A 144,179-nucleotide genomic window follows, 5' to 3' on the forward strand; every position below is an offset into this window, starting at 1 on the left:
TATAGGGGCATTTATTTCTCAAGGTAAGAATGCTTATACATCACAAATGTCTTATTCTAAACAACAGTCATGCATTTTACACACACGAAAAAGATTTGAAGATCATTACACTGTACTTAGTTGCTATATAGAGTTAGAAGTCAGAATTGGAGCCTGCTGATTGGTTAGTTTTGACCAATCAGTTACTTACCTTTAGTTGGAGATATCTGTACTATAGAGGTTTGGTATCTCTTGGTGAAGGAACTTCTTAAGAAAAAAGGTATGATATGATGGAATAAAAAATTAATATCAATTCATGAAAAACCAATGACATATAAGTGTGTATTTGAATGTTTAAGAGTGAAACAATTTTCAGTTTCACAGTGTAGACCATTTAGAATGCTTTAAGCAAAATTAATTAATTAAATATCTTATTTGAATTCACAAGTTTTCTTACTTTTAACTTAGTTAAGACTTGCTTGACTTTTAGATACTGATATAAAGCAGGTTGATTTTACATGTTCCAGTTTTTGCACTGTACCTATTTAAGTCTTCACTTGAGTTTAAATCTGTGTTTATGATGTCTAAAGATCAGGTTAATGTTGGTGTAAAGTACACTATTTACTAGATTTGTATAGGATTATATCAGCACTGAGCCAGTAAAACTGTCATCAGACTGGCTAACCTCTTCCCTATCACGATTTCAACTCCAGGAATTTGTCATGTTCAAATTGGAGTGAGTGCTGTGATGGTTATTGAACCTATAAAGCACACACCATATATTTCTTTAGAAGTATGTTAGATGGCAATAGTGAACTGAACATAGATTTCTTGTGAGAACTGTCAACAGAGAATGCATGAATGTATTTTTATTATCAAAAGTAAGAAGACTTTTTATCTTTTAAGTTCTTGTGTTATAACACTAAAGTGTGACACTTAACACCAGATTCAGGCCTTAAACATGCAGTAAACTCCATTTTTAACAAGAAGAAAATTACAAAAAAGGATTCAGTGTTAAATTAAAACTAGATTTTGTATTTGATTTTTATTGTAGATAATAAATAGAAGTACTTTCCTGTATGTCAATTTTTTTTACATTATTTTCTGATTGTATGATGCTTTACACCAGATTTTCTATAAAGCTATAATTAACTCCTTTTAAGCATGCATAAATGTACAAAAAATTGATTAAATCTTTGATGAAAACAGGGCTTAATATTGATTTTGTATATCAGCATATCACAAAGGTAATGTTTTTTTTCTAGATTGGTAGGGAGAAGTCAGAAATGAAAAATTGATGACTTTTTTATTAGTTTTTAGCAAAATTTAAAGCGCAATTATGAAAAAAAGAGAGAAAATAGAAAGAAAGGATGATGTTTTATCAGAATGTGTCATGATAAATGACTTGAAACAATCAATTAAACATTAAAGGTCAAGTTGAATGTTGTTTAAACAACATCAAAGTAACTATTTCAAAGAAATAGAAAAATCATGAAATTGCAAATTGTCTAGAGGACTTACAAACTGTCTGGATGACTTAGGATCTGTCTGGATGACTTACAAACTGTCTGGATGACTTACAATCTGTCTGGATGACTTACAATCTGTCTGGATGACTTACAAACTGTCTGGATGACTTACAAACTGTCTGGATGACTTACAAACTGTCTGGATGACTTAGGATCTGTCTGGATGACTTACAATCTGTCTGGATGACTTAGGATCTGTCTGGATGACTTACAAACTGTCTGGATGACTTACAAACTGTCTGGATGACTTACAATCTGTCTGGATGACTTACGATCTGTCTGGATGACTTACAAACTGTCTGGATGACTTACGATCTGTCTGGATGACTTACAATCTGTCTGGATGGATGACTTACAAACTGTCTGGATGACTTACAATCTGTCTGGATGACTTACAATCTGTCTGGATGACTTACAAACTGTCTGATGATGATACAATCTGTCTGGATGACTTACAATCTGTCTGGATGACTTACAATCTGTCTGGATGACTTACAAACTGTCTGGATGACTTACAAACTGTCTGGATGACTTACAATCTGTCTGGATGACTTACAAACTGTCTGGATGACTTACAATCTGTCTGGATGACTTACAAACTGTCTGGATGACAAACTGTCTGGATGACTTAGGATCTGTCTGGATGACTTACAATCTGTCTGGATGACTTACAAACTGTCTGGATGACTTACAATCTGTCTGGATGACTTACAAACTGTCTGGATGACTTACAATCTGTCTGGATGACTTACAAACTGTCTGGATGACTTAGGATCTGTCTGGATGACTTACAATCTGTCTGGATTACTTACAATCTGTCTGGATGACTTACAAATTGTCTGGATGACTTACAATCTGTCTGGATGACTTACAAACTGTCTGGATGACTTACGATCTGTCTGGATGACTTACAATCTGTCTGGATGACTTACAAACTGTCTGGATGACTTACAATCTGTCTGGATGACTTACAAACTGTCTGGTCTGTCTGGTTGACTTACAATCTGTCTGGATGACTTACAAACTGTCTGGATGACTTAAACTGTCTGGATGACTTGGATCTGTCTGGATGACTTACAAACTGTCTGGATGACTTACAAACTGTCTGGATGACTTACAATCTGTCTGGATGACTTACAATCTGTCTGGATGACTTACAATCTGTCTGGATGCCTTAGCATCTGTCTGGATGACTTACAACTGTCTGGATGACTTACAATCTGTCTGGATGACTTACAAACTGTCTAGATGACTTACGATCTGTCTGGATGACTTACAATCTGTGTGGATGACTTACGATCTGTCTGGATGACTTACAAACTGTCTGGATGACTTATGATCTGTCTGGTTGACTTACAAACTGTCTGGATGACTTACAAACTGTCTGGATGACTTACAATCTGTCTGGATGACTTACAAACTGTCTGGATGACTTACAATCTGTCTGGATGACTTACAAACTGTCTGGATGACTTACGATCTGTCTGGATGACTTACAATCTGTCTGGATGACTTACGATCTGTCTGGATGACTTACAAACTGTCTGGATGACTTAGGATCTGTCTGGATGACTTACAAACTGGATGACTTACAATCTGTCTGGATGACTTACGATCTGTCTGGATGACTTACAAACTGTCTGGATGACTTACAGGATGACTTACAATCTGTCTGGATGACTTACAAACTGTCTGGATGACTTACAAACTGTCTGGATGACTTACAAACTGTCTGGATGACTTACAATCTGTCTGGATGACTTACAAACTGTCTGGATGACTTACAAACTGTCTGGATGACTTACGATCTGTCTGGATTACTTACAAACTGTCTGGATGACTTACAAACTGTCTGGATGACTTAGGATCTGTCTGGATGACTTACAATCTGTCTGGATGACTTACAAACTGTCTGGATGACTTACAATCTGTCTGGATGACTTACAAACTGTCTAGATGACTTACGATCTGTCTGGATGACTTACAATCTGTGTGGATGACTTACGATCTGTCTGGATGACTTACAAACTGTCTGGATGACTTAGGATCTGTCTGGATGACTTACAAACTGTTTGGATGACTTACAATCTGTCTGGATGACTTACAAACTGTCTGGATGACTTACAATCTGTCTGGATGACTTACGATCTGTCTGGATGACTTACAATCTGTCTGGATGACTTACAAACTGTCTGGATGACTTACGATCTGTCTGGATGACTTACAAACTGTCTGGATGACTTACGATCTGTCTGGATGACTTACAATCTGTCTGGATGACTTACAATCTGTCTGGATGACTTACAAACTGTCTGGATGACTTACAAACTGTCTGGATGACTTACGATCTGTCTGGATTACTTACAAACTGTCTGGATTACTTACAAACTGTCTGGATGAATTAGGATCTGTCTGGATGACTTACAATCTGTCTGGATTACTTACAATCTGTCTGGATGACTTACAAATTGTCTGGATGACTTACAATCTGTCTGGATGACTTACAATCTGTCTGGATGACTTACAAACTGTCTGGATGACTTACGATCTGTCTGGATGACTTACAAACTGTTTGGATGTCTGGATGACTTACAAATCTGTCTGGATGACTTACAAACTGTCTGGATGACTTACAATCTGTCTGGATGACTTACAATCTGTCTGGATGACTTACAAACTGTCTGGATGACTTACGATCTGTCTGGATGACTTACGATCTGTCTGGATGACTTACAAACTGTCTGGATGACTTACGATCTGTCTGGATGACTTACAATCTGTCTGGATGACTTACAAACTGTCTGGATGACTTACGATCTGTCTGGATGACTTACAATCTGTCTGGATGACTTACAAACTGTCTGGATGACTTAGGATCTGTCTGGATTACTTACAAACTGTCTGGATGACTTAGGATCTGTCTGGATTACTTACAAACTGTCTGGATGACTTAGGATCTGTCTGGATGACTTACAATCTCTCTACATTATTTACAAAGTGTCTAGAGAACTAACAAAGTGTCTAGCGGAGTTAGAAAGTGCCTAGAGGACATACAAAATTTATGGAGAATTTAAAAACTGTCTAGACAACTTACCTGGTACAAAAAATCTAGAGTCCAGAGAACTTTATATAGAATTTAGATCTGAATTTAGGAGAAGTGCTTACATACACAGTGATAAAATGTAGTTAAGCTTATTACCAGGCAGGGGCATATTACCGTATAAATATGGTATTCCTATCTAACACAAAGTTATGACAAAATGTAGGTGGTTTACCTAGCTTGATTGTAGGGACAAACTCTTGAAATTAAAAATCAATATCACCATGGAGATTTTGGTAAATTAATATTCTTTTGATAGAAGCAAGATAATTATGATATGCAACCAACCCATATATTCACAATGTCACCAATGTATTGTTATGCAAGCTTTTCTAAAGTAGAAAGGGCCATAAAATGAATAATTAAAATACATGTGAGACTCACTGTGAATTCCCACTCTCCGAACCGTATAACTTTTCTAGCTGTTTCCGTTCAGCAGAAAATGAGGACATTATTAGCCATGTGGATATCTGATAAATTTACTTAGTTTTCATGCATGACAGAATGTCTCCTGAGAGATAAACATTTTTATGTCACTGTACTTGGTGACATGAAAAAGAATCAATAAAATATCCATGAACTATGTCGGATCAGGAATCTTATGAAATTAGAATTACTTATCATTATACTTTAAAACTGTGAAAAAATATTTTCAATAAACTTTATTCTCCATACAGTACAGTTTGCTTCATTAACACTGATAATCAGTTTTTTCTTATCATTATTTTTGATATGTAGACTGGTTATGTAACTTAATTGGATGTGTTTTCATATAACAGAAAACTGTCTCTTTTCTTTGATTACCCAGGTGTACCTTCACACCACCACATTTTATCTGGAGAATGTGGGAGTTGTCTTATTGATACAACACTACCCTGGTCTCTCCGTCAATCCTTGTCACATTCTGTCGCAATTTGATATTATCACTCTACCCTGGTGTCATTTCATTGCTTCAAAGGTCAAGTACAAAACCTTAGTAATGGTTGAATTTGTGCTCCAGCATTTCAAAGTGAAGATTATATACAGTGTTACTATTGACGGAATGATGGTCAACTAACTGCATTGGAGTAGGGATATTTGTGATTAACAGAAAATTTCTAGATAATGTAAGACCTTGTTGATAAGTACATCACATACTAAATCCTACAAATTTCCAGTGGTATTTGAGGTAATTTAAGTATTCAATGAATTATTTCCCTTGTTTTTTAAGCAAATCCCTTTTAGCTTAAAAGCTCTGAAAAAAAAGATCTTAAAACAATTTAGCAATGTAGGATCCCATCATGCTCTCCTGAAAATTGGGCCAGTTGAACTATTGGGATACTGCATTGTCTGTCCGTCTTTTCCTAGAAATCATAACTAGTCAAGAAAAGTTGAGTGAATTTTAAATTTAATTTAGACTGAAGCATCTTTGGGGGAAGAGTAAAAAAATTTTGTAAAAAAAATGTAGCAATTGCAGGATAGTGTCCAAATTTGGTTTGAAGCAAGCAAGAGTGAATGGAAATCACTTTTGTATAAATAGTGGGTCTTTGGTGGCAATGGACCAAAGGAGGGTGGCCCAAATAGGGAAAATTCATTGATTTCTTGAAAATCTGTAATTGCGGGATATTTTCCATATTTGGTATGAAGCATGCTTGGGTTGAAGGAAATCAGTTTTGTATAAATAAAAGGTCTTGCCTCCCTGGGGCCAGAGAGGCGGGATCCAATGGGAAAATAGAGTCAATTCCTTGAAATCCTTTTCCTCTTTTAGGAATGATTTCATTTTGCCTATATTAGGTCTGAAACAACCTTTGATGAAGTGGAATCAGTTTTAAGTAATCTTTTGGTTTCAGCCCTTTGGGATGGGAAAGGCAGGGCCCAATAGAGGAGATAGACAATCTCTATAAAATCTTTCTTCTTCTGTAGGAATTCCTGAATGTTGTCCCAATTTGGCTGGAAGCATGCTTGGGTGAAGAGGAATCCATTTTGTATAAACAGTTGATCGCAGTGCTCTAGGTTTGGGGTCCAATTGGAGAAATAAGGCAAATTTTCATTCTTTTTAGGTTAGAATTCCTGGATTCTATCCCAATTTGGTCTGAGACATGCTTGGGTAAAGGGAATCAATTTTGTATGAACAGTGGGTTCTGGCCTACTTGGGTAGGAGGGGTGGGGCCAGGTAGTGAAAAACGAGCAAATTCCTTTAAAATCTTCCTGATGTTAGAATTGAAGACATTTTTGTTGAAAAGAACTTAGTTTTTCACACTGTATCCCCTTTTGGAGTTGGGGAAAGCCTGTTTTAAATACTATTCCCTTCTCAAAGGTAAATAAATTTCAGCAAACTAAACAAGGTGTGCAATACAGATCCAATGGTCTCTTGTTTATCATCTGAATTCTTCTTACATTCCTTCATATCTTATTTGCTAATTGTTTGAATAAACTCTGGTTTGTTGGTTTAAATTAATTTGTTGTACCAAATGACTTATGCATGTTTCATTTGTAATTTGAAATGTTCAAGGTTCTATACCTTAAGTGCCTCTGTGTACTTTTAGTTAATGCCTTTCTCTTGAGAGAGTATGGTTCCCAATAGATTTATCTGCAGTAGTATATATATGTATGAGAGGCAAGTTTTAGGTGTTAAGAGTACAGTAGGGACATTTTCTTCTGTTTGCTAGAAAAGATAGAGCAATTGAGGTTTTAACGAGAACATCCTGTGAGCAAAACTATACAGTGGTATGTAGGTACAATATTTAAATCAGTGCTTACGGGAGATGGATGTTCCGACAAACATAAGCTCTTGAAAGTAGCTACAACATGAATGTTGCACGTAAAAACCAGAACTGATTGATGCTGAAATTTCTCTTTGCATTTAGTTGCTGTCATAATTACACAACGGCATGCAAGAAAATCAGAAAAACAATTTTTATATCATTTCTCAAAGGAAATCGGCAATTAACTTGAGGGCCTTGCTGAGAAATCACCTATTAACTCCTGGTACTTACCAAATCATATCCAATATCTTTGTTTTTTCTAGATCCAATGGAGAAGGCTATTTATTTAGGGAAAGAATCTGTCAACTAAGGAAAACTGCATGGTTAAAATGTATTGTTTCAAATTTCAATACATTTAATCAAGACAAACACATAAAAGATAAGGCACTAAAGGATCAAATCAGTAATTCACCGAGGAATGTTTTAAAAATATTTTACTTCACTAAATGTTTGAGATGGTATAAGTTTTTTTATGTATGAAAATGTTATAAACCATAAACAGAAAGTCTTGATGATTCCTAATTGTATCACCTAGGCAACATTTTTAACTGTTTTAAGTCATAAAGCTTGCTCCCTTCATTAATTGACTGAGGGTTTGGTTCCGTAATGCATTCTAAATATGTACGGGAGCATCTTTAGGACATGATGGATTTTCTTTGTGTACACCAGTTTCCCCCTCATTACCCTCCGTTACCAACATAATGTATCTATAGTGATAATAAACTAAAGAAGGTAAAGCCAACATCAGTTTAGAGTCAGGTCGTTGATAAGTCAGGCACTGTACATTGGGTGTATATACCAAAAGGTATGCAGTGCGATGAAATAAAATATCAAAATTAATCGAGGTAAGTTCCAATCACAGCACACACCATTTCTCACCAGTGAGTGGGTTATTTATTAGCCAACTAGTTAAATGATAATTATTGTGAAATAGATCATGTTTATAGCTTGTACTTATAAAATCGTTAACTGTACAACACAAAATCAACCTCCTGAACAGAAGAGGTGACTGTGTGTTTGAGGCTGTAGGATTGAGTTTTCATTAGATCATCTGACCCAAAGGGTTAGGATGACCTATAGCCATCATGTTTCTTCCATCATCATGCCCCATCCACAGTCCACTGTGCATAAACTTTCCATTCAAATGACTCTCAATAACCAAAAGGCCCATAGTGCTGATTTTGGGCCTGTAGCATGCTGGGATACACAGTTTGTAAAAATGAATGACCTTGACCAACTGTCAAGGTCACAGGGGTCAAATGTGTTAAAATATTTACACAATGTCTCTCAATTACTAAATATTTTAACACATTTGACCCCTGCACTGGGTGGTGATATTGGGCTTGAACTCTGCTGGTATGAAGTTTGATCAAATGAATCACCTTGACCCATTTTCAAGGTCACGAGGTACAAATGTGCAAATGTCATTTAATGAATTGTCCTCAATAACCAAAAGGCCCAAAGTACTGATAACCGGCACAGAGCATGCTGAAATGAATGAAGGGTTACCAATTTTGTTAATTTGATTGACCTTTTATCTTTCTAAAGGTCACAAGGGTCAAATTTCGTTCAAATTTTCAAGTAACTTCTTCTCAATAACAAAAAGGTTCAGGCAGTTGATATTGGTTCTTAAATATAAATGGATGAAGGGCTACCAATTTATTTAACTAATTGACCTTGACCTATATTCAAGATCTCTTGGGTTAAGTGAGTTGAAATCTTAAAAATTTCTTTTGCAAAAGCAATATGTTCAATGTAATAGCATTTGTGTAGTAGCATGTATAAAGAATTTGATTTCTAGTTTGCAGAAAATGTTTTATGTACCAACAATGTCTTATTTGCAAGCTGTAGAGTAATGGCACAATTTATTTTAGACCTCTTTGACTTCTTCCATATATAGGTCTTTATAGTCAAATAATCATTAAGACCTGTGGGCCTCTTGTATATTTGTCCTGACAGGTGAGACAATTTTGTATTTCATAAAATGAGGATGTGAAAATGGTAGAAAACATATTGTTTTGTTTGAGTTATCCCTTCATTAGAGTTTCTGAATGTCCTAATTGTCTTGTGCAGCTGAAGCAGTGACTGGTAATAAGTCGTTATTTGCTTTCATACCTTAAAAAATGGTGGAAAATGGGGTACAGATGATACATTGCTGGAAGGGCTTGCATGCATATTTTTTTCTTGTGTTAATATCCAAACATTAATATCTTACTATATTAAATATTTTCATAAAACCACCATAAAGACCTATTGTTTCCTCATTAAAGGATAATAGATTGATGAAATAAGAATATCATTATCAACATACCTGTCAAGCTGTGTAATTTGTTATGTGTTTACCATCCCATGAACAGCAAGTCAGTATGAGGCAGGAACCCCTTGCAGTAGTTAACCATATAGAGGATTTGTGGTAAAGAGTCTTGCCCAAAGACACAAGCATGACAATACAGACTGCTCTGTTTCAAAGTTTGACATATAATTCTTCTTCTTCATCATCTCACATCTAATAGTGGCCATTTAAATCAAATGAATCAAGTATGATGAAATGGAAAAACTTTCACAACTTTTCACTTTTGTTTTTTTCCTTCCAAAATATGCCATTTATTTTGAAAATACTTGACTTTAATTTGTATAAAGAGTTATTCCCCTTTAAATTGTCTTTAATCAAAGGTATAAAGACAATCTTTTTAATAAAGAATCAATAAAACTATATACAGAACAGTCATATGAAGCATGCAGTCTGATAAGATGATAAAATTTCTCTTGGATTCAATATATAACATACATGCAAAGAAATGTTGTGGATCATACAAGACAGATGCAATATTCTCAAAACAGAGATTAGAAAGACATCAGTGGATGATGTGTTCTTTTCCCCACAAATTATTTATTTTATGAATTTATTCCATCATATCATGCAACTTTTGATATAGACAGCACAGTAAGTGCAATGAAGTAGACATTGCAAATGATATGTACACACGTAATGCACAGTATTCATAGACCAGAAATATATATGTATAGTGTGTGGATAATATATACATCAATTTTTGCATGAAATGTTTTTAGATTTTATAAGATTCATGAAAAAAGATATTTGTTTGTGTTTGGATTTGGCATGGCATGTTTATATATATGTTGTCTGTAGAGTGAAACTTGCATTTATCTACTTTACGTGCAGGTTTTATGTGACTTAAGTATATAAATTGCTTGTGCAGAACAGTTAAGATACATGTTTTCTTATTAAAGTTTTCTATACTCTTCTTTGTTTTTATATAATTTTTACATTCTTATTCTTGATATTTTAATGTATATTGAAATAATTCATTGCAATTTTTCTTTCTTTTTTTTTTCTCAAATAAAGAAACTACCTTTGGATTTCTTTTCATTTGATACAATAAGTCTTCAATGTTCCCTAGAGTATAAGCTTACCATGTCTTAAAAGTTAATTTGTTTCTTGTGTAGATATTAATGTGAATTGATGTGAATTATATAAAAAAAAACAACATAATAGCTCATGTACTGTATTAGGGAAACATTCACCTGAAGTTAGTTTTTCACTACAATAAAAATGACAATTTCATTTCAGTAATAATTACCATAACTTTAGTATGCAAATACAATACCTACATTCATCTTTGTATCTCAACAACAAAAGATTCAAATTCCACCCTCCCTACAATCCATGAACCATCACGGCAGGAGTATAGAGTGATCTCCCTTCCTCTTACCTTTATGGCTGCCGACAAGTGCGGAGGTGTCTGAGCTATGTGCTTTCTTTACTCCTTCTCTTCGTACTGCTATTATTGTCTGAGTATATTGCTTCTCCCTCAGTAGTTTGTAAACCCATCTCCAAACTGATTTTCCAAATTAAGTATTGGCATATGTTTATTTTGACCATTTTTCCGGCTGTGTTTTCCTCCACCTGTTTAAATGCGTGACCATGTGTCTCATTTTTCGGATTTTCGTGAAGTTGTAATTTGTTTTCATCCTGCTTCATCAGCTGTTTTGTACGACCGTTTCTTTTTGCAGTCTTGCTGCGTACGTTAAGCTTTGTACTCTTGTTCATAGTTTTTGTTGGTTAGAAAACTCGTTTCCTTGTTTTTCCATTGTTACGATTTTTTATTGATTCGACGATGAATAGTGCCGGATAACGTCGGGGTCAGAACATGGGTGTTCCCATTTCTACAGAGAGCGGGACCCCCATGATGCCTGTCCCCTTTGCAAGCCTTGCAGCCAGACTTCGCCGTGTGAACTTTGTTTGCACACAGAGTCTACTGCCAAGGCTCCAATGCCTGTCCGGCGAACTTCCTATTGGAAGAGGGATTCGTCCTCGTCTTCTGGTAGGGGAAGTAAGCATTCTAAGTCTTCCGCCTCCAGTTCTGAATCGGTGGGTGTTTTAGGCGTTCCTGCCGGGGTTGCTCTCGTCCTGTCGAGCTCCGCCCTCGAACAGGTGGTGGTCCCCCCTGTCATGGCACGCCCTGGAGTAGGGAAGGAGACAGCCTGTTCCTGACTCGGCACAAACGAGGGTCAAATTGGCCTGGAAGCTCTCGTTTGTCAGCGGTGTTACCGTCAGGTAGGGACTTCCGACCGCTGGTCACTGATTCATTCAGTGATCACGGAGCACCAGGTATTGTTGTTGGTGGTGGCTGCCTTGACTTCGAACCTGTAGTTTCAAGTACAGGTTGCGGGGCCACAGATTACTTGTAAGGTTTGTCAGTGCGGGGCCTGTCTTCCCGCCCTCACAGGTTGGGTTTACAGGTCAGGCGTCCAGTTTCCGGTCATCTTTTCCCTCAGGCTCTGGGTATATGGGTGCCTGAGGGCATACAATCCTGGGCCGCCCAGGCCAGCCTGCAGATGGTTCTGGGTACCAACAGCATACCAGCAGTTACAAGCCTAGCCTGTACATGTCTGGGTGTCCACCTGGTGGGAGTGGTGGTCCATCCGTGTCTTTTGGATAGGGTGGCCAGCTCCAGACTCAGACGGGCCATGTGGGTCAGTTCTGGGGTCACTCCCAGTCCGCAGGACCATTCTTATTCCCTCAGGGGTTTGGGATTAACACTATGGGTTTTCCCTTGTGGAATCCCTGGGAGTTAGTCTCTCCCTCTAGGAGACAGTTAAGCAGTTCTGCTATTTCGGGGGCCTTGTCGGCATGTATCAAGAAGGTTTGCCGGACCTTTAGGACTTATGCCTCCCGTGCGGACCTGATGGTCTCTAAGCCCCAATGGTCAGCTTTGGGTCTTGGACCCAAGTCTACAGCCACGCTGTACGGAATAGCCTCACCCTCTGGTGGCCCCTTTTCCTCCCACAGAGACTTCGGTCTCTATCAAGGAGGAGATGGATTTTGATGGCGCTGGCATGGCAGAGGTAGACGATGTTATTCATTTTTCTCCTTGGAGCTTGGATATTGACCCATCTGAGTCGTCCAATGACGACCCTACTGGTGAGGAGGATTCCCAGGGGGAAGATGGCCCCGAGGCTGCTGAAGCTGAGGCTCAGCATGCTCTGTCCAGATGCGGGCCCTCTGGGCTGATGTCTCCTGTATTCTTGGGGCAGAAGTTTGCCCACCACATTCGGCATCATCGATTCCCGAGTCCACCACCCTTTTAGGTTCTCTGTTGGCCCCTCGGGCATCCGGTAGGTCAGATCAGTCTTTGCTAGAAGGCACTATTGGGTCTTCAGCTCTGGCCTCTGCCTGGGCTCGGGTTATGGAGAAGAATTCTTCCTCTACCCATGGTCCTGGGTTTGCTGGACTGCAACCCAGCATTCGTGATCTGTCGAAGGCTTCTGCCAACAACTATGCCATGCATGACAGGCAACTAGCCTCTCAACCAGCTAAGCTGGAATCGAAAGAGCTAGTGGCCTGGCTCGGCAAATCGGTGGATCAGGTGATGTTCGGTGCTAAGGAACACAACAAGATGGAGAGAATTTTGTGTCTCTCCATCCAGATTCTGTCGTATATAGACTACCTGACAGTTTGTCTTTATAGGTTATCCCACTTGCCTGAGGGTCGGTTATCCGAGGCAGAACAGGCTGACATACAGGACAGGATCACCTTTGCCCTGAACATGGCTTTGAAGTCTGTTTGCTCTCCATTGTTGTGTGGGCCAGGTGGTTTTCAGTATTGAAAAACCGCCCAGTTGAGGAACCCCACCTTTCGCGGTTATTGACTGCCTCCTTCTCAGACTACTCTGTTCAGGGGATCAAGTGCTTCCTTCTGTACAGAAGGACATGAAGGAGGACTCTGTTGCCTCAGTACTTCTTGTGAAGAGGTTCCAGACTGAAGGCCAGTGCCTCACAGGGGTCAGCGCCTCCATCTCAAGCTCTTGTCCCTGTCCCACAGGATTAGGCTCTAGGTGGGCAGAAGATCCGGCGCTTCCTGTTTTGGGGGGGGGGGATGCGGAAAAGGCTCAGGCGTGCCAGGAGGAAGTAGTGACCATGCTGGCCAAGGGCACAGTAGAGGAGGTTCCTATGTCAGAATGCACTCCCGGCTTCTACTCCAGAATGTTTCTGGTTCGGCAGAAGTCCGGTGCGTGGGGTCCGATCATAGATCTCAGTGCCTTCAACAGGCACGTAGATTCTCTTCACTTCAAGATGGAAACCCCTCAGGTTATTATGGCCTTTGTGGGTGATGGAATTTGGGCAACTTCAGTAGATCTGAAGTATGCCTTCTTCCATATCCCCATCAAGAAGTCGGCACGGAAGTTCCTCCGTTTCACGTGCAATGGCTGGGTCTTCAAATTCGGGGCCATGCCCTTCGCTCCTTTGGTGTTCACCAAGTTGCTGCATGTGGTTGTGGGATTCCTTCACTCACACGGAATAGACGCCCACATCTATTTCAATGACTCCCTCATGCTTCATTTGGTGAGGGAATCGCTAGTGAAGGACACCTGTCTGGTCCTGAAAGTCTTGCTCAGAGTCGGCTTCATTCCTTCCAGAGATTCTTCAGTTTTCTGGGGTATCTCAACTCCCTGACAGATGTGGTCCCCCTAGGGAAGCTTCACATCAGACCACTGCAGATGTTCCTCCTGTCCAACTGGGTTCCGTCATCCAGGAAGTGGGAGGCCTGGATTCCTCTTACCCAGTTTGTCAGGGAGTTCGCTTGCTAATGGACCATTCAGGAGAACGTTCTCTGCGGAGTGCCTCTGACCAAGTCTGTCCCCTCTATGAACATGGTCACGGATGCGTCCATGACAGGATGGGGGAGCTTACCTCAACGACCAATGACGCATGGGGGAGTGGTCTGGCGAACAGCTCTCGGAGCACATCAATGTGTTTGAGATGAGGGCTGTTCTTGTGTCTCTGCAGTTCTTTTGGGGTATCTGGAGAGACGGGGGCATCCGCATCCTTCTTCTCTGCCAGGAGATGCAGTTGACCATCGCAGTCAAGCATCATCCTGGAAGGCAGAATGGCAGCTGCGTCCCTTGATTTTCAAGGGGATTTGTCAGGTGTCAGTATAGACTTGTTTGCCACTTCCCTGAACAACCAGCTGCCAACCTTCATCTCTCCGGTCCTAGATCCGAAGGCTTGAGCTGTGGATGCCCTTTCTCTGGACTAGGATGGGATGTATGCATATACATTCCCTCCCTTCAATCAGGTGGCCAGGGTGCTACAGAAGTTGCAGGAGCATCACAGCTCCTTACTTTTGATAACCCCTCTGTGACCGAGGCAAACTTGGTTTCCGGAGCTCTTGTCGTATCTGGCGGAGCCCCTGGCTATCCCCACAAGACTGAATCTCCTTCCCCAGCCGCAGGCAAGAACTACACACTCTTGACCAGAGATCCTCCACCTTCACCCGTGGAGGCTATCTCTGGAAGCCTTGCCAAGGCAGGCTTTTCTTGAGAGGTGTCGGGTCGCATCGCACGATCAATCAAGGCTTCCTGTTCTGCCGTCTACCAGTCACATTGGAAGATCTTCTGTGATTGGTGTGTCGGCAGGGAGGTTTATCCGTTCAAAGACTCTGTGCAGTTGATTGTGGATTTCCTACTCTCCCTGTTTAGGGACTGCAATCTGGCACCTGGCACTATTGCTGGCTATTGTACAGCTATTGCCAGTGTCTTTGCGTTTTATGGAAGGAAAGAGATAGGTTCGTCCTCGCTTGCTGCCCTAATCAGAAGCTTCGCTCTAGATAGACCCAGAGTGTAGCAGCTGGCACCACAGTGGAATCTGGCCCTGTTGCTAGATTCCCTGACTAGGGCTCCTCATGAGCCTCTGAAGTCTGCCTCGTTAAAGTTTGTAACTTTCAAGGCAGTCTTCCTTTGGCTTTGGCCTCTGGAGGTAGGATCCCATCTGTTTCTTCCCATCAAACAGGGGACATCAAGATATCTCCTCCCACTCGGTTTCCAGGTGGGTTTGCCAGGTGATTAAGTATGCTTATGAGCATTCTGATGATAAGACTCTGGCAGGTGTGAAAGTGCGGGTTCATGAGGTTAGGGCCCTTGCTGCATCTTGGGCCCTTCTCAATGGGTCCTCCTTTCAGGAGGCCATGTCGGCAGCATTCTGGCGGGGCAGGGATACCTTCACAGATTTTTATCTATGATCCCCAGCTTCCCACTCAGAAGGCCTGTATTCATTGGGACCTCTGTTTGTGGCACACTCCTCGTTTGCCCGGGGCATGTCTTTCAGTACGGCGACATGTGTGTACACCTGCTCTTACACGAGAAGGTCCCTTCCTTCTCTTTGGCACTCTGTTCTCCCTCCCTACTACTTTGGCTGTGCTGAAGGGGCTGCCTGGCTTCTAGTCACCACTACGGTAAGACGAATTTGCATACTAAAATTATGGGAATTGTTACTGAAATGAAATTGAGGTTTTTTCATGTAAAACCAATTTTCATGATGTAATACTTACCATAACTTTATGGAGTCCCACCCTATCCTCCCCTCTTCCTTATCTGCCTGGCTGCCCCTCTGTGGGGTGCTCATGGATTGTAGGGAGGATGGGATTATTTGAATCTTTTGTTGTTAGGATACAAAGATGGGTGTAGGTACTTGCATAAAGTCTGTTCTATCACCATTTGATTAAAAACAAAATGGACAAAGTTAATGATGACATACTCCTATGTTTTCATTATGTTTTATGTTACATAAAGAACTATTCCAGATTATGACTCTATATATATTGCATGATTTGTTTGTATGCACATTTACATATAGTGATGAATGAATTGCTTATCAAATACAGGTTATGGGCAAGGTAAGCAGTGCGATTCCCTAGCAACCTTTAGTGACCATTAGTCTATAGAAACACCAGCCACCAAGTTCTCTTACAGCAGAATTTGTTTAAGCTTTTACAGTAGAAATATCAGGTTTGTCCTTCTGACAAACATGGTGTACCTGATATTTGTATAGTAGGACACAAAGAATATAAGGGTTATGTCAGACTGAATCAAAAGTTTTGTTTTTTTTTCAAAAGGAAATTTTGTTTTCTAATTATTTTTGCCTAAATAATTTCTCGTTTTTAGGTTACCTGAGACAAAGTCTTGGGGTGTCCAATTCCAATCCTATTTTGTCCGGTGTCATGCATCGTAAACTTTTAAAATAACTGATTTCAGTGAAATTTTACAAAAACTTTTCTTGGCTTAAGGTGCTTCAAATTTGTAAATTATGTATTCCTTGACCCCCAGGGGCTTGAGGGATGGGACCAAAAAGGATAAAATTTATTGAAACTTTGAAAATTTTCCAATCCCAGGTAGGGTGGAATCAAATATTCTTCATGAATGGAAAGGCCTTTAGATGCTTAACCAAAATTGTAAATTTTATGACCCCAGGGTCTCACATTTTCACCCTGGGGAAGGGGTAAAGTTTACTACAATTTATAAAGAAAAATAACATTTTTAAAAATAGTTTACTTTCTCTTGGAAATAGCTCAGACATGGTTAGAATTATAAGTTTCAGATGGCAGTTTGATGAAATACTTATATTTACCTTTTCTGACCCACCTTGGGCTGTTGGGCGGGGTCAAAAATGGGTCAAATTGATTGAAATTTCAAAAATCTTCTCAATACCCAGATAATGGAAAACCAAATATTATTCCTGGATGGAAGTTGCCTTTTGGTGCTTTACTAAAATTGTAAGTTTCATGATCCTAGTGTCTATTATTTCCCCTTTGGAAGGGGGTAAAATTTACTATAGTTTATATTGGAAAATTACATTTTTGAGCATAATTTGTTTATTTTCTTTTAGAAATAGTTCAAACTGGGTTAGAATTATTAGTATAAGCTGACAGATTGATAAGATGCACATACTGACCATGGCTGACCCCCAGGGACCGATAGGCAGGACCAAAAATCGGTTGAATTGACTGAAACTTCAAAGATGTTCTACTGTTCCTCGATGGAAGATTTTATATAGGAAAATTCAATTTTTGAGAGTAATTTCTTTTAATTCAAACTTAGTAAGAAGCCGTTGCATCGAACAGCAGTTATTGTTAGGTGCAATTTACATTTTCATTATATGTACAACATAGTTAAAGTTATCTTACTTTTTTGATAAAATCATTTCAATGACATGTTACAAGAAGCATTGTGACTCAGGTGACTGATAATGTCCCAGTGCCTCTTGTTCTTAAAAACACTTGTTCTCTGCCTAATATTCAGCCGATTCTTCAGTTTTATGTAGGTTGGAAATCGTTGTTTAATTGGATAAAAACATTCCCTATCGTCAATATTTTTTCAGAGCAAAATATGAAACATTTCGAAGAATAAAAGAATGGAGAAGGGAAGGGGAAATTACAAATTGGATTAGTGCAAAGTCAGTTTAAGGCCCATTTGGGCTTCCAGCTGGTTTACATTGTTTTTAATTTAATTTACATATTTGATGTTCGAAATCTCAATTTTTTGCACCAACAGCTAATCCTGTTGTAATCTCGTATAAAAGATGTTATGCTACCGACACATTGAAGATGTGGCCAGATTATATGCTCATATTAGGCTTTTAAAGTACAAACTATAGTGGTGCTGAAATTCACCAATCACAAGAGATGCAGGCTTTCTAAAGAAGCCACGAAAAAATATCTAAGGCATTTTGTTGGTTGTAATGAGTTTTTGCTAGATTTTTACTTTAGATTAAAAGATGATGGCGAGTTACCCGATTTGACTTTTGCATAGAAATTGTTAAGCTAGTTTTCATTGAATTTTGTGTCATAAATATTTTTTAACATAAAAATTGCAGTCAAACTCATTGATACAGTGATTCAGAGAAATGAAACAAAATGAGATTCTCTATAGTCCTGATTCTAATATTCCTGAGGTGTTTCCTAATCAGAGGGTTTCTACGTGGAAAGAAAAATAGTAATTCAAAACAATTCACATTGTTACTTTTTCTGTCATTTTGATTAAGCATACCATGGGGACATTTGAAATGGTTAAAAAATATTCATGCTGAGTTATATAGAATTCTGCTTGAGGGAGAATAAGGATGCCTTGAATCTTAAACTTAAGAATGCTTGTAGTTTTAGAAATTGAACAGAGTTTCTAATCATTCAATCATCAGGAAGGATCACTTAATAATATAAAGGGAGATAACTTTAGGAAAGTGTCAACATAATTTACAATAATAGTGTTGTTTGTCAGAAAAACAGAGTATAGATTGAGAAAAGCTCTAGTTTTGTTGCCGAAGTATTTGTGAAGCTAGCATTTTGCAGTCTTAGGTATAGCTATATTTGACAGATGCTGTGGTTGTAGGGAGATGACTTAATCAATTCATTGAAAGATTTATGTAAAAAGGTAATTATGTCGGTATTAGTATATATATAAAGAACTTGATCAAAAATAAAAGTAAAAGAATGATTTTTCAGGGGTCTTTATTTGCTGCTAGCAAACTTTTCATCGACACTAAGCTCCCTCTTGTTTCTTGTTCCTGAGTGAATGTTCACTTGGAGTAATTCTGTTTCCTGTATGATGGCTATGTGACATAAAAAAGGAAAGGAAAAAAAAACAAGATTCTGCTCTTAAAAGACAGTGATTTTATTACCAAGGTGACTGGTTGTTTTATCTAAGACAAGCTTTGAAAGTTCCCACATGTTAATTTGAATGATGGCTTATAATTGGGCAAATGGTTTCTACCAATCAAGCTGGTCTCTATTTTTGAAATTAATGGGTATTTGTATCAAATTTTCAATTTCTAGCATGCCAATAAAATGAAATTCCTCTATGCACCAATGGCATATCAACATTTATTTCTAGTTAAGTGACATAGTGACAATATTTTTGAAAGTGTTGCATGAAATGCAGATCCATTTGGAAGGAAGAAATTGCCCAATTTTGAAATGAAACCATCCAACTTTGAAAGAAATTGCTGGTTTAATTAAAAATTGTAGTGATGAATTGTCTTTCAATTACCTTAATGCATCTTGTACTCTACTTTCCTTTCCAGATTGAAAATATGAAGATTTAAAAATTTTCAAGGATTCTGAATCATTGATTTTCTGAGTTTCAAATTTTTTATGTTTAACAAAGAACTGATATCAGTTTCAGTCTCTAGTTGTGTATGAGTATCTTCTTACCTGACCAAAGCCATTGGATTTGTTAATCTTTACACAGAGTATTTTAAAGATAGGGTACGGTACTTGTCATCAGTTTAGCATGGGGAGAATATTAAGTGGACCAAACAAGAATGGAAACAGGTCATATTTATAAATATATCTCAACTCATCTCCTTTAAACCACCTAAAACAGCATTTAAAATGATGTGTTTTAAATCACTTAAATAGACTTCACAACAAAAGACATCAACAACAGATGTTCTTCAGCTCCATATAAGAAATATGTTTCATTTAATCGGAAAATGTGTCACTCCCTTTCATAATGATATTTTTTATGTAACTTTACTGAATGTTAGCAGCTTAATATTTACAGTTTGAAAACAACATGAGAATACTGATATGTTTACAAAAACATGAGCAAAAAAACATTACAATGTGACAATTAAAAAATGTATAACAAGCATAAGACCAGATGTTCCACAAGGGCACGCAGGTTTAGGTGATGTAAATCTTGTCTGTTAAAGTAAATGATCCTATGAGCATCCATCATCTTTGATTGCATAACACAACAGGAAATGAATACTGAAATGTAAACAAAAGTAGTGTTTACCTACATCATAAAGAAAAGTTGGGTTGTGTGTATACCATTCCCTGTATCGAATATGTAAGACACATGCTGTGATAGATATACAAAACATTGATTCGGTCTTCCCTTCTTGTAAAAATTCATCCTGGATGATTGATTTCCACTCGCATGAACCTTCAGCAATGCCAGACTGCATCTCTAAAAGAAATTTTTCTTTGTAAATAGCCTTTGTCCTAAAAATACAAGCTCATTTGGGACTTGAACAATGCATCAAGTCACAGACTTCTCTCCAGGAGTGTCGCATGAACAAATCCTGGATGTAGTTACATAGGAACATTGCCTTGTACCTTAGATAGGGAGAGATTACTGTAGGCTAAACAATGGCTTCTCTCCCCTGGCAAACAGGCATTTCAAATGATCATTGTACAGTTGGAGGTAAAAAGAGACTTGTGGTGATGTTTGCGAGACATTTATTCCACTGGATGCTGTGTGTAAGTAAATTATGTGCAAAGAAGTAGAAAAAGTTTCTTCTTGTAAAGAAAAATGATAGCATCTATTTATTTAATGATATATTTTAATGTAGAGAAGATCATGACTTTGTCCTGTGTTAATATGAGCGATAAGTATGGTAAGGAAATGTTCAGTAAAAGAGGTAAAACATTTTGATACAAATCCAATGGGACATAACTCTAAGGGGCATAACTCTGCAGTAAATCAAAGGTATTAAAATTTGTAGGAGACATAACTCTACAAATAAAGGAATAAATCAGTCACTATATTTTTTATTATGATTTAGCATTTTAGCTGATAGTGTTCATATTCAAAGTTTAACAAAAGTGACAACAGTCTAGATTCATTGTAACCTTTTGAAAACTGCTAAAAATAAGATAACTTCTACAAAATGATATTGTGAACCCCAGGGGACATAAGTCCACAGTTACCCAGCATAAATTGTTTGTATGAAAGATATTTTGATACAACAAAGTTAAAAGTGAAATGATTTATGAGTCTTAATAATGTTAATAATTAAATCAACATGTCATTTAAGTATTACATAAATACTAACATATCCTCATAAAATGATGTGAAAAGATGCACAGAAATAGGGAAAGAATGTGTCCAGTGACATAGATGTTGTAACAAACTACAAACACTTACATCATTAGTAAGTATGTGTTTCTTTCATCAGATTAATGTTGGCTGGCTATTGACTTCTGTTGTATAGTGTATAGTAAATCAGGGACCCCTGCTTCAGTGTCAGTATTTGTTAGAGGAAGTAGAGTAGGAAATAACAGCCGGATCAATACAAAATGAATCTTAAAGATATAGAGTGGATTAGGGAAGAACTATAAACATGAATCAAAGTGACAGATAAAGGCCAGCAGTTAGCCACACCCGCCAAATTACTCATGTAACAGGTAAAGCTTTTTGTGAACTTGACTCTCTTTACCTAAGTCCATCACATAAATGTGTTTGTAAATGGAAAACTCATTGAGCTTCATTTCTTAATTTGAATATTTTTGTATATTTATGATTGTTTTTGCTTAAGATGGATAATGCTAATCACAAGGTCTAGAAACTGACTAAGTTTTAGATTAAGGAAAGCTGATCTCCAAGACCCAACATATAGTGTTACCATAGCAACCCTACAAAAAAAAACCAAACACTTAATCTCTGATTCCTCATCAAAATCACGGGGCACAGGCTTCCTGTAAAATAATCAGTAGATGTGGGAGACTTTTTTGGCTTAAATTTGTAATTAAGTTTATACCTAACATTCATGTGTCCACGAGTTTACATGTCCACAAATTTGTAAGTCCATGAAATGGAAAACATGGAAATTGACCTTCTAGATTTCATGATAAAGATTTATCCATGACCTCAAATGGCAATGGAAATACATTTTTTTTAAAATAAAATTTGAAACCCTCGAAAATATATGATTGTATATAGTATTTGTTACAAGATGATGATGAATAGGATTTGTTTGTAATTTGGTACTGAACTGCAGTTGAATGTAAATACCAATACTTTTTTGGATATCAACATGTTTCATACTGAAATCAATTTTCTTCAACTGAGTTGTATGTAGAGTTGTGAGCCCTTTTATTCCTTTTTTAGAACTAATCATAGGGGACTATGATTGATTACTCACAACACTTTGTCTTCTAGGACTACAGTTTTAAAAATTATCTACAAAAAATATTGTGTAAATTTAACCTTAAAAATATTGCAGATGTGATTACAACCACAATGCAATTTCAACAAACCAGCAATTTCTGTAAATTTAAGAAAAACATGTAGAGTAAATCTCATTATGTTGCCATCAGTTAGATGAATTGACATTGCAAAGGTGTGTACTGAAATATGGTGGGTGGCTATAAAGAAATTCATAATAGAGAGGAAAACAAAAAGATTAAAAACTGATTGGCATATATAGAGGTTTCACTGTGTATTCTAAAAAGAAGTATCTTTGTCTGCTTCTGTGGATGACAAAATGCCTCGTTCTGTTGACAACAGAAATTATGAAACCATCATCTTCTTTTTCTTTCTTGACAAACATTGAATTTCAAGTGAATAAAATAAATGAGAGATTTGTATATCATACCTTGAATTCAGGCTGTCAACTGTGACTGGAACAGTCCCTTGAGACTGGACACTGTTGAAATTGATCACCCACATCCTGTATCCAATTTAAAACAAAGCACCAGTAGACTTAAAGCATGAAGAGTAATACAATGCAATGTTACCACCATAGGATTCGTAATTGCTGAAAAATTTCTGTTCTGCTTTTTCCCTTTTTTCCCTTGAGTTGTGTTAATTTTTTTCTTATTTCAGCTGTAAACTTACTGCTCAGTCTCCACAAAGCTAAATTGACTATCATAGACTCCTAAAGCCTGCTGTTTTCTCTAACAAACCTTTTATGTGTCTACAGTTTTATATACACTGAGAATATGGTTTCAAATTCAAAATAATGATTGAGCTCTTTGCATGTTGAAAAACACCATTCTATTGTCTTTTCAAGTCTTATTTCTCCCCAGAGATTTATTTCAATACCACCTCTGTATAAATTTCTGCTTTTCATCAGGTTATATAACTTAATTCTTTGTTTTTAAGTTTTCATATTCACATCATCCAAAAGCAACAGATGTAATGGCCATGCCATAAGTGAAATTGACATAAAACTTCATGTTAGAGAAATTTTAAGTTTGAATATTGAAGTATGTTTTCAATACTATTTTCACATCTATAGATGAATCTGTAATTATTTTGATGAGATCATATAAGGGTTGATGAGAAGAACATAACTATCTTTTATCAACATGGCCATTCTTCCTTCACTTGTTTCAAATCACAAATTCGATGATGTGTATGTTTTTTACCAAATCCCATTGAATTTTGATGTTGCATATATGTTTGTCTGTTTTTGTATTTTTTGTTTTTTTTGTTTTTTTCTTTTTTAATTTCTAATGCTTTTTTGTGTTTCTTTCTTCAGGAAATGCCAATAATCCTCCAAGGTTGTTAAATTTTTCACAGTCTCGAGTGATCGTTCGTGGGGAAGACACAGCTTTAAGTGAGTATATCTACATCAGATGTAATTTCACTTTTGCAAATTTTATTTTAAGAAAAGCTAGGATATTAAAAAGCAATTTCTTTTGACATCAGATTGACTAATTTGGTCTTACTTTTAGCTCCTGTACCTGGTCTGAAGGAATGATGAGCTTATTCCATAGTTTGGTGTTCAAACAATGGGATTGGGCATTCATCAACCTTTCGAAAAAAAATGCTACTTGTCATGATTAGGTTTTGATGGAATTTGGTCAGAAGCATCCTTGGGGTAACAGGAACAAAGATTGCGTAAATATTGGTTCTTGGCCCCAGGAGCCTTAAAAGTAGAGCCCAAGATGGGGGAATTTTTCAGTTTCTTAAAAATCCTACTCTTCCTGCAGGATTGGATTGCCAAAATTTGGTCTCAAGTATTCTTGGATGAAGGGAAATCAATCTTGTATAAATGATAGGCCTTGGGGCCCTGGGGTGAGTGGCTCTGGGCCCAGTAGGGGAAGTAAATTATTTCAAATCCTTACAATCTATTACAAGATACCTTTGAAACCTAAAAGAACATGTCCAATAAAATCTTATTTTGATTAATTGTTTGGCTCTACTGTATCCGTATCAAAGGGTGTTTTATAATTCACTTGCCTTTTGTACAATTTTTGGCAAGTGAAAATAATCTCAAGTAATTTAGATACAACAGTGATAAAACATCCTAATTGTTGTAGTTCTGTACTGTTAACATATCTCGCACAACATATGTTCAATTGGAGCTGTAAGCATCACTTGCTGCAAGTTTCCCATGGTATCTTGAAAACTGGTCATTTATATAGAAACTTATGATAAGTGTTTTGGCCAGGTTGCAATTATACCAAAAATAACTTTCAGGGAAATAAATGATAGTTAAACAGTAATCTAAATGTGGTGTGCAGAAGCCATGTCACTGCACACAATCCATTCTTTGTTGGCATGGCTGTAGCCCACCAGTTTAACAGAGATTGTTGAGAGGTTGGAAGGTGCTTCAGCCACAGACTGTTTCTTTCCTGAAAATACTTTGACTATAATTTGTCCTCGTTGTATGGTACCTGCTATAAACAGAATTTAATTGTGGAGTTGTTTTGTCTTTTCAGTCGATTGTTCATGCAGACATTTACAGTGCTGATCTTTGACCTTTCCTTTTCGCCAATAAAGTTAATTTAAAGACCATAACACTTTGTCCAAGACAATAGAAAAAAAGGAATAAAAAATCTTATATAGAAAAGTTGTAAAATTTTCCTCCTCATTGTGCATTTTTAACTGTTTGGTTTTGCTTCTGTGGAAATTGGTTTTAAAACCAGACATCATATACATGTCAGGTTGTTATTTATAGTGTGTTGTTTCTATAGTCCAGTAAGCCTTTATATCAGAAACAAACGGGTTTTCATCCACTACCTATTAGAGGCCTTTTCACCTACTGCAAAATCAGTTTTAAAAACTAGCATTGTTCTTCTATAGTCATGTTGGTTTAGCTCAGTAAAAGCTCTGAAGCTTACTTACACTGCAAAAGGGGTTAAATCCATACAAATGTGAGATGTCCAGTGTTGGTATTGATCATCTTGGCTGCCTCGAACAGATAGAATAACCTGGTTAATTTGGTCGAAACCAGAAATCATTTCTGCTATTCTTGCCGTTGACAAAAGGGTTATTTTCACTTGGAATATGTCTGACTGCATGCCCTTACCATAACAAGGTGATAGTAAATCACATAGTTTTAGAAGGGTGGGAGTAGGGGTGGAGTAGAGGATTGGGGAGCTACAGTCTTTATAAATTCTGTTCAGTATCAATGGGCTTTACACATTCTCATTCTCCAAAATTCACCCTATGTATGTGTCTGACTGCTGACCATTACTATAACATTCGGAAACCCATAACTTCAATTTTATGGTTGATAAAACCTGGAGACTGACGCCAGCCAGAAATGACCCATCCAGTATCAGCAACAACCAACATAGGAATTAACATTGCTAGAACTGCTGTGTGATTTTCATGAATGGTAACAGCTTTTTTTTGCTTTATTTTCCTCATAGTCTGCTGGAATCACTATGGCTGTGTTTGATCATTGACAGTTAATGCTGTCAGATTACAGACTTCAATTTTCCTCTTTTTTCTTTTTGTTTTTTTTTGGTTTTTTTTCTACATAGTATCCAATTAGTGATTGGTTATAATAGTTGAAATCTCAGGTCAAAGTCATAATTGTCATTGACCTGTTGGGTCAAGGTCATAGTTTGTTCAAGATCCCATATAATTTGTACTGTTGTATACAGCACTCAGTTACAATATGATAAGTCAGAATGTAAGACCATACGGTTTTTGCCATATTGAAAATATATCAAGATTATGTATCCATGCAGGAACTCGTACATATGCCAGGCTGCATGTTGTATCTTTCAGTCAAGCTCTTGAGAAAAGTCAACTGACTGATTCCTGTTGATGGGTAAAGTTTTATTAATCAAATTCACATCCAAGGACACAAGGTCAAGGACAAATTTAATGGATGTCACTAAATATAGCAATGGATGAATGTTGTATGAATGAAGTATGATGCTGTATGTATATATGTGATTGCTGATAGACAGCATGTTACAGTTTATCACGGAACTTTGTTGCAATTCATTTTGTATTGGTTGCCTCCTAGCAGTGTTCAATATGTGTGTATAAGGATGGATATGTCTCATATTGCATTTGTGGTGATATGAATGTCACAGGATGTTTTTTTTCTGAGGTCGGGCATGTGGCTAATATACCGATATGGCTTACGTGTGGATGAAAAAAAAATTGGCAGAATTGGGGGTGGGGTGGGGGAAGAGTATTGTCTGGATATTGATTCGGGATCGTTATGTTTCTTGGACCAGCCATTTTGTCGAGGCGTATCAGATGCACTATTGACCTGTGCGACTTCAAACCCTGATAATTTTGGTTGCTGTAACATGTCACATTTCCAGAAAGAATAAAAAAATAGTGATTTAAACAAAGGATACCAGTATGAGATGTCAGTACCATGTCCATCATGTTTTTGGAACTGAAAAGGATTGTCTGGAATTGTCATTTGCAACTGTATGTAACCATGAAGATTGTTTCAATCCACATCATTTTGCTTCCACTGATCATTGTTATTGTATAGCAGACAAACCAAACAACACAAGTTCTGTGAGAAAGTTAATATATGCTTAGTGCCTTCTGTCTTTCTGTGTCATGTGGAATTATTTTCTCCTTTTTTAGAGACTATTTCCAGACTATGGTACTTGCTGTGGCTTTTTCTATACAGTTCTCAATAATGCAGAAATACAAAATTTGTTTGACTACCCAAAAATGATTGTTTTCTTCATGAAATGAAGTTTTTTGTTATGGCTTGTAAATTAACATTTATTGGAACTAAATTGTTTCTCTGTTCAATTTAGTCTCTTGAAATGATCCAGTTATATGTGAAACTTGACAAATTGTTTCAAGGAAATGTAGATTAACAATCATTAATTATTAAAATGTTATTTAAAGATGGTTTTTATTTCAGTAATAATTACCATAACTTTAGTATGCAAATACAGTACCTGCACCGATCATTTAGCCCAAAAAACAAAAAATTCAAAATCCCACCCTCCCTACATTCCTGTGAGCCATTACGACATAGAGTGATCTGCCTTCCTCTTTTCTTTATTGCGCTCACTGGTGGCTGATGTTCTTTCAGTCATTCAGATTGTTTAGTAATCATTCAATAATTCCACAATTATCTCCACTCCTTTAAATGGCATTTGAGAAACTTTCAAGATTTCATAATGGATAAGGGGCTGATTAGATAGGAAATGGGTTCCCTGTTCATGGGGAGGGAAGGGTATAAAACTTCTGTGTAACTTTGATTTGAGTTGTTACCAAATGGCTGCAATTCAAGGTGTCAGTGCAGAAAATAGGAACAGTTGCTATTAACAGGTGAAGTAAAAAGGAAGTCTTTCTTGTTATATGTGAAAAAATTAAAGTAAAAAGAACAGAAATTAAGAGAGAAAAAAATTGCCATTATTAAAACATCATTTCCACTTAGTTGTCTCCCTTTATTAATAAAGACACTAGTAGTGGATGATGAAAATTCTGTTGACATGTCATGATGCAGATAGGAAGCAAACAAACACATATCTCCATTTGACCAAATAAGCTCTAGCTACGTGTTCAGAATAAAAAATGTTATATGTGTTTTCTTTATGCATGGGTTTCAATCATCGTCGGAAACCAACAAGACTCAAAAAATAGAGAAGAGTCTTGTGGGTTTTAGACGATCAATTTTAATGTGTTTTGTCTTTTCCAGAATTATTCTTTTCAATCTTTCTTGAGGAATTGTCTCCTGTTGTTTGTTGATGGACCTAACTGTACCCAGATTTGACTAATAAAGAATGTTAGATGATACACTTGTTGACGATAGGTTGATGAAATAAATGAAAGTCTGTCTAAGCTTTATAACCAGGTTCAGTAAACATTGTATGGCATTTTGAATGGATTATCATCAAATTTGATGACATTTATCTCCCACAGGAGATGTGGCTTTCGAGAATCTGTTTTTACTGCTCAGTGGACCAACACTGTCAACTTTTATCAATAACTCATTTACTGAACAACTTAATCCATCACCAATACATTCTTGACTTCTGTCTGTTGTTTAGCTCAGCACCTACACATTCTGATTTCAAAACATCTTACTGTGATTTGATATAAATCTTCCAACCGCATTGTCACTGCTAAATGCAGTTTAAGTAGATTTGAAATATTTTGTTTTTATTTTCACATTAATCTTATATAGTGGAAACACATTTATCTTTATCTGAAGCTTGACTTGAGAGAAATGCTTTGGCTACAATATGAAGTGATAAATTGATGTGGTGTCCAGACTGATTGACAAGACTAACATCTGTTACTTCATAAGGTGAAGGTCATACACAAATAGTAACTAGATCATGTAATGACCTAATTTTCTCTCCACTTCACGATGAAAAAAATTTAATATTTCCATGCCATGATTAGACTCGTTTATGCCTGTTTCTTTAAACTCGCTTTGCTTTTGAATCTATTGAGATATATAAATGTGAACCATATCCAAGATGTCTGTAACCTTTATCTAATACTGTAAGATATTAAAATATTTGAATTTTATGTCTTCCCTCCATTTTGTGTGTATGTGGAGTGGGTGGCAGGTGAGAGGATAGATAGTGTAGTGTACTTCGTCAACAGATATTGTTCATATTTAGCCCATAGTATCATCTACACCTGATTAGGTTCTGATTTACATTGGAGTTCAAGGTGCGTCCCTGTCTTTAAATCATTTTCTAGTTGAAAAGTATTCTTTATATCATTGCCTCTTAGTAATTTTCAAAAACTTATTTGTTCATCTATTCCTCACCAAGAAAAAGATGTTTTCTTTGTTTTTCAATTTCACTTGATTATAAGAATTTTAGATTCTTGTCAATAAATTCAGATGAAACAATAATGTTACAACTAAAGACTTTGGAGAGTAGATATGTAAAAAAATTCAGAATAATTTAGACTTTGTTTTTAATGCAACATTTATAGAAAGGCTACTTTTGTTTGCAGGTTTAGTGACAAAAGTAGTGTGCATTGCTTACTGAACTATGTTGTTTTATAGAAAAGACTTAAAAATTACTTAGTCTAATTTTATTTGGAACAAGTGACATGAGTGCCATATTGTTGGCAACGGTATTGATGGTAGTGATCCATATTTTATTTTCTAGCACAATGTATGTGATCTACCGTAAATATAGATGTTGATTGAGTACAGATTTGATCACGGAAGCCATAGTCCATCGTTATGGTGCCAAAATGGACGTAAGTTGATTTCCCCCCAAGGAATGTGTATTTGATTAAAACTTAATAATCGCAATCCGGTCTGTTACAGTTCTGTATCTGACTTATCTAGGGCATCCGTTATTGACATTGTCCCATGTCCAGTCTGATTGAATGACCAGCTGATGACTGAGACGAAGGGTCACTATAGATACTCTTCTGTTTAAGCCTGGCTGAACATGTCAACTTGTCATGATTTGGACTCGGGATCAAATAATTTCAATTACTGTATAGTTGCTAAAGAATCTCTCAAACTCACAGTTCAAATGGAAATTCTAGAAAACTTTCATGAAATTATAAACCTAAGTTTTATGAAGGGGTGTAATGTTAGACCTGTCCACCCCTCTGTCTATCACACTTCAGTTATGTTCTTGTTGAGTATGTGTCATAGGGATCTTTTTAAATTAAACATTTCAAACATACAAATGATATGCTGGATGGTATTGTAACATACAAATAAATGAATTTAGTAATTTTTGAGAATTTGCAATTTGATAAAAATAAAATAGCAATAGCTTCAAATCTCTAACCACTTTAGGTTTTAATCTTTCACAATTTCATTAACTTGATGCATTCTTTGACGACAAATATGCTCAATATTTCATGTTAATTTCATGCATTGTTGTATATCACTATAGATAAAGAAAGCTCTTGCTTAATTACTTGTTAGCAGAAAGTTAATTGGACGATTGAGAAAACTTTGCAGGATCAATATGAGAATGTGTTGTAGGAGCAAGGCGACTCCTGTGTGTTGTGCACATCGATCTGAATAATGGTCTTTTCTGTGGTGCTTGACCATCCTCAGAAGGATTTAATTATTGTTTAAGGTTGTCGTGGAAATGGAAAATGACTGGTAATTGGTTTTCCATATGTTTTTCGCTCAATAGCCCAGATACTTGTGACTGAGATGGAGCCCTATGATATCTGGTAATAACTTGGATTATGTATTGGCGCTGTATGTGTATTCCAAGTAGCTTATGCTTAAACCTGTATAAGATGGTGTTTAGACTTATTTTTTAAGCATGAACATGTTTAGTGTAAGGTCATTGACTCACCTGCATTTTTAAGGTCAAATTGACAAAAACATAACTTGACCAACTCCTGAAAGATGCTGGAATCACCAAATTAATTTTTATTTCAAAATAGAATTTATTATCAAATTTTCAAATTGAAAATAGATAATAAAAAGAACCTGTCTGTAAAGACCACTCAAGAGAGCAGAGAAAAGTTGCTTTTATATAGAGAAAAGTTTGACTGTATGACTGTAAGCATTTAATGCTTTGAAGTACTAATTAATAAATGAGACATCTTTCACTATATTGTGATGTTGTTGAAAAGTCGACATTTATGAAATAAAAAAGTGTTATTGCCTCCAGAATCATGACATAAATTCTTGCCTGTGTAATAAAATTTTAAAGATATTAGATTTGATATGATTTAATATGAGTTTCATGCAACTGATTCTAAAGTGTGCATGTATGGTCTTGCTGAATGACAATGTTGAGGCTAATGTGCCATTAATTCTGAACGATATAGAAATTCATTAAACATCTCTGAGAATTTTGTACCAGTACTCATTTGTTAAGAAATTAAATTTCTTAAGCTTCATCCTTGATGGTCTTTGAGACATTTTGATATGCTACAATAATTGACATCCTAATTATAATGCTAAAGTAAAAGTAGTAAAGTTAAAGGTAATTCCAGTTAGAAATGATAAAACACATCTTTTTCATACACAACATCAACATCAAAAATGTGCGTTAATATTTATTAGTTAAGTAAATAACGAGAGCTGTACCGAGAAGTTTCCATGGGGATATAAACACATACATCAAAATATAAATAAGAACTCCTCTGCTGTTAAGTTTGCACCGAGGTAACAACTGGTTGTTTAAAACTAATAGATATCAATAGAATTGTGGTTTTCCTCATCCTCTTTTTTGTTGACAACTAATTCCCTGCCACATCTGCTGTGACTTGAACTGGCGTCTCCTTCAGTGGGATGAGTTACTGATCTGACGTTGTTGCCTCATTCCATGTTTTTTATTTCAACACCAACTCTAGTGGGAAACTGAAGTGATAAGAGGACTGTCACATCTTGTTAATGCTTTAAGCTGCAATGTAGGCCTTTATAGTCAAACCTGTCTACTTCCCTCTTCTACAGCTACATGATTAGACCAAACGATATGGAAATTTCTGACTTTCAAGGTCATTTTCAGTCAATTGGTTGAAATTGAAAACTTGAAGTGTCTTGCTCTATGTGTTAAACTTGTGATTTGATCCGAGAAAGATGTTTATATGATGTATGATCTACACGATATCATAAAAAAAATCCAAATATAATGACAGTTCTTCTTTATATCAACGTCTGTGTTTTTCTACGATATCATTTGTGGTGTTCAGTCACTAATATTGGTGATATAGGTATTTTGTTTATGTGTGTATCTTCATTTCCTGTCAGAAAATGAACTAACACATGTTTTAGTTGGAAGACCATTCCGCTACAAACTAAAAAATGAAGAGCTATAGAAAAAATGTTTAAGTTGTATTATCTTTAGTATTGTTGTAATTACCACTCAGCCACATGATCTCTTCATCTATACTACCTATGATGTTTATACTCTAGATATAAATTTAGCTACAGTGTTGATTTCATAGTCTCATTATGATGTAATGTATCTATACTATGTAAAACGCGAGTACTTTAGAAAAAAAGAAGTACAAAGATGATTTTATAGCCTCATTGCATTGCTATGATGTAATGTTTCTATAATACATACACTATGCATGTACTGTAGATATATTTAACTTAAAGTTGATTTCATAGTCCCATTACAATAAAATGAATCTTTATGGAGACTACTGCAAACCAATATGCTGTATAAGTAGATACTTTGTATGTGTATGTAAGGTATAAATGTCTATTATGTAATCGTGTATATATGTTTCTGGATGTTTTGTATTACATGTTCCAGGTCTTTTGTACTTTTGGAGGCAATAAAGAGAATAATAATAAAGATAGAAAATCCTGATATAATAACAATTCTTCTTTCTATCAACACCTGGATATTAATATCACAACTTTAAAGAAAACCTGTGTCTATAAATAATACCTGTCTATAAAGATCTATCTGTAAATTACAGTCTTGTCTTATATAGTACATATCTAACTATTTACAAGATCACATGCCTTAAGGACAACTAGAGTATGACAAAAACCTGTTTTAAATCAATGGTTGTCTTGAAAGAATCCTGTTTACTATATTAGAAAAAAAAAAAAAAATTATATTTCCTGTAAATACAAAAAACCTGTCTCCACAGTCAAGACTGTTTATTATGAGCATGTTGACTCTGTCACTGTTTGGTCCTTATTAGCACCTTTTTCTGACCTTCAATTCTTGGATCTATAGAAATACCAGCTGATTTTTTGCTGTCTTAGTTAACTGAATGCCAAACAGAGTTTTAGAAATCTTGACTGAATGTTTCATCTGTCTACAGGATAAAGGTAGAGCACAGGGGATTAATTTGTAAGCATCTCCAGCATACAAGAATGAATGGGTTAATTTGCCATCTTTATTGGCTCAGCTCATCTGTTATTAGATAGAAACTCAACAACGACAGTTTGCCCTGCTTCACAATATTCACAGCATACAAGATCAATTTGCAGATAGAATGTGGGTAAAAATGCTACAGTTCATTTAATTTATCCTTTGGAAATTTACTAATTTCATTGGTCATTTTTATCCCTTTTAATTGCAATATCTTAATTGCTAACACAACTCATCAAGTTAAAGAAAGTTGATTACTGAAAAGGGTATGGGTTAAGGAACTAATAACTGAAAGAAATATCTATCTGGTTTAAATATATGTGTGATGTATTTTCATGGTTTCATAATACCATAACCATTATAGCAATAAAGGTGTCAGTGTTTAATTTGTTGAAATCTATGCAATTTCTATAGGTAGAGAAGTGCTTTATACATAAATTTCCCTGAAACATAATCCTAGTTTTTGACTGATACCACACTAGATTACAACTGTCAATTATATCTTTTTCCTTTCACATTTTCTTCTGTGGCACAAAATAAAAAGCCTTGTAGGATTGGCATCTTTGTCTGGAGATTTCTGTCAGGATTAACCTTTTGGGAATTGTTTTCATAGAGACTGGCAATCCACAGACATAGTTCTATTGCTGTTCTGACCATTTCCTCTTAGTTTCAAGGACACTGCAGTGCTTTTGTCAAAGTATCTGTGTATTAATACCAAAGTTGTATATCTGTAAAACTCTGTTGCATTTTGGTAGTACAGAAATCATTTACTTGGAATTTCCTGTTCAGTCAAGGTTGGGGTATTGATGAGAAGACGAGAGGAGCAGCATTTTAGTTGTGTTACTGTATGCTTCCTTCTCTGGTCAAACTGAAGCATTTGACGGCTTAGAATTGACTTTAAGTTTGGATGGGTTGAAAGAGTTCCTGTGCCACTAGAACAAATCTTAGATAAAAAGCTGGCCAGGTTATCCTTCCTCACTATGGTTTTCTGTTTAAAAGTAAAACTTTACAATGGTCGCCTATGCTGTGGATGACAGTGGAATTGTCTCAGGAGATCACCCTTATCAATCATGAACTCCTCACTTCAAGTGTCATCCAGCTTTCTCACGCTTTTGAAGTACTTTTCATTATTTCAGTATGCTTTGAATGAACAATTCTAGCTTTTTTTTAAATTCTTTGTATTTATTCCTCTTAAGAATCCATGAAAACAAGTCACTTGTAATATAGAAATGTTGACATCCCACAGGAATTATGCAGCTAATGCCTTTTAATTTGCTTGGAAATAGGGAAACCCAATCAATCCACACTAGTTTGTGAAATAAAAGGATATTGTAGTAGTTGTGTATTTTATTTTGTTGTACAGCTTGATTCCAAAGTCAGGATGAGAGTGATTAGTCAAGACTATAGTTTGTCTCAGTCATCACTAGGGTATGAGCATTGGATTGATGAAGACTGCTTGATAGATCCCCAAGGAACCCCTTAAGTTAAATTGTGTTCCAATCCATTTCAGCAGAAACCCAACTCTGGCAACCTTAGAATAGACAGTGTCTAAGACTCAAGAGATACACACCCTCCACTTGTTTGCTGAATGGACATAAAACACCTATACAACCCACCAAACCCACAGATATACCTGGGTAGTCATGCACCCAATGATCTTGGGTCTGGGATAATTACTATGCACCATGGGCTCTGATTATCACAGGAAAAATGGATTTGGGGTCTCTGTGCTGCTTGTCAGCATATTATAAATCCTTACCTTGAATGGAGGTGGGCTTATCACAGGAAGTAAAACAGCATTTGTTGCTATTTCTACAACACTGGAATAGGTAAAAGTGGACTTACTGAAGACAAGCATGTCCATACATGTATCACACCATATGTAACATTTGAAACAGGTTTTAGAAAAGAATTACTGAAATACAACAGACAGGAAAATTCTCTGAAATATACATATTTTAGATCTGTTGATATCTATTACATTGATGTTTCAAAAAATGCCTGGAATCAGTTGGTTTTTGTTTTTAGCCCACCATTTATTCAAATAGATGGTGGGTTATTCAAATCGCCCTGCGTCCGTGGTCCGTGGTCCGTCCATCCGTCCGTCCGTCCGTAAACAATTCTTGTTACCGCTATTTCTGGAAAAGTACAGGATGGATCTTTCTCAAATTTCATATGCAGTTTCCCCTTGGTCCCTAGTTTTGCATTGTACCTTTTTTGGACTGATTCAAATTCAAGATGGCCGACAGGTGACCATCTTGGATTTTGGAAGTAAAAGTTTGTTACCGCTATTTCTTGGAAAGTACTGGATGGATCTTTCTCAAATTTCATATGCAGTTTCCCCTTGGTCCCTAGTTGTGCATTGTACCTTTTTGGACTGATTCGAATTCAAGATGGCCGACAGGCAGCCATCTTGGATTTTGGAAGTAAAAGTTTGTTACTGCTATTTCTTGGAAAGTACTGGATGGATCTTTCTCAAATTTCATATGCAGTTTCCCCTTAGTCCCTAGTTGTGCATTGTACCTTTTTTGGACTGATTCAAATTCAAGATGGCCGACAGGTGGCCATCTTGGATTTTGGAAGTAAAAGTTTGTTACCGCTATTTCTGGAAAAGTACTGGATGGATCTTTCTCAAATTTCATATGCAGTTTCCCCTTGGTCCCTAGTTGTGCATTGTACCTTTTTTGGACTGATTCAAATTCAAGATGGCCGACAGGCAGCCATCTTGAATTTTGGAAGTAAAAGTTTGTTACTGCTATTTCTTGGAAAGTACTGGATGGATCTTTCTCAAATTTCATATGCAGTTTCCCCTTAGTCCCTAGTTGTGCATTGTACCTTTTTTGGACTGATTCAAATTCAAGATGGCCGACAGGTGGCCATCTTGGATTTTGGAAGTAAAAGTTTGTTACCGCTATTTCTTGGAAAGTACTGGATGGATCTTTCTCAAATTTCATATGCAGTTTCCCCTTGGTCCCTAGTTGTGCATTGTACCTTTTTTGGACTGATTCAAATTCAAGATGGCAGACAGGCAGCCATCTTGGATTTTGGAAGTAAAAGTTTGTTACCGCTATTTCTTGGAAAGTACTGGATGGATCTTTCTCAAATTTCATATGCAGTTTCTCCTTGGTCCCTAGTTGTGCATTGTACCTTTTTTGGACTGATTTGAATTCAAGATGGCAGACAGGTGGCCATCTTGGATTTTGAATGTAAAAGTTTGTTACTGCTATTTCTTGGAAAGTACTGGATGGATCTTTCTCAAATTTCATATGCAGGTTCCCCTTGGTCCATAGTTGTGCATTGTACCTTTTTTGGACTGATTTGAAATCAAGGTGGCCCACAGGCAGCCATCTTGGATGTCGACAGTAATACAGCACAAGCATATTGTCCATTATCCACCTGTAACTGACTGCTATCTAATAATACTTTGGGATCTTTTTCAAATGATATTTGCTAATAGGTGCTTAATAAAATATCTTGTGCCATCATTGAGTACATTCAATGAAGACCAGTTCATGAACATTTACAACACCTGTAACACACAAAAAAAAAATAAACAAATCTTCAAGAGCTGAAAACAGATCCTCAAATGGTGGGCACCAAGATACCTCTGGGATCTCTTGTTATGTAATTTAGCATCCATGGTCGTGTGAAGACAAGTGTCAAGAGTGGCAAGTAAAGCAAAGACAGAAAGAAAATGTCAAGTGTTGTGATGGGAGTACCAAATCTGTTTTGGTGTCGTCAGTGTTGCCTTAGTAGAATACACGGAAGGGATAGGGATATTCTCTGTCTCCTTCCTGGAATCAGATTACCATGAAAGTGATATTGATTATGAGAGTAATTGCATGTAGCAACAGGGATTTCAAATAATTAATGACAGTAGTGTGTGATTACAACTGTCATGTGATGTTTTGTTTCCTGTCTTACAGACACCACAATTGGAACCCTGACAGCAGTTGACAGTGACGGACCCAGTGAGATCTTATTTGACATCACAGATTCCAGTACGTCACAGCTGGTGCGTCTGAGTGAGGCCCGTGGTGCAAGTACAGTAGGACGAAGTGTAGACATAATCCTCATCTCCCCACTCGACAGGGACAGGGTATGCATTGCTAGGCTATTTGTCTCTGTGTTCATAAGAAGACAATTTCGAAATCCTTTTTATATATGAAGAATGATCTTTCAAAAAGCACAAAAAAAAAAAAATGAAGTCTGTATCTTGAATCATTACCTACTGCTAACTTATTGTCAACAACAGAATTTTTTTACAGATGAATAGGATCTTATACTTTTTATCAACAAGTAGTCATATAGGTAATATGATTCATAAAGTCTGATTTGTCTTTTTATCGTTTTTGTAAGACAGAATCATTAGCTTCAGATATGCAAAAAAGAAATTGTAATTTCAGTGTAGTAATGTTTTCTATATTGTCTGAAGCCACTGTTATAGAACCTTCATCAAGGTTTTCCCTTTTGAAATTTATGTGGTAAATGAAGTTCAGTATAGTCAGTGAGCTAATTTTCCATCAGAAATCTTTAGAAATGTGTTTCCTGTCTTTTCTAGTCTTTTGATGTTATTGATCTCTCTATCAACACATTTTGATGGCCTGTTGTCAGAATGTTATGACCGAGTCACCATTTTACTGTTTATATGTATAATCCAGACAAAGTATCACAAATAAGAAAATGGATGAGAGCGGATTTAGTGAAAATCAGATCATCAACTAAAAGGAAAATTGTAGTTCACACACAATAATTTATCCCCAATGCCATTAGAATTGGAATCTACTTTACTCCAATAGGATAACCATTGTGTATGTATGGTCTTTATGATATTTCGACATCAATGATTTGATTAGTAAATATCTTAATTTCTATCGGCCAATGTTTGTATTGATTCCCTGTTAATATCTCTTTAGTGTTTCACACTTCTGAATTGATATTTGCTATTTTGGGTGTAGAATTGGTCACTATAAGATTGAGGAATCTTTTACAGGAACCTTCGGAAAGGAAGATGTATTTCTCAGTAGCAGATGGTGAATCACCACAGGAACACAACACAGTGAGTTTTATCCTCCATTTTCTACATGTTTCTTCACTGATAAGAACTTTTTCCACCTGCCATTTTAAGTTTACATGACAGGCATCACACAGAGATAATTCCTTGCCAGAACCAGGTGGTTTTCCACTTTTAGAATGACTCCCAAATGTAGTGCAGTGGTCACAATAGACAAAGAGGTTTTTCTTGTCTTTATGTTGTGTAAGCTTGCCTTATTAAACCGTAATGAGAAGAGCATAGGTCATATAATGCAGGGTTTTATTGCAGAGGCTTTCATTGGTGAATAGTTTTTATTACCCATGATTTCAAAGTGCTGGCTCAATTGCCATGGCAATTTGATTTCAGATGACAAAGAGGCTAATCATAGATTTGATAGTTTTATTTATTGGAACTGAACACAAACATAAAATATTCTCAGAACCTGGTTTGATATATTTTGTTCAATATATGATATCAAGTAAATTTATGTACATAAGATTTGAATTGAGGGAGGTTAAAATTTCTGAATTTGTATGTGGAAATGATTTCTAAAGGTTAATTGTCTAGCAACACATGTAACGCAGATTTGTATGTTTTAAACTATTTGTGTTTCAGTTTGTTATTCTGCATTTCTCATATTAATTAAGTTAAGCTAGTTATTCTTGATTAACTATTAAATACATTGAGTTAATTATTTCATCTTCTCAAAAGTGTAAGACATATTGTATTGTAATTTTATGATTCAGCGATTTTGAAATGATTATCTTCACTGAATTGTGAACAAAACTATAATTTAATCTCAAAGTTGATAAAACTAACTTAATATGTACAAATAGAGATTTTTGGAAAAGTGCAAGGGAAATTGAACAACAGCACATCCAGATAGATCTGAGTCAAATGCAAGTAATATGAGGCACAAACTTAAAGTTAGAACAAGACTAATATGCTTATAGAATTCACAGAATTCATCTTTATTGAGCATTTTGAAAATGTATATTTCTTTTCAAAAGTTCAAGAGTGATATTTTGTGGCAAATTAAAAAATTAAAATTTTCAATTTTTTATGCTCCCCAAACATTTTCAAGGGAGTACATTAATTCAAAAACATTTTGCCCATAGAAAAGCAAAGATCATTAAACTTGGCATGTACATCAGCTGCAGGTGATGTACTACTGTGTATTGAGATTCAACCCCTTATTTGCAGAGTTATTGCCCATTATTGAAAAATTGGTCAGATCATAACTTTGCTTGCATTTAAACTAGGATAATGAAACTTTTTGTGCACATTTGGCATATACTTAGATAATGTTCAGTGTAAAAAATCCAAGTATGCAACTTCTTAATTACAATGTTATTATTTATCTCAGTTAAAATTTTGTTTCCAAAACATTATCGTTGCCTGCATTTAAACTAGAGAAATGAAATTAGATGTAAATATTGTTCATACTAAACTGAAATGCAATGTAACAACATTGGGATCTGTAATCCTTTAATTAGAGAGTTGTTGTTCTTTTTTGAAATGTTGTGTCCAATGCATACCTTCACTTCCATTTAAACTAGGATAATGATACATTGTGTATACATTGGTTGTACTTAGACTATGTGCAGTGTACCAGAGTCAGGGCCCATAACCTGTTTATTACAGAGTCAATGCCCTTTGTTAAGATATTGTTTCTGTAACATAACATGACTTGTATTTAAACTATGATAATTAAACTCGGTGTATATGTTGGTAATTCTTAGACCTTGAACAGGTCTGAGCCCACAAGCTATTGATTACAGAGTTATTTGGGTTTGTTAAAATCTTGTAACTCCAGCATACACTGTATTTTGAGTTGATGCCAATGAAAACTCATAACGGATTACAGAAGTTTACTTTAAAAAGACAAAATCTTCGAATTCTAGATTTCTCCAAAAACAATTTAGAATACAAAAATATTCAATGATTGTACATTTTAGTAACAATCAGTGTTTGTTATGGACATTAGTATTAGAGTGAAATATGTCCTTACTTTCAGACCTCAAGACTTCGTATGTTTCTTCAAAACTCTCCATTTTAATATACTTTATCAATTTATCAATATAACAATGTCAATAATGTGACCAAATGCAAAATTCACAGACAGCAACAGCCTCCAACACAGTTGTTTTGATGGAGTATTCATCAGTTCTACTGACACTTTTAATATTATATCCTTCACCTAAGATATTTCATTGTAAATATATTTCTAGGTAATCTGACCAGAAGGGTTAGGATGATCTAGTGTCACATGTTTTATCTGTCCAGTACACCATCCACTGTGCACAAACTTTTCTTATTTTAAACTTTTGTTAAACTTTAGCTAGTAGGATTCAGATAAACTTGCCTGAAATGAACTCAAGATTCTGTCAGGTTAAAAAATGTAAAAAAAAATTGGAGTCAGTCTAAAATTAAAATTGGTTGCCATCTTGAAAAACACATTGTAAACTTGTCCAGTTCCACTCAGGTACCATTAACCTGAGAATTGGTGAGGAAACACAAGGAAAGGAAGCTAACAGAATGCTGTTGCATTGTGGTCTCTTGAAAACTTCAGTATGGTACCAACAGTGGCTATTTTTAACAACACTTACAAGCTTATATGTTCTTAAATTTACTGAAAACATCGTCCTCACATAGGGAATTCATCTGAAATTTGACTGAAATTGTCGCGAGATGTTCAGCTGAAATTTGACTGGAATGGTCACGAGATGGTCTAGACTAAGTATTGTTATTTTCCAGATCGGTCAAAAATCAAATGTGGCCAACTGATTGAAAGTAAATCCTAGACTTCATAAGTTCTCCGTTTCATTGGCGCCTAAGAACTGAAACCTGACTGTAATAATGAAGAATTATTGTTGCTATAATTCAGAATTGTTTGACTCTATCAAAAAGTTTTATCACTATCCATGCGACTGTTACATCATCATAGGTCTTTAGAGTTGGCTGTGATCGTTAAGGCCCATGGGCCTCGTGTTGTTTCATTAACACAGCACCATATGTAATAAAGACAACATCATGTACAACAAGAACGCACAAGAACAGTTAAATGTTTATTATTGTTTTTTTTATTTTTTTTTTTTTTTTTTATTTCTAAGATAATTTGGAATAATGTTACAAGAATCCTTATAAAAAGACTCATTTCTTGTAATTCATTAAAAGACCGAAGTCTGAATCATAACAAACAAGGTGACAACAAGTCTGATATTCAGGTGTTTCTTCAGCACTGAGTATGTCATTAAGAATGCACCACAACGTTGCTGGTATGTATTACTGGAGACTGATATACACAGACTGTTCTATAGTTTATATAGACACTTTGGCGTAACAGGGGCTACTCACTCTATTCATAATCACTATTAACTACTAGAAAATTATAACTTAAAACAAGACTCTGAGCTGTTTCGGAGCTAGATTAAGAGTCCCTACAGAGAAGTTACTAGACCCTGGACGATACCAGAGAAGCTACTAGACTCTGCAAGTGGCCCTAGAAAAACAGCATTATAAATAGAATATTCACCACCAGCTAGACCCTCAACGATATGAGAGAAGCTGAAAATGTTAGCTAGACCCTCAACGATATGAGAGAAGCTGAAACAAATTGGGAATATTCTATTATTATGAATTGGGGGTAAAATTCCCCAAGAATTAAGAGCTCAACGATATGAGAGAAGCTGAAAATGTTAGCTAGACCCTCAACGATATGAGAGAAGCTGAAACAAATTGGGAATATTCTATTATTATGCATTGGGGTTAAAATTCCCCAAGAATTCAGTGCCAAAATGAACGCATGTTTAACAGAGTGATAACACCCAGGTAAAAACAAATATTAATAAGAAACTGATAAATGCAGAAGATCCTTAAGTTACTAAGAGTGAGTAGCCCATTATACATAAAAATATGGTTATCTTATAACTGTTGCACATGAAACAAAAACAAAAAATACATGAGTATAAAATAAAACCAATGGTGTAGCCGGGGACGGTGGGTGGGAATGCACAAATTTCACAAACAAATGCCTCCACCAAAAACTCAAACTATATGCTGCGGGGCCTTCAGATCCCTAACAGGGCATCCTCCCCGAGAACGCTGATTGGTCAATTAATTAGCATCAACCAGAACTCATCAGCATACATAAATAAACAAAATTATAATGCCTGCAGGGCAAGGAAAATCACTAACACTAATACATAATGAAAATCTTAATTGAAAATTGCTATGTCAGCTAGCAAGGAGAACTTATTGTATATAAACTATAATTTAATAACAATATTAAATTATCATTTTATATACAACAAGAACGCACAAGAACAGTTAAATGTTTATTACACTAAAGAAAATAGACAAGCTACGGTTTGGCGTAACAGGGGCTACTCACTCTATTCATAATCACTATTAACTACTAGAAAATTATAACTTAAAACAAGACTCTGAGCTGTTTCGGAGCTAGATTAAGAGTCCCTACAGAGAAGTTACTAGACCCTGGACGATACCAGAGAAGCTACTAGACTCTGCAAGTGGCCCTAGAAAAACAGCATTATAAATAGAATATTCACCACCAGCTAGACCCTCAACGATATGAGAGAAGCTGAAAATGTTAGCTAGACCCTCAACGATATGAGAGAAGCTGAAACAAATTGGGAATATTCTATTATTATGAATTGGGGGTAAAATTCCCCAAGAATTAAGAGCCAAAAATGAACGTATGTTTTAACAGAGTGATAACACGCAGGTAAAACAGAGTGAGAGCCCCCAAGAGATAATAATAGATATTAAAATAAGCATAGTAAAATGCAACGCAAGGTTATAGGCCTAATTTAAACTCATAGTATGCTTAATAATACAAGTAGATTGAAATGACAAGAACTATAGACCTAGACCAACTCATGAGAAAATAAAGGCCAAGACAAGTAATAGTTAATCCCTAAAAAACCCATCCCCACCCTATTCAGGAGGACATAACCTGTTGAGCCCGACGGATAGTAGCAGGATTGATCCGTATATAGCGTATGAAACAGTCAGATGACCATCTACCTAAAGTTTGAATGACATGGTCTTCCACTCCAGCTGCTGCAGCAGAGGTACTAGCGCCAATACGGAAAGAATGGCCATTGAAAGATTTGTTATTTATACCAACCCTAGACAAAGTCTCCTTTAAATACGAAATAAATGTATGACGCATTAAGGGTGTAGATGAATGGATATGATCTAAAAATAAAGGAGAAGAAAGAGTGGCACCTGAGGATAGTCTTAGGTTTAAGTATTCTCTCATAGTGGACACAGGTGTAAAAACACTATTTTCAAAAATACTAATATTTACCCCTTTACCAAAAGGGTCTGTTTTGGATGAACGCAGCGTGAGATTGAAACACGATAAATCTGGTAGTACACTAATATCGCAAATACGAATAAAATTGGTATCCCACACAGCATTACATGTAAATTCACCACAGCGTAAAAAACCAAAGAAAGCGGTTTTATAAATACATAACAACATGAGATCAACAAATGGGTTAAACATACCCTGTTGAGCAATAGCGTTACACATATTAGCTAAGATTGCACAAGTAATAGGGAGACGTTTGACAGAAGTGTTAACTTGAGTCTTCTTAACAGCGCGCAAGATATAAGACAATCGTAGAGTGTTAGCGGTAGGGTCCCCCAACTTATTCTTAATGTAGTGAAATCTAATACCAGCTAGGTATAGTTTGATAGTGTCAAATTTAAGGTGCAAAGACTTCTGGCAGTGTGTCACGAAACGAATAAGCACATCCTCATCCACTGCAGGCAACGTGTTGGCAGGAAAACTTGTGCCCTGCATAAGGATGAAAGTTAATAAACAGTTAAGTCCCGACTGGTACGAAGCTCTTGTACGTTGGCTTAAAGCAGAGTCCCACAATGAGTCCACGTGCAGGCTTAAGTCATCATAATTGACACCATTGGGAGGCAAGGAACAGGATGAAGGTCTGCCTGAGGAGCCAGTTTCCGAAACCTTGACATCTGTGAACGGGAGATAGCGTCAGCAATATTATTATCAGATCCAGGTATATGCCGAGCATGCACAATAAAATTGTTCATAGCTGAATGAAAAGTTAAAGTTCTAACTAGTCTCATAATGCTCTTAACCTTAGACCTTCCTTTAGTAATAATGTCGACAGTTGCCATATTGTCACAATGAAACAAAACACGCTTTTTGCACCACTGATGGCCCCATAACACACACGCCATAACGATGGGGTATAATTCGAACAAGGCCATTGAAGGTTCAGAACGCTGGAGTTCAGCAGGGAAAACACCTTGGAACCACTGATTTTTATAAATACCACCAAAAGCTACATTAGTAGCATCTGTAAACAGGTGGAGGTCAGCTGCACTAGTCACATGATCATCAAGGAAAAAAGAAGCACCATTCCAGTTCCTCAAAAACAAGGCCCACATGTTTAGGTCCGAACGACATTCCGCATTTAATTTAACATGAAAATGAAGTTCGCGCGCAGAAGTCGAAAGTGAAATGAGGTGCGAGACAAACGATCTTCCTGGTTTAACACAACGTGTGGCGAAATTCATGTGTCCTAATAAGCTTAGTAGCTCGCGTTTCGTGCAGCATTTCCTATTAGCAAAAGACTCTAGCACACATATGATACGAGATACTTTCTCAGCTGGAAGTCTACATTCCATACGAGTAGAGTCCAAAAACACCCCCAAGTATTCTAAACAGGTAACTGGACCCACTGTTTTGTGTGCTCCAATAGGAATATTGAGATCTTGAAACACTTTAAGGAAGCTGGACATTGTTCTAGTAGCGATAGCGGATGCCGGCTCAATAACGAGGAAATCATCCAGAAGGTGCAGGATGTGCTGAATGTTATATTTGTTCTGAGCTATCCAGCAGATGGCACGGGAGAGATTGTCGAAAAGTTTAGGACTTGAGCGACTCCCGAAAACCAGCCTAGTGAAAAAGTAATATTTTCCATCCCAACATATACCGTGATAGGGCCACAGTTCTGGCTTAATTGGGAGTAATTTAAAAGCGTCCGTGATGTCGGTTTTCATAAGCCAGGCATTCTGATGTAATTCCTTGATAACCCTAATAGCGTCGTCAATAGAAGTGTATTTAAGAGAGCAAGTTATCTTATCTATTAAACTGTTTAGGCTAGGATTGTTCACATCTTGATGGGGTGCCGACATGTCAACTATGAGGCGTTTTTTCTTTGAATATTTGTGCTCCGCAAGGCCAATAGGGTTGATTCGGTAGTTTTTGTATGGGATATGATCAAAAGGACCCAGGAGGTATCCTCTGACTACTTCCTTGTTGACTAAATCTGTCACGCTTTCATGATCCGCCAGAGCTGATTTCAGATTGGAACACTCAAACGAGTTTAATGGTAGGAACTGGAAACCGGTGTCAAAACCAAAAGTTAAGCCATCTAATAAAAAGTTCACAAAATTTTCATCTGGGTGGCCGTCTAAAGCTGTTTTTAAAGCTGTTAAGTTAATAGGTGTAGAAGCTCTCGGGTGGAATAACATATTCATTTTTTCTTGTTCAAAGTCCTGGTGAGCTCTAAAGGGCAGGCAGATTTGGAGTGGCTGCCTTTGCAGGACAAACAGACATGTTTGTAAGAACAGGAAGATGAGTTGCATCCAAAATTACTATTAAAGTTATTGCATAATTCTATACCATCTTGGTACATGCGAGGGCGCCCATGACTGTCAACAGAAGGGGGACCGGTAGGACGGGAAGTAGATCCCTGCTTTGAACTCCTAAAATTTCCACTATGGGTCCCTTGACGTTTGGGTTCTACCACAGAAGTAGGACAGAAACCTGTTCCATGCAAAGGACTGTCGCACAAGTCACAGGTGAGTGGTCGTTGGTTTGTGAAAATGTTACAAAATAAAACATTGTTCCTAACTGACCAATCTATGGGTGTGTTGTTGTAGCGGAGCTGTGCTGCGGCTCTAGCTGAAAATTGTCTGTGGTACTCATAGAAACCGACATTGTACCTGGTACCCATGTCTACTATATCTCTTTCGTATAGATCGAGTTCAACACGTCTAGCAGGATAGACAGAGCACATCACCTGCTTATACACTCCGAATGCCAAGATGAATTCATTCAACGACAAGGTGCGTGAAAGTCTACAATCGGGTTTTGAAGAAGAATGGCACTCAGGGTCAGAGCTACCTACGTAATACGGGATAAGCAAGGCGGCCAGGTTAACATCTCTACCCGTAATGATTTGTTGACGCAGCGCGGGAGATACAGTTTCTACCAATGGTAAAGATTCCGACACATAGCCAAAACGTGATCGTTTGGAAGAATTCTCACCTTGAGATAGTGTGCTGTCCTCCTGAAAACGCTTGTAAGCTGTTTCTAAAGTGTACTCAGCCTGTAGTGGTGTTGGAACCAGCTGCACTGATGGCGAGTTTATCACTGCTGGAACTGGTCGAGACGAGTCAACTACGGGCTGATTTTCACTACCGGCGGCTGCCGCCACTGGACGTCGTGTTTGCGATTCCAACCTGCTCTCTAGACGTTGGTAGCAGTTCTGCAGCGTAGCAACACTTTCTGTCAAGTTTGTAACAATGTCAATTAGGTGCTGATTGACATCGTTAGGTCTGGAGCTCTCCCGTTCACGTGAATTTACGTGGGGGCCGCCATCTTGTCGCGAGGTATCATGGGATACCGCACCTTCCCGATGAGGCACGACGGGGTTAGCCGCTCTCACTTCCGTAACAGGGACGCTGGCTGTCCTGGCTTCGCGCAGCATCCTCACCAAACTTCTGCGTTTGCATCCAGTGCGGAACGGAACGTTTAGGGCGCGCAGTTCCTCTTGTAGCCTGGCGATCGTCCAGTTATCTAGAAGCTCGGGATCGTAGGGCGCAGATCGAATGTTCTTGCGTTTGGGTCCCATAACTAGTCGGAGTTGACACACACAAAATAAAAACGTAAACACAATCAATAGCCGTAAGCTAAGGGTTTATAACGTCAAGAACACCAAATCTCGTTGTCGAGCGTGAATGCGGAAATACGTCACACCACAAGAACTTGTGGAAGAGGTCCTTTTTAACTAGTCCTACGTGAAAACACACACGTATCCAAAATGGCGAATGCGAGAACCCAGTCTCTCAGCACTCCTCGAAGGATTAAATGTCAAAAGAAAAGTTACAAAGTAAACTCCGTCACTATTAGGTTGACTAATCACATCCTTAAGCCACTTTATAAAGGTATATCCATAAGGGTAAGGTAGGAACGTATGCAAAGTGTTAATAAACGAAAGATAATGCACAAATTTCACAAACAAATGCCTCCACCAAAAACTCAAACTATATGCTGCGGGGCCTTCAGATCCCTAACAGGGCATCCTCCCCGAGAACGCTGATTGGTCAATTAATTAGCATCAACCAGAACTCATCAGCATACATAAATAAACAAAATTATAATGCCTGCAGGGCAAGGAAAATCACTAACACTAATACATAATGAAAATCTTAATTGAAAATTGCTATGTCAGCTAGCAAGGAGAACTTATTGTATATAAACTATAATTTAATAACAATATTAAATTATCATATAATAAGTCTGAACATGTCTGCATCTGATGGGACACTGTTGACTTGTTCTTTGAATCTATACTATATAGGAATAACCACTGATGGCAATATTTTGAACACAATTGCTGTGATATTACACATAATGATGACCTGAGATTGAATTTATTCTTACGAAATGAAAACCTTTTTATGATGAAATCTAAGTGATAAACATGATAAATCTTATTTTGGTGGATCAGATTGATGTGCTATAAAGATTTTGTGAAAATTTGAATTAATAGGTTTAAATAAATCAGACTGATGAAGACAGTGTTAACAAGCTATAGAATCTGATGTACATGACCTAGAGAACTTAGAACCAGGAGACCTATGGATTGGTTATTGGAGAAATACACCAGCCATGAAAATTTATACAACATACACCTATGACCTCGCTTCTATCGCATGTGTCCACTGGGACTAGAGAAATGACCAGAGTGTTTAATTCTATATACCAAATACTCCTCCGACGGCAAAATGGTACGATTACCCACAATTCATTATGGAGCCGTTTGCTGCCTATTAAATGAGATTGTGGAGGGAATTATTTCTAGTTCTGTCTGACCCTGTTTCTAATAGTGAATTATACTGGCTATGAATTGTGAATTATAACCTTACTTTGGAGCCTATACACACAAATCAATCCCATGTGGCCTTGAACATTTCTGAGATTTTGTTTTATCAGGAAAGTTGAACTCCTTGAAGCATAACTCTTAAGCCCTGCCAAGAGTTCATAAAATGTTTGAAATCTTTACAATCCATCCTTTCCAACCAAAAATCTCCCAATATTTATGTGACTTTTGGCATCAGTGTTTGAACATTTCCAGGACCCTAAATGTTTCTATTTCAACACATTCTGGACATTAACAGCCCACTTTGTGAACTTCTCTTCATTGCTACTTTGATGATTCTTGTTTAGTGATGTAACCTTAGTTGGTATCACTCGGGTTAAATCCTTATTTACCACAGGAAGGACTGTAATGGCATATGCTTCCCACCAGTATTTGCTAAACATCACATTCTCACCCTATAAAGATACCATACAACATGGGGATGATGTTTTCTCTATTTTGTTGTACATTATTGTGATTGCGAAAATTCAGTACATGAAATAAAGAGACACATATGTTAAACATCCTTTTAAAATCAGGACTATGAAATTTTTTTCAATTGTTTTAATAGGAAATAAAAAAATTTAACAATTAAAATAACCAGCTGCATGATATCCGTCTGTGCATTTTTTTCACTCTATTGTCATAAGTATGGTAAATAAGGTTTACATTTAAGCTTGACAAGTACAGTTTTAATTCAGAATGTTTTTATTTTCCTGATAAATTTAGGCAAAACATAAGATAAAAGTTTTATATGTATATTAAGATAAGTTTAAGGATGAAGTTGTCTTTGATTATTGTTTTATGCAATCAAACCTTGTACCTGTAGAATCACTTTTAGTTACCCCCCTTTGATTACATTTGATTAGCATTATCTGCTTATTTACATGTGTTATCAGGGATACCCTGGATACTTGTTTCCATTGACTAAAGCATTTTGAAAATTAGCTTTGTTCTGAATCTTTTATCATCCCATTTAGACAGCTTTTAAACATATACTTTATGTGAAGACAGAAAAGTGTCATACATCCTTAAGTTCAGCAGAGTAAGGTAGTTACATCCTTAAGTTCAGCAGAGTAAGGTAGTTGCATCCTTAAGTTCAGCAGAGTAAGGTAGTTACATCCTTAAGTTCAGCAGAGTAAGGTAGCTACATCCTTAAAAGTCAAGTCACAGTAAGGTTTTATACTTCCTTAAGTTCAGCATAGTAAGGTTGCTACATCCTTAAGTTCAGCAGAGTAAGGTAGCTACATCCTTAAGTTCAGCAGAGTAAGGTAGTTACATCCTTAAAAGTCAAGTCACAGTAAGGTTACATACATCCTTAAAAGTTAAGTCACAGTAAGGTAGCTACATCCTTAAGTTCAGCAGAGTAAGGTAGTTACATCCTTAAAAGTCAAGTCACAGTAAGGTTACATACTTCCTTAAGTTCAGCATCGTAAGGTTGCTACATCCTTAAGTTCAGCAGAGTAAGGTAGCTACATCCTTAAAAGTTAAGTCACAGTAAGGTTACATACTTCCTGAAGTTCAGTCACAGTAAGGTAGCTACATCCTTAAAAGTTAAGTCACAGTAAGGTAGCTACATCCTTAAGTTCAGTCACAGCAAGGTAGCTACATCCTTAAAAGTTCAGTCAGTTACAGTGTTTAAAAAGGACCCAAGATGCTTGCTGTCAACACTTTCTTGTCGAAATACCATGTTACATTAGACCAGTTGTTACTGGTTACAAATGTAACCCTGATAAAATACTAAACACAAGACGCTTCTCAGCTATAGTGATCTTCTGCGAAACCAGTGGAGCATAAGACATAGGAAGCCAGAGTTCTTCTGTTCAAATCCCGATGGAGGCATTGAAATAAATAATGACCTCTGTTCACCATCAATACTGCACACCCTAAAATTGACTCTATCAATCTATTTCTGTCCTGTTGTGTGGAACATATAAATCAAATACAGTGACTTTTTTTTAACTCTATGATGACTTGTGAAATTATATGATGTATATATGGTAGTCATTGGGAAGGTAGATTTCTTGTACTTTTATAGTAAGTGTTGCAATAAGCCTGTATGTCATCACATAATCTCTTGACTGTAATTGGTAGGCAGGTGAACTTATTAGAGAATAATGATATAACATTTGTTGCTTATAGAAACTAGAATATATGGGTGTCTTATTATTTATTATCATATTAGAGCTTGTTGCTAGGATAGGCAGAAGTTTTAGGAATGAAGATCTGCTTTATGCATGCATGGTCTTAGTTTGTAAAACTGTCTATTACCTTAAGTGCTCAGCTTTCCAGATCATGGCTCAGATCTTATTGAACTCTGCTTTCACTTGCACTTGATACATGCTCAAAAGTTTTAAAAGAAGAATGGATAAAAACATTTTTGTGGAAATATTTTGAAGAATTTCATTCTGTAGAGGTAAAAAAAAAGAAAAAACAAAAGATAGATTACTCTGAAATATGAAGAAAATCATGACACTACTCTCTGTAATAAAGATGATAAATTGGAATATTTCAGATTGCAATTGATCGCTTCTGTTATCGTGGTGATGATCCTGGAATGCAGTATTGTCAGAAAAATCAGATTTAAAACACCTTGTAGATTAAGTCTTGATAAAATGTCTGAATGTTATGGCATTGATTAAGTTCTAAAATTCTATGGAGTCAAATATTGATGATTTTATTAACACCATGATAGTCTCACTGGGTTTTGTTTAAAGATTTTCAAACTGTTGAAAATAGTCAACATCATTCAATTTCATTGTCAATAGAATGGTTATGCGAGAACAAATTTTCATTCCTTTCCAATGTCAGTCTGAATTTGTCAAATAAACAAAATGGTTCAATTTAAAATTTATTATGATAGGTATTCATCAAACCAAATTGTTTCCAAGCATGTTTTCAAGGGAGATTGAAATAAATCTGGAAGAAAAATAAGATATTATTTTTCACTCAATGTTCAGCATTTTATGAACTTTTATGTTATTTTTAGCTTGTGGAACATTTATACAACACTCATCCAGATACCAGATTTTCTTTCAATTGCATCAGGTTTCATTGATTTCTGATTGAAATACAGCGTCAGTGTTTTCATTTTTTTTTTTTAATCTGTAATCTTCATATCAGAAGCATTATCTTTTCCCTCCAACTCCTCAAAATGTAAATAAATTAATAATTAATTGATAAAGGGAGGGAATACAGAAATAGTCAATTACTTCCAGCAGTGTCCAATTCATTGATGACAATCATCAGTTTAATTGTCAGTGGTTAGAACAGACCATTTCAATTTAATTTCAAATAGCAATCAGTATCTTACATTACTAGTCCAATGGTAAACTATGCATATTGACATGAATGGTTGACTCTCCTCCTTTACTTTTCAGATATTTGTGTAATTCTTTATATACAGGTTAAATTTTTTTTTTTTTTTTTTTTTTTTTTGTCTTTGACAGATTCCAGTGTATGTGACACTGTTCATCAGAGATGTAAATGATGAGGTACCAGAATTCAGTAACCTTCGATACAAGGCATCAGTAGCAGAGGTATGAGTAACAAGCAATTTCATTGGCTTAACAAGTTTTTCTACATAGAGTAAGCGTAAAAAGCCTAATCATTTATATAAATTAGGACATTGCCTCAATACCTGGGATTTCTGTGCTTATATTGTTTATTATTGGTGTGTTCATTAGGGGCCTGTTAACCAGACTGACCTATAACCATGGTATAATGACCTTATTTCTCAAGCACAGTGCCTGCAGGAAAATCAAGCTGAAATAGCTGACAAAAATAAATTTCTCCTCCCAGAGTGGCGTTGTAGTTGTCACATTTCTGTCTATGTCAGAAACAGATATCACAGCATTGTAGATAACATTCAAAGCATTGACAAATATTGTTTGTAATGATATATCATAGCAAATTGGCATAGATTACAGTTGAAATATCCCTTAGGACCCAGAGCCAAGCGGCTTACACTTTGAAGACATTATGATAAATTGGTCACAATATCACATGCGGATATGTAACCTCAATTATAGCAGAAACAGCACGCCAAATGAATAGGCTTAAGTCCCCTCAGGCAGGCAGGATTAAAACAGAAGTCAGGAGAAAATGACATTATGGATAATTTTCCCCCTTGGGTGGGTCTTCTTTGTTGTATTGTGCTTAATGAAGCAATGCTCAAATCGGTTACTCATGGTCTCTGAATGTAAATGGTCAGACCCATCTCTGAATGTATATGGTCAGACTGATATCTGAATGTATATGGTCAGACTGATCTCTGAATGTATATGGTCAGACTGATCTCTGAATGTAAATGGTCAGATTGATCTCTGAATATATATGGTCAGACTGATCAGACCGATCTCTGAATGTATATGGTCAGACTGATCTCTGAATGTATATGATCAGACTGATCTCTCTGAATGTATATGGTCAGACTGATCTCTCTGAATGTAAATGGTCAGAACGATCTCTGAATGTATATGGTCAGACCGATCTCTGAATGTATATGGTCAGACTGATCTCTGAATGTATATGGTCAGACTGATCTCTGAATGTATATGGTCAGACTGATCTCTGAATGTAAATGGTCAGACCGATCTCTGAATGTATATGGTCAGACCGATCTCTGAATGTATATGGTCAGACCGATCTCTGAATGTATATGGTCAGACAGATCTCTGAATGTATATGGTCAGACCGATCTCTGAATGTATATGGTCAGACAGATCTCTGAATGTATATGGTCAGACCGATCTCTGAATGTATATGGTCAGACTGATCTCTGAATGTATATGGTCAGACTGATCTCTGAATGTATATGGTCAGAACGATCTCTGAATGTAAATGGTCAGACTGATCTCTGAATGTAAATGGTCAGACTGATCTCTGAATGTATATGGTCAGACCGATCTCTGAATGTATATGGTCAGACTGATCTCTCTGAATGTAAATGGTCAGAACGATCTCTGAATGTATATGGTCAGACCGATCTCTGAATGTATATGGTCAGACTGAACTCTGAATGTATATGGTCAGACTGATCTCTCTGAATGTAAATGGTCAGAACGATCTCTGAATGTATATGGTCAGACCGATCTCTGAATGTATATGGTCAGACCGATCTCTGAATGTATATGGTCAGACTGAACTCTGAATGTATATGGTCAGACTGATCTCTCTGAATGTAAATGGTCAGAACGATCTCTGAATGTATATGGTCAGACCGATCTCTGAATGTATATGGTCAGACCGATCTCTGAATGTATATGGTCAGACTGATCTCTGAATGTATATGGTCAGACTGATCTCTGAATGTATATGGTCAGACTGATCTCTGAATGTATATGGTCAGACTGATCTCTGAATGTATATGGTCAGACTGATCTCTGAATGTATATGGTCAGACCGATCTCTGAATGTATATGGTCAGACTGATCTCTGAATGTATATGGTCAGACTGATCTCTGAATGTATATGGTCAGACTGATCTCTCTGAATGTATATGGTCAGACTGATCTCTGAATGTATATGGTCAGACCGATCTCTGAATGTATATGGTCAGACTGATATCTGAATGTATATGGTCAGACTGAACTCTGAATGTATATGGTCAGACCGATCTCTGAATGTATATGGTCAGACTAATGACTTGGCATGAGATATTGAAGTCTTGAAACCATATTTTCTTGATAATGAATTCATTTATTGCTGCATAAATAAAAGAACAGATATACAAAAACTGTGTATATTTCAGTAATTTCTAGAAAGAAATAATTTTTAAAGTTCTAGCTTATGACTGATTAAGCTGATAAATGTTTTTTGTTTTTCTTCGGTTACTTTCTTCTGAGAGTGTCTCAATTTCATCACAGTCATGAAGGGATATTAATCAAAGCTGTTACACAACTTATTGATAGAAATCTTTGAATAAGTTTGAGGGTCTAAGGTGAAGGTTACGTGTACCACTACTATTTATGGAACTAGAAAATCATCCCTGAGAAATAGCCCGAATTGTACAGAATCTCCTGAAATAAAGAGAGAATTGAATTACATCCTGGGAAATCATTGATAATTTACAGAGAGGAGGAAGTCTTTAAGTCTTAAGTCTTACAGATATTAGTGTACTTATTGATCAGGACTGCAGGGCAAGACACTTTAAATTGTCATAGATGAAGACTGCATAGAAAGGGATGGATGCATATGTGTAGGGGCCTAGTGGATTAAAATGTAAAACATTTCACATTTCAACTTTTTTATTCTTATTCACTATTAAATTTTTTTTAATTGAGATGGAAAGTTATATAAGATAATTATAGTATTTTTTTGCCTGTATGTGTTATTTTGATGATTAATTTGTAAAATTGTATTTACAGAATGCTACTATTGGAGTTACTGTTTCCAAAGTAACAGCTACAGACCCAGACAATGGACCTGGGGGAACTGTTATTTATTCCATGCAGGTATGTGCTATATTTGTATCCAGTAACAAAACTTACTATCAGTCAAACTTGATCAAAGTGTCATTAACTCATTAATTCTGCTCTAGCAAAAATGGGTTAAAAATTTACCTTCATTGATAACATCTTAATCAACGTTTATATAACTGCTGAATTATAAAATAATTGTTTTATAGAATTAGTAAGATAATAAAAATCCATCCATTTGATAAAAGTAATTTTGTACTCACCTGTGATTAATAAAAAAAAAGATTCAAGGATATATGCTACTTTAATTGCACCTTCTCTTCAAGAAAGTTCCCATTTTTATGAACAACTTCAAAATGATAGTTTTGAAGGATACGTAAGACAGCATGTCAAATCATTGAAATAATTATAATTATGTTCAAGTTAGTAGCTAAATAGTTACAGAATATAAATCAAGGGAGACAAGTCTAACAGGTAACTCATGACATCTGGCAGGGACAAACACATCCCTACTTCAAAGTAGCATTTATTCTTGAATCGATCAGTGATGGTAGAACCTTAACATTTTAGAATATCATGATTATATGTAACAAAGGAAGACTGAGACAGACATATTGCATGTGATGTAGTTCACCTGCTTCCTAATTTCCTTTAATTATAATGATTTTGTTGTGTCGTTGTTTCAGCCAGTCGCACAGGTAAGTTGATTTGTTTGTTCTCATGAATATTCATATTCTTGAAAGTTGAAGTTGTTCTAGGTGAAATGTTATAAAATAGTAATCGATAGTATATCATTCACAAGGAAGAAATTTGCTGGAACATATTGAATGATATTCTGATTAAGCAGAATTTGGTTCACTAAACATAAGTAAACAATCAGAATTAAACCAGATATCATTCAAATGAATATTTTCCAGGCCAGTCAGTCTTGTGCCTGCATTCTCCATGGTGTGCTTGGTTACAGCAGAGGCATTGTAAAGGTCTATACTGCCTCTGTTTGAATCATTTGTTGATATCATTTGATTTGAAGGCAATATGGCCTTCAAAACAGGCTGCCTCGTAAATCATGTTCTAGCTTCAGCTAGATATTCTAGCTACTTTACTCAACAGCTTGAGATCGCCCCAATCTTTTTGACTAAGTCACCAGTTTAGGATCCCCTAAATTTGGGATTACCCTATTATTCTAAGTCATGGAGTTTTGAGATTACTCAAGCTCTTGGATCACCACATGCACAACTATTGACTTAGTTTAGAAGTTGATAATTGTTTCTATTTTCTTTACCATGTTGTGTAGATACAATGTTTTGTTTTGTTAAGTTATAGTAGTAACACAGCAGTCCGTAAGAATGCTAAAAATTATTAGTGATTTAGCCTAGACAAGTTACGTGGTCATGAACAATGATTTTTTTTAACTTTCTGTGATTATTGTGTTGTGTATCAATACATTGGTTGAAAAACATTGAACCTGAAGAATAATTTAATAGGTGTAATGGTGATGTATCGTTCTAACTTACAGTATATTGGAAATAAGCCAAAGTTTCAAAACACATCTATTTGCTATGATCCCTATATTTTTTTCTTTTTTTTTTTTTACGTTGTAGTATCTTGTTAAGCTGTAAGAGAGCATTAAAACAGAAATGGGAGGGATTGATGCTCTCATTAATGAATATGACCTTGGTTTTAATGTCGGGGCCTCCTAATGGAGGTTTTATTTGCAACTTTATCACCTGTTTTCACGTCCATGTCATTACGATTTCTCCTGTTTTGTCACAGGCAGCCGACAGCGAATATAAAAACGCCTTCAGAATAGATCCAAACAACGGTGAAATCATCGTTAATAGTCCACTAGACTACGAAAAACACAACTTTTACGAATTTGTCATCACTGCAGTCGTAAGTTGATGTGTTTTAATGTATATGTTTTTATATATATATATATATCTTCCTTAGCAAAAGTTAAAAGCATTTGCTGATGTGAAAAATTTGAAAATGGGAAAAAAGAGGAAAGAAATAAACTTGAATTTTTAGGAAAAGAAATTTTTAAAAGTTGGAGTTGAATTTAGAATTGAAGCTAAACCTGATCTGCTATGTCCATATACTAGTCTTGGAAAACCATGAGACTGTTAAAATCCATTGTTTTCTGATGTGTTAAGGTTATAATATAATATATAATGCTATTGATAAGCTATAGTGCTCACAGCTTATATATACATCTGAATTTTTCAGTTTTATTCAAGTTTTTTTTGTGTAACAGGTTCTGCTAAACTGAAATGAAACAAGTTTTCTAGTCTCATATGCATTAATAAGCAGGTCAGGATTATTTTTTTACCACAAGAATAAAAGAAAAATTTGTTTTTTTCATTTATTTTCAACTGACACCTGTCATTGTTTTAACATCATAATATCCTAGTGTAACTTCAGATCTGATGTCACAGCTCATTCATTTCTATCTTGCCTTATGTCTTCTTTCATAATATAATGTCTATTACTGTTAATCTATTAATGTTGTATCTGTTGCCTTAAATCTGTTATGATATCATGTCTATTATCTTAATTCTCTGCTGATAATGTCATAATATCTATGATGTCATACTGACGTCACAATGTCATCCCAATTTCCTTAATCTTAGTGCTGTAATTTCATATGATGTAGTTTAATGTCCTCAGTTTTCAGTTTGTAATGTGATCTTTGTAATGACATACCACAAATATAAATGAAAATTGATGTGATTGTGTTTATTGATTTACTTTCTTAAGTTGTGTAATAAATTCTCAAAATAGATAAAAACATGGTATATGGCCTCACCTGAAATCTATGGTTGATAAATCCTGATATACCTATCTAACCCAATTAGGATGGTTTGGGAAAACCATGCAAGGACAATGCAGACTTTGTGGTGACCATTGTAGACGTGCAAGACACACCACCATCCTTTTTTAACTTGCCCTACAGTGTGAGCATGATGGAGAATGCTGCAAAGGTGAGAAATTGGCCGTGTAGCTAGTTTTTGGACAAATTCTCTTGTGACCCTTCATGTCCATTGATGTGTCAGGAAGTGACGATTCGCGTGTAGAGTATACACAATTTAATTAGCCCTTATCATCTTGTTATAACCAATTCTATATTCTGGAGATATCTGCCCAGGTCTTGGTGATTTCTTCTATCCAGAATAATAATATCTTAAGGAGGAGTTAGCCATGAGTAACTTGCATAGAAAGGTTTAGAGGACCATTTAAATTTTTTACTTTTTAAAAAAAAAAAAAAAAAATTATTGACTTTTTAAAGTTTGACATTTTAAGTATTGATTTAAATTATTAGATTCCGATTTTGAATGTCATTATATTCAATTATTCTGACAATTGTTTCACTTTCAAATTAAAAGACCTTTATAATTTGTTGAGGAATTTGTTGATACTTCCCTACACATCGTTGATTTGAATAGTTAAGGTTTTACACCACTTACAGTTATTATTTGTGGTAGGCTTAAGGCTATATCCTACATCACACAACAATTTCTTTGTTCTGCATCAGAATGGATAAGATTTCTACAATGTCATAAAATCAGAATTTATGCTGCCATACAATATCATAAGAATTGTCAAAATAGAAATATTTCATCTGTGATGAGAGTTATCTCCCCTTTTTTCAGTTTTTACATTATCAGAGATATCACAACTAAACAGAGGTTTTTGTAACATCAGTATTGCAATTCAGGTTTAACTTTGACCTTTTTAATAATGAACAAAAATCAAAATATCCTTTCAAAATTCTATATATTCCTTAGCTTGGAACTCTTCAAAGGTGAAGTAAAAATGGATATTACTGTAAGATATACTTTTATTTCAATAATATTGACCATAACTTTAGTATGCAAATACAATACCTGTACTGATCTTTGTATCCCAAAAACAAAACATTAAAAGATCCAGCCCTCCCTACAGTCTAATGAGCCAATATGACAGAGATATAGAGTGATCTCCCTTCCTCTTGCCTTTCTGGCCTCACTGATGGCTGATGTGTTTCAAATGAGTCATTTCCTTGCTTTTCAGCCAATCAGATAGTCTCAGAAACTTGTTTTTGTTCAGATTGCATTGTTATTGTTAAAGATGGCTGCAGGTACTGTATTTGTATACTAAAGTTATGGTAACTGTTACATAATGAAAATTGGTTTTACTTGAAAAACCTCAATATGCTATAGATCCTAGATCCTGATTTGTTTTTGTTTTTTTATCTTTTCAGGGAGAGCAGGTTTTGCAGGTAACTGCTCTTGATGGGGATCGTGATGAGCGTATTAGAAATAATTTAAGATACAGTTTTCTCGATGGTAAGTACAATTCTATTTGATATTATATCTATGTATTTTTTATATTTAGATTCAAGGTCCACATTGGGAGGACTACTTTAGTTCATTTCTTAAGAACATACTCATTTAGCTTAACTAGTAGTCTGATCTAACTCTATTAATGGGAAATACAATTGCATCAAGTAATATACTCCTCAAAGCTTTCTTTTTAATTATCTCTGAACTAAATTATGTGTTGGATATGTTGACTCTGATATTTGTCCTCAAAATGTCTCCATTTTGGAATCCTGTGTTCAAGGTTCCAGGTTCCATAAGTAATTGAATATTTTTTACTGAATAAGGATTCAGTTAATCTGTAGTATTTTAAGAAGAAATCGTCTGAACAAATAAAAATTCTGAGAATTCCATCACCCTTTCCTTCTGTTGATCTCACTATGGAAAGGATGTATGCAGGCTTTGTTTTCATCACATGTGTGCCTGCATTATCATGTTTGTCAATATATAAAAACATAAAATCCAGTTGATTTTGTCTATTAAATTTGGTACAGCATTAGATAGATCAAAATAAATGGCACCCAGGTGGTGCCTGGAAAGGTTAACATTTCAGCTTATCTAATTTCACTAGAATTTGTGACAGATGTATCTACATACTGAACTCCTTTGTGGGTTATCAAGTACCACTTATTAGCTTCCTCTTTCTATCAACTTCCCCCCTCCACCTGTTCTATGTATATGCATGGTCACTTGTGTGTTTTAAAAGTGCCCATATTCAATCCATCCCTCTGTCTTGGTAGACTTTAAGAGGATCATAATAAGCCCCTTTACTATGTCAACTGGCATTGCCAAACATATATGGTAAAAAGGCACTTTGTGAATAGTGAAGTTGCATTCCAATATCAAATTAGATATTTCTGTGCATAACCATAGTTTTTGTAGATTTTGAATAGTATGAGGATCCATATATCTGTCAACCTTATGATGAATAGCAGTGTTTAGTGGCTCTGTCCATCAAGTTCAATCCAAACAAAACTGAATATATATCAATTTGTACAGGTCCCAAAATGTCAGATATGAAGGAGAAAAATTTTAAACTGAATTCTCAATAAGTGGCTTTTTGACTACAGCTTTACAGAGTCTTTGTCTTTTATTTCCAAATAGAAAGATATCCATTGCTGTTCCATTTCATTTCGGAAAGCATCTTTACATTACAGGAGACTATCAGAATTTTGCTCTAAATAGTACCACAGGCTGGATAACAGTAAAAAATGAACTGGACCGTGACAATCCTATAATTCAACAACGAGGGGGTGTGTACGCTTTTTCTGTAGAGGTAAGTATTTGGATACATTGTTCAAGGACAGAATGATTTAAGTGATTGAAAACAGATTTGACATTTAGTCATGTGATAGAATGATATGCCCCCTTGGCATTATTGCAAACCTGCCGAAGGTCTTTCAATAGAAAAGTCTGTGATAGCTCTCCCAAGTGTTTATCATCAGAAATCTAAATGTTTTGTAAACTTTTTTTAGTCTTCTCTCCCAAGTGTTTATCATCAGAAATCTAAATGTTTTGTAAACTATGTTTAGTCTTCTCTCCCAAGTGTTTATCATCAGAAATCTAAATGTTTTGTAAACTTTGTTTAGTCTTCTCTCCCAAGTGTTTATCATCAGAAATCTAAATGTTTTGTAAACTTTGTTTAGTCTTCTGTCCCAAGTGTTTATCATCAGAAATCTAAATGTTTTGTAAACTGTGTTTAGTCTTCTGTCCCAAGTGTTTATCATCAGAAATCTAAATGTTTTGTAAACTTTGTTTAGTCTTCTCTCCCAAGTGTTTATCATCAGAAATCTAAATGTTTTGTAAACTTTGTTTAGTCTTCTCTCCCAAGTGTTTATCATCAGAAATCTAAATGTTTTGTAAACTTTGTTTAGTCTTCTCTCCCAAGTGTTTATCATCAGAAATCTAAATGTTTTGTAAACTGTGTTTAGTCTTCTGTCCCAAGTGTTTATCATCAGAAATCTAAATGTTTTGTAAACTTTGTTTAGTCTTCTCTCCCAAGTGTTTATCATCAGAAATCTAAATGTTTTGTAAACTGTGTTTAGTCTTCTGTCCCAAGTGTTTATCATCAGAAATCTAAATGTTTTGTAAACTGTGTTTAGTCTTCTCTCCCAAGTGTTTATCATCAGAAATCTAAATGTTTTGTAAACTGTGTTTAGTCTTCTCTCCCAAGTGTTTATCATCAGAAATCTAAATGTTTTGTAAACTGTGTTTAGTCTTCTCTCCCAAGTGTTTATCATCAGAAATCTAAATGTTTTGTAAACTTTGTTTAGTCTTCTGTCCCAAGTGTTTATCATCAGAAATCTAAATGTTTTGTAAACTTTGTTTAGTCTTCTCTCCCAAGTGTTTATCATCAGAAATCTAAATGTTTTGTAAACTGTGTTTAGTCTTCTCTCCCAAGTGTTTATCATCAGAAATCTAAATGTTTTGTAAACTTTGTTTAGTCTTCTCTCCCAAGTGTTTATCATCAGAAATCTAAATGTTTTGTAAATGTCTTCTCTCCCAAGTGTTTATCATCAGAAATCTAAATGTTTTTGGAAACTATGTTTAGTCTTCTCTCCCAAGTGTTTATCATCAGAAATCTAAATGTTTTGTAAAGGGCCGGTTTCCAAAATGGCCCCTCCTCTGATTCAAATTTCCTGTTGGTGGTGCATTGACCATGCCGTTGTGGTCACAAATCTATAAAGTATAAAGATTTAGGTCAATTGGTTTGTTTTTTATGGCTCCTCAAAGTTGTACCTTTCAGAAGCTGTCTAAGTGTTGATAAAATGTGCGTGTTATGTAAAATATTAATGAAAATCTAATCAAATGATAGTCACCGTAAAGAATACATTCATGGCATGATTGTGACAAAAAATCATGTTTCCATCGCGCCATTTGGCTGTTTTATGGAAGAAACAATCTCAAAAATGCCATTTTCGATGATAACATTTTAGACACAAAAACTGTGTTTTTTAGAGAATACACCCTTTTATGGGCGTTGGATGCAAACCAATTTTTATCCTATTAAATAGTACGTAATATGCTATTGATGAGAGGAAAAATCATCAAAATGTAAGTGGTGGAACATTTTCAAATGTTGGGTTGAATTAGCCTATGGTTGAATTGCCGATTTTCGACTTTCTTTAAATAATTAACAAAAAAACGAGAGTATTTGCTCGATATGTTGAGAATATGTACACAGATATGAAAAAAAGTGAGAGAAACACTTTTTCATAAAAAAATCCAAGATGGCTACTTCGCAAGTCCCCGTGGTTGAAGACATTGGCTGACAAATAGACAGAACAACAAACAAAACGTGTTCCTTATGATTTTGGTTGGTTTTCGCATTAACGGGAGTGTTCATAGCTACGGGCGATTGTATAATACCTATATTTATAAGTTTGGTTAGTCACATGGTAACGGGGATCTTTCATATCGAGCCCCACACATACTTTTGATATATGCACGTTGTTGCCGCATGGAAAACTATTTCATGTTTTGTCGGAATTTCTTTACCTGTGGTTGTAATGGTTGAGGGTTTTCCAGCGTCCTGTAATACCCAAGGTAGTACAAGATACTGGAGATGTGTGCACACATTCCCATCGTTCTCTCTCCAACTGGGCACTGGCAGTAGTAGTCCTTTATTGGGGCCTCAACATCGGGTGAAACGGTGAACCGTATCCAAACGTTATATTTCGTTTGGCTTTTGTGTCGAGAATGTATTTGACATCGGAGAAGGTCTGGGGAGTGCTGGTAAAGCCACACCTCATAGTCGCCGTCATCACTTAAATGTTCGGCGATGTAACCAGGAGGAGTGCTGTACTCGAGACGGGGAAACAGTACTTTATTTATTTATTTTTTTTTTTACACATCATAAAACTGTCATGAAAATATCCGCTCTGATATTCAATATAAAAGTTTGTATATAATAAGCTATATAATTGGGTTTCAGACAAGGTTGTTACTCATTTCCCCTTTTCTTTCAATTTACAACCACATTCAGGCGGCGATATGAGAACGTTCCACCACATGGAATTAGCTGATTTTTGGTACACATATGAAACAAGTAAAGCTCTAACCGATTTTCTGATGGAAATTTGCATCCAAAACTATATAACGGGAGAAAATTACAAATTTATGGCATTTTTCTTCATAATTGTGTCTCTGCAAGTGCATTTTCATCCGAGAATATTTTTTTTTATGTTTTATGAATAAACACGATGTTTTGGAAATATTTATCAAAAGAAATTTATACTATGTTGTGAATTACAATTTCAAGATAACCTTCTTTTATTTACAAACTTATGTCTTTGATGCTGAAATTGACAACTTTATAAAAATACATTTTCACTGAAATTATGAAATCTGGGTGTCGGAAAGGTGTAAAATTATTTTTCGGAAAAGAAAAAACCAGTAGTTGAGCTAGATAAGAAATTATACAGGGGCAGGCTCCTATGGAGAATTAACATTACTGGAAACAGGCCCTTTGTTTAGTCTTCTCTTCCAAGTGTTTATCATCAGAAATCTAAATGTTTTGTAAACTGTGTTTAGTCTTCTCTCCCAAGTGTTTATCATCAGAAATCTAAATGTTTTGTAAACTGTGTTTAGTCTTCTCTCCCAAGTGTTTATCATCAGAAATCTAAATGTTTTGTAAACTTTGTTTAGTCTTCTCTCCCAAGTGTTTATCATCAGAAATCTAAATGTTTTGTAAACTTTGTTTAGTTTTCTCTCCCAAGTGTTTATCATCAGAAATCTAAATGTTTTGTAAACACTGTCCCAAGTGTTTATCATCAGAAATCTAAATGTTTTGTAAACTTTGTTTAGTTTTCTCTCCCAAGTGTTTATCATCAGAAATCTAAATGTTTTGTAAACTGTGTTTAGTCTTCTCTCCCAAGTGTTTATCATCAGAAATCTAAATGTTTTGTAAACTGTGTTTAGTCTTCTCTCCCAAGTGTTTATCATCAGAAATCTAAATGTTTTGTAAATGTTCTCCCAAGTGTTTATCATCAGAAACTAAATGTTTTGTAAACTTTGTTTAGTCTTCTCTCCCAAGTGTTTATCATCAGAAATCTAAATGTTTTGTAAACTTTGTTTAGTCTTCTCTCCCAAGTGTATTTCATCAGAAATCTAAATGTTTTGTAAACTTTGTTTATATTATGACATTTGAATATTACATACATTGTAATTATATCAGTAATTTTTTAATGTAAAATTTGAAATTATAAAATGAATGAAGGCAGTTTATTGTTTCTTTTTTATAGCATACCATACTTATTTATATAGAGAAATTTTGTTTCCAGGCAACAGAGATTGTAAATCCAGGAGATTTCAACGTTGGCAGTATCAATGCCACAACGCTGGTCACAATTACTGTCAGGGATGTGAACGATAACCCTCCAACATTCACTGAAACATCGTATGATGCCACAATATTAGAAAACATGCAGGATGGCGTTCCAGTTTCCTTTATAGGGTCAACCAAATTTATGTCAGTCAGTGACAAGGACCAGGTAGGTCTTACTAAGAAACTGTAAGACCTAATAATAATGAGGCCATGGGATTCCCATAGTAGATTGTAAATTTTGAAATTCAGGATTTTTTTCCCTTTTGAAAGAAATAGATCTAAAGTCTATTCTAAATGTTGTCAAAATATATAACTTACCGCGCGCGGTAATTGTTTTAAGAAAAAATTTCCAGACTCCTTTATGAAAATTTTGAATGAAATTAATGATATGAGAAATAACAGCATTTGAATAACTTCTGATCTTTGATTAGTCTGTGTGAAGATACATGTGCAATTCTCTAAATGTAAGTGTATTATGAATATTTATTTATTATTATTTCATTTTTATTTTTTTTGAAATTCTAACTTATTTTCTAATATTTTAACATATCTTATTAACAGGGTAAAAACAGCTATTTTGTTTTGTCACTGCAAAAGGATGGGCAGCCTTACCATGATTTTGCTCCACTTCCTAGTGAAGTTTTCTCAGAATCCACCATACTGATTCGTGTCAATAATAGTAGTAACCTTGACTATGAGAAGATGACCTCAGTCAACTTTCAGGTAACTCTGCTGATTTTGATATACAGGCTTTTCAAGGTCTAAATTCTGTCCATAAAGTATTGAAGACTGAAAAAGATATAATAAGAAATGAAAATCAATTCTTGAATTCAGTCATTTCTTTTTCTTTTTTCTTTCTTTTTTGCTTTAAATTGAGCTCTGACCCTTGAATTATAGATCATTGCCATGGAGGTTGACACATCTGAGAGGAGGAGTAGCACTGCAGACATCACTGTTCACATTGAGGACATGAATGATAATCCACCAGTATTTGATCAGAGTGTGTATTCAGCTAGTGTCCAAGAAAACATCCAACTTGGCTTCACAGTCATGAAAATTACGGTAAATATCTGACTAAAAACTTTACTGATGTATGCTACTTTATGTAAATTTCATATTTTAGAGAGTTAAGAGTTTATGCTTCCTTGGAGTAAATATCAGATTTTGGAGAGTTAAGGGTGTATGCTTCCTTGGAGTAAATATCAGATTTTGGAGAGTTAAGGGTGTATGCTTCCTTGGAGTAAATATCAGATTTTGGAGAGTTAAGGGTGTATGCTTCCTTGGAGTAAATATTAGATTTTGGAGAGTTAAGGGTGTATGCTTCCTTGGAGTAAATATCAGATTTTGGAGAGTTAAGGGTGTATGATTTTGGAGAGTTAAGGGTGTATGCTTCCTTGGAGTAAATATCAGAATTTGGAGAGTTAAGGGTGTATGCTTCCTTGGAGTAAATATTAGATTTTGGAGAGTTAAGGGTGTATGCTTCCTTGGAGTAAATATCAGATTTTGGAGAGTTAAGGGTGTATGCTTCCTTGGAGTAAATATCAGATCTTAGAGAGTTAAGGGTATATGCTACCTTGGAATAAATATAAGATTTTTGAGAGTTAAGGGTGTATACTACCTTTAAGTGAATATAAGATTTTAGAGAGTTAAGGATGTATGTTACCTTGGGGCTGATAAATGCTACCGTTTGCTAAATACCGCAGATGTAATTTACAAATATATAGTCATTAAATGTAATCTTTGCAATGGCATGTATTCTTATTTAATTGCAGTTTCACATAATATTTAATTTGTAATTTTGTAACAGATTCAAAAATTTGATATACATTGAGACTAACATCTTTGAGATTGAAACATCATTGATTTTACAGGCAAGTGACGATGATTCTGGAATTTTCGGACTAGTCACATACTCATTGAGGGGCGGCAACGGAAGGTAGGTAGCTCTGGAACCTTGACCTCTGGTTCAATTTTTATTGCATAAGGTACTTCATTCATCCAACAATAATCCCTGTCCTGGTGACAAGATTAGTTACAAATGACAACAAATGCATTATTGCCCTATAATACACCTATATTCTTGCTTTGGTGTGTTGTCCCCTGGGCTCCTTAAAGTGTAAATACTACGTTTATGTTTGAAAAAATATTGTAAGTAAATACATTTGTGGGATGGTGTCATCAGAGCTCATTTACCCTGATAGAATACAGTTGTTAATTATTATTGAAGGTCATGTTTTATTAAAGTCTTTATGTAAATCTCCCTTTGTTTCATTTTCCTTTGTTTCAATATACATTTGAGTCAGATCTTTGATTTTCTTTTCCTGTTAATATTGTCATGTTTTCAGAATAATCTTCTTTCCAAACCATCAAACACAATTGGTATAACACATCTATTATATTAACTGTTGGGTGAGTTAATCAGTTGTACCTGTGTTAATTCTGCTGTACAGATTTGACATCAATGAGCAGACAGGAGTGGTTACAGTGGATGGTCTTCTTGACCGGGAAACAGTAGAGGAATACTACCTTACAGTAGAGGCCAAAGATGGCGGTGGTTTCAGATCTACAGCCGAACTAAGGGTCAACATCACAGATAAAAATGACATGATTCCAACATTTCGTCGTGACGAGTACTTCAGCAGTGTCAAGGAAAATAATCTGCACTTCATACGAGGTCCACTTTTTGTTGAAGTGAGTGACGCATGGCTGTAGTAATCACACTGTTTAGCACATTTGTCTGCAGTAACTCTCATACAATTATGACAGATAAACAAAAGTTATTTGCAATTTTCAACATCATTTTGACATCTGGTGCCAGCAAGACGGTTGGATTCTATCATCAGACTGAGTTGAGGCTACTAAGCCTCAGGGTTTAGGAGGCTGTCTCTAACATCTGTGAAGCATTACATCCAATGCAGATACGATCACAATCCAACCTGGCCATAACATACATATTGATCTGTTCAAAATGATAAACAGTATAGATACAATTGATAAACATGATTGTGAATCATTAATTAGGTTTACTTTGTTGTATATCAATTAATAACGATGATATATGAATTCTGATAACTTATTAAATCATATACGTTTATAAATGTCATTCCAAATTAGGACAGTGTCCTAGTTTCATGTCCTCGCTGTAATTTCGTGTAAAGTAAAGATGGTGTGACAGGGAAGTTTATTTCATGTCGGCCCTCATTCACTGTCGTATTCTGTATTCAGGTTTCCATATTTCAGTTCTATCTTTATTAAGTTTATTTGTCTCATTTTTTCAATGTTTTGAAAAGATCTAATTATGAGAACATTTTGGATAGGTTTGTGTCTCAGGATGCAAAGTCGAAGTCACTAATTTTAACGGGTTAAGAATCATAGATTGACTCCCAACACATATATTATGGTTCCATTGATTTATGGTTGAGGAGATGGTGAAAGGACATTTTATCATATTCATCAGACAACAAGCCAACCCATACATACCTTATGCTTTGTCCAGAAATAAGCCCAACCTTGGAGTTGACTTATTGCTATATTGGCCCCTTATGTTTTAAACTTCTCTCTACTGAAAACTTGAACAGAATTTCCATTGATTTTGATTTGACACTTTTTTTCAATTCCTTCATTTTCATTGGATACTTTTTCAAGGCATTTGATGATGACCAGCCAGGTACCAACAACAGTGAGGTTAGATATAGGATAGTGGACATCCCTTCAGGACTAAACAATAACTTCACCATCAACAGCACATCTGGAGAGGTAGCAGTCACTTCTCCACTGGACTATGAAAAACTTGACCCAGACTTGAAGGGCAAAGTGCTCCTTAAGATAGAAGCATACGATTTGGGAGTTCCTCAGAAACAAAGAGCCATCCCTGTTACCATAGAAGTTGAGGTAAATATGGGGTCAGAGTTCAAGGGTTCAAATTCTTATCAGTTACAAGACTTCAAATGTTTAATTTTCAAGCAAGTTGAATGGTATTTTTAGGGAAAAAGATTCTGATGATGTTTATATTATTTTTGTTTAGGATGAGAATGACAATGCCCCGATCTTTGCTCAGAGTATATATACTGCTGATGTGATGGAGAATGCAACAGAAGGCACCATGGTGATACAGGTACATGCAACGGATGCTGATGGTACAGACCTCAACCACCAGTTCCTTTATCGTATCGATAGTGGTGCACAGGATAAGTTTCGTATTGACTTCCAAACGGGTAACATTACAGTAGAAAAGGGAGCAAAACTTGACCGCGAAACTCTTGCAAATTATACATTGATTATTTCTGCCACTGACCGGGGCATAAAATCATTGGTGGAGAAATGTGAGGTCAAGGTCACTATTATAGATATTAACGATGAGCTGCCTGTATTTTCTCCATTAACAAAATCTGTGAGTGTACTTGAAGACAGTGGATTAAATGAAGTTGTTACCCGATATGCTGCGAGTGATGCTGATGTTAATCACAAGCTACGGTATAGTGTGATACCTGGATCTGTCCGTGCTGTGGATGAGAACAGTCAGACAGTGGATATTCATGCCAATAACATACAGGTAAGAAATGAAATGGACAGAAAGGAAATTCTTTGTAATCATTGATTATCACATTAGACCATACAGGCAATTTTTTGTGAAATAAATAAAGTGAATTTTGATGAGACCCAGAGAAAAAATGAGGTATTTGTAGCCTTGTCATTACCAAAATGGAGCACAAATATCTGACAACAAGACCATGCATACCTAGTAGTAAGCATATAAATACATCCAAAGCACAAGAGTTTGAATAGAAATGCCAAGAACTGTTGTACCATGTAATAACTTTTCCTCCCTAAATTGGGTAAAAGTGCTATGGGCTTGCTTGTCCCTTGGGCTTGTCACAGGATTAATACATTACCATGGTATCAAAGACAAACTTACCAACAAATCATGAAAATATAAAACTTATAAAGATCTTGAAACCCATTTTCCTTTTTTGGGTTTAAATGTCAGCATTTTCTGATATGATTTAGAGAACTTGAATCCAAATACTATTTTACTAAGAACACTTCTACAGGATTTCAATGAGTGACAAGAAAGCTTGCTTTAGTGGAAGTGTTTGTAGAGATACAGGCCCTAACCATCACCTTTTCTTCAAAATCTCAAAAACAAACAGTGTACTGACATAGACACATGTGTATGTAAACATTACTTACACATCATCAGAAAGGAAGGCTTCCTATTGGATTCACACTATTTGTTAGTGGAAATACATATTCATTAATTCCCTTGGTTCTCGATTAAACATGGGCATCTTCTTAGAATGAACTTTGAATCTGTGACTATCCTGAGTTTGATCAGCCAATCAACAGATTGTCGTCACGGTAGCATCATATATGTGACTATCCTGAGTTTGATCAGCCAATCAACAGATTGTCATCACGGTAGCATCATATATGTGACTATCCTGAGTTTGATCAGCCAATCAACAGATTGTCGTCACGGTAGCATCATATATGTGACTATCCTGAGTTTGATCAGCCAATCAACAGATTGTCGTCACGGTAACATCATTTATGCTAGTAAATTATAGCTCTTACTTCTAAATTCTCAAAAAAATCTACGGAATTTCACTTATTTGGATCATACTGGGAATTTAACTTGGATCTTTAATTTCATGTATTGAAAAAAGTTTGTTAACAATGTAAGTTATAAAATTGATAAAAAATTGAAAATTAAAAAGGAGGGAACTATCTGTATAATAGTCAATATTGAGGTTAAGATAAATCACAATACCAAATGAAATCTTCTATTTCAGTCATTTGGAAAAAAATTGAGGGGTATAGATAGCATAACATTTATCTGGTATTAAGCCTAGGAGACAAATAGATCATTTCTGACTCAAGCACAGAAAGTTCGTATAGCACAATGATATAGCTTATTGATGATATTTTCATTAGAATTTACAGATACAGTTGGATTTTAAATTAGCAGTTGCTAGATTAATATAAAAAAAGATAAAGCTTTCATGTTTTCTTGTTGAAGATACAATTTTGATTTCATTATTGTCCCTAAAATGGACCCACATTATTTGTCAGTCTTGATAAACTTACGTTTTGGGTAGGACAAATACAGCAAATCAATTCAAAGTATCCCAAAAGTACAGGCCGAGTGAATATTTAATGTATACAAATGGTCAAATACAAAAATAAACCATTCATTTCAGGTTCAGTTAACAAAAAAAAAACAAACAAAAATAGAAAGAAGAATCAAAATTGAATTTATTATTTCTTTTTCTTTGCATATAAAGCATTGCTGACATCATGACACCTGAAGTAAAATACTAATTAAGACTTTGCATTAATTGACTATATTTCTTCAAATATTTTTATAAAAGTTGTTGACAATATAATGTAAACAGTACAAATGAAGGTGAATTGTTCACAATTAAATTTAGATCCAACAGTATCCCTGTCCTGAATTCAAATTGACATCTGTGAAAAAAGAAATACCAGGTGAAGTTAGCTTACATTGTTATCATTTATTTTTATATTTCAGAACTATTTTACGGTATTACCAGATACAGGTGATGTAGTAGTGAAATCACCACTGGATCGTGAGACTGCGGAGCGGGTTGTGCTAGAGATTCTTGTTGAGGATGTCAATGCGTGGCACCCATCTATACAGAACGCCACAGGTAGGTAAACCTTACTCCACATGTTATTTACACCTTGATCAAAATTGGGTAACCTAGTACTAAGGAAGAAGCTTTACAATCATAAAGAATTGTTAGAGTTGTCTGACTCTAAGTACCATATTTATCTGTTAATAACCCCATGTCTAGTAATACAACAACCCACTTCCATGCTGTTGAATTAACATACCAATTAACACCCTTTTGTTGTACTCCTCTATGATAAGCCCACCACCTGACTATAAGTTAGGAGATTCAGTTATTTCTGGATTTGAATGTACTTTGAACTGCTAGTTGATAGCTTTGACAACTTTATGCTGAACAGTTACAAATTTTTGACATTGTTTGTTGCCATTAGAGAGTGTATAAATAGGATCTGTTCAGTAATTATCCTTGATGAGGTCATCTTAAACAAATTCTTCAAAAGTACTTTTTGAAAATGTTGCTTACTCAATTATGAACTTTCTACATTATCTTTTGACAGCTACATTGACAATCGATTTGATAGATGTCAATGACAATTACCCAAAATTTGTTCCAAGTTCCATGTACAAGGTGAATATATCGGAAGGCAGGGACATAAACGATTTTGTTACCATGGTGATAGCTACAGACGCAGATGAGAATCAGCAGCTTCAGTATTTCATTGGGGAAGATATATCTAGTTCTTTCAAAATAATGGATCCAACTGCAGGTTAGTTCCAAAGATCTAAAGTGATTGCATAGATTATTAGGTGATTGAACCAAAAGTCTGAAATGCAATATGTTGTTTTGTGTCTCGGTCGCTATGTGAAATATCTCAAAACAGTACCTCTTATTTGGCATAAAAACTTCAGAGTTACAATTAATGTTACAGTTTGTATTGAACCAACCAAGACAGAAAGCTTTCATTAGTGTTCAAATAATCAATAAATACAAAAAGATTTTGATATCAGAAAAAGAAACCAAATCCATTGTTAATCAAAACATTGTACTTGATTATGATGCACCTGCAGAAAATGGTGTTAAATTAGAATTAATCTTACTCAAATAATACAAAATTTAGGAAATTATTTTTCTTTTAAAAGTCTGTATGAATATAACCTAAGATGGTTTTATCTGTCAATAATGCAGGTCAAATATTGTTGAAAAAGAAACTAGACAGAGAGAAAGCACCCACTGTAGAGTTCAAAGTGATAGTCGTGGACAATGGATCTCCTACTCGGCTTTCGTCGACAGCAAACGTCGTAGTCACAGTCGTGGACATCAATGACAATCCACCAGTATTTTATCCTCATTTCAACATCCTGCGCGTACCAGAGGATGCCAGCAACAACACTGTCATCGCCACAATCAATGCATATGATGTCGACACTGGAATCTTCGGGCAGGTGTTTTATGCACTGAAGGTTTCTCCAGATGATCATAACTTTGCTATCAATGAAGTTACAGTAAGTCAAATTGATCTTCCAAACCAAAAAGTCTCCTAAAATTGAGTACTATTGATAACTTCTCTATATAAAAGTTAATTTTCTGATTTATTACATCTAACCTATGAACAAAAGGCATCATCTTATTAGGGCTAAATACTCTGACATTGTAAGGTTTTCTTACATTAAAGAAAAGATCCTGGTTGTAATGGTGACCGGTAGATTTTTTGCTTGTGATTTTCTAAGACAAGTACTTCTTTGGTGGTTTCAGGGTGAAATATCAGTAGAAGGTAGCTTAGACAGAGAGCATCGACCTTCAGGATATAGCATTGAAGTGACTGCTACCAACAGGCTTGACCCAGACAACCAGTTGTCAAATTCCACAGGAATCATACATATTGAAATCCTAGACATCAATGATAATAATCCTGATATCACTAGTACTCAGGGTATCCTAAAGTCCCTCAAGGAAGACGAGCGTAACGGTACTGAAGTGTGTCGCATTCAGGCACAGGACCCAGACCAGGGAATCAATGGCACCGTCGCCTTCTCTCTGACAGCAGATAGTAATACCACAGGTAGATCTTCTTACAGATGTCATATTTACACATAGATATTTACACAGATGTCATATTTACACATAGATCTTCTCACAGATGTCATATTTACACATAGATATTCACACAGATGTCAAATTTACACATAGATATTCACACAGATGTCACATTTACACATAGATATTCACACAGATGTCATATTTACACATAGATATTCACTCAGATGTCAAATTTACACATAGATATTCACACAGATGTCACATTTACACATAGATATTCACACAGATGTCACATTTACACATAGATCTTCTCACAGATGTCATATTTACACATAGATATTCACACAGATGTCATATTTACACATAGATCTTCTCACAGATGTCATATTTACACATAGATATTCACACAGATGTCAAATTTACACATAGATATTCACACAGATGTCATATTTACACATAGATCTTCTCACAGATGTCATATCTACACATAGATCTTCTCACAGATGTCATATTTACACATAGATCTTCTCACAGATGTCATATTTACACATAGATATTCACACAGATGTCATATTTACACATAGATCTTCTCACAGATGTCATATCTACACATAGATCTTCTCACAGATGTCATATTTACACATAGATATTCACACAGATGTCAAATTTACACATAGATCTTCTCACAGATGTCATATTTACACATAGATATTCTCACAGATGTCATATTTACACATAGATATTCACACAGATGTCAAATTTACACATAGATCTTCTCACAGATGTCATATTTACACATAGATATTCACACAGATGTCATATTTACACATAGATCTTCTCACAGATGTCATATTTACACATAGATCTTCTCACAGATGTCATATCTACACATAGATATTCTCACAGATGTCATATTTACACATAGATCTTCTCACAGATGTCATATTTACACATAGATATTCACACAGATGTCAAATTTACACATAGATATTCACTCAGATGTCATATTTACACATAGATCTTCTCACAGATGTCAAATTTACACATAGATATTCACACACGTACCAAATATATCTAGATTTGTCAAATGGAAGGTATTGTAGAACTTGTTGGTCATCATTAAAAAGTAGTTGGAACAACACTTGTTTAGCTAACAATTTACTTTTACGGCCAAATTTACCAAAATTACTTTTATACATGTCAAATATATCTAACAGGTCAAACAGAGCCAAAACAACTCTCAGTAAGTCAGAGCAAATCATGATTTTACAAGTGATATAAGGTACTAATGATACCTGATTCTGTGTTACAGGTGGTTTTGCATGGTTTGCTATGAGTACAGTGTTGAACACAGCGACGGGACAGAATGAGGGTGTTATGACACTTCGGGAGAGCATACTAGACAGAGTTGGAGAGTTCTATGTCACAGTGCGAGCATCTGATCTTGGAATTCCAGCACAGTTCTCTGAGAAACAACTCATGATTACAGTGAAAGATGTTAATCGTGACCAGCCAACCTTTGTCAAGCCAGCAAGAGACAGCGAGGTGGTCTTTGTTAAGGAGGTCAGTATATCTTTCCTCATTTTCACAAACATTTTTTGCCATTATGAAATTCCTTAATTTATTTTCACACACTCAAAATATGATAATCCTTTGATTTCATTCTTGTGGTCCAACGCTCACTAATAATCACATTTCTTTGAAAACAGGAACAAGAGGGTGCTCATGTAATGTTTGTCAAGGCCATTGATAATGACCATGGTGAGAATGGAAGGGTCCGTTACAACATTTCACATGTTAAGGACTATATCTACTTCAAGCTTGATGAGGATTCGGGCCAACTGACCATCAACGGTACACTAGACCGAGAAGATCCTACACATCAAGGAAAATACCAGGTATTTAAATAGGCAAAACTAGTCTTTTTCAAACATTTGACTTTACTGATGTAATTTACTTCTTAGGAATCAGTTACTTCAATTCTGTACTCACACTATGGAGTCATCACTGATTGTGGCATTCCATCAACCATTCACCAGGTTAAGTAGCAATGGGGGCAGATACATCAATGTGTATATGTGTGGGCTTAAACACACTCTAAGTATCAAGTGGTCACATTATTTGTAGGTTTCAATGATAGACAATTATAGAATTTAAATAACTACAGTATTTAATACAACAAACACAATGTAAAAGTATTTAAAGGAATCAGATGTAGTTATTAGGTTGAATATGGTAATAAAGAAAACATTGGCCTTTGGGAAAAAAGCATCAGTTGGGCCAAAACATTGGTAAAACTACAAAAATTTAAACCATCAGATACAACTTTGACAGTGGACAACTCTATATATGTGTTTTGAGGCCCCTGGAACTTTGTAGTAGATATGCAGTTGAAGTTTGTATTAATGATTTTTGACATGCAAAAAGGTTAAAGGTTATAATTAATTTCTATTTTACATCACTCTTAAACAAATGAATCCCAGATTTTAGTCTGCTAATTCATAGCCAGAAAAGTACCAATGAAAATGACTGACCCAATAATTTATTTTAGTCCTCTAATTCATAGCAAGAAAAGCACCAATGAAAATGACCGACCCAATGATTTATTTTAGTCCTCTAATTCATAGCCAGAAAAGTACCAATGAAAATGACCAACCCAATCATTTACTTTCCAGATCAAGATCAATGCCTTTGATAACGGTTACCCTAAAAGCTACATCAGGTCAACAAACCTGATTATACAGTTACTAGATGTCAATGATCAAGACCCTGTGTTTGAGAGGATACCTAGCATGGAGCCTTTTGTCCTTGGACCCGTTCTTGAGGAACAGTCTGTGGCTTTTGTTGGTTATGTTAATGTTTCCACAGATGCAGATACAGATGTGAACTTCACCAAAACATGTTATCACATTGTTGGTAAGATCTTTAGATTTATGGTATTGAAAAGTATTGTCACTGACAGATACTTTATTGCTAATCTATTGAAAAACGTTTGCGATATTTAGTTTTATTACTGATCTCAAAAGAAATATTTCCTTTTCAGTTAAATGTTTTCCTTTTGGTTAAATGGATTTTTTACCAATCTGTTTAAGTTGCCAAAATTTTCAAAAGTTTTAATGGACAAAAAACATTTCTTTTCCAAATTAAGCTTATTGGGATATAAAGGTTTACCATCCACACATTTTATACCATGGATGCCCTGCATGTGATTTCAGATGATGATTTGCACCTTTACTGTTCAATAGTTTCTACTTTTGACATACATACTGACTTCTTTAAACCCTTGGAATGTTAAGACAAAAGGCTTAATACCTTGCAGGTGATACAATTAAATAAGTCTGGAAACTCCATATCTGTGATCCCTTTCATACAATACAAGAAAGACTACAGCACATGCAGCCACACTATTTCCAGCTTTGTTGTTAGAAATTTGAAAGTGCAATAATGTTACTATGATAGATCACAAAACAATGTTTTGTTTTTCATTTTTGTCAGCTCTTGTTTAATTGCCAATAAGTTTGAAAATTTCAAATTCCCTAAAAGAGGAAGCAAACATATTAAGTAAATATTTAATTTTCTTTTAGGGAAGTTATGAGAATTTGGTGAAAATTTACTTTTCTGACACTTTCCTTCATCAATTAGTCTCACACTTACAATGTACAGACTGTCAATTAAATTCAAAGAACAATCATTTCCTTAAACACTTTAGATAATTGATAGATCCTTTGGGAGTTGCACTTTGGTTTTTTTTTTTTTTTTTTAAACTGAGAGTGATTTTTAGAAAATATACTTGTGAAATTTAATTTGTCAAAACCGTATTATGTTTGACAAACCTGACACATAATTTGATTATTATGCCAGAAGTTAGCTGAAATTGTAAATAATATTCCGCTCTATTTTTCTTTGGTATTTTGTCAATTACCTGTATATTTGGCCATGATGGTCTTGTAGGAGGCACCATGATGGATTATTTTCACCTCAATGTGACGGGAGGCCTCTTCATAAAAAAGGTCATTGACAGAGAAGGGGGAATCAATGGCCAACCTATTGACACTGTAGATTTGGTTGTCTGGGCAACACCACTGTGTTATCTAGATACAGGTGTTATCTCCAGAAGAAAAAGGTCAACAGATTTGCGTTTGGCACCTCTAGAGTATGACCCTAGGAACACCACTTTACTCTGGGTACAGGTTAATATTGGGGATATCAACGACCATGCACCCAGGTTTAAAGAACCTGTACTCAGCATTGGTGTCAGTCGTAAAACACAGCTTGCAGAAATTATCTACAAACTACATGTAAGTGTTTCAAAGCTTACAGGAATTAATTTTATTAACCGATGCTTAATCCATTCATGTTTCTGGATGTAGTTTTGATTATTACAAATTTGGAATAGAGATCCAAAATTTACCATGATAACCAACAACTTTTGACGGGATTCCAATAATACCAGCAGTTTCCACATAGAAGGTGTAATTATAACACATTTAATGTGAAAATCCAGAGTTATTTCCTAGCTTCTTTGATATCAGAACCTCTCCATTCATCTATTTTTCAAATGAAAATTATACAGGTATCACAGGGTAGGAATGGTTATTGCTTGAATATCCCCTGATATGTGTGATGATTTGTTTACTGTACATAATGGATTTTTGTATCATATACAAGCAATAAACATGTGTACTGTTTCTAATGATATTGTGTTTTGATAATGAAATGTTTCAATTTTTCCAGAATGATGTGGTAGATGAAGATATAGGTAAAAACCGAGTTCACAGATACCACATGAACAGTATAACTTTCAGTCCCTACCCTGGCAGTTCCAACCAACAGCAAGCATCCATCAATTCCTCATTCTATTTGTTTCCCAACAACGGTACCATCAAGACAAGTACTTATTTCCGTTCTGACTTGTCTGGATATTACCTCATGAATGTATCAGTCATGGATACAGTGGCACCATTCTTTTCCAGCAACGCTCTGATACGGGTAAGCTGCATCAGCAACCTTAACTTACTACCTTTCTTAATTGATAATAATCTTCAGGTCTTCACTGTATAATAGGCAGCTACCTGTTGAAGAATGTAGGTTTTTATTACAAGAAGCAAATTAAGATGAAACCCAGAACAAGAATCCTCCTTGAAAGCTTTGCATGTCAGTACAATCCATATTTGATGAAGAATTCATTTGAACGAAAGACATCATGTACTTGTATATCTAAGGCCAAAAGTTATAATAAAGGAAAGACCACTATCATATCTCCAGGCCTTCATTGTTACATAGGAAATGTTAACTTTTGACAACAAAACCATCATGTACTCACTCACCAGGACACAATTTAGGTCTGATATGTATATATATGTATATTGATACTGGCCTGCATCTTTCAAATAAAAGAGTAGTTTCACCAGTTGACAGTAGAAAGGCTGTTTTATTTCCAGGGCTTAATTAGAATTGTTAAAAGTTAAGCCTGTCTAAAGCAACCACTTGTTTTAAACACCACACAAAATTGTGCAGGTTTTCTTTTATCCAAAGTGTAAGAGTAAGTGTTGAAAGAAATTTGTATATTCTTTTCATACTGCTTTTTCATGGTTTGTTTCGACACTGATAAAGAAGGAATCGTTTGGTTGGATATGACAATTAAGTCAGTATTTCTTTTTATTTTGACATTCTAAAGACCAATAAAACCATATCAGATTTTATAGTGCTGGTAAAGTTTGGCTGAACAGTATATTAAGAAGCAACTAAATTACTGTATTTAATCTTTCAACAAGTCAAGTGACTAACAAATACATGGTCATAATATAGAACTTTATTAACGCTATCAGGCATGGACTTAAGGTTCATGAATATAGCATTTTATGTAAGAGAGCATCTGTCCAGAGAGATCAAACTTTTACTGATGAAATATCAAGGCATTTCATATTTCCACATTAAGTTCTGTTTTTGAATTCTTTCATGTAAATCAATAATTTTGCACTGTGTTAATAATTTGGTAAGAGTTTGTAACATTTAAAATCAGCAGTGATGTTCTAAAGTGACTTCATTTTTTGATAGATGATAGACATGATAGTTTGAATAGTCGGTTGAAATGAAAAGATGATGATGACCTTGCTTGTGTTATTAGTCTATAAACAATATATCACGAGCAGTATTGGTATCATCAAAAGCACCTCACTGTTCATTACTATGTTAACAGATTTCCAACATCGTTATATTTTGACTGTAGAGCATTAATGCAGTTTGAATAAACAGATACAAGATTAACTTTTTTCACATTTGATGTAAAGATTATATAATACAATTTGACTTTCAAAGAAACTGATAATTTTGTTGTCCATTCAATGAAACTTATTTGATAATACAGCTTATTACTAAATGACTGACTGTTTCAAACTGACAAACCTCTGGAGTTGAAAGAGTTATAGTCTTGTGTTTTGATCTTACAGATATCCTTGATCAACGATAATCAAAGGGTCAAAGTTATTTTCCGGAGTTCTGTTGAAGAAGTTAAAAACATTTCTTCTCGGTTTAGAGAGTAAGTTTCATGTCTAGATGGATTAAAGAGTATTGATCAGCATGAGTATATGTAATCTAAACCTCGAACATATCATCAATTGATGCTAATAGGTCTCTGACAAAGAATGTTTGTGTTATATAAATTGTTTATTTAATACAAAAGGATTGATTTTAGCATAAAGTCATCTACCAAGACTGTAATTATCAGAATTTTCGTTATGTGTAGTTGCAATATTAAATCATTTGATTCTTCCAAAGATATGATAACTTTTGTCTCGAGTAATGACTGTACAGTTATTTTAAAGGATCATGATTGTAATACAATCCATTAGGTATTTTCTAGGGATTCAATTTTTCATTATAGCTTGAAGAAATGATTGATTTAAATATTTGTTTTTATTGCCATTTTAATTTTGATGTTCATGCAGTGTAACATTTTCACTTTCATGTTGCAGTGATCTTGAGAGAATAACAGGCTACAGAATAGTTGTGGATCAGATACAGACACATGAAAACACCCAGGGCAAACCAGAAGTAGATAAGTGAGTATACAAATAGTGCGGGTCTGTATTATATGTATAGTATTTGGTTATTTTAATGTTCCTAAGTTTGTTTCTCAATATATCTTAAAAGTATTCTTAATCCTTCAGTGTTATGTTGTAATTAATGATTTTTAAATGTTTTAATGGCTTTTGATAGAATTTTTTTCCTGAATTTGTTTTCACAGAAATGTCAAAGCAGCCACAAGCTGCACCATATATCAATGTGATACTGGTCAGTGAACACCTTGAGGCAATTTCATGTTTGTTGGTCTTTAATGAAAACATTATATGATGGTACAGCTCAGTGGAGCTTCTGAAAATCACACAAAATTACCTACAGTAAACATGTTACTTTGAATCAGGTAAAGCGCTAGTGTTGTTGGAAAGTGACTTCATTAACATTGCTGATAAGATCATTATTTATTTTATGCTATCCATTCTCAATAGCTGCCCTGTTTAAGGTGTTTCCTGTCATGCATCAGTGATCACTGATGGTACTGTACTTCTTAATTTACAAAATCTGAAACGATTAACTTTTAAATTGAACTTATTTATGTTTGGCTTATAGGACTGATATGTTCATTCATGCAGAAGATAAAGCCACCAACACCATTATAGAACCTTCTGAGCTGTTGAGGTAAGACTTACCCAGATAATTTACACAGAGATGAAAATCTAAAAAAAGTAAATAATCTTAAAACCTCCCTCCTTGTTTTTGATGTCAGGATAGAAGTGATTTTACCTTCCTGTAGACTTAATCTAACTTTCAACACTGTAAGTTGAATCAATGCTATTAATATTATAATTTATAAATGATTCCACTATGAACAGCTACCATGGCAAGCTAGTTAGACTTGTAAATAAACTACAAAGACTCAATATGAATTGAAATTGGCCATTTTTATTAATGACGTATATGTATAAATGTACCTATGTAAACCCTCATGAATGTACATCATATACCAAATTTTCTTGATAACAATGTTATGAAAAACATTAACAAGTCTAAGATGGGGGTCAGAAAATGCCACAGAGATCACTTTCCCTAGGTGCAACCTATGGGTAAGGAATCTCTCCCCCATCATGCTTAATTCACACTTCATGAAATTCATCATATGTCTATACAGATAATTCATTATTTTTAGCTCACCTCGCCCAAAGGGCCAAGTTAGCTTATGCTGTAGCATGGCGTCCGTCGTCCGGACGGCCGGCATCCATCAACTTTTCATTTAAACAACTTCTTCTGAAATACCAAAAGGCGTAGAGTTATCATATTTGGCTGGAAGGTTCCTTTGATGAATCCTAACAAAGGTTGCAAACAGAAATGACCTTGACCCATATTCAAGGTCACATTTTAAGCAACTTCTTTCAAAATACCGGAAGGCCTAGAATTATTATATTAGGCTACTATGTTCCTTTTATGAAGTCCAAGAAAGTAAAAGAAATGACCTTGACCCATAGTCAAGGTCACAGGGGTCAAATGTGTTAAATGTGGAACATATGCACAGATATATTAATGTTGGTCATAAAGATCCAGGTGAGTGATACAGGCCCTCTGGGCCTCTGGTTTTGTCAGTGATTGAACAACTTTATGAAGGTGTAGTAACAAAAGATGGCAAATGAATTTTGAGGCATGCACATTGATATCTAATTTATACCTGAGTAATTACACATATACTTACAGTATATTCCATTTTGTCTGTTTCAGTAAAATTGATGCTCATGCAGCAGAATTAATTGGTGTCTTGAACGAGTATAATATTCTTCAAATTGTGGTATGTATCTTTTTGTTTGATATTAAGTCTATATAGAAATAGTAGCAAGATATTCAGGATTTTTATACACTCTTCCTAATCTATGGTATTTCAAAGAAAATCTTAAAGTTCACACTTCCTATTTTTTGCAAAAGATCAGTTCTTGAAAATATTAAAATGTTAAAAGATTACAAATGTTCTCTTATTTCAACTTGTTTGAATGTTTTCAAGAATGAATGTTTACTTTTTGGATGTTGCTGATAGACTATATTGTGTTACAGCCTACAACACAGGAGGAGGAGGAGGATGATTCCAAGCGTTTATTAGTGATGTCCATTGTTCTCATAGCAATCATACTTGGCATCCCCTGTCTTGTATTAGCCATCGTCCTTCATATTGTTAGGAAGCAGTAAGTATTTTCTTTGATTGCTTTTGGCTTCAGTCCTAACAACAGTCAAGGCCAATGCTGTGGAGGGATACAAAATCAAGAAGTGGAAATGAAATATTGTAAGAATAACTGTGACTGTCTTAATCTAAGCTTGGTCTGGCACTTGTTTTTAATATATTTACAAGGTTATATGGAAGTAAGGCTTGTGTTTATATATGGAAACTAAGTAAGTAAATTTTTAAGTCATGGAAACATATTTTTAAAAAAAATTTAATTTGCAAACTGGAGATTTCTTATTGCACCTATGGTGGATAGCATATTCATAAAGGTGTTAATACTTGATGGCAAAAATAGTGTCTTCTTATGATGGAGTCACTCAGGTGCAAGTAGATAGTGCACAGTACTGAAATGTGATAAGGTTAGAAATAGGAAAAATTGTTGCTGGGAAGGAAAGAAGATGTTGAGCAATCATTTTTGGTCAAGTAAGTTTGGACTATTAGATAGAGATCAACAGAAAAAGAGATGACAGAAAATAATAATACAGGATACATAGGGAAAAAAGAAATGTTCCAAATACTGTAATTTGGTTCACAGATATGTTTTAGCTTTATGATATTCTCTTAGTAGTATCCACCTTTAAGAACCTTCCCACTCGGGAGCAGATTTTGCATTTGCATTGTCAAATGAAAAGTGATGGGATAGAGCAGACCTGTTCTTTTCATGCTAAGTAGCCGAGGAATTATTCGTTTAAGATTTAATCCGCACAGCAGACGATGTCCTTGGAGGATTTGACTACTGAAAGACCCCTTTATAGTGTCTTCACACCGAAATATCATAACTTAGACAGGGAGGGTAGCATGTCACATCATACTGACAAATTAATCCTTGTGTACACCACTTAATGTTGATTGATGAGCAGGTAGTCAGATGTACTATTTCAACCGTTTTGCCATGCCTGGGAGGTAATACCCATGGTGAACCTCATATGGGTAGATGTTCATCTCATCAACCAAAGGCTATATGTGGTTCTAACAAACACATTTCTTCAGGAAAGATCCCAACTTCAGTGACTTCTTATGATCACTTACACCACACCTACAGGGCACGCATTGGAGTTAAGGAGATGTCATTAGAAACTAAATGAAATAACTTATATGAGAGCTGTTGGATTTTTTAAGACAAAATTAGATCATTTGGTGCACTGTGTACATTTAGCCTAGTTTCTCAGCAGGTACAATTATTGTAGCAACCAAATTTGGTTTAAAAGTTGGGTTATCGGGTGATAAACATGACTTATGAATAAAATCGAGATTTGGAAGAGTACTTAAATCTAATTTTCATGTGGATTTTTTGTGTTTTTGTTTTCTAATTTTAGTTTCCATTAAACAATGTAATTAATGATTATCTTTTATTTTTTCTTTGTTTATGAGGTAATAAATCCAGTAGAGCACGCGGTAAATTGCATAAACGCGAATTTATTACCTCATAAACAAAGACAAAATAAAATATAATCCTTTTATTTACAATTTTTACTTTCAAAAATAATCCAGTAAAACACTTTCAGTTTCGCCATTTCCAAGTAATTAAATACGAAAGTGATAGTGACGTTCCATTCCGTTGAATTCCGGGAACAGCTGCCAAGACAGCTAGACTCCGCCCACTTTTTTCTCCTTGGAAACCAAACAAATAGTTTGTCGATTTCAACTATTGTATTCATGTTTTCTGAATGGAATAGTTTGTGTGTAGTAATTTTAACTACAGAACTTTTATTTAAAACAAAACATAATCATCTTCAATAATTACTATAGCAACACAACATTCATCGAGACGCGAAAGTCAGTCGTAATGCAGCTTGGCCGACGAGGCAGGAAGTGAAACCGAACACGTTACATGTTAATGTTTTAATCGGAAAGATCCATATTTTCTTTGTCATCCGGTAACAAGAGGTTAAAATTCCCAAATCCAGCCATTCTCACCAGCACCTGTTGAGCAGACGATCATCTCCGCGTGCAGCGATATTTATTTCATTTCATGAAATCAAATTATTTTTATGGTGTATGAGATCTTTTAAGACCTTTTCAAAAATAAATTACAAAACCAATATTTTATAAGATTTAATCACCGTTTATTTAAAAGTCTCGTTTGGTCGATGCTAGCAACACATGGTGTTTGTTTGTAAACATGAATGTGCCGCAACCTTTGACTTGTGTGTAAATGTATTCCTAGGCCTATATTGTTACGTCATCGTCTAGCGCGTTCTGGACTAAATTTATTGGAGTATAAATACAGTCGATATTCTTATGTTTTATTTGGAGAAAAACACAGCAATTGTAAATAATGATGTGTGAAACAGGCCCCCTTTCTTTAGTCGATTCTTTGATTTTGTGGAGTGAAAGTGAGGAAGATATTCTCATTTTTACATTTTTTGTTGTACAAAGGTTGTGTAAGATTACTTTGACAGTAGAATTTTTAGTAAGATAAGTAAATAATGATACAATGATCGTAAATGTGAAAGAAGGGAGATAACTCTTATTCATATCTAGACAATATTACAATTAAGTTGATTGTCTCCATCATACCTTGACAACATGACAAAGTTAATTGACTACAGAAAAGGCTATACGTGGTATTCTTGATAAAATGTGTCTTATGTGGTTGAGAGTACTTAAGCTGTAAGGGGATTTTAATGATGCATATAACTCCAGATTTTTATGTCATTTGAACAGTTTCTTGTGTCAGATATAAAACATGTAGCCATTTAGTGAACTTTCTACTCACATTACAGGAAAATATTGTTTGATGGGATTACTTCAGGTTTAATCCGAAAGAAGTTCACTGTATTAGATATTAAATCTTTAATGACATCAATTTTATTTCCAGATACCAAAGGAAACTAAAAGCAGCAACAGCAATGGCATATGGTAAGCAGATATAGAACAGTTTTTAATGCAGACTTCACTTGGTTTACTTGATTTCTCATTGATTTATTAAGTAACGGTTTTTATATAATCATACTTGTTGGTGATTTATATGTATCTTTATTCACCCTGTATGTTTTTTCTGGTTTAAGATTTTAAATCGTGATTATTGATATAGAAATTATGGTTACAATGTAAAATACTTCAAAGAGATCAATTTAGATAAGTTAGTGTGGATTGCAATATATAAACATTACTTGCTCTGTCTTATATTCTACCAAATTGTTCCATTCTACTCACCAAGTCCATGTTTAATATCTTGTTCCCTCAGGCCATAGAGGACCCGGAAATTCATGTATGTAGCTATTGTATTGTTACTGCATGCATCATTGTATCTGGGAGTTTTATTTTTGTGATCATTATTTTATTTCAAACTTCAGTATCATATTATAAAAATGTTTACCTTCTGTATCTTTAGGAAGATAGACTGACAAACTGTCCTGAACATGAGAAGACACACAGGAATCTGGAAACATTGTTCTCAAACAGTGTTTCATTACTCAAATTTTTCATTTGAATACTGATAGTTCTTTTTTTGTTTTGGTTTTATGTTCTCAGTTTCAATTGTTGTCCTTTTTGTAGTTTTTTTCGGTTTTGAATTGTTTGTAAACAATGATAGCCTGTAAACCAACATTCTTCGGTTTGGTATATACTCTTTTTTGCAAATTCTGCAATGAAAACAAATTCGGTAAAGCAACCAATGAAAACCAAGATGATTAACACTGATTAGATTGATTACCCCAAACATGTTGTTTTGTAAAAAATCAGGACAGGAAAACAAAGTTGGTTTACATTTATACAAAATAACAAAATCAATCAAAGTTCTTTATTTACACAAGAATTTTTTATCTTATAAACTTTATAACATATGGCATTCTGAGGGACTACACTAAATGACTGCTTCTAGCAGTTAGTGAAACTTCTGCTCATTGAAATTGATATGATAGTGTATCTGTACTGTAGTCAATGCCAGCTGTAAGTCTACAGGTCCAGGTTTTAATGGGAAGGACTATGTAAAAACAACCAAAACATAATAGAGTATCCAAGCATCCATATAGGAACCTGTAGATAAATGCCAAGGTGTTAAGTCTACAGGCTCAGGTTGAAATTTACAAGCAAGATGAGATATTTTAACTAACCACAGTTAATGAATGAGAGTTTTGTTAATTGAAAAAAAGTTGCATGGCATGCTTGGAATCGGTACATGTATTTCTGACATATTTTGTTTTCAATATATATATCAAGTTATCTGCAAAAAACTAATATTTTGTTTTTAGTATAAGTATTTTAAAAACAACATAACACTTCAAATGAAATGTGAATTCTCCAGAATCATTTATAGCATACAATACTTCATGTTCACAGCTTAACTTCAAAATAAAAGGAATCTTTTTCTTCTCTTCAATTCACTTTTGAGTTCTAGCAAGTTGGTTTGTTGCAAAGACTGACTTGTCATCATCATCTATAAAATCAGAGATTTAAAAGCCTTCATAACAATAAACAGCTGAATCAACTTGCATTATTTTTGAGGGCAGTTTAGGGTCTTCAGTTTTGCATGATCAAAAGGAAGGGAAAGACAGGAGAGAAAATATAAAATCAAAAGTTTTGATAAAAAATGAAGTTGCCTCTAAAGATCATGCAACATGAACAACAGTTACAATTTTTACATTCTACTTGAACAGACATAGGAAGATAGACGGCCCTAGATATCAAAGATGGGCCGAAGCATGCTTCCAACTACATTAAGACCTTTGTTTATTCCAAACGTCGTTCTTGCAGAAATTATAATAAAAAAGCAAAAAGATACTGCAAACCACATGACAATTTTACAGTAATCTCCTTGTAATGTTTGCATGTTTAAAAGTACTACTGTCAGAGGAATGTAAAGCCTTCTCAGTTTGATCTAGGTCTATCTTGATCCAACTGAAGAAATCAGATCTGGTTTTGGAAATACATTGATGGGATAATATATGAGAATCAGGAACATGTTTTTTATTATTAAATGGTTCTATAATATTGTGTTTGGGATGTAATTAATTTACATATCTAAAATTGCTCATAATTGCACGTAATGCAACTTGTCAGCAATGGGTTGAAAATTGACCTAAGAAGGAGAAACGTCAGGAAACTTGGAAATATCTGCAAACACTTCTCGCTAGTCAACTCATTCGAGATCAATCTCTCAATTTTTCAATGCTTCTATGATAAATCACAATTCATTTATTTGTTTCAGGGTCGAAAGATTCAGATATGCAAAAACTGGAAATGCCTGGCACAAATATGCATGCATATGAAAAGTAAGTATGAGCTGTAGGACTATACCTTGTTGAAAAAAAGAAGATGAATTAATCTTTAAGTTAGTCCTGTTTTATCATGTTCTATTTGCGCCGATTTTACTGTCCAATATTTATGAATCTAGTGATATCATTGACAGCTGTTACCCATCTAACTTGTCTACATGCTGTTTACAAAGTTTAGAAGTGTGATCAACATCTTTATTTCATTTCTTTTTCACAATACTAAATATGTCACCCTCTATTATATCACCACTGGCAAACACTTCTGCACACCTGTACACATGCTATATATTATTTCATTGTTAAATTACTATTTTCATCTTAGTTACTGCTAATTGATCTTGTTAGTGATAATTATAGGGCAGCCTGCCAAGTTCTGTTAGCTATATTGCTAGAGTATTTTATCTGTATTTGTTTTTTAGAATTTTTTACCACTAGTGTGATCATATAGATCCAAAATTTCATTAATTCTATATTAGTGTTCTTTTCAATATTGCCCATTTCTTTAAAACTAAAGATATTTCATTACCATGTGGAAATTGTGTTTGGATTAGTAGTTCCAACATGTTTGATATTTCTTTTTTATTGAAAGAAAAAACACTACTAGATAAAATTCATTACATTTTTTATATGCCGCCGGAGGCGGTCGTATATTGGCGTCATCTTCTCTGTCTGTCTGTCTGTCTGTCCGTACGTACGTCCATTTCTTGTGAACGCAACTCCTCCTAAAAGAATCATCAGATTTTCACGAAACTTGCTCAATGTCACTAATGCAATGGTTCAATGTGCATAAAGGGGCAATTTTATGGTTCATTGATTTTGTAAGATTTATGATACAGACAGGTTTGACTTGGTGTTACATTTTCAGTTCTGATCAAATGCAATGTCAATTCTAATTTTGAAAGACAATTTGATATCAAAATGTTTGAATATTTTTTCCACAAAGTTGAATGTCTCAGCCAGCAAACAGTGATTGAGTAATGGACTTCATTCAATTTTTTCAGATCCCATTACGACAATTTTTGGCTAACGCGGTCAGATAGAATGCAATCGTAAATACCTGCAAAATAGTTTAGATTTTTTCTTGATATATTGTGAAATTGTACAGTATCTGCATATATTATATGTTTGTAAAACCGCAAGCCATTTATTCTGTAAAAGTTGTGTTTTAATGCGTTGAGTTCTGTTTATTATATAACATTTAGAATGTCTATATATGTATATGATTTTCATTCCTTTGTTACTTCACTATTGGGATATTGACCCATTGTCAAGAATGTTTCATACTCTCTTCACCCTCAATACCACTTTTAGTCACATTCACGGACATCATATACCGAATCTACTATATTTTAATGATATATTTAGGGTAGTTAAAAAATTACTTGTTGAATTTTTGTGTTTTCTTTCTATTTTTATCATTAAGCACTTGAAAAACATGAAAAAGGGGTATTTATCATTAACCACTTCAAAAATGTGAAAAAAAGATTTATGTCTTTCTTAAGTCAAGAGTATCATTTTCACACACTTTTGGATAAATGGGAAATGGCTGATTGAGAAACGCTACCTAGATAGAGGTCACAGTATTGGAAAGACCTTGAAAACCGTTGCCAAACCCAAAGAAAATTTTTAAGTTAGTGTACCCTCCCAAAGGGAAATATTTTTGTGATTTATTTCCAAAGGTGAAGAAACATCAGTGAAATTGGGGCAAGGTGTTTTTTCCAGAATTAGTAATAGTAAATTGTCAAAGCTGTTTGATATTCAATACTATTATAAATACAAACATCTTGCATGCCTACATAGGATCAGACATATACTGGAACATGATTGTACAGATACGTAGCTAAAGAGTTATCAAATCATCAGTAGGTATGGCATGCTATTTTCTCTTTGCTCCAACTTTAGTTTGAGATTTTGAATAAGTTAGTTTTTAGAAAAAAATGTTTATGACTTTGTGTGAATTAAATTATTGTAACTGCATCATATTTAGGTGTGTAGTTTAAAGGTTACCTGTTGTTTTTGTTAGTGATAAACTGGCATGCAGTTAATTTTTTCTCCTTTTTTTCCTTTTTTCGTTTCATATCAAATTTAAATGGGATTGAATTGATATAATTATCGGCATCCCATGCATCATTATTTCATTATTAATTGTGAGTTTTGAAACATTTTTTGTAATTTTTCTTTTCCTTTCTGCCTTTCAATGAACAGAGTATTTGAGACAGAAACAAGATTTTAGGTTCGGTAATATGTTGTCAACTGTTTATGTCAAACATCTGCATTTATATTTTCCCTTCGCTCCTCGCATGTACTGTTTGATATATATGCAGTTTGCACTGATGTTTGTCAGGTGTGTTGAATTCATAAGTGGAATGACCATCCTCAGTTATAAATCTACACAAAGACTCACTCAAAATACTGTTTTTGGTTGCTTTCTACTTTTCAGTTTTTAACAACTTCACTTTTAGAATAAAATGATTGGTAGCAAACAACAAAGTTCACTGTTAATCAGAATCCATTTCAAACAAATGACAGATTGTAAATATCATACCGTAGTTACTTGTATATTTTGAACTTACAGTTTTGATCTCATTTATTTAATTGGCATCATACCCACAACAGTTATGATCTCATTCATTTAATTGGCATCATACCCACAACAGTTATGATCTCATTCATTTAATTGGCATCATACCCACAACAGTTATGATCTCATTCATTTAATTGGCATCATACCCACAACAGTTATGATCTCATTCATTTAATTGGCATCATACCCACAACAGTTATGATCGAAACTCATGAAAAAACTTAAAGTTACTTTATTCATGGCATTTACCATCAGGCAACTGCAATGAAATCAGTGATACTGTTAGTATTATAGCAGTTTTTGACGTAATAAATAAAGAAAAGTTGTAATAAAGAAAAGCTTGTGACCTTGAATCAAATCATCTTTAAGCATTTCCTTATATATATGTAACCAAATCTGGAAAATCCAGAAGTAAAATGAGTTGTTTCAGAAATTATAGCTAGTTTATCCTCATGGCAAATTATAGCTAGTCACAGCAAAGGAATCAGTGATCCTCATCTCCAAATTATAGCAGTTTTTTATAGCTAGTCACAGAAAGGAAAAGTGATCCTCATCTCCAAATTATAGCTAGTCACAGAAAGGAGGCGTGATCATCTCCAAATTATAGCTATATATATATGTATCCTCATCTGGAAAATTAGCTATAGCTAGTCACAGAAAGGAGTTGTCATCTCCAGAAATTATAGCTAGTCACAGAAAGGAGGCGTGATCCTCATCTCCAAATTATAGCTAGTCACAGAAAGGAGGCGTGATCCTCATCTCCAAATTATAGCTAGTCACAGAAAGGAGGCGTGATCCTCATCTCCAAATTATAGCTAGTCACAGAAAGGAGGCGTAATCCTCATCTCCAAATTATAGCTAGTCACAGAAAGGAGGCGTAATCCTCATCTCCAAATTATAGCTAGTCACAGAAACCATTCTAGGCGTAATCCTCATCTCCAAATTATAGCTAGTCACAGAAAGGAGGCGTGATCCTCATCTCCAAATTATAGCTAGTCACAGAAACCATTCTAGGCGTAATCCTCATCTCCAAATTATAGCTAGTCACAGAAAGGAGGCATGATCCTCATCTCCAAATTATAGCTAGTCACAGAGAGGAGGCGTAATCCTCATCTCCAAATTATAGCTAGTCACAGAGAGGAGGCGTAATCCTCATCTCCAAATTATAGCTAGTCACAGAAAGGAGGCGTAATCCTCATCTCCAAATTATAGCTAGTCACAGAAAGCATTCTAGGCGTAATCCTCATCTCCAAATTATAGCTAGTCACAGAAACCATTCTAGGTGTAATTCTCATCTCCAAATTATAGCTAGTCACAGAGAGGAGGCGTAATCCTCATCTCCAAATTATAGCTAGTCACAGAGAGGAGGTGTAATCCTCATCTCCAAATTATAGCTAGTCACAGAGGAGTGATCCTCATCTCCAAATTATAGCTAGTCACAGAAAGGAGGCGTAATCCTCATCTCCAAATTATAGCTAGTCACAGAAAGGAGGCGTAATTCTCATCTCCAAATTATAGCTAGTCACAGAAAGGAGGCGTGATCCTCATCTCCAAATTATAGCTAGTCACAGAAAGCATTCTAGGTGTAATTCTCATCTCCAAATTATAGCTAGTCACAGAAAGGAGGCGTGATCCTCATCTCCAAATTATAGCTAGTCACAGAAAGGAGGCGTGATCCTCATCTCCAAATTATAGCTAGTCACAGAAAGGAGGCGTAATCCTCATCTCCAAATTATAGCTAGTCACAGAAACCATTCTAGGCGTAATCCTCATCTCCAAATTATAGCTAGTCACAGAAAGGAGGCGTAATCCTCATCTCCAAATTATAGCTAGTCACAGAAACCATTCTAGGCGTAATCCTCATCTCCAAATTATAGCTAGTCACAGAAAGGAGGCGTAATCCTCATCTCCAAATTATAGCTAGTCACAGAAACCATTCTACGTAATCCTCATCTCCAAATTATAGCTAGTCACAGAAAGGAGGCGTAATCCTCATCTCCAAATTATAGCTAGTCACAGAAACCATTCTAGGCGTAATCCTCATCTCCAAATTATAGCTAGTCACAGAAAGGAGGCGTAATCCTCATCTCCAAATTATAGCTAGTCACAGAAACCATTCTAGGCGTAATCCTCATCTCCAAATTATAGCTAGTCACAGAAAGGAGGCGTAATCCTCATCTCCAAATTATAGCTAGTTACAGAAAGGAGGCGTAATCCTCATCTCCAAATTATAGCTGGTCACAGTCCTCATCTCCAAATTATAGCTAGTTACAGAAAGGAGGCGTAATCCTCATCTCCAAATTATAGCTAGTCACAGAAACCATTCTAGGCGTAATCCTCATCTCCAAATTATAGCTAGTCACAGAAAGGAGGCGTAATCCTCATCTCCAAATTATAGCTAGTCACAGAAACCATTCTAGGCGTAATCCTCATCTCAAAATTATAGCTAGTTACAGAAAGGAGGCGTAATCCTCAACTCCAAATTATAGCTAGTCACAGAAACCATTCTAGGCGTAATCCTCATCTCCAAATTTCTCCTTGGCATTATTGTAAATCAAGAACGCATCAACTTTTAGCTAAACTACAATCACACTGAAAAAAAGTTAATTTTCACATGTATTTGGATTATGATCATTAACAACCAGGAACATGCAATCTTTCAGTCAGACAAAAGTACTACATGATGTGAATACTGTAACCACATTGAAATAATTATACATGGTGGTAAAGGACATTTGTCAACATTTAGTGCAATGAATTTAAATTTTGTGTATTTTGAGAGTTCATGCCTTGTCTGCTGTGCTTCAACTCTGACACACAAATGTGAATGAAATTCAGAATGAAGTTTGTTACAAAGTGTTCATCTGAATGTTTGTCTTGAACATGTGCAGTTTATATGGGATCTGCGTATAATCTCACTGAGGCTGACTTGTAAAGTTGATGTAAATAAAAACAGTCATCTCTAACATAATATTTGTCTCCTTGCATGGTTTTGATTTTGTGTTCATTTTATGTTTTATAACTAATGCAAATTTGAGCACGTTTTTCAAACACTTCTTTGTTCCGAGATTGTAAAAGCTTATTGGATAAAGGGGTATGTTGCAGTGAAATCTTGTTATGCTGTCAGTCTTTTTACATATTATTTTGGTATAATGAGGTGATTCGGCAATGCATTCATGGAAACTTGAAAAAAGTTGTGAAAGAAAACAGAAAAATGATTGAATTATAAAAATTTTGACGGTTATCGAGGGACAAGCTAGGGCAGTATATCGAGGGTTTACTGCTACAGTTAGTTATCACTTATTTTGGATATTACAGAAATATTCAGTATAAATGTGATTAAAGATGAATTAATTACATTCCAAATTTAACAAAGACTCTGTTATCATGCATGCTTTATGTATAATTAAGTATAGTTTGATTGATAGTTGACACTCGATTCCATCAAAATTTTGAACTTTCAACCACATCTTAAATCACTGTTATCCTCTTGTTTGAATATGTCGTTTCTCTCACAAGATATCTGATTTTGATTCAGATTGATTCATCAGTCAGTCAAAGTTTGCATCATTTGTGATATAATTTAAAACTAAACTGTTGAAGCCATTATTTAAAAGTTCTGATCAAAATTTTTGATGGATTTTGACATCAAAATGACTCAGAAAGCTATTTTCATTGGAAGATACTTGATTTCAATTTCTGTAAAATTTACAAATTACCAAATTAAGAATCAAGAGAAAAAACAAAGCCTTTACTGATATCATGCGAATTGAGTTAAAGGATATTTTATTGAACTTATCTGACATAACACATTCCATTCCAGTGCAAACCCTATATTTATGGAGAAGGTGCTGTTAGAAGATGCTGGGGAAGTTGAGTAAGTATTGTTTCACATTAGTGTTTTCATTATGCTACATTTTAAAACTTGTTTGGTCCAGATGTGGTCATCTTTTGTTCAATTACATGTATATCTGTTATTTGTCTGAGATGACTTACATGGCTTTTCTATGTACTATAGTGATACATAAAAACAGTCTCAGATAAACTTGATGAGTGATCATTCAAATAAACAAACTATTTCTGGTCTTTTGACGTCACAATGACTTATAAACTTGATGAGTGATCATTCAAATAAACAAACTATTTCTGGTCTTTTGACGTCACAATGACTTATAAACTTGATGAGTGATCATTCAAATAAACAAACTATTTCTGGTCTTTTGACGTCACAATGACTTATAAACTTGATGAGTGATCATTCAAATAAACAAACTATTTCTGGTCTTTTGACGTCACAATGACTTATGGATGTTATTTTTGCACTTCCATCAATATACCGTGTATACTATGCCAGTCTCTGTCCTTGTTTTATGCAATCTAATTTATCCTTCTTTACTTTTACATAATATTTTTCTGTCTTCTGTGTTCATTAATTCCGTGGTACTCTCCGACTCACTTTCCTATCGATTGTTCTATTCTGAAGACCTGCTCCATCAATTTTCTATGCTGTATTTTAAGTTCAGAAATGTTGACTGTAGATATAAATCTCTTTTTCCAATTCTAACTGTTGGTTGCAGAATCATCAAACAGGTCACAAGTTTGAAAATAGTAACTCAAACAAGTACGGAGATTTGATCATGTATGATGAAAGGCTTTGATACATGTGAATAATTTACATACCTGTATTATGTCAACATTACATATCGAAAGCTGATTATTAAATGATACTTATTTTTGCTGCGTACATTAAGAATACTTTTCATCAGTTATTGTTTTAACTATTGTTTTATCTATGGATAAATATTGTAAATGTATTTTTTCACTTTAGTAATTCATCGTTTCAACTATAATCATATGTTGTTTCCATCCTTGGTACAAAATTACTTGCTGAAGTAGAAAGATTCTTTACAAAATTAGACATTAAGATATTTCAATTATATGCCATAGAAATGTAAATAGACATCTCCAGTCAAGTTTTGGAACGCAAAACAATTTTGATATGTTACAGACTCTCTTCCAGTCTGACAACCTTTCATCCTAGAATCTTATTCAAGAATGCTACATCTGTCTTCATTAAACATTGTTGATTGTGTTAATAAATATATATTAATTCATTTTACCACTCAGATCTAGAACAACTTCAGCGTAAAGGTCTGCAACCTAAAATAGGTATTAAATGTCCACAATACATTTGTAGAATATTTGCTTAATTAGTTTCTGGTTCACTGGATATTCTTTCCATAGTTCACATGATTTAATTTGTCATGCTGTTTTACAAATATACATTTTTTTTCAAATTTCAATAAGTTGAAAGTTAAGGGACAAAATTATGAATGGTTTGTTTCTTATACCAGTACTGCATGTTGGTAACAAGGTATTCACTGAACATCTTGTAAAGGACTGGACAACTCACATTTTCCTAATTTTGCAAGGTTTCAACAAAATAGTTATCACATTTTATTTCTTGGGGAAAACAGTGTGACATTTCACTTTAATGGTGTATGGGTTATTTGTTTGTTTGATTTAAGGTTTTGAAGATATATTTAATAGCCAGGTTCAACTGTGGTGATGATGCTTATTGATTCTTATGTATTCACTCTTTTCTTATAAAATGAATATGATATTCCAGTTTATTATAACTGAAGTAATGCCATGTTCTGGATGTCAAACTTAATATCTCTTATACCATTTTTGGTCTAAGAAATGTAAAGAAAATATAACTAATTGTCAATATATTGTTGCTGATGCTTCAAAAGAGGACATTTTAAAATCATGTTCTACCTAGATTTCTTAAAGCATGCATTTTTACTTGTATACTTCAAAGAACATTTGAGGAAATGATATGATATACTGATGGTTTTGGTGATTTTACATTGTTTTATGGCAGTTAATTTCCAAGATATAAAATGTGAAATGAATAGATGAATGAAGAGACACATCCTCTGTTTAGTTAATGTAAAAATATCAATATCATTGCTTGATTGTTTTTGTAGATCATATTGTGAAATGATCAGTTGCTGACTTTATCATTTAAGCAACACCACCATGATAATAACCTTCTATATAGTAAAGAAAACAGAGTGTATCTTTACACTTCTACAATATGTCAAAACATTCATTTTAATTGTTGTATGTTACAGGGATAATGACTCGATCGATAACAATGCCGTGGACCCTGCTCAAATCCACCCGTACGATGTTCAGGAAAGATCTCTCAATTTCCTCGGCGAGTATGACAAGACTACAACCTTTGGGCCACCAGACATGAACCTCACAGCAGCACTGAAAGCACATGAGGATTCAAAGATTCACAAGACCAATGGCCAGGCTAACAACCATAAGCCAATGAATGGTCATGTAGATAAGACTGAGACCAATGGCATGGATACACTGATGTTGGATGGCCTTAAGACAACTGAGATCTGACCAGTCATGACAAGTTATAATTTATAGATCGTAAATTTATATATACGAGAAAGGTTGATATATTTTTGTTTATATCAGAGAAACATTGGAAACAATTTTAATTGTGACATGTTTCTTAATGATGATTTGTGTTTGAACTTGATACTTTTGACATGCTTGTTGTATGTTAACGATATTGGATCGACTCAGCATACAATGGTGATACATTTTCAATCAAATATTTCATGTTTATACTTTGTATGGACTGTGTGCAGTACAAATTAAATAGCATGATGGAGTAGTCACGTAGCTAAGGTGCTGCTTCTAAAGCTTGCCCAGCCTTTGCGTTTTCTAGTTTTGTAGTCTATACACTTACAATACAAAGAACCATTTTTACACTAAAACGGTGTATTAATAATTTCACACAGAAAAAAAACAAATCTTTGATCTAATTGTTTCCAAAATAAAACTGGTAGTACAATATGTTTTGGTGAAAAATACAGCAAATAGTATGGAAGTGATCTTCCATCCACAAATGTGCATTTCAGGCATGTTATGAAAACCCTATTTATAAAATCATTCTGTTAATTGTGACCAAGAAGGTATCTTTTCAAATTGTCAGCATTTTTCTGAATGATATATAATGGGTGCAGCCATTGTACCAGTCATTTCTGATTTGTATAAAGGATACAAAATGTGTGAGGAAATGTATTACAGAAAGGTTGTGTTTGATTTAGTTTTAAGTTCAGAAATTGTAAAGATTTGAAACTACCTGACATAAAATGCATGGTACTCGTCCAGTTTTTAATACATATCAATAATAATGGTTGGAACGTAGAAAGCCATCCAGAGTTTATCCTGTAAAGATAACGGTCACTGCTGTTCATGTTATTTGTCTTGTGAACTTGATCTCTGCGATTATTTATGAATATTCATCATAATATCTAATTTCATATCTTCAGAGTCTACTGGAAAATACAATAATTCAAATATAATTTGCAGCATGTTAAAGCCACAAGGACAACGACACATGAACAGGAATTTTAGTTTCACACTTTTTATCCAAGTGCATATGTACTGAACTGTGTCATGTCCATCAAATGATGATTTGTTGCAGATTTCATGACTAAGTGAAATTTACAGATCAACATACCTCTATACTGTAGACTTCTAAATATAACGTTTAGAAGTCTAGTTTTCACAACGACAGCATTTGAACTTGCTGCAGTTATTGCTTTCAATATATATATATTAGCTCATGTTGCCTAGTAATGTTTGCTAATGTTGACACATTTAGAATGAGAGAGGCTCTGTGAACATGTTGTATCGAATGTTTGAATGTGCCATTCAATTACACAATTCAAATTGAATATTTCTGATTGAAGAAATTCCTCTTTATAAAGTTATTTCTGTAGATTTTTATCAGACTTTATTAACTGATATTGTTTTCCCTCTAAGTGAACATTGGTCTCCAAGAAGAGAAATCTTGATTAAGCAGTTTGAGAAAATTGAATTACACATTAAACATCAGCCATGCATATGTATTAGCCTATAATATATTGTAATCCTTCGAGACCTGTGTCAATTTATTTAACTAATATACAATGTATTGAAATCAAAAACATATTTTCATATTTTTGCTGAAATCAACTGGTCGTATGTATTCATGACAATTCATTCATCTTTTATAATTCTTTGTCAAATTGTCAGGGACCAAAATTTCCTCTATCTGATCGTATTTATATATCAGTAATGTATTGACCTTTCAGGACATGCATTATTGAGGGAAATACCTGAAATGTCAGGAAGATTATACATACATCGACTATAGATGATATATGTCCATTTGTCCAAATATGGTTGTTACTTAAATATGTAAAATGCATGTTACAGTAACAAATGGCTTCAATGTGATATTGAATTTATATTAGTATTACAGTGTATTAGCATAAGGCATGTCATAGTCTCCCCACCTGTAATTAACATTTTATTGTATATACTTGTATAGTTTGTACATTGTGCCCCCTCTCCCTTCCCAAAATCCAGAGAAGTACTATGCCATTTATATGCAACATAATTTTGTGAGTTCTGTCAAATATAATCATCATGTATCATAAAGTCAGGACAAGGAAGTCCATACAGTGATTTCATAATACTACGGAATACATAGTCCAAATCTTTAAAAGATCAATTGTTCAATGGGTAACACCAAGTTATTTCAAGAACAAAGATAAGAATGAAGAAATTCCTGAATGTCCTGCTCGTATTTATAACATTAAGAGTGTTACCTCCTTGATATCAGTTGTCCTCCATTGAACATTTGATTATGGATACATATGATATTAATACCTGATATTCTTGCCATTAGTTAATGCCATATATTGTAAATATGCATTTATTTATCATAGTACTATATGCATTCTAGTCAAAATAGGTCTACCTTTCTACTTATGGTCAAGCAATGATAATCTTCCTTTTTCTTTGCACAGACTTTTCATACATGCGTTTATAATGAAAATGTCATCGGTAGGATTATGGAAATGTCATCCGTACATTTATGAAAATGTAACCTTTAGGTTTATTGAGAACTTCAATTCAAAAGAATCTGATTTTTTTCAAGCACATTTTGTTTCAACTCAGGGATCTATAGCTTTTTACCTTAGTGCTTCTTGAAACTTTTCTTGCACACATCACTTTTTTCTTTCTTTAGTGGTTTAATGACTTGATCAGAGATAAATTGTGTACCTATTTTAAGGACACTGGAGTGTTAAAGTGACCATTATTTCACTATCTATCAAATTAAACATTAAATAAACATTTATAGAGGAATTTGCAGCGTAACTGAATGTTTCAAGTCTTTCAAAACTTCATGATGTAACTGAAATTGATCAAGCTGTTCATCTGTATGCCTTTTTGTATACATATGATTCGTGTACCAGGATGAATACATGTGCATGAAGTGTAATTTAGAATTTTTATGGGCTGGTTGTCTAGATACTAGAAAGCATCAGGATTTTTTTCTTTTATAGTAGAACCTCTCGAATTGGATGATTATTTTTCATCTTAATTGTTTAGCGCTGTTGTTTCATACTTACTTTTGTATGTAAATTATCTAACTTATTAAAGTATTAGGATATTTTAAACATTGGGGAACTGTGACATGCATGGAAATGTGAAAACAAATTGTGTTGAAACAATTTGTAGAAGTGACGATTTTGTTAGGTGTTTAGATATCAGTATGATATTGAGTGTTTGGTGTGCGATCTAGTTTGAATGGTAAATGTTTACAGAAATTTATTTTTATATTGTAGGAAATGTGGAAAGACGTTCGAATGTTGAGAATATTGATTCGTGACAGATCGTTACTGATTCGTGACAGATCGTTACTGAATCATAAAAATGTACAAACTATTAATGCAACCGAGATGATTCAAAAGAAATGAATGCGTCAGATGACATGGATATTGTCTTTCACACACATCAACGTGCGGCACATGAGAAATAAAAGTTAAGTGCTAGATTTTCCATCACACATATGTAGATGATCTGTTTCCATGCAAAATCTGTTCCGTATACATTTATTTACATCGTGAATAATGCTGGTAATTAGTGATTTTTTGCAGTTTTTAAAATGTAGTTTTGCTTTGAACAACAAATCATTAATCAGCAAGCAAATCAGCACAGAAAGTTTATGTGGCAATTACGTTCACATGTTTATGAACGCATAAAAATATCAATGGAGATTGACTAGGTTCAAACATAGCCTTGTTGATAAGTCTTTTACTTCATAGATATAGTTACATGAAATCCTTGACATATCTGTTAGTGCAGTTTTGATGACTGAAGTATTCTAGTCGATTTTTGTATGATAGCACGATGATCAGCATTTGTAATAAATAATTTGATGTAGAACAATATTCCTGATTTTCTGGTGTGTTTTGTAGGATTGATATTTACATTATGTATGCTAACATATAGACTGCTAGACATTTTGTTTTCATTTGTTAATATTGTAGATTGTTTTGTATGAGTCGGCCATTAAAAGATAAAAAGTTGATATTCATTTTTTTGATTTCCACTTTATCACTGTCAATGTTTGCTTTTTTATATACATATTTTTCATGGAATTTTTTTTTCTTAATTTTTCAAAAGCAACTTCAGAATCTTATTCACACTTAAGTAACAATGATTGAGCAGATTTGAAACACTGTCACATTTTACACAAGTTTCTTTGTAGCAAATGGCTTGGGATTTTTATTCCAAGATTTATTGATTCTTCATTTAATGGCCGATATCTTTTTAAATCAAGTAGGTGGGATGAGGTTTTTACACGAATAATATCAAGGACCTATATCTCATATCTCTGTAATTAATGAACAGTAGAGTGGATATTGAAAGTTACGATGATTGGTGCTATACAATGTATGGTCGTGTAGTATTACCACCAGTATGTTACATTTGTGAAGACATTCAGATGAACTCTGATGCATTCTATGCAGAGAATTGTCCTATTAAATATTTGATTGTTACAAATCACTTCTCAGGTTTTGTTTTGTTTGGACGATTGGGTGTTACTGTTATCAATTTCATCAATACGTTTTGATGGGAATATACCACGAGAATGAAGACTATAACTTATATCAAATTTGTCATACCTGATTGGAACCAATTTTATTCAGATCCATGCTACTTTCAAAAGATTCTTGGCCTTTCGAATTAAAGTCATTTTGACTTTTTCATACATAAATCAAACCATAGTTTACTAGACTTGCCGTGACTTTGGAGTTTTTATGATCCTGAAGATATCCTTTAAAGGATTTAAAGAGTTGTTTAAGATATTCCTGAGGACTAACATCGTTCAAAAAAACAGCAATGCCACAGTCAACCCGCCACAGTCAACCAGCCACAGTCAACCAGCCACAGTCAACCAGCCACAGTCAACCAGCCACCGTCAACCAGCCACCGTCAATCTGCCACAGTCAACCCCTCGTCAACCCATCACAGTCAACCAGCCACCGTCAACCAGCCACAGTCAACCCGCCACCGTCAACCAGCCACCGTCAACCAGCCACAGTCAACCCGCCACAGTCAACCCGCCACAGTCAACCAGCCACTGTCAACCCGCCACAGTCAACCCGCCACCCTCAACCAGCCACTGTCAACCAGCAACAGTCTACTAGCCACAGTCAACCCGCCACCAATCAAATACATCTCTATACTTATTTGTTGGTAAAGTACATTTGGATGTTCAAGATGACCGGTATAGTATTAGATTTACTCCAGTTGAAAATGTCTCATACATAAACAAGCATCTCTCGTTTTCTGGCCATACAAGGACTAAGTGTTACATCCTGTTGAATAAACACAAATTGTTTATGATTAATTCTAGCAATTGTTACTGTGTTTACTGAAATGATGAAGACAAACTAATTTGACAATTATCAATTACTTTGTGTATACATACACACTTAAAAGACCTGCTATATAACTCCACTTAACATCATCAATACACAGGCATCACTTGCAATTACTCTCACATCTTGCTTCCAAGTTGCAAGTACATGTTATCCAAAACTTTGAAGCTACCAGCTCATTTTGTATTTGGTGAAAAATATTGATTTGATTCCACACACGCCTTTGAATGAAAATTTCGTTTTGGTATAAGATTATGTCGGAGAGAAGGTTATTGTAAGTTGATTTATTATTATATCCCTCTGGTAATCAATTCAGATCCTTGTACATAAACTTGTCTTATGGCCTTCTCACTAGGCTAGCTTGATAACCAAACCCTGTCTACACATTATTCAATATTTTCATCAACAAAATCAACATCACGACTAGATCTTGCTGTATAATTTTCATATCTCAGGTAAATTATAAAGGTATGGGCCTTCCTTGTTTTTTATTTGAGTGTTAAACTTTACAGAAACCATAAACAGTGGTTAGTCACTCAGCCAAACTTTTACTCCAGGTTCCTTGCACCCATTCTTAATATTTATCAAGGTGATATCATTTTGGTGAACGTGCATATTTAACAATGAGGATATTAGTTTTCAAGGAATCAAACTTGAACATCCATCGATGGAAATGTGTCTTCTGTCAGACTTATTTTTCCAACTATACCATAATTATGAGAGCCCATTTCTAAGAAATGAATTGGTTGTACAAGTATATGTCTGTGGGCTACAAGGAATGATTCATGTACTTCATAAGGAAGACGTGTGTGCTTTGGCATTGATTGAATTTCTGGCTGACAATCACTTAATTATATGAATTAAAACCAGACTTTCCATACTCATGACAAATGCAGTGTTTTTTGTTGACTATTTAACAAGTGTATTAACCATGCCTAATTTGACGTACTGTTCAGTACATTGTCAAGAGCACACCAGACTTCTCTGCAGCAGCCATTTTACCTCGATCAAGGACAGAACAGTCTTCCACACAGCAGCTGCTTACCCCAATCTATTCAGGCGTCACATCCAGATGAAACAATTGATAAAGTGGAATGTTTCATTTCTAGATTTGAAACGATTTCCGTAATAAAGAGTTGACAGCTATTTTGAGAGTTTGGATCAGGTTGATATTGGTTATTTAAGAACGGCCTCCCATATATTCATAGTGAGCATGTGTTTGTAGAAGGAGCTGCAATATTTTCCTGTATGACTCCTACTGAAAGTGCGAGGAGCTGAAGCTGCATTTATGATACTACCCATACTGAAATACCATGATGCCACCAAAGGCCCTAGCATGACGTTCCACTAGGCCACATTATACTGTTAACCAGTCGTTAAACTACCACATTGAAATAAAATGATGCCACCAAGGATCCTAACAGGACATTCCACCAGACCACATTTTACTGTTAACCAGTCGTACCACTACCACACTGATATACAAGAATGCCATCAAGGACCCTAACAGGACATTCCACTAGGCCACATTATACTGTTAACCAGTCATGCCACCAAGGGCCATAACAGGACATTCCACTAGGCCACATTATACTGTTAACCAGTCATGCCACCATGGGCCATAACAGGACATTCCACCATGCCACATTATACTGTTAATAAGTCGTTATCCTACCACAACGCTGAGTGCTAGGCAGGGGACACTACAGCAAAACATGATTACAACGAACACGGCTAATGGGGATTTACTCTCAGTACAAATTCATGTTGTGCCCCCTTTCAAATGGCTACATCTTCACTATAAAATTTGGTGCCTATAACGAATTTGTGAATAATGAATTTCTGTATGGTAAAGTCTTTTTAAAATCTTCAGATGTGTGTTGAAAAACCCTGTTGATATTAAATGGATATTATACACAATATGTATTACAAAATTACCGGTTTCAAAATGGAACCTTAAGACTCCAGCTTTTCTCACACAGAACAGACATTTCGACCAAAATCATATACCTTTCAGGTAAAAACCAAAGACGATATCGTGCCAATATATCACGAGATGTTTGTATAAACATGAGGGAGACACGCTTCAAATGCATTCTAATTTTTTTAATTTGTAAATAAATACACTTAGCAAACGTTCCTACAACAGCAATGAATAAAATATGTCATTATTCCATTTCACAAGCAGTCATCACATACATTGACATGCAGCTTCTCTTAGCCTTCATTATTCGTGTAAGAACCTCGTCAACACCTCGACACCTTGTACTCTAACCAACACAACGATAAAGCGAAATTGTTTGAGAATGGAGTAAAACAAAGGTGGGTTAATCAGTCTGTATCAATTGTCAAGCAAACATACACAGTGTAGCACATTTTGTTGTCATTTTATAATGAAGCGAAACAAAACTTATTCTTCATAACAATCCTGCTCTCTTTCACGGAAGCAGAAATGTCCTGTATCATAAACCTTGTAATTTATATTTCTAATTTTGAAATTATCAAGAGAAATACGTTAAAAGAACAGTTCACGCTGCCAATTTTAGAACGCTTACGTGTAGCTGGATCTGTCTCCTCCTCATCCTCATCAGGTGAACATATGTGGTCTACAGGTGATGAAGTCTACTACAAACTGCCGATCGACCTTTCTAGATCACCAATAATAACTATCTATAGCGATTGACGATAGCTATAATTAGCTATTTCGCGATAACCATGCATTTTATGATGTGCTGCGAAGACGGTCGCAAAATGGGAAGTGCATAATTGTTTTTATTACATGTCGCTGTGTCCGAGAGTGTTATCACCCAAAATCAGTTATAAGTACCATATGCCCACGAAGAAAAAAATATTTTTTGACTTCTTTGTATAATTTTTGTACGATTGTTTATGAAAGAAAAGCTTTTCATCGATTTGTATTTCAAAAATTATCCACACCACTCTCAGCATTAAAAAGTTGTACAATATCCAAGAACGGTACCAATAAGTTGTAAATGTATGGATTGATACGTACGTTATTTGACAAGCTTGACATTTCTGTTTTAAGAGGTAATTGTAAGTGATTGGCCTTCCAAAGGTATTTTTGTGAAAACTCAGATTTCATATTACATTACAAAGTAACCCTGTTGAGGATTTCACAAGATGTTTGGACTATTAATTACATGAAAATTATAGGCAAATATACGAATTTGAATCACAAGCTGTTCTTCATAAAACATGTAAAAACTTTTCAGCGTGGAATACATGAACATCACTTTAAGACCTTTTTCGAAGTTTAAACTTTAAGTCCAAAGGAGAAAGAAATCAAGTAACAATATCAGTGTTAATAGTGTTGATTGTTTTAAAACTGTAACGTTACCTCTTCTTTGAGGCAAAATGTAACGTATATATTGCAAATTAACCAACAGCACTAAAATCAAATAAACATTATTAATTTCAGTCAAACGTGAAGAAAAACGATGTTTAGCATTATAAACAAACCTTGTGTCCAATATTGAGCAAAATGGATAACTATCAACAGATGGTAACGTATTTATGCTTTACATTGCATACCAGCTTAGCAAGCGTACAACGTGTCAATTTTGTCTTCATCGTCTTTTGAAAGTTTGAATAGCCTCTCTGACTTGCCAGACGCTACGGGCGGCATTATTTTACATTAGATATTATGCTTACTGATCTAGATACGATCCTGTTTCTTGATTTTGCCATATTCAGCCTACAAAACAAAATGTAACATATCGGTACATACGTTACCATTCATTACTGGATTATGATAAAACATTGGACGCTGATTTTTTTTATAAAGATGTGATCATCGAAGCTAAAAAGAAAGAAGTCTTCACGACTCAAGTTTCCATACTTGCGCATGACAGAGTGTCGGAATCGGACTTCTTTGCCCGTGTTTGCCTTTGTACTGGCACATTCATCGGTTTCTCCTATGCACCACTTCGACTATGTTGCATAATGACACGAGGACATAATACAGATATACAGATAACATACTTGGAAAAGTTATACGCGATTGGTTGTTCTGTCTTTTACTCGCGTCGTGCAGAGAGCGAAAGTGATTGTAACCCCTGGAGGATCAAGGATGCATCTAAGGTATCCGGGACAATGTAAATGCTACAAACAAAATACGAATCTAACAAGACAGTGCTGCTCTATATAATTGTGAAACTGTTAAAGTGTGTAAAATATGGAATTCATTCTTCAAATTGAAAACTGCCCTTGGATCAAATTATATGAACTGTATATATCTAGATATATAAACTATAGTAACATCATAATTAATTCCAAATAGTCTTTGTCACTACAATAAAACTAGATTAAATAGTAACATCATAATTAATTCCAAATAGTCTTTGTCACTACAATAAAACTAGATTAAATAGTAACATCATAATTAATTCCAAATAGTCTTTGTCACTACAATAAAACTAGATTAATGTATATCATAATTAATTCCAAATAGTCTTTGTCACTACAATAAAACTAGATTAAATAGTAACATCATAATTAATTCCAAATAGTCTTTGTCACTACAATAAAACTAGATTAAATAGTAACATCATAATTAATTCCAAATAGTCTTTGTCACTACAATAAAAATAAATTTCATGTTCATGTTAATGTACATCTTTTTGTAAATAAACTTCTAAAGTCAGTCAGTACAATAGTCCGTCCGTCATAGCCACGACTGTCACTGTAAATTCCGCCAGTATACAAGCTGACTAAAGACAAACATGGAACAATAACTACTTAGACACCGAAGAGGTCACACAGGTAAGATGGACTCACACAGACACCGAAGAGGTCACACAGGTAAGATGGACTCACACAGACACCGAAGAGGTCACACAGGTAAGATGGACTCACAGACACCGAAGAGGTCACACAGGTAAGATGGACTCACACAGACACCGAAGAGGTCACACAGGTAAGATGGACTCGCACAGACACCGAAGAGGTCACACAGGTAAGATGGACTCGCACAGACACCGAAGAGGTCACACAGGTAAGATGGACTCACAGACACCGAAGAGGTCACACAGGTAAGATGGACTCACAGACACCGAAGAGGTCACACAGGTAAGATGGACTCACACAAATATATGCATTACTGAGTGGCTCAATGCATCGACGGCAACATTCCATGCTACCCTGTAAAATGAACGGGAGCATAACTATATTAAAAGTGGACAGGGCGACAATAAAATCTTTATCATTTGTATCCCTACATGACGTCATCTACACTTGATCTACATCAACATGGATAGTTAGTATAGAATCAACTACGTCACGGCTTTTACCCTAGGTTGTGTACTGATGTTAAGAGAATTCACTGAAATATGCTCGACAACAGCCGCTAACAACGAAAAAACGTACAGGCCTTGGAATTCCTCGGTCTCTGAAACTTCTTAAGAAAAAAAACCCCTAAAATAGTCCTGGACTTCGTTTGAAACTGTCCTTGAGATTTTTTTTCAAAACTTCTTCAAAGAAATGAAATTCGGATTTTGCATCAATACGTTTCATCTTTCAAAAATATTTTTTCAACTGTGGTTTAAAAATGTGACCATAATTGAAGGAATGCAACTTTTCTATATATCCTGGTGTTGAACGTGTATTTATTTAAGATTTCAATTCATATGCAAATAATAATTACACTGAGGAGAGACCGTAAGCAGTGAGGTTTTGTAATGTTCATACATGAAGTGCTGAAAAATGAAAAAAAAATCTGGAAAACCCATTGAAAAAACAAGACCTTTTTTCAAGCAACTTCTGTGCGAACCATGTTCATACGTTTACTGTAGAGCAATGCCTGGTGATTTGAGAATGTTCAGTAAATCAAGGGGGATAACTCCAATAGTAAAGTCGTTTCAGGATGATAGAACGAAATGACTACAGTATATTCAATGTATATATAATAACAGATAATATAACTAGCATTTGTAAGCTCAGGAGGATTCTGTAATGAAAAAGGATAAAAATAACTAATATGCCCCCATCACAAAAAGCACTTCCTTATCATTGTTTTTTCAAAAAAGAAATCAAATTGTAATGAAGTATGTTTAACCATACATTGTTACAGTTTAATTTCACTATCTACAAAATTTGTTCCAATTAATTCTATTTTATGTTTGATAACTTTATTTTGATAAGACGAAGCTGATTTTTTTGCTATACACTTGTCCATAAGTTAGGCACCACCCAAGTATAGGTTTGGCTTAATTTCAGTTTAAAATAAATATTAGATGACAACTCCACAGGACGTGTTAAACTGGTTTAGACATATAACGGAACCATACACACTCGATAAGGAAGGAAATTTGCAGAAGTGGAAGCGTTTTATCATATAAAGAAGACATACTAAAAAAAACGTATCTGAAGCCTAGAAAAAAGGACGCGTCATTTTCAAAATGAACAAACTTTCATGCACTTGAAGTTTTTGTTCAATTTTCAGATACAAAAATTACTAAATTTATTGATTGACCGATTCAAGAATTTGTTACAATGTATAATTCGCCAGAACAATTAGTGAGGAAAGTTTCATGGAGCGACAATGACATACATGCGTAACAATGATAAAGTTTTCACATCCAACGTTTTAAATTTCAGTAAAGCGGTTACATAATTGTTCCACTTCAATTTTAGGGTTTTCTTCACTTCCAGCTTTGATCCAGTCGGGCATGGCTGTAATATAACAGAACACCAAGACATCTGCAAACGACCATCAAAATGAGGGAGAGTAAAACCACTTGTTCCGACGGGGTAAGCGTCTCTTCATCTTAGTCGACGACACCTGTCATGTTCATTTTGGTCAATCCAATTAAGTAATGCCAATGTCCCAAATGAGAACAAGTTCAAAAAAAATTTTAAAAAGGAGCCGTTGAAAACATGAGCATGGGATAAACTATGCCTGGTTTAGTCACGGCATGTCATAAAAGGTGACTAATGGCGGGAACCCTTGCAATTCGGCGATGTCTTCTTTGCAAGGTACATATAAAAGGTGATGAGCAAGCTACCTGCGGAATCGGGGAGTCTTCCCTGTCTTCTAACAAGGTGATATGGAAGTGACCAGGCATCCCCAGCTGTCAAGGCGAAATTATACAATTCCTGAAGTTGGAAGTCTATGTCCCTTGTAATGCTACCTGGCGATAACCAATGTTCTCAAAAGTTCACATGTAAGCGGTAGATCTCGCGTGAAAAGTGAGGTTATGTAAAATGTACAGGATTATCTATCATTGTTTCACGATGAAAGGCCTTTGTGTAGAAATTGAACTGAAATATTAACATCCCTAAGACAACATTAAATGAAATCCTGTATTGTGTACACGTTGAGTAATTGCAGACAGGTTGACGAGGTCATTGACAATCAATGTATGACATGCGAGAGATAACATCAAAGCATTGTGATTAAAGGCGATACCACATCAGTACACGACTCGCGTGGAAGACAATGAAGTTCCCTCCAATAGTGGCACGATTCAGAAAATACACATGTACATGACACTTTTCTTAGAATTATCTGATGTATAAAAATTACGAAGTCATGGGACTGCTGCACATCCCCGTCTTGATTCTGACTCTTCTTTTAATGACTTTGGATTTTCCTTAGTCGCCTCCTAGGCTTCAAAATGTAAGCATCTCTAACGAGACATAGAAGGATGAAACAGCATTATGATGCAGGTTTTTTCATTGTTTGGCTCTACTGTATCTGACCTGAAATCATGAAAAGATGCTATTCACATGTGTGCTTTGTGTACAATTTATAAGAAAGCCACTACCATGCATTTTCAGAACGCCATGATTCACAAATTAACAATTTTGAAGCAGACCTTGCTACTCACTACTAATAACATAGTCTTGTTCTTTGCTTCTTTAAGCCTTGACAGTACGTTATTTGTCTTTAGCAGATCACATAAAATTCATCTATGCAATTTGCATTCAACCTTAAAATCGGATCTAAAAATTGCTTCCTATGATTACATCTCTAACAAAATTGTTAACTCCTCTTCCAAACTAAAGCTAATGTACTTAACGTTTTGTTATAAGAATCGCTGGGGGAATTGATTTTATGTTAAACAAATAAAATGTGATACTTCGACTCCCTTTACAAATTTTTCACTTTCTATTCGTTTGGGTTCTTGTTTACTTCTCCACGTCTCTTCTTACCATTGCCGTAGCACTTGTTCAGCTGCTTCTTTGAAGAGGCCTCAGATTAATAGACTATCCGGGGTATGTTATGACACAATAACTGATTGTACTTTTCTTCTCTTTGTCCAATTCAAGTTCTGGTAACATTTGTATTGTGTAGTGTTGATCTCTGTGAAGTTCGACAACATGATTGCACATGCTCACTGCCAGAACCACTTCCTTTGTGTAATCTTGTAACCTATATAACAAGGGTCACAGAGTTTCAAGTCTTCAGTTTACACTTGTTGTGTAAAACTATAAAGAAAATACCGACAGAATCTTAATTGAAACACATACTTGATGAAACTTTAGCAAAATAGGAACAACAGAGACTTCTGAAAAAGTACAAGGAGAATAAGGCCAGGTGTTGCGGAAGAGTGAACGTCTTCTGCGACACGCCACTATGTAAATATTGTTCAAACCAAATAAGTAATGACATATTCCTGGATGAGAACAAGGTAAACAACAGCGGAACCACCAGGTATACTAATTAGCATCAAACACATCTAGTTCCTCATCGTAGATAAATAGAATGCGAAATTAAAAACTTCTCCATAATTTTCAGTTACTTGTATCTTTTGAAACCCTGTTGTGTACCATTGGGAACAAGCCATAGAATATCGAATATTTCACAAAAGACACATCAGTGAAAAGCATCCCATTTAATGCAAATGTAGAGTTGATATGGTAGAGCCAAAATTAGTTAAAAGGGAAGAAGTATTTATTATTGTTCAAGATTCTGTCTCGATCAGGAGATAAGAATCGAACACTCAACTTAAGGCCAAAGGTCACGCAGTGTCAAGGAGGAAAAAGCGATAGTTTAAAAAGGGTGTTTAAGATCAGAAACAACATTATTTCCCTCTTACAAAGTATATATTATAGACAGCAGGTACAAATGTAACGCTTTCTCTGAAGGGTACAAATGAAGATTTAAAACTTACTTGAAATCTGTGCGATAGGGATATCTGGAAAATTCCTGCTGGGGAGGGATTTCGTGATGTATATAATGATACTAAGATATTTTTTTGATGACAAAAATTGTGTCTGTGTTGACATCTTTGTATTCATAATATTCCTGCTTTGATCTGCCATGTAAAGACTTGTGTTGTTAAATTATATTGGACCAGTTCTTTGCATGTGAACAACGATGCTGAATTTTGGAAGACTTAACATTACGTGTTGTCGTGTGAAGTGGACGGAAACCAGTGCTTGATATTTATTGAAAAAAATTCTTGTATCGATGATAATTTACCTTCAAAGAAATGTTTTTCCATCGACTGAATAGCCAGACTGTCGCTTCAGACAAAAGAAGACAGAAGAAAAGGAACTTAATACAATCTACCTGAACTCAGTCTTCAAATGAAGTTGATGATCAGTAATTGTCGCTCCACTTGCTTCAAAGATACTTGTACATATTAATACGAGTGTAAGCGTCCTTAACAACAGCAGTGTCTCTGATTACCGTGACAATATAAAGAAATATTCTACTTCCTTTTTAATCAGACTCGTTTGATCACTGGCGTTTTCGTATCCTATTAAATTAATGAAGATTGCAAATGATGCCCCTCCAAACGATGTCACAAGATATTGTGTTTAAAGTAGACTAGCTACAAAGGGATAAGTACTAATTATCAACATATATGTCATCAACAGCGAACGATTCATTTCCGTCTATATGGAGATTAGCTTCAACCCAGCTTCCCATTACAACGCCACACACATATATATAGAGAGAGACGCTTACTTATCCAGGATAGTGGTCAGAGAACAAACTTGGCAGGATATTTTACATAGAAGTCGTCATCACGTTCATTTGATTGTGAATTCTTTGTTCAGGTTTTGTCGTACGAAAGAGATATTGAACAAAGTTGCAGACTGACTTTTAAGTTATCGCGCCTTTCAAGTATTTTACAACTTTACCAACCGCTTATAAACGCCATGAATAACTCTAATGAAATTGTAAATTCGACAAACTCGGCTTCTTACAAAGAATTTTCACCACTGTGTTTTCTATTCATTCCCTGTTTGATTATTAGTGTTATTGGAATCCCTGGGACAATTGTCACCATTCATTTCTATGGAAAACAGTTAAAGAAATCTTCCGTAGCTACTTCCTTGATACTTACAAATTTAGCATTTTTTGACTTTCTGTCTCTTGTATTCATGTTCCCAATGGCAGCAATCGCTATGCATCTCTTCTATATTGACGGTTGGAAACAGGATAAATTATTCGCCATCTTTAATGCTGTCTCGAGGTTTCCGAGGAATTGTTCCAATCTGTTACTGCTTCTTATAGGCATAGAACGATTGGTCAGCGTAGCATGGCCTCACAAAATGAAGAATATTTTCACCAAGAAAGTTGGAATCGTGTGTATCATTTTGATTTGCACCCTAATTACACCTATCACCATTTTCCCGATGGTTATTGAACCGGAACTGGTTGCCATCCAAGGACCGGAAGGGGATTACCTTGTTCGTAGGTTGCCACAGAGAGATATGAACCAAGATTTGTACAATGTTTTTTATCAAATTACAATCATGCTATATTTTGTTTTACCTCTTGGAGGGGTGTTCATTTGTAATATAGCACTTGTTAGTCTGCTGTGGAAGCGTCACCGTGCAAACAAATTTTCAAGAAATGCAACTACATTGACTCTCGGACAAGCCAGGGAACTGAGAACGACCAAATTAGTCATTGTTGTAACCGTCATTTTCATTGTGTGTATTTTACCATTAGTAGTTATCTTTCCTATCCAAACTTCTAGTGGAGCAGATATTCCAATTGCCGGCATGTTGCTTATCATACCGTTATCAATGCTTCTGGAGTGCATCACTTATTCCATGAACGCAGTTGTGTATTACATCGGAAATGCTACTTTTAGAGAGGAAGTTCGTCACTTGATGTCGTATAGATGTGTATGTAAAACAGCAAAAACACAAGTTATCCCGGTGACAATCGAAACAGAACAATCAACTGCTTAGTGTTTACATAATGTATCAGTCAGTTAATTACGTGTAATATGCACATAATGCGATATTTGTGTGGGTTTGTCAAAACCTCTGTTTCACATTGAAGATGTTTCTGTATGGAGGGATAGACCATGCTTTCCAGTCAGTAAGTACATGTGTACTTATCTATATCGACTTCAAGTTTTCTTAGAAAACAATCTTAAACCTTTCATTGCTTTGGTAGACTTTGATAAATAAGACAAAAAACTAAATTATTACCAAGGACTTCGGGATTTCAAAGACATACACACTATTTGGAACGATAACTAATGTCGGAATAGTGATGTAAAATGGACGTCAGAATCAAATGTTGATGTCTTCACAAAGTGCAAACTCCCGCGAAACAGCTCCAAAATCGTCATACAGGATGAATTTCTTCTCGGAACATTTTTTTCGCTCAATAAAACTAACATACTAAAAACTGTATACTTAATCACATAACGTTTATTGTCAGTTGTCATAAAAAGCCGATTCATTGTCTACAGAACTAGTGTTGGTTATTTAGAGACAGAAACCTTTGTGATTCATATGATAAAGATTCGTTTTCTAGAAAAGGACATAAAATTTGATTTAGGTTCGAAAAAGTTGTGGATGCTATAAAAATAACATAACTTAATTAAAATAAAGATAAAAAAAATGAGTATGCTGTTATTTCGTGTATAGACTGAAGCCTGCCTGGCCGTAGGATATGCCGAAACAAACACATAATGTTCCATTTTTTCCAAATCGTGCATCCGTTACATGAACACAAGGGACAAAACTCTGGCATACATATACACTATCAGGGCGAAGTGACATGTTTTGTGTTTCTTTGTTAAATAACAAATTAGCGCTCTTCATATCTTTACTGGAACTACGACATCTCATTTGAATCAGAGTGTCTCGGCAAAGGTATTGAATTGTCCTCGGCATTTTTAACAGCTATAATGAAGACACAATACATATGGTTTGTATAGGAAATATTGAAGATACAGATTTTATTCAAATCGACTAATGACAGAAATCTGCTCTCTCCATATCTGGTTGATCTACCAACCGGATATTAAATATTATCCTACAAACGTAGTACAGCGGAAGCAAACCATGCTATCCGCAACGTTACGTGTATACAGTGAAGTAAACAACAGACACATACATGTACCAATTCATCAGTGTACATCATTGTAGTTTTTAAAAGTCTTTCCAGCATGAATAATCTGGAATAACAGGCATTACAGTAGAGTACAATATTGTCATCCAACAATAGGTTGTTATGAAAGTCCTCTGTTTGCAGAGGCAACAGAACATAACAAATCAACGTACATGTAATTAGTGACCTTGTGAGTTTTAAGAAAACTTAAAACACGTATTTGGACCTTGACAGAGGGACTATTAATTTCATCTTTGTATCAGTTTTAATTACAATCAAGATAAATGCACCTGTACAATTTTCATAACAAGTTTTTTCTGATTTCAATTCCATCATCTTGAAAAGAATATTTGCTGAAATTAAATTCCTACTTGCTGTTATTGTGAAATTCGAGAGATAGCACGAACTCGTAAAATAATACATTGAAATGTCCATGTCACCCATAAACAATGTACTTAAACTTATCCAAATTTGTTTTCCCTCTTATTGTTCCCCTTATTTCCCCCTTATTGTTCCACTTATTTCCCCCCTTATTCCCCCCTTATTTCACCCTTATTGTTCCCCTTCCCCCCCCCCCTATTTCCCCCCTTATTTCCCCCTTATTTTCCCCTTATCTTTCCCTTGTTGAAGTATTTTTTCCTCAATCTTACGTCTTTAGAGATTTCGGAATTTTAAGAAGCCAAAGCGGTGTCGGCGAGACATTTTATTTCGCAAAATACATGACGATGTGTTTATTGTGTTATGTACAGACTCTCGATATAAAAGTTCATACAAAGCTTGCTGCCCTCGAGACGAAAATTTAAAGGCTAATTTCATCTGAGGTTTTCAATTAAATACGAGGAGTGAACTATAAATTTTGTATAAGGATAATTCAACATCTTTAGGAAGATAATTCAAATAATCTCAAAATGTTCGCATGTACCTAATTTTGAACACTTGAATAACAATCAGCACTTTCCAATATGCTGACGTCAGGTTTGCGCCCATGTACCGCATTGACCTCGTGCTACGGCTACAGTCATATTGTTAATTTATAAGTGCCCTACACCTCTACGTTAAGAGCTGATCATCGGAAACGACAACTGACGTCACAGGTCGTGGGGTAAAAGTCATTACCATTACTCATAATGGAAGGATTTGTTGCCGTGCGGTACACGTTTTAAGTATACCAACATGAATGAATGATTGAATCTACCTCTTCAGCTTATTTATTTAGAAAAAAAAATATGAATTTATCACCTGTTAACTGTAGAATATCCTTGATTGTACAAATCTATCGGTAGATTTTGAAATAGGCGTACACATCACTGAAGTCAACGCGTTCATAGATTTGATATTCCGAACAACTTCTTCAATATTGTTGGCTTGTTAATTGTTGGACATATACTAACATCAACTATGGTCATACGAGACTAAAGTCGCTGTTAAAACATTTATCTGATATCCCAGGAATCATATAAGGGGTTGTGATTGCTCAGTTGCAGAGCTTTAGTGTACGCAACCTCGGGTAGTCATAATCTACACACAAAGTGGGTGAAATTAGGACAAGATATGAACAAATAATGTACACAGAGACTCCTGAAAAAGTATAAGAAGACTAAAACCATGTGTTCTGGAAGAGTAAGCGTCTTCTGTTTCATCGAAGACACTCCGATGTAAATCTTGGCCTGTCTGAGTAAGTAATGTCACGTTCCCAAGGAGAACATTGTTACCAGCAGGTCTACTAACGAGCATGAAACAGGGTCAGCTTCATACCATACAAAGAAATCGCATATTTTCGATGAGATCATTAATGACTTCCGTGACACTTATGTTCAACTTCATCAGCTTTCATCTCTCAAAACCTTGTGTTGTGAGTTGTGTTGTGTCTACCAGTTGCCAAAACAACAATGGTAATCCTGGGAACATTGAATCAACTACGATAAATACACACTAGAGGTTGGGGATACAGAAATGTTGCTATCCAGAAATAGATAATTCACCACAGGGAAATTGAAATCATCTCGCCTATCATATGGTGAGGTGGAAAACTGTCCCTGTTGGTTTCGTTGTAGGAAAAGGTAAACGGGTGATATAGTGGTCTGGTTAGGCGCTCATTAACCAGTAGTTTGTGTTTCCCGGCAACTGAAATTGAGTAAGGTGGCGTTTTTTGATGTAGTAGCTATAGCTTAGGGGAAATAACTTCAGCCCAATTGCTCTGTATCGCATCCGATTGGGCTCCCGTATGTTGTTCATAAAGGTATAGTAAGCAATTCTTACAAAGAAATCACACCTTAAAATGACCATGACAGATTACAGGGTGACAGAATAAACAAACAAACTTTAATCCGGACATTCGGTCATTAAGCCTAGTGAATGGACGAACCAAACGGACGTCTTTGGAGTCGACTTGTGTAATCTTAACTGATATGAAAACGAAAGAAAAACACCACCAAAAAGAATTCGAGGGGTAGGAAATGATAAGTATGCTTCCTGATAATCACATCAAGTTTAGTTCTGCCAAGTCACCAGCTAGGCGGAAGACGAATTAATGAAACAAGCCTCCCGTATGTCAGCTTTAGGTCTACACGTAGGATGTAAGATTTGTGAAAATTGTGAAGCTTGCAATGGAATAAACCATAAGCTACATTTTTTATTGTGTTATCGGCGAATTGGACAAGTCACATGGGTTTGTATTGATCAATAACCTGTTAAGTGTAATTTGCTCGTTTTCTCAAGCCCCTGTATCATGTTGAGTGTGATTTGCGGGGACAAAATATCTAACTCATTTTGATCAGCCCCTGTGACGGGTAAGGTGAGTTGAAATTCATAATAATTTCAATTAAAATATCTTATTTTTCATATCACGTGTAACACGATAGGACGCGACGAAAGCAAAAGTGTCGTTTTTACCGCGAAAAATACATACTTGCTAACAGGAGACATGGCAAGGCGCTCTTTATCCTACACGTAACTGAAATGGCGACATGAAATGGTCAATTGGCAAAACAATATTATTCAGATCAGTTATATGCTAAAGAATGCCACAACTTTTGTTAGATTGCACATTCAGTATAGATATAACTCTAACTCATGTATATTAATTAATTAGAACGTTAATTAATCCGATCACGCTCCACACACTAAAGTGAATATCTGAGGTGTACAGTTCAATCTCTACACGGGTCGGTTTGTGTTTCTCCTGATAATACTGACCGTTCTGTGCTCCCAGGTTTGCATCATTGAGCAAGACACTTAATCCCATATGCGTTAAATGACGCCGGACGGACCTTCCGTATTTTGTTCAGTGAAATAACTTCAGGACTAATGGGAAACTTCTTTCGCCTAAAAGTGACCTTGGATGTTTTATTGTAGGACACAACAAACACCAGCCACTTATGCACGGTAAATATAAAGATAATATATTTGATTAATTCGCTCCCAGTATCTTTATACCGAACTTTAGATCATCCCAAGCATAAATATTATCGTCAAAGATTAAGACAAGTTTACATAGAAGGTTTTGAAAGCAGAGGAAGTGACCAAAGTTTTCAACTATAAAATCACATCGACAGACTGGACTATCGGTAGTTTTCGGACATTACGATGATAATCAATAGTATTAATGTTCTGCCTCCATAATATTTAAAAACAAAACAACAAAAATAGTTACGATAAGTATTATGCTTGATACATCATTCTAAATGTATTCCGCGAGTATCAGATGATGCTTACGGCAATTCTTTGTATACGTCTGAAGTGATTCGTAACTATTAGACGGGAATAATTACTAGTGAAAATTTAAAATTAAAAACAAATTGCAACGTTTGGAACGTGTGCTCAAGATATGTGATACATTAAGTTGCACTCTGGGTACACATAGTGATAATGCGAGAATCATGTTTTGCAGAATCCAGAACATTCCATTCTCTCTGGTTATCGTTTGCATTACAATGTCGGACATTGGTCGGACTAAATAAAATTAGAAACTGATTTATGTTCCGTTCCCTGCCCGTGGAGGACTGTGTATCTCAGGACGCTGATGCTCTGTGGCGGCGTGGTTCCTTGGGCAAGACACTTTATACTAATTGCTCTTGATGACATGCGACGGTCCTCCTCTGTAGTGTTCAGTGAGGTTGCCATCGTTATGGAAATCCCGCCTTAAAATAATCTTGCTGTTTACGAGGCGATATATATAGGATACCTATTAGAGTATATTGTTTCCTCAACTCTATCTTATATTGACTTATGTGGTTTGTCAGTTTATACTAGGTATTGAAAAAGAAAAACCAAAATATTGGAAATTTATGTTTTACAGAATCACTTTTAATATACTTATCTATATGTGATATATTGTTATATATTACTCATGGGTGAACGTTCCTGTTTGTGATTTTGATGAACGCATGATTTTCTGGCATTTACCACACCATTTATTTTAATTGATCTATCATTACGTGATACAAATGTAGTAACACAAAACGCGAGAACGATAGACAGAAGAAAGAAAGAAATATATATAAAGATATACGTCACTATGACATTAACGTCAACCCTCCCTCCACAATAAATTCATTTACTCTTACCATTTCGCCCAGTCATGTCAGACTGTAAATTTCAGTTCACGAAAACTAAATCGATAGAAACTCGAAAATTTAAGTGATATTCTTCATTCAAACATCATATTACTCTGTCTGTCGCAATGAAAACATTCGCAATATCTGAACGTTGTTGAAAATGAACGACGGATAGGTGTAGTGATGGCCCCTCCCTACTCTTAAATCATCATTCCAGCTCCTGCACCATATTACCCCACCCCAATGATCGTACATATATTGCTCACTAACAAAAAAAGACTTCTACACGAATATTTCAGACTTAGTAATATGTTCCCATTGTAACAACAATATTTTCGCAAAAAATTAAAAGGAAAACTAAAACCTGAAATATGGGGATATTTTAAATCTAATGGGTTCTGGTGTAGTGGATGTGTTTTACATACGTTCAATATACGTTACCTTTCTCATGATACACAATGATATCATCTAAAATAATTAAAAGCAATTAGTTGAACGAGTGTGGAAACCGAATTTGATTGTCACAATTTACAAAATGTAATACCCGACATAACTTTGCTGTCTGATTTCGTTATGATTCTTAAAATAGTGTATTTTGAAATGAATGTTTGAAACACCGCGTCTAAGATTTTTTCCTGTTGTATATATAGAATACAAAAGCAGACTTTCAACATGTCTTCAAAACGAAGCCAAGTGTGATTTTCCTGGCAAGCCTGGGTTGTCACATGAACAAAGCTCCCAAAAATAGTGTTCAATTTGTCCCTGTATTCATAATCGCTTTGAAGATTTCGGATGTGTTACGTCCGTTACGGTCTGCTGACTTTCGATACACTCTTGAGTTTTTTATGTAGCCTTATTAAGCTTGTTTTAGTCTGTGGTATTTATCAATTTATTTCCGTTCTTTTCTGTGCATGATGATAATCTATATGTGTGGTTCCAACACGCTTTTTTAATCCGTTTATTGAATTTTTAATTAGTTAGCGTAAATTGCATCCGGTCGATATGTGGTTTGATCTAGGGACAGTAAGTATGGGTGTCATTCACATTAGTTTATAAAGACATATCTAATATGACCTCGAAAAATTGATGACATCACATCATTTGTTCTCCTCACACACACACACACCCTATCATTCACACACGCACACACACACTCCTCCCGGAAATAAGTATATATTCTGTGCGTGTAATTCATTTTTCCCTTAAAAAAGAACCTTTTCAGATACATGAATTTCATCATTAATGATAACTGGTAATCACGGCTGAGTCACAAGAGTGCGACAAGAACGACAACTCTGGGTAGAAATTGACCAAGTGTACGTGGTTTGAGGAACATGACGTACATGTGAAGTAGAAACAGTGTATGTGTTTCCATGTATCATGTATTATGTTTGTTAACTTGTATGATTAAATGTACTGTAATTAAAAAAAGGGGGGAAAAACAACAGTGTATTGTCGTGTCAATTGATGTAGGTAATGTCTGACATTTCAGGTAAGCCATAGGTACTATATGAAAACCTATGACTTGCAATACTTACATATAGATATATATAATCTGTATTGTTTTCAACATTGTCATTCAAAGAAACTGGGGGGGGGGAGACAGGTGGGTGGGAGTTGGTTGTTGGTTATGGGTCATTGTAGTTTGTTTTGTTTTTATTTATCAATTTATTATCTGTTTGAATAAATATCTCATCATAGATAAAATAAGGGTTGACATCATTTTGAACTTGCCCCAGTGAGTCCAGCTTGATTAGTTTTCCATCGAACCCGATTTCAGGCAAGGTCATAAAAGCATGTACTACACTTACATGGCTCGCGAACTATTCTCGTTTGTTGTAAATGGTCCCAATGGCTTTTGGTCTCGTGCGCGTCCTTTGTTTGAACGTTGGTCCCCTGAAAGTCTGAAAGTCTCTTGTTTCGATATTGGTCCCGTGGGCACAACTTGTTTTAACAATGGTCCCATGACATTTCTCGTTTTGACTTTGATGGTAACGTCTCTTGTTGTCACATTAGTCCGTTGAGCGTCCCTTGTTTGGACCTTGGTCCCATGATCATATCTTGTGTTTGACTTTAATCCGTTAACGTCCCTTGTTTTGACATCTAGGGACAGTAAGTATGGGTGTCATTCACATTAGTTTATAAAGACATATCTAATATGACCTCGAAAAATTGATGACATCACATCATTTGTTCTCCTCACACACACACACACCCTATCATTCACACACGCACACACACACTCCTCCCGGAAATAAGTATATATTCTGTGCGTGTAATTCATTTTTCCCTTAAAAAAGAACCTTTTCAGATACATGAATTTCATCATTAATGATAACTGGTAATCACGGCTGAGTCACAAGAGTGCGACAAGAACGACAACTCTGGGTAGAAATTGACCAAGTGTACGTGGTTTGAGGAACATGACGTACATGTGAAGTAGAAACAGTGTATGTGTTTCCATGTATCATGTATTATGTTTGTTAACTTGTATGATTAAATGTACTGTAATTAAAAAAAGGGGGGAAAAACAACAGTGTATTGTCGTGTCAATTGATGTAGGTAATGTCTGACATTTCAGGTAAGCCATAGGTACTATATGAAAACCTATGACTTGCAATACTTACATATAGATATATATAATCTGTATTGTTTTCAACATTGTCATTCAAAGAAACTGGGGGGGGGGGGGGGAGACAGGTGGGTGGGAGTTGGTTGTTGGTTATGGGTAATTGTAGTTTGTTTTGTTTTTATTTATCAATTTATTATCTGTTTGAATAAATATCTCATCATAGATAAAATAAGGGTTGACATCATTTTGAACTTGCCCCAGTGAGTCCAGCTTGATTAGTTTTCCATCGAACCCGATTTCAGGCAAGGTCATAAAAGCATGTACTACACTTACATGGCTCGCGAACTATTCTCGTTTGTTGTAAATGGTCCCAATGGCTTTTGGTCTCGTGCGCGTCCTTTGTTTGAACGTTGGTCCCCTGAAAGTCTGAAAGTCTCTTGTTTCGATATTGGTCCCGTGGGCACAACTTGTTTTAACAATGGTCCCATGACATTTCTCGTTTTGACTTTGATGGTAACGTCTCTTGTTGTCACATTAGTCCGTTGAGCGTCCCTTGTTTGGACCTTGGTCCCATGATCATATCTTGTGTTTGACTTTAATCCGTTAACGTCCCTTGTTTTGACATCAGTCCGTTGAGTGTCCCTTGTTTGGACCTTGGTCCCATGATCATATCTTGTGTTTGACTTTAATCCCGTTAACGTCCCTTGTTTTGACATCAGTCTGTTGAGTGTCCTTTGCTTGAAATTTGGTCCCGTTAACGTCCCTTGTTTTGACCTTAGTTTGATGAGCGTCCCTGGCATGGATTTGGTCGTAAACTATCATTTCTTGAACTTCTGTGAATTACAAGTAAACTGTTCTGTATATAGGAGGGACTACATGGTGTATCATGCTTTGATGTACATACATTACAGTTGCATGGTTATGCCGCTATGTACACTAGCTCACATTGTAAAGTGTCTGCAAAACTGTCATTTATTACGACCATAAATGCCATAACAAGTCAGTTCAATGCTTAAGTATAGAGTTTGGATTTTCTTCCACGGAACAAACATTTGCGTGTATTTTGTATGGATTTTGTTACGGCGGACATTATTATCTGTCTGCAATGTTGTAATTCCGACAACATATCATTTTTATGTTTAGGAGACCAGGTTATATGAATGTTCCTTCAGGCATAACATTCAAAATAAATTTTGTTTCAGGGATCAGTCTTTGTTTGCTTTTTTTTTCAGGGAACGTTGGAAATTTTTGGGAATCGCTTAAATTTCATTGCGCCAAGTATTTGAATAATGAATAAACAATATTTGTTGATTAATTGTAATCGTAAATTCCTAAAATATTGACTAATTACTGATTAGTTTTAAATAATCGGTCTTCTTTCCTTTTGTAGAATATGTAATGAAATGCAGTCGATTTGAAGAAGTGGGGATAATACGATATATAGATACGAATTTGGAACACCAAGAGCGATTTCAGAATTATACGTATGTACAATTTGAAGAATGACACATTTTTTAAGGATCATAATTAAAAAATCATCTCATTATACGTGTAACACGTGACCTGTATCGACAAGGTCCTCATTTTGTTTCGGAATAAAAATCTGTTTTGAAAATTGTATTTCATTTCTTTATATTTTTATCAAGTTTCACTTCCTAGTTTTTTTCATCGTTCCGTATAGAAAAAGATTTCCGATAGGTTAAGTATGATTATTGGTTTTGGATTAACACAAGAAACACTACGTTTAATTTTCAAAATACTAGAAGAATATGTATGACTCTTAGTTATACAATAATATTTACCTCAATTACTAAATACTGTATGCACTATGACATCATGGTTTCTATGACGTCATCAGTGTATTGTTTTTGTTGTTTTGCATCAAACGCTAACGTTGATTAGTAACACTTAACGTTATTCTTTGTGTCTATGGTATATATTTGAATCAAGAAAGTCAGAAAAAAATAACTGTGTACATATGATGCACACTTTATGTCGAGCAGAAGATTGGAAAAAGAAGAAGAAGAAGACGTTGAACGAAGAAGGGACAATGTCACGAGAAAGGTCTTTTGAAAGATTGTGGTCTGAATAAAATTTAACTAAAAGACACGGAGCATTATAATAGATTGACCAGTCCCATTAGATTGTATATAAAGGTGAACTATTTTATGTAAAGTAAAATATGTTTTCTTGCAAATCATTACAAAACTTCTGGTCGGTACATAAACTGGCTCATTATCACCAAGTGTCTGCGACAAAGGATCACTGCCCTGACAGAATAACAGTGCAGATCATCTTTCCCAGAATACATTGCGGTAACCTCCATGACAACAAATCGCAAAGCACTCTGGGGGAGATTGATGCGAAGGATGAAGTGATCACAGATCTGCTCCACATTAATCTGAACACACAGACGATAGATTGTCTGATTATGATGTTGAAATAATTATCTTTGGAAATGTGGATTTTGTTCACGTGTGTATCCCGAATTTACACGGAGAACAGAAAAACTTCCCCGAGAGAGAACACTGTGTTGCTCAGAGTAATAGTAACATTGAAAAGAAAGTTGTAAATTAATATCTGTCGGGAAAGCTGAATGACTCGTATACTACACTGCCTACTGGAATTTGTTTTCTATTAAAAACGTGATAACATCCGGCTGTGAGTAAGCCGGATGACTTTTTACAAGATATGTTTTGACGGCACACACAATGAGAACACTATATATCTATTTCCATCACTAAACAAAATAGAAAAAAGTATCATAAACATCAATATCGTGAAAGGCATTCAACACGAGTCACATACTTTCTCACCAGCTGAAAAAAGGGCCCTTACAGAACAGCCAATGAAAACGGAGAAAATGAGGAAATTCCGTGTCAATATCTCAACATTTTCCCGCGTTTTACCCTGATTCCACTTCCTGGGGAAATTTGCAAATTGTGGTTACTATTTCACGAAAACTAGCATGTTTACTGCTTTCTATTATTATTTTTGGAGGAAAAATTACTTGGTAAAGAACTATTTCATACAGATATGTGTCGGATGTTTTTAGACTTGAAGGGTTTTATCCACAAGAAATCCTCGATATAATACATATATAAATATATGTGTACACGACAACAAGTGACAGCAAAGTCAGCATCATGAAGAAGCTTTTTCTCAAGATATGTCACAGCAACGCTTGTATATCAGACATTAAACAGATCTCCTTTTACCTCACGGACCAATTAAGAATGCATTTAAGAGTCGAAAAATGTTGATCATTCAAATTTAGTTACAATAAGTAAGTGGATAACTTCTTAATTTTTAAAATATAAAATGATAATTACTTGACATCTTCAATAAACAGAAGAATACCAGTGAATAACACAACTTGATTTCTGGCCATTATATGTTCGTTAAACTTAAAACACAAGCGCAAGAGATCAGTCTACGAGGATTAAAATAATGTTTTCATAGCAGTTTCAGTGATTTCTAACAATTTCGAGAGGTTTTTTTCTATGTTTCGTTTGAGCAGTTACTGTAACAATCCATTAAATCTCAGCCAAAGTAATGTGTTATCCCTATCCGTGGCAGTTTGTGTTTCAACGGTCCGTGGTGTCCTCGGGCAAGAAACCTTATCTGCTTTGGATGGCAAGCGACGGATCTCCCGTATTTTGTTCAGTAAGTTAAGCTACTACAATGAGGACACATAATGGCATTGGCTGTTCATGGGACGATAAACCCAACGCACAAATTAGTGTTTGATTGGATCATGTCACGTTAAAACATTTAATTAGTGTATTAATAGTTTAAGGTATTTTATGACAGTTTTCAGTTCACTATGGTGACTGAATATTTTTGTTCGAAACAGTGAAACCATGGTTGGCTTTATTTGATCGGTGACGTCATAATATCGGCCAGCTGACTAAATGGAATATCCGTCACGTTATGCTAATGTTGGAAGGTCTTTTAGAGAATCATTCAAACCTCATCTCGGTTCTGAGATATTCTTCTGTCTAGCGTCTCAATATCAGGGACAGTTCTTTAGTATGTGGGATGTTCTTCTGTCGTAGCGTTGTATAACGATATCTTTGACGGACTTCCGTCCTTTTGTTGATCTCGGGTTCTGGGGAAATCTTGTACCGTAGTGTTGACCTCACTTTCATGGATTCTCTCCTGTTGTAGTGTTCATCTCGGGCTCTGGGGAAATATTTTCTCTTAACGTTGATCTCGATATCTAGGACTGCGGAAAAAGTACATGAAATATCATTTATTACTTTAAAGAAACACAAAAATAGGGTACCAGTTACTGCAACATACAGAAGCTCTCTCCTCAAATAATGTTACAAATCTAATGAATGCGACAGATACAGTATTCAGAAAATACTCAAGGTATTACACAACTTGTATGTTAACAGAAAATAAAATACAAATAGTAGCAAGAAAATGAAGAAAAAAGAGCATAACGGCACGGATAGTTTAAGTCGAATGATATAATGGTTTTTCAAGATATGTATAGTACAAGTACAGGCGCACCTCATTATCTGGCACGCGTATAACTGGAATACTCGGTTTTACTCAAATCATTCTGTCTGTTTAACTCTACATAAAACATTCACTTAAATCGAATACACGGTTATCTCGAAGTTTTCCCATGGCCTCGTCGACTTCAAGATATCGAGTTTCGATGGTATATAGTATTTGTAGTAATACATTACATATGGCGACTTACAACATCGTTGTAAGGGACTTTACATAATTTTGATATTTCCAGGATAGATGCTATTTGCGAATGAGTCAATGGAATGGATGTCAAGTAAGAATTAGTTCTGGAATCAAGGGACGGAACTCCACCATTACTTTCATCTAAGTATGTAATGAAGAAAAATATTTATCTAAAAGCCTATCCTTTTAAAATCATCGTATATAATGCTACAATTTTGTGGATTTGATTTACCAGTTGTTTTTATTAATCGTCTCAACAGTTTTCAATGAAAACTAGGATCTGATACTATTCAATTATCAATATAACTTTTTCATAACACTTACACTATTTTTAGATTTAACAGTTTGTTGTTAATTTCCTAACTACAATTATTGTTCAAGAATACTGAATTATTTAACATCCATCTCGTATCACTAAGCACTAAACAAAAACATGATATACAATCAAAAAATAAAACAATAAAGAGAATAGAAGGTTTCATAAAATTAAATGTTGGTCAAAAATATCCCTTCAATCACAGAGTCTTACATTTTCTGTCTCTTAACGATGCGATTTGTTGAAATGATGATTTTCAGTTGTTTTGTGTTCTCGTGGTCAATGGTCACTTTAGTTTTTTTTCAGCAGTTTTCCTACAAGCGCCGTTAAAGAAGAAACAAACGCTAACCTTTCAGGAACATCTGGTCTTATTCACTTGATCCTTTTTCAAGGATATCCGTGTTTTTTATGCATTGATTTTGCACACGTTTTATCGATTCTGTTGACTGTTTTCAAACATAAGGTGAAATTTTATTATCCGTATTAAAACCTTCATCTAGTCCAGTATCCAATAATTGAAAAAGATGTCCATGCCACACTTCATCTTCTCAAGCCTGTGATGAATGTCGATTTTGTTTATTTCCTTGTCCAACAAGCATAATGAAGTGAAGGGCATATGTAAATTAGATCAAAGTTTTCCAATTTGTTCCTGCTAAATGTATGTTGCTGTTGTTGTTGTTTTTTCTTTTGCGTAAAGTTGATATATACTTTGTGGTGTTTTCTATCAATATATTTATGTGAATATTCCACTTTTCATCACTGCTGATGTATAAACACCAAGGTGTTGGTGACGATCTATCAGAATAAACATATGAACATTTGATACTAATTACATAAGTACCTCATAATATCAAGGCATGGTTTATACCCATGTAGCAGTGTGAGTACTAAGAAATGTTTACCATGCTGAATAGATCTAGATCTCAACATCCACTCTTTTTGATTTTTGAAAATGATAATCTTTCTCATACTACCAAGTGCCAAGTTTCGATGAAATTCCATGGAACGGTGTAGGAGTGGTTGCGCTAGTAAGGTTTCGGACAGATGGACGGACGGACAATGTGATTTCGATATACTTGCGCGAGTTAGGTCTCGGACAGATGGACGGACAGACAATGTGATTTCGATATACTTGCGCGAGTAAGGTTTCGGACAGATGGACGGACGGACAATGTAATTTCGATATACTTGCGCGAGTAGGGTTTCGGACAGATGGACGGACGGACAATGTGATTTCGATATACTTGCGCGAGTAGTGTTTCGGACAGATGGACGGACGGACAATGTGATTTCGATATACCTGCCATTCCCCAGTTTGTTTGCGGATGTATACAATGTGAAATGAAAATGAAAAACAATAATAAACAGTTTGATCGAAAACAAAGCAACGTCAAAAGCAATGATGGCCTTTAGATAGCCAACTTGACAGACTGATGTCGACAAAATGTCTCACATTGGTCTGTATATTTGCCTTAGGGTATTAATGCTGCTGGAGATTGCCAGCAAACAAAACACCTTAAAAATCAACACAGATATTTCCGAGAAATACTTGGCACATCTTTTCTAAAATAAAAGAAAAAAATCAATGAATAAAGAAAATGTTTGAAGCAAAGAAAAAAGGAAGTTCGGTAAACAGGGCACGCTGATTTTTTCTTTTTATTTTTAGATCTGTGGAATGAAAGACCAAAAAACCATATGGACATTCTTCAAAGCACAAAAGACAGTCAATCAATCCATAAAAATAGTAACAATAGTGTTATAATTTAATTTAATACACCAACATAATACATAGTGCATTTTTCTTATTTGGACGTTTAGCTACATGAACCTTGTATATAGTGTGCATTGATTAAAATCATGCGACTCCTTGTTCAAAGCTACATGTGTAACTGTTCTCTCTACAACATCAAGATTGGTCTTAAACATTCATCATAAAATGTATAGGTGGTCAATGCATCATCACTGGCCACAATTTAGAAACATTGAAACACAGTTATTGACAGTTTGAAGTAAAAGCATACGACGACGTTACCAGAAGACGGACAAGCCGTTGTTAGTTGTGGATATATACACGGGACAATCAGATTCAAAAGGAATTTGAAGGAGGGCCGGATGTCCTCAAGTAGTGGGTTGACGTAAGATCGGGACGTCACAACCAATCCTGGATTCAAAATGTACGTATGTCATCTCTCAGGATTCCTACGACACACAACAGATAAAAGCTTGTTCATTTCCACGTCCGTTTACCACACACATATATATTGAAATTATTCCTTAGTGTTTTTTTTACCTCAGACGAGCGCTATCTTCACTGTCAAGATTAGCAGACGACGGAGAAAGTAGTTCTGTGTGTATTACGTCATCAATTCTGACGTTAAAATATTTGGTCTATGGAAAATAAGCTAAATCCCTTACCCAATGATATTGCGTGTTACGAACGAACTTATTGGATGTTTAACATCCAAAATCCAGTTTTGACTTTTTTTCGATGTGTCCACAAGGAGCCTCACTTATATGTGATCAATGAAGTATTAACAGCAGTACGGACAAGAGAATTGTCAAAATTTTTAGGCAACCTGCACCTTTACCAAGACACAAATATTACATAAATTACATCACACACATAGAACATAAAGCAAAAACAGAGTTAAAAATCTAAATCGAGAGCGGTGGTGTAAATTTAGGTGTTAGATAACCGTGTTATATATACATATATGTAGTAACCACATCATATATACGTGGTATCTCCCTCGGTATGTGCAGTCATGGAATCTCACCTCTCGGTGGTGGAAACATTCTCGTACAATGTATTTTCCAGTAAGTGTATGATATCTGCATACTATTTCTGTCAAGAGACAATATATCGTCTGACAAATCCCCCTACCCCACCTCTCCTATAGTAACCGTGTAAGATAGATATAGTAAAAGTTAAATCCAACTTTGGAATACATATGTTTACAAACTGTATGTTATAGACAAAACACATCATCGATATCTCAGCAAAACCAACACATATTAAATACATCGTCAACAGAGTTCGTCACGCCTCAATGATACGCATTTCCACACCAAACCAATCATAAAAATCTGAAAATAGAATCGGCGAATTAATATCCCATCACAAGAAGTAAACAAAGTTTGTAATACACACAACAGGCTTTATCTGTGTTTTAGGCGTAGTATCATGATTTCGGATGACAAATGCAGGTTTACCCTGTAGACACAAGGTCCGTCATGCACGCCACTAACCTGTACTCACCTCTGTCTAGATATTGAGTAAGGTGGCCCAATCGGAGCACACAGGACACTACCTTTTTCCAATTATAACTTTCGGGCATGTTGGACCTACGTAATTTAATATCGACATCGAAAGGCTTTGTTGGAGCTTGTAACAAAGCAATATAAGATAAGTACATCCATCTTTATTTCAAACTGATCAAACGGCCTTGAATCCGACTCCTGTACGACAATCCAGTTGTTACATACATATTACATATCAAGCTCAATTGTCCCAGTCACGGAGCATAAATCAGATTTCCTGTACGGCAACTGTCAAGATATCAAACTGATCTCCTTCTCGGTGACCCATTCACGACACAAATAATACACACCCATTAAAAAAATGTCCTGTACGGTGACCCAGTGATGACATCAAACTGAACTTCCAAACATTGATCAAGTCACGACATACAAAGTACAGCTTCTGTTATATAATATATATTACAAACTTGTTAAGAAGATTAAGATCAAGAGGATACAGCTGCTTCGTTCTTCTAGGACTCGTCAGTGATGCTATGTCATACAGCTGTTTCGTCCTTCTAGGACTCGTCAGTGATGCTATGTCATACAGCTGTTTCGTCCTTCTAGGACTCGTCAGTGATGCTACATCATACAGCTATTTCGTCCTTCTAAGACTCGTCAGTGATGCTACATCATACAGCTATTTCGTCCTTCTAGGACTCGTCAGTGATGCTATGTCATACAGCTGTTTCGTCCTTCTAGGACTCGTCAGTGATGCTATGTCATACAGCTGTTTCGTCCTTCTAGGACTCGTCAGTGACGCTATGTCATACAGCTGTTTCATCCTTTTAGGACTCGTCAGTGATGCCAAGGGCCTAAATGTTGAAACCTAGAAGGCAACAGAGGAAAATCCAAAGTGACCTAAAGAAATTTCAAAATCTAGACAGGCAGGTGCACTATCCCCATAATTTATTTTCTCCTACTTTCCATAATATTGATGCTTATACATTTCGTTTAGACTGATTTGCAATCTGTCTACACTGATGGTACAAAAGACAATGACTAGATAAAGGTTTATGATGCAGGCTGACCAGTCTTTACAATATCTTCATTCATTATGAGAACACTTTCTTTATGTCTGATACCAAAAATACCTCTACCTCCTACCCTGTACCCTGTACCACCATGACACCACCTAACCTTTACATGCTACCCTGTACCCTGTACCACCACAACACCACCTATCCTCTAGCTTCTATTCTGTACCCTGTCCCCTGTACCACCACTACACCACCTACCCTCTACCTTCTACTCTGTACCCTGAACCCTGTGCAACCACGACAACACCTACCCTCTACCTTCTACTCTGTACCCTGAACCCTGTGTCACCACGACACCACGACACCACCTACCCTCTACCTTCTACTCTGTACCCTGTACCAACACGACACCACCTACCCTCTACGTCCTACCCTGTACCCTGTACCACCACGACACCATCTACCCTCTACCTTCTACTCTGTATCCTGTACCATGTACCACTACGACACCACCTACCCTCTACCTTCTACTCTGTACCCTGTACCAACACGACACCACCTACCCTCTACGTCCTACCCTGTACCCTGTACCACCACGACACCATCTACCCTCTACCTTCTACTCTGTATCCTGTACCATGTACCACTACGACACAACCTACCCTCTACCTTCTACTCTGTACCCTGTACTCTGTATCACTACGACACCACCTACCCTCTATGTCCTACCTTGTACCCTGTACCACCACGACACCGCCTATCCTCTACCTTCTACTCCGTACCCTGTACCCTGTACCACCATGACACCACCTACCCTCTACCTTCTACTCTGTACCCTGTAACACCACGACACCACCTACCCTCTACTTTCTACTCTGTACCCTGTACCACCACGACACCACCTACCCTCTACCTTCTACTCTGTACCCTGTACCACCACGACACCACCTACCCTCTACCTTCTACTCTGTACCCTGTACCACCACGACACCACCTACCCTCTACCTTCTACCCTGTACCCTGTACCACCACGACACCACCTACCCTCTACCTTCTACCCTGTACCCTGTACCACCACGACACCACCTACCCTCTACCTTCTACTCTGTACCCTGTACCACCACGACACCACCTACCCTCTACCTTCTACTCTGTACCCTGTACCACCACGACATGGTAATTCTAAATTCAGAACTCGAATGTTGCGCATCACGAAATCCATACCTTCTTTATCTGAATGTTTGGTACTACGTCATACAACATTCAATGTTCAGAATTCGATTATTGTATATTACGACAAACGACATACATTTAGAATATTACTATAGCACTCCTCGACAAATAACGTTCAGAATTTTAATGTTGCGAAGCTTGACATACATTTACACACTATGAATGTTGTTTTGAACAAGACACGGAGGTTTCAAATTTTACTGATAAGCGACAAAATCTGTATCACTTCCAACTTATAATTATTATCAAAGTGGCACTATGAAACCTACCAGGCTTAAACTTCTAGGACATATAAAACCAAAAATCATTTCTTTATTTGTGTTTTTTCCCAAAACTATCCCATATTAATTCAAAATGTTGAAAACAGATCCCAGAACATATTGAAACGTTTCCTTGCTACTATATACTATTAATTAGAATTTTATATTCAACTTGGAAATGGACCTTATAAAACAAGCAGGATTCACATTGAGTTCGTGGTTTGATCTTTATATGGTCTTTCCACGCCTTTCTCCTCTCCTTTTCTATATTTTTGCTTTATTTCCAGGAGATTTGAAAATTCCTCTTCAGAAATGGCAATAACAATCTTAAACGGTCAAATTCAAGATGGTCGCCCATCGGCCATTTTGTTCTTCATAAGCATTTACATAATTGATTTAATAATTGTAGGCGAGTTTTACTATAGCCAGTTTTTATCTCAAGGAACGCGGTAGTTTCAACCTGGGCTTAAAAGGACAAAACAGCACTACATTATTTGTTATGTTGTATCGCAATATTATTTTTTATTAAAAGATAATATTCACTTTTGTTTTTTTACCATCTTTGTATCAAAGTTTTGCGTTCCATCTCCATTAAAGCTTTGATTGTCTGACTTATTTACAGCAAAATTGTTAGTTCATTTGCTTGCACCGTGTGCCACGGAAAACACATCTGTAGAACTCGTTTGTTTTCCTAAAATATACATTTTTACGTCGTTTTTGCTTGAAGTTTATTTAAGGAAGATCTCTAAAGAAACAATGTTGTTTTAGCTTTGCGCTCTCTGATACTATCTGACGATGTTATTGGTGGCCAGACGATTAACTATAAAAAGATTTTAAAGAGAATCCCATATTTCACGCCCTCTTCTAAACCGGAAGTTGACTGTTCACTGGAGTGCTCCGTGACATTCATTATTTCCTTTTCTTGTTTTGTATTTTTTAAACAATAGGTTTAAAGTGTATTGTTATAGCTGTTATGGCATCTCTTAACAGAGTTTAAAACTATACAATTATTCAAAATGATAATAATCCATGACATCTTTGATTAGAAACGGAAAGAATCGAGGGTTTAAAAGTACACAAAAATGAAGTCGTAATTCGAAAAGAACACAAAAAAATGAAGATATAATTTGAAAAGTACACAAAAAATGACGATGCATTTAGAATTGTATGAATTTGAAAAATAAGTGGTCGAGGACGGTGTGACTACAGAAGAGTGCCGACTGTGATTTGTCCCGTTTTGGGTACATTACGCATTGCTTTATAAATCTTCCTCACCTTTGGCTGTCAAGGTAGGAGCAATGAGTAAGAACATGTTTACCAGTAAAGAGATATTGTTAGTCGCCTCCTACGATTCATGAAATTTGAATAGCAGATACAGTTCTTAATTCCTAAGTGTAGAGAACGACGAGGAGTTAAAAAATAAGATAGAAGGAAGAAAAAATTGAAAATATTACAGAAACACATTATTCTACAATTACAAAGAGATTTCATCTCAATTTCAATAACAGCGGGGAGAAGTATTCGGCGACGCAGAAATAAGCGTTTTTAGCCGTTAGTGAAGATTGTGGCGTTGTGGCGAGAAGAGGGAAAAACGAGACAGTGATATATAACAAGAAATTATGATGTGAATATATTTTTATTTGTTTTTAAGTTGATTTAACTTCAATTTCATTTAAAAAGAATAAACATAAGTGTTAGTGATTAGGAATGGTTGCTACAAGGTTTCGTAACTGACGTATGTAAAACGGGAAGTTGGCAGTCCTGATCGAGAAACGAAGCAATAATTTATCATTGGAACCCAGTGATTTTAATTAGTTTGGATTTCAATTTCACTTGTATGGGAGTGTTGTCTAATCTATATTATTAAAAACATTTTAAAATCATACCACGAGCTTAGCACTGTATCAAGTAGAAGTAGGGTTCGGGAGAGGTTGTGAGGGAAAAGGAGAAGCGAGACAGTTATGTGTAAAAAGCACAATTTTATAGAAATTTGGATTTTTCACTGTGACAGAAGAGAACGACACCGTTGCGTCAAACATTACTACAATTATTTCTCTGCGTGAAAAACACGTATACATTATGTAAGGTTGGGACGGACAGACAGACCGACACACAGACAAACTATCGAGACGAAGAGGGCAAAGTAGGGAAGTAGAGATAACGACCTAGATGTGGTGGAAACGGCACGAGACGGGATAGAGAGATAAACGGGGTAAAGACAGACTGTTCGACAGATATACCAATAGAACGATGTCAGCGAACGCTACTAAACTTTGGGTTTGTCGGGCACGGCTGTGTGTATACAGATATACAACACTGAAAGTATTTCGTTCAGGGATCCAACATACGAATACCACGTAGCCATATGTATACAGAATCCTCACATCCACACCATAGTTTGAACAAAAATCGTCTGCTGAACTTGATCTCTGGTACGACATGAAGGATAGCACATCTACTATATGTATTTAATACTATGATGTACAATAGTGTACCTACACTTTTGAGGTAATTTTGAATTTGTGCTCGGTGTGTTTGCGTACAACAGATGAGATATATAAATAATTTTTTAAGGGGGCGAGTTTTTAAGATGTTTCCCCCCCACATAACTCGATGTATTTACGACATAGGAAGCTTAAGTGAGCTACCGTAACCCGTGCTGGTGACCTACGTACGGTACATAGGTATAAAGCCCTGTTCTAACACTAGGCGTCTTTAGACAGAACGATTATAGCGTTCAACGGAGAACATGGCATTTCTCTCACTAGACAACACTCCGGACAGAAGGGGGACATTCTGTGGACACACTTGACCACTATCTGGCCAAACTGACCACTCCGAACATGCAGCGGACTGCATTACTCCTCCTCTTTCCTCTTCTTTCCGTCTTGTTTTCACATATCGGAGTTTACAGTAAGAAGGTGAGTTCACATATTCGAATATATTTATCACATCTTTTTTTTACTAAATACTACATATTTATTTAAGCCAGATGTCACTCATATTACGCCTTAAGTATATTTTTTATCAACCGACTTTTACTGAATATTACAACAATATATTTTTTTTTCTCATTCTCTTCAGCATTTTTTTCCTCTTTTCAATTTTTTGGTGTACATACATCGTGTTAGTGAGAAATGTAATTCTTGTTCAAGGTTGATATAAATAATCTTGACTGAAATCTTGATTACTGGGTCTGGGGGTGGAGGGATTCTCAAGTGTCAGGGAGGGGGAGAGGATATTCAGGCGCCGATATCATACAAAAATCTACCTATAAAGCCGATGTAAGCGGCTACAGCCCACATTAAGCAGGAAATTAAAAAGATGATACTAAAAAAATACGTGATATGTCTGTTTTGTGTAGGGTTACATGTAATACAAGGCCGGTAGTATTATTAAAAACAAATCACGTTGGTGATATGATATATAGATATAACATATTGAATCAGTGGACAGTATTTCTCTTATAATCTTCAACTTCGGAGTCGTGTTATTAAAGACTAAAAGAAAACATTACCTTTAAAAATAATATTCATTATTCCCTGGTAACCGTGAAGACCTAAATTTAGACCTGCCTAACGTTATAAATTTTGTTTTGTCGATTTCCAACAGGCACTTTAAATTAAGGAGTTCTGTCTCATAAATGCAAATATTTTTTCTTTATTTGAAATAAAACATGCGTGCTTACCTGGTAAACTATAAAATAGATGTATTTTTGGTCAATAGTTAATATACGTTTATACAGGTGTATTGTGCACGTTAAATACTACATTTGTATGTATAACGTGTGTTGTTTGGAATCTTCTCTACTGCATTTTGTGTGAAAAGTTCGATCAGACACACTCAAAAGATAATATCTCACTGATATAACCTAATCCGGATATTCTGCTAATCCGAATGTTTATCCGGACAAACGAAATTACACTTATATATATATATATATATACATGTCACCTTAAATTTTACAGAAAATTGTAGTAGTCTATACGACAAAACTTTCCTCTTTATCAAGTGTTTCAGTGAACCTTAAAAAAAAGTTCCGAATGTGATCCAGACTCACGGGTTCTGGCTTGACAATTTTATGTATTGACAACAATATCATTAATCCGAAACACTTGTTAATCCGAACTCCATCTTGGCTGACGAGGTTATAACGAACAGCATCAGTCGTTCCTTTTACTGATCTCTTGTATATTAAGTTTCTTTTATTTATTCAAAGTAGAATTGTACATTGTAGTTCTTAAAAACCATTTCAGTGTGATCATAAAATCTGATATATATGCACATACATATATTGTTATAAACGGGACCAGTCATTTTCAAATAGTATTAGAATTACACGATTTATTCAATAAAGCGTGTACATTTCACAAAAAATATACAATGTTCAAAAGGAACACATTGATATCTTTTGAAAGAATTAACAATTTGTTAAATTAATGATGAATAGCTGAAATATATAACAATAGGAGCAATTGTAAGTAAACAATCAGTAAATGTGTAAGTATAGACAAGGGCAGAGACACGCTTGGTCATATATAAACATATATTTATGACTTTTTCATTTACTTTTCTTACATGTTTTTATGGGATAAAATAAGGATTCCTTCATTAACGTTCAGTGTTATATAACGTATTTCACGGACCTTCAGCTTAGAACGGTTATCTCCTCTATAATAAAAAGAGTTCCAAAATGTCAAATGTGTAAGTATATCGTTCATATCTCACGATATATACTGTACACAAGGAAAATGCAGGTTTTGGCAGCAAGTTGATGAAAGCATATCATTACGATAGGCTCAAGATGACATTTAATCAAATCTTGAGAAGGGGAATAACTCTTAGCACAAACCACAGAATTTTAATTTGCAAAGTAGCATGCTTCCTTAAGTATCATCAGTGGTTGGTACATGTTTTAACTTTAAGATAATCAACGATGCGAAATAAGGAATCAATCATCAAATCAATAGCCGATCAATCAGAAATCAATAGCCGATCAATCAGAAATCAATAGCAGATCAATCAGAAATCAATAGCAGATCAATCAGAAATCAATAGCCGATCAATCAGAAATCAATAGCCGATCAATCAGAAATCAATAGCCGATCAATCAGAAATCAATAGCCGATCAATCAGAAATCAATAGCCGATCAATCAGAAATCAATAGCCGATCAATCAGTTATAATCAATAGCCAAAGTATAAATCAATCAGAAATCAATAGCCGATCAATCAGAAATCAATAGCCGATCAATCAGAAATCAATAGTTAATACCATGTTTAATCAATACCAGAAATAATACCATGTTTAATCGTTTTACTATGGTAATAGCCGATCAATCAGAAATCAATATTCTGTAACGGATCATCATAGTGTTATAACCAACAGTTGCCAAAGTATAAATTGGTTCATACAGATTATGTCAATTTCTGTCAATCATGTGTCAGCGGTTTTGTGTCAAGGGCTTGATGATTGCTGAAAACATGCCTTTGATAAATCTGGGTATCATTTTACTATGTTAATACCATGTTTAATCGTTTTACTATGGTAATACCATGTTTAATCGTTTTACTATGGTAATACCATGTTTAATCGTTTTACTATGTTAATACCATGTTTAATCATTTTACTATGGTAATACCATGTTTAATCGTTTTACTGTGTTAATACCATGTTTAATCGTTTTACTGTGTTAATACCATGTTTAATCGTTTTACTATGTTAATACCATGTTTAATCGTTTTACTATGGTAATACCATGTTTAATCGTTTTACTATGGTAATACCATGTTTAATCGTTTTACTATGGTAATACCAGACGATTTTAATACATCAGAGCAAATAGGTACGTTAAACATAAAAACACAGATATTTCGTTACGGGTCATGTTCAATACTCATTCGTTATATTGTCATTCATAGTACTCGTTTCAGTGTCATTTACTGGTCACGTTGGTAATAGTGTCACAGTACTCGTCACAAAATGTCCTCCAGAGTACTAACTAGTTAAACTGCCATTCACAATACTCGCACGGTATTACATATGAATGTCATTCACATTTGCACTCGTTAAACTCTCATCCGCAGTATTCTCGATATAGAGTAACTCACAGTATTTGCTCGTCTCCATCATTTAAAATACTCGTTCGTTATAGTGTTATCTACATCACCCGGTCATCATTGTGTCATCTACAGTAATCATTCGTTATTGTGTCATCCTCAGCGCTCGTTCGTTATATTGTCATACTCAACGCTCGTTCGTTATAGTGTCATCGTCAGAGATTGTTCGTTATAGTGTTATCCACAGTACTCGTTCGTTATAGTGTCATCCTCAGCGTTCGTTCGTTATAGTGTCATCCACAGTACTCGTTCGTTATAGTGTCAACTACATCACCCAGTCATCACTGTGTCATCCACAGTAATCATTCGTTATAGTGTCATACTCAGCGCTCGTTCGTTATAGTGTCATCCTCAGCTTTCATTCGTTATAGTGTCATCCACAGTACTCGTTCGTCATAGTGTCATCCACAGTACTCGTTCGTTATAGTGTCATACTCAGAGCTCGTTCGTTATAGTGTCATACTCAGCGCTCGTTCGTTATAGTGTCATCCTCAGCACTCGTTCGTTATAGTGTCATCCTCAGCTTTCATTCGTTATAGTGTCATCCACAGTACTCGTTCGTTATAGTGTCATCCACAGTACTTGTTCGTTATAGTGTCATACTCAACACTCGTTCGTTAAGTGTTATCCTCAGCTTTCATTCTTATAGTGTCATCCACAATACTCGTTCGTTATAGTTTCATACTCAGCGCTCGTTCGTTAAAGTGTCATCCTCAGAGCTCGTTCGTTATAGTGTCATACTCAGCGCTCGTTCGTAATAGTGTCATCCTCAACGCTCATTCGTTATAGTGTCATCCTCAGCGCTCGTTCGTTATAGTGTCATCCTCAGCACTCGTTCGTTATAGTGTCATCCTCAGCACTCGTTCGTTATATTGTCATCCTCAGAGCTCGTTCGTTATATTGTCATCCTCAGAGCTCGTTCGTTATATTGTCATCCTCAGAGCTCGTTCGTTATATTGTCATCCTCAGAGCTCGTTCGTTATAGTGTCATCCACAGTACTCGTTCGTTATAGTGTCATCCTCAGAGCTCGTTCGTTAAAGTGTCATCCTCAGAGCTCGTTCGTTAAAGTGTCATAAACAGGGCTCGTTCGTTATAGTGTCATCCACGGTGCTCACAGTAAGTATCATATACGGAGGAAATGAAGAAATTATATTAATAACTACTTGTTTTATCAATGGTGATGTCCCGTAGTACTCTGTTTATATATATAATCCTTATCTCATATACAAGTGTATCTGGTAAATATCACATATGAAATATATTGACTTTTTTGGTTCAATATAACACCAAAATATGATTTGATAATAACTTGCCAAAGTTTAAAATATCTCGCGGAGAGACCGAATTGCTCAAGTAATTTTTCATCATTCTGATGATACTGTTGTGTACCGTTTTTGTTTGATACATGCATTGACTGTAATGTTGCCCACGAGGCTAGTTTTTTCCCCTATTTTCTCTCTGTTAAATATATATAACACAACTGTTTATTGGATGTTGTTGTTTTACACTGAAAAAAACTTCCAATCAACCAGATATCCTAACATTCTATAAATAGAAGTTTTATGAAACATGTTGACCGTTTGAATTGTTAATAAATGACAGATATACATGTCTCTCTATTTAGATATTGCTATATATATCTACGCAAATATGTTTACGTAAGTGAGATCTATTTATGAGAACAAGTTTCAAATTTATTGACATTTTTTACGAGTTTGTTTTTGTGATATGTACAATTTTGTTTTCATGTTTTATCTAACCCGACTTTTTATATGATATTACTTTCATCCCACAAGCTTAATATCTTGTTTTTCGCACGTCGACACTAAGATTGAATTCTTCTCGTCTATCGCCCTCACGCTGGCTGCAGACATCTTCTATCTCCTTCTCAAAGTGTGTGGGAGAGTGAGAGAAACTGAAAAAATATCAGCCTGCAATTTAGTATGTTTTTCACATGCATATACACCTAATGCCCCTGTGTTTGCGGTAGATAACCACGCCTTAAGCCGTCTCTGATTCCAACACCAGGATCGCTATCAACTAAACGAAATGATGGACCTTTGCTGTGTTCGTGCCCCGCGGCCCGCTTTATAGGAAAAAGACCACTCATTAGTAAAGTCTGTGACCTCATTACCGCGCGTGCTTGTGGTCTGTTTCCGCTTGCCGTAGACTGTCGATACTAAGACATTCCATCATGCTCAACATTCCCACGGAGTAACGCGTAGTGCTGAAATAGCCCATTCACACAATTGAGCGAATAAAATTTAAAAGAAACGTAAAAACCATAGCATCTACTTAATAACATTACCTATTTATAAAAGTAAATTTAAAAGGCACCGAATTGAAATAGATAAATGATGTTCACGTTTAAAATGCACTTTTGTATATATATATATATGTGTGTGTGTGTGTGTGTGTGTGTGTGTGTGTGTGTGTGTTTTCTCAGATGCGTTTAAACCTGGAAGTGAGTACTCGAATCCTGTTTTTGTTTGTTTTATCTCTTATAATTTAATTCTACGTGTGATTTTTCCCTTACCACACGTAACTGTCAAACAATATATTTAAATAATTTCGTAATAACGGGATGTTTCTTAGAACTTGCTGGAAGTTTCTTAATTCGAAGCCGTATAAAAGGAAAAAAAATGTTTTTAACCTCGTTGATCATTTAGATGTGCATGAACTATTAATTAATACTCTAAAGTGGGCAGTGTTTTGTATGTTACGTGTGTCAGTTGGAGTTTGGGTAATAGTACACAAGAACTGACTCATGTAATACGGTATCAGTTTCTTCACGAAATGAATCATTTGCCTAATGGCCAAATCTTCCTTAATGAATTACATATCTAAAGAGACACTCCCACTTATCTAACACATTGTCGTTAGTCACCCGAAAAAAGTACAAGACACTTTCATTTAGTGGAGAATGTACTTTTCATAATATATGTTAGTCGAACGAGTACAATACATGTTCATTCTTATTCCTGAAATAATACCAACTACTGTGAAATTCAGTCAGAAAAATCAGAGTAACGTTTACTAGAATCATTCTTAATCTAACGTTAACACTTCTTATGGAGATGTTCAGTTGGTATATATGGCATACACTCCCGGAACCTCATGTGACGGGCTCCGAGGTCTGTGGTTCGATTCTTATTCGGGACGGATTTGTGTTCCATCGGTAGGGTGAGAAAACGAGACGTCGTATGCTATTGTTCAACAATTTCGCAAGATATAAAGAATTTAGAAATATATTCGGGATGGCATGCAAGGGTCTCCCGTATGTAAATCAGCGAGGCAAGTCACAAGCTACTACCAGGAAACCACGGCTAGAAATGATCGAGGTGTTTGACACGGCGTGACAAAAACCCAACAAAACAGTTGATGTTTGTGATTCTTGGCCCTACTTGGATTCAAAGTAAGGACATAAGACATGATAATACCTATAGCTGAGAAATACGAGCGACTTTATCTACATGTAGCCACACCATCACTTCTTCCCCAAAAAGGGAAAATTCAATGTCACATCGCAAATCGCGTCATTCGACAGACTCTGTAAAAAATCCAAGCTGACAACTTTCTTAACATGCATTCATAGGGACGTCACTTATCGCAAAAATTATATCCTATCTTATCAGCCCATTTTATTTGAACTTTAGTTATAGTGTATAAAAATTTGACATATGCAAGTTTGCCAGGTCATAAACAAAAATGTGCCAAAATATTCGCATGAAATCTGCTTAATATAACACCATAATCATTTCGTTCGTGGCAATATATTTAGACAAGAGAACGGATTCTTCAAACAGCTTGTCTGCATATGGATAAGCTGTCTCGTATAAACTTGAGATGTTCTCTGGAGCTTGGCAGCCATATTCCCTGCATGCTGTACGTCTCGCGCGTCTATTGCGTGTTGCTTTAGCCTCAACGAGGTCAAGGTTACACTTAATTATGGAACAAATTTATAACGAGCCTGTACGTTGTGCCAAAAACTTAGTTTTTTTTAATTTGTAAGAAAACTTGAAAAAAGAATTAAAACAACAATTTGGCAATGTTGAGCAATAACATGTAAAAAAATGTTCTTAAAAGCGTTTTACACAATGTACATTGTAAAAGAACATTAGGTGACTCAGAGGCAAAACAGTCGCGTCAAGCATCTTTTCATTATACTTAGTGTAACTCAATAAATTTTACTTAAAGCATATTGGGGTCTGTTGCTCTTGTGTAGTAGTTTACGACTTCATTCAATGTTACCGAAGGATAAATTCACTTCCTGGTTTCATTTAAACCTATTCTGTTGTCAATAACACGACAGAAAGTCACGGCATCTCAATTTACACAACAGTCAGGCTATCGCAAAAACACAACAGAAAATCACACGTCATCATAATTGTATAAACAAATTTGTTTTATGCTTGGCATCATATTATCATTGAGAAAATTCTATTTATTTAGGTAAATCAGTCATGTGTTTGTACACGCAAGTCTGCGTTTTTATTTCGTTTTAATGAACTCGTTTTGATGACGTCACGTGACGTGGAATAACCTGACGTGGCGTGATATTAATGACCTAGGTTTACATTGCAAGTGTTCTTCATTAAGCAGAAGACGCTTACCTTTCCGGAACACTTTATTTTATTCATACTTTGTTAATCTTTTTTTACCTCCTTTCCCCATTTCTCTCTGTCGATAAATAAAAACACTGAGATTACAACCTTGCTTTTTCGACACCTATCTTTTGACATAAAGATTAAATCTACCACTTGTATTTGGATACCCATAGAATAGCGTTCGTTTTATTTGAATGTACAACAACGAGTTAAGTAGTAAGTGTTTATAAAGACCGTCTCGAGAATTTGAAGGGTTGGTTGATATGGCTGTTTTATGATCACAAATCGGACTGTACTCCTACTTAACATTCTTATCGGGTAAAATTGATCTACCATGTAGCAAGGCAGAATTGTAGCCTTACCGTAGTTGTAACACCTCTAGACTTTCGGGTGTTTTCTTCTTCACACAAAGTTGACAATTTATGACTTTAAAATGAAAAATAAAACGTGCCTTAAAATCTTTCGATTTTGTACCCGGTCATAAAAACCTAGGGTAGGGATTCACACCAAGGGGTCAGCTGATAGAAGCTCACGTGAAATGGTGATTCATCTTGTAGGCTTATATGAATTCCTTGTCCATTTACGTACGAATAATATGTACATCTTTAGGTCCTTATAATTGCTGTAGCTTGTCCTAGGACTCGCTGAATTCTTTTTTCATGGCCTTATGCGGGTTTAATGGTGGTCCCGCGAGATTCCATTCAACACTTTACAAGGGCTATGTGATACAACTCGCTTTCCTTAAATCAGTTAATCAGATAAGGGTCATTCGTTCTCTTGACCACAGTGACCATCAGTGACAATCGCCACATCAGTGGTCATCAATGGTCAGCTTCGGGCAATTAACGCCCATCTTTGTCGTCAATAACTTTAAAAACCAATTACGGAGACTCCCTACCGGACTGTGTTCCGGGCTGTGTTAC

The 144,179-nt window shown here is 35.4% G+C and overlaps 3 protein-coding genes across 3 annotated transcripts in view; 2 read left to right on the top strand and 1 right to left on the bottom strand.

The window, feature by feature from the left end:
- Positions 1-13,586: 13,586 nt before the first annotated feature.
- LOC132557272 (cadherin-23-like) lies at positions 13,587-96,926 on the top strand. Its single transcript, XM_060221761.1, has 38 exons — positions 13,587-14,230; positions 14,334-14,629; positions 14,953-15,108; positions 23,919-23,996; positions 37,326-37,498; positions 38,393-38,462; positions 52,108-52,190; positions 55,020-55,106; positions 55,757-55,768; positions 56,844-56,963; positions 57,926-58,051; positions 59,311-59,395; positions 60,586-60,704; positions 64,711-64,920; positions 65,316-65,477; positions 65,652-65,816; positions 66,626-66,690; positions 67,205-67,445; positions 68,400-68,645; positions 68,779-69,306; positions 71,287-71,425; positions 71,907-72,116; positions 72,536-72,852; positions 73,103-73,409; positions 74,700-74,950; positions 75,097-75,285; positions 76,063-76,303; positions 77,339-77,685; positions 78,122-78,376; positions 79,837-79,925; positions 80,362-80,448; positions 81,017-81,085; positions 82,157-82,223; positions 82,484-82,611; positions 85,471-85,511; positions 87,802-87,865; positions 94,276-94,329; positions 96,593-96,926. The coding sequence occupies exons 1-38, from the start codon at positions 13,587-13,589 to the stop codon at positions 96,876-96,878; spliced, it is 6,807 nt and encodes a 2,268-aa protein (XP_060077744.1). The 3' UTR covers positions 96,879-96,926.
- LOC132557283 (uncharacterized) lies at positions 42,759-47,267 on the bottom strand. The gene is made up of 2 exons (XM_060221770.1): positions 46,776-47,267; positions 42,759-44,449 (listed from the first exon to the last, which is right to left on the bottom strand). The coding sequence occupies exons 1-2, from the start codon at positions 47,215-47,217 to the stop codon at positions 43,398-43,400; spliced, it is 1,494 nt and encodes a 497-aa protein (XP_060077753.1). The 5' UTR covers positions 47,218-47,267; the 3' UTR covers positions 42,759-43,397.
- A 38,363-nt stretch (positions 96,927-135,289) lies between the features above and the next one.
- The window catches only part of LOC132557282 (putative serine protease 42), a 13,626-nt gene continuing 4,736 nt past the window's right edge, over positions 135,290-144,179 (top strand). The window contains exon 1 of the mRNA XM_060221769.1: positions 135,290-135,450. Within this exon, the coding sequence (XP_060077752.1) occupies positions 135,373-135,450 (78 nt within the window). The 5' untranslated portion in view covers positions 135,290-135,372. The remainder of the gene's footprint in view (positions 135,451-144,179) is intronic.

Source organism: Ylistrum balloti, unplaced genomic scaffold (assembly GCF_031769215.1).
Source record: "Ylistrum balloti isolate Yb309-2 unplaced genomic scaffold, AGI_CSIRO_Ybal_v1 Utg370654, whole genome shotgun sequence".
NCBI classification, from domain to species: Eukaryota; Metazoa; Mollusca; class Bivalvia; order Pectinida; family Pectinidae; genus Ylistrum; species Ylistrum balloti.

Excerpts from the sequence above, each read along its gene's own strand:
- LOC132557272 (XM_060221761.1), top strand. The coding sequence starts at position 13,587 with ATGAAGGAGGACTCTGTTGCCTCAGTACTTCTTGTGAAGAGGTTCCAG. Across the intron at positions 66,691-67,204 it reads TTGAGGGGCGGCAACGGAAG|ATTTGACATCAATGAGCAGA; the intron begins GTAGGTAGCTCT and ends TCTGCTGTACAG. Across the intron at positions 72,117-72,535 it reads AATAATGGATCCAACTGCAG|GTCAAATATTGTTGAAAAAG; the intron begins GTTAGTTCCAAA and ends TCAATAATGCAG.
- LOC132557283 (XM_060221770.1), bottom strand. The coding sequence starts at position 47,217 with ATGCTGCGCGAAGCCAGGACAGCCAGCGTCCCTGTTACGGAAGTGAGA. Across the intron at positions 44,450-46,775 it reads GGACAGCACACTATCTCAAG|ATGTCAAGGTTTCGGAAACT; the intron begins GTGAGAATTCTT and ends TCCCGTTCACAG.